Source organism: Pyrus communis, chromosome 10, assembly GCF_041283825.1.
Source record: "Pyrus communis isolate YQ-2024b chromosome 10, ASM4128382v1, whole genome shotgun sequence".
Classification (NCBI taxonomy): Eukaryota; Viridiplantae; Streptophyta; class Magnoliopsida; order Rosales; family Rosaceae; genus Pyrus; species Pyrus communis.
Genome location: NC_142574.1, coordinates 31,815,048 through 31,947,825, shown reverse-complemented (window position 1 = coordinate 31,947,825; position 132,778 = coordinate 31,815,048). Strand labels below are relative to the sequence as shown.

General features: G+C 36.0%; 11 protein-coding genes, 3 long non-coding RNA genes and 2 pseudogenes across 26 annotated transcripts; 13 read left to right on the top strand and 3 right to left on the bottom strand.

Moving 5' to 3' along the window:
- Positions 1 to 6,300: 6,300 nt before the first annotated feature.
- On the bottom strand, positions 6,301 to 12,641 carry LOC137727290 (gibberellin 2-beta-dioxygenase 8-like). Of its 4 annotated transcripts, none has more exons than XM_088677341.1 (5): positions 12,495 to 12,641; positions 11,741 to 11,788; positions 9,181 to 9,657; positions 7,632 to 7,953; positions 6,301 to 7,053 (listed from the first exon to the last, which is right to left on the bottom strand). In XM_088677341.1, exons 3-5 carry the CDS (start codon positions 9,654 to 9,656, stop codon positions 6,823 to 6,825), a joined length of 1,029 nt encoding a protein of 342 aa, XP_088533467.1. In that variant the 5' UTR covers position 9,657; positions 11,741 to 11,788; positions 12,495 to 12,641; the 3' UTR covers positions 6,301 to 6,822. The 4 variants fall into 4 exon arrangements, with proteins under 4 accessions (XP_088533467.1, XP_088533466.1, XP_088533468.1 ...); XM_088677340.1 differs by lacking the exon at positions 12,495 to 12,641 and adding an exon at positions 12,010 to 12,139; XM_088677342.1 differs by lacking the exons at positions 11,741 to 11,788; positions 12,495 to 12,641 and adding an exon at positions 9,772 to 11,675.
- A 9,207-nt stretch (positions 12,642 to 21,848) lies between these two features.
- LOC137728711 (putative pyruvate, phosphate dikinase regulatory protein, chloroplastic) lies at positions 21,849 to 24,283 on the top strand. Its single transcript, XM_068467453.2, has 3 exons — positions 21,849 to 22,474; positions 23,085 to 23,724; positions 23,878 to 24,283. The coding sequence occupies exons 1-3, from the start codon at positions 21,998 to 22,000 to the stop codon at positions 23,979 to 23,981; spliced, it is 1,221 nt and encodes a 406-aa protein (XP_068323554.2). The 5' UTR covers positions 21,849 to 21,997; the 3' UTR covers positions 23,982 to 24,283.
- A 1,812-nt stretch (positions 24,284 to 26,095) lies between these two features.
- Positions 26,096 to 29,555, bottom strand: LOC137729668 (uncharacterized). Of its 2 annotated transcripts, none has more exons than XM_068468671.2 (6): positions 29,296 to 29,555; positions 29,016 to 29,160; positions 28,654 to 28,836; positions 28,073 to 28,184; positions 26,674 to 26,878; positions 26,096 to 26,588 (listed from the first exon to the last, which is right to left on the bottom strand). In XM_068468671.2, the coding sequence occupies exons 2-6, from the start codon at positions 29,034 to 29,036 to the stop codon at positions 26,498 to 26,500; spliced, it is 612 nt and encodes a 203-aa protein (XP_068324772.2). In that variant the 5' UTR covers positions 29,037 to 29,160; positions 29,296 to 29,555; the 3' UTR covers positions 26,096 to 26,497. The 2 variants fall into 2 exon arrangements, with proteins under 2 accessions (XP_068324772.2, XP_068324773.2); XM_068468672.2 differs by having other exon boundaries at positions 28,073 to 28,178.
- Positions 29,556 to 41,177: 11,622 nt separating this feature from the next.
- Positions 41,178 to 42,324, top strand: LOC137727348 (NDR1/HIN1-like protein 10). The gene has a single exon (XM_068466214.2). It carries the CDS (start codon positions 41,476 to 41,478, stop codon positions 42,154 to 42,156), a length of 681 nt encoding a protein of 226 aa, XP_068322315.2. The 5' UTR covers positions 41,178 to 41,475; the 3' UTR covers positions 42,157 to 42,324.
- Positions 42,325 to 42,710: 386 nt separating this feature from the next.
- On the top strand, positions 42,711 to 43,863 carry LOC137730294 (protein NDR1-like). The gene has a single exon (XM_068469358.2). The coding sequence runs from the start codon at positions 43,134 to 43,136 to the stop codon at positions 43,713 to 43,715; it is 582 nt and encodes a 193-aa protein (XP_068325459.2). The 5' UTR covers positions 42,711 to 43,133; the 3' UTR covers positions 43,716 to 43,863.
- A 5,692-nt stretch (positions 43,864 to 49,555) lies between these two features.
- On the top strand, positions 49,556 to 99,995 carry LOC137727834 (cysteine-rich receptor-like protein kinase 25; annotated as a pseudogene). The gene is made up of 6 exons (XR_015952523.1): positions 49,556 to 50,412; positions 50,514 to 50,633; positions 50,721 to 50,906; positions 51,034 to 51,244; positions 99,573 to 99,809; positions 99,883 to 99,995. The product of XR_015952523.1 is annotated as a cysteine-rich receptor-like protein kinase 25 (transcript).
- LOC148693924 (uncharacterized) lies at positions 51,321 to 52,108 on the top strand. The gene is made up of 2 exons (XR_015952528.1): positions 51,321 to 51,515; positions 51,596 to 52,108. It is a non-coding gene; the product is annotated as an uncharacterized LOC148693924 (long non-coding RNA).
- Positions 56,099 to 58,943, top strand: LOC137727830 (cysteine-rich receptor-like protein kinase 25). Its single transcript, XM_068466667.2, has 7 exons — positions 56,099 to 56,998; positions 57,081 to 57,185; positions 57,273 to 57,445; positions 57,588 to 57,798; positions 57,928 to 58,165; positions 58,257 to 58,407; positions 58,494 to 58,943. Exons 1-7 carry the CDS (start codon positions 56,185 to 56,187, stop codon positions 58,794 to 58,796), a joined length of 1,995 nt encoding a protein of 664 aa, XP_068322768.2. The 5' UTR covers positions 56,099 to 56,184; the 3' UTR covers positions 58,797 to 58,943.
- On the top strand, positions 63,161 to 68,882 carry LOC137728599 (cysteine-rich receptor-like protein kinase 25). 5 transcript variants are annotated; one of them, XM_088678298.1, is made up of 8 exons: positions 63,161 to 63,302; positions 65,891 to 66,847; positions 66,949 to 67,068; positions 67,179 to 67,366; positions 67,476 to 67,686; positions 67,783 to 68,020; positions 68,094 to 68,244; positions 68,324 to 68,882. In XM_088678298.1, exons 2-8 carry the CDS (start codon positions 66,082 to 66,084, stop codon positions 68,621 to 68,623), a joined length of 1,974 nt encoding a protein of 657 aa, XP_088534424.1. In that variant the 5' UTR covers positions 63,161 to 63,302; positions 65,891 to 66,081; the 3' UTR covers positions 68,624 to 68,882. The 5 variants fall into 5 exon arrangements, with proteins under 5 accessions (XP_088534424.1, XP_088534423.1, XP_088534425.1 ...); XM_088678297.1 differs by lacking the exon at positions 63,161 to 63,302 and adding an exon at positions 63,705 to 63,727; XM_088678300.1 differs by lacking the exon at positions 63,161 to 63,302 and having other exon boundaries at positions 65,364 to 66,063; positions 66,158 to 66,847.
- On the top strand, positions 82,005 to 85,949 carry LOC137727836 (cysteine-rich receptor-like protein kinase 25). 3 transcript variants are annotated; one of them, XM_068466671.2, is made up of 7 exons: positions 82,005 to 83,616; positions 83,973 to 84,104; positions 84,306 to 84,427; positions 84,567 to 84,777; positions 84,870 to 85,110; positions 85,201 to 85,354; positions 85,479 to 85,949. In XM_068466671.2, the coding sequence occupies exons 1-7, from the start codon at positions 82,128 to 82,130 to the stop codon at positions 85,785 to 85,787; spliced, it is 2,658 nt and encodes an 885-aa protein (XP_068322772.2). In that variant the 5' UTR covers positions 82,005 to 82,127; the 3' UTR covers positions 85,788 to 85,949. The 3 variants fall into 3 exon arrangements, with proteins under 3 accessions (XP_068322772.2, XP_088534413.1, XP_088534412.1); XM_088678287.1 differs by lacking the exon at positions 85,201 to 85,354 and having other exon boundaries at positions 82,100 to 83,616; positions 84,870 to 85,126; positions 85,479 to 85,617; XM_088678286.1 differs by lacking the exon at positions 85,479 to 85,949 and having other exon boundaries at positions 82,100 to 83,616; positions 84,870 to 85,126; positions 85,201 to 85,337.
- LOC148693923 (cysteine-rich receptor-like protein kinase 10) lies at positions 94,499 to 98,236 on the top strand (annotated as a pseudogene). Its single transcript, XR_015952522.1, has 7 exons — positions 94,499 to 95,330; positions 95,805 to 95,948; positions 96,082 to 96,203; positions 97,003 to 97,213; positions 97,296 to 97,533; positions 97,634 to 97,784; positions 97,867 to 98,236. The product of XR_015952522.1 is annotated as a cysteine-rich receptor-like protein kinase 10 (transcript).
- A 6,431-nt stretch (positions 99,996 to 106,426) lies between the features above and the next one.
- Positions 106,427 to 109,313, bottom strand: LOC148693922 (uncharacterized). Its single transcript, XM_088678307.1, has 3 exons — positions 109,267 to 109,313; positions 107,330 to 107,488; positions 106,427 to 107,230 (listed from the first exon to the last, which is right to left on the bottom strand). The coding sequence occupies exons 2-3, from the start codon at positions 107,445 to 107,447 to the stop codon at positions 107,004 to 107,006; spliced, it is 345 nt and encodes a 114-aa protein (XP_088534433.1). The 5' UTR covers positions 107,448 to 107,488; positions 109,267 to 109,313; the 3' UTR covers positions 106,427 to 107,003.
- A 2,074-nt stretch (positions 109,314 to 111,387) lies between these two features.
- Positions 111,388 to 123,330, top strand: LOC148693921 (cysteine-rich receptor-like protein kinase 25). Its single transcript, XM_088678308.1, has 8 exons — positions 111,388 to 111,834; positions 114,482 to 115,009; positions 115,094 to 115,198; positions 115,289 to 115,461; positions 121,873 to 122,083; positions 122,213 to 122,450; positions 122,539 to 122,689; positions 122,776 to 123,330. The coding sequence occupies exons 1-8, from the start codon at positions 111,528 to 111,530 to the stop codon at positions 123,076 to 123,078; spliced, it is 2,016 nt and encodes a 671-aa protein (XP_088534434.1). The 5' UTR covers positions 111,388 to 111,527; the 3' UTR covers positions 123,079 to 123,330.
- A 1,159-nt stretch (positions 123,331 to 124,489) lies between these two features.
- LOC148693920 (uncharacterized) lies at positions 124,490 to 125,267 on the top strand. The gene is made up of 2 exons (XR_015952529.1): positions 124,490 to 124,626; positions 124,713 to 125,267. It is a non-coding gene; the product is annotated as an uncharacterized LOC148693920 (long non-coding RNA).
- Positions 125,268 to 126,580: 1,313 nt separating this feature from the next.
- LOC137727464 (cysteine-rich receptor-like protein kinase 10) lies at positions 126,581 to 130,004 on the top strand. Its single transcript, XM_088678291.1, has 7 exons — positions 126,581 to 127,518; positions 127,988 to 128,131; positions 128,241 to 128,362; positions 128,515 to 128,725; positions 128,809 to 129,046; positions 129,168 to 129,318; positions 129,401 to 130,004. Exons 1-7 carry the CDS (start codon positions 126,717 to 126,719, stop codon positions 129,728 to 129,730), a joined length of 1,998 nt encoding a protein of 665 aa, XP_088534417.1. The 5' UTR covers positions 126,581 to 126,716; the 3' UTR covers positions 129,731 to 130,004.
- Positions 130,005 to 130,847: 843 nt separating this feature from the next.
- Positions 130,848 to 132,459, top strand: LOC148693919 (uncharacterized). The gene is made up of 3 exons (XR_015952527.1): positions 130,848 to 130,997; positions 131,141 to 131,209; positions 131,798 to 132,459. It is a non-coding gene; the product is annotated as an uncharacterized LOC148693919 (long non-coding RNA).
- The last annotated feature ends 319 nt before the right edge of the window (positions 132,460 to 132,778 follow it).

The following is a 132,778-nucleotide window of genomic DNA, read 5'->3' as shown; positions in this document are numbered from 1 at the left end:
AATATTTACTAACAAAAAGGATGAACATTGAATACCAATGCAGATTAATCACACAACGTTATAATGCCACATATGTAGACTAAAGCAAACAAAAAACTCTCACAACTAGAGACACTAAAAAAGATACAAACAATTGAAATTGAGGTTTTGCAAACTAAAGCTCACAAGTTGCAATGCTCATGACTACGATTAAAAGAGCAATTCCAAACCAACAAAGCTTTCTATTTTGTGAGAGTTGAAAAAAGAAAGAGGAGGAGAAACACGTGCTATGCAGCAAATAAGATAGTAAAAATGAAACACAACATTGATGGGAAATGGTTGTCTGAGGGATACTGTTTACGCACACTTAGTTTAATTAGATTAAGATTGACATAGTTTGCTTAACCAGATTTGAAAAAACCCACGCGTTACTGATGTAAGATGTAAGTCAGTTATGTTTTTATTTATGAATTCCTTTCTAAATGCTAGGCAAATGAGGAGATTTGGTAAATCTTAAACGCCTATGACAGTTATTGTTTTCTTTGTCTCTCAGAAAAAAACAATCCAACAAGGAACATTGTCCAAAGATGGAAAGGAGGAATTTGTTAACCGTTGCCGATCTTAATTTTACCTTCACAATCCATCTCATCTTTCTCTTTTTCAGTATCTAATTAGGTAATTTTCAAACCTTTTGCACTAATTTTTCAGTTCTAACAGGTAATTCTCCACTTTTATGTCTTTCGAACAGTCTAATTTTTCTTATGACCATAGCCCCTAATTATTGTTAAAAAAAATGTTTGAAGAAGCGTGGTTTTGCAATCTATGACTCCGGCTACGATAAAGATTTTTTACAGTGGTCACGATGGTAAAGGTTTATAGATGTCTAATTTTATTCATATGTGTATTCTTTTTCATGTGCAGAAGCAAACGTACATGCATAGGCATGATATGTGCTTTTTCTTCTTTGATCTACTTTTATAGTTATTGAGATTTGGTTAATAATTAAATTGAAATTGATATTCTACACTTTAGTCCATTTTTGATGCTATTGTATAGAAATATAATCATATGAACTTAAACTTTAAATTGTACCAATTTCAGGGCTTTACAACATTTCAAGCACACTTGTCACATCTCAGCCCGAGTAGTCGAGCCCGGGATGTGACAATTTGGTATCAGAGCCAATCCTTGGCCAGATGTGTGCCGACGAAGACATTGGACCCTTAAGGGTGGTGGATTGTAACATCCCACATCGCCCAAGGGAGTGGATCTTGTAAGCCTTATATGTATATTCTCATCTCTACCTAGCACTAGGCCTTTTAGGAGCTCACTGGCTTCAGTTTCCATCGAAACTCCGAAGTTAAGAGGTAAGGGGCGAGAGCGTTCCCACGATGGGTGACCCACTGGAAAGTTCTCGTGTGAGTTCCTAGAAACAAAACAATGAGGGCGTGGTCGGGGCCCAAAGCGAACAATATCGTGCTACAGTAGAATCGAGCCTGGAATGTGGTGGGGACCCGGACCAGGCTAATGATGTGTGGTTTCTTTGTGGAAGGTGTCCAATCAATTGGTATGCAATTTGAAAATAATTGCTCCATTCTCTGTTTCGATTGTTTTATCTATTTTTTGCTCCATTCTCACCTATGTTGTTCATTTTCTCCAAGTCATTTTTTATGGCACTTATGCAATGCATGCGGGAAGACAAATATTTCCTTATATGATCTTCTTGCAAAGTGCGAAGAACAAAATATATTATCCTATGTCTTTAATAAAATTACTATCTAAAGGTTGTTCATTATTCTCAAGGATGTGTGTGCATATGTTATTCTTTGTTTTTGTTAGTATATCGAGAAAAAAAATTTAGTAATCATTTTTATAGGTGTGGACATTTTTGTCACAGCAATATCTGATTATGTTGCTCTTTTAAGACTTGGAAATTGGAAACCTCCCTTTTATATTTGTCCTTTTTTCATCATCGGTTTCATTTATGGAGGTTTTTCCAATTAATATAAAGTTTGTTACATGAGATTTTCGAAATTCATACCAGATTGGTTGTTAATGTTTGAGAGCACTTTTTAGAATTGTATGCTTTCCCTCTAATCCAAATTGAGAGCTCATATCAAAGATTATGCAGAAGAAGGGTTAACTGCGTTATGTGAACATAGGTTGATTTGTTTTAAAACTCGTTTGGATGTGCTTTTAAAATAACAGAAAGTGTGTTTAGTGAAAATGTTTTTGGAATCAATCCTTAGTAAAAATGCAAGTAAATCTTGGAAAAGCACTCAAAGTGCTTCCTGGAAAAAACACATAACTGATGCTTCTTGCAAAAAACACTTGGAATCCAACAACATTTTCTCTAAAAGCACTTACAACTATTTTAAAAGTACATCCAAACGAACCATTTAGATTTTGGTAACAATAACAAATTTATACAGCTCAACATGGCAACGAAATCATAATAAGGAATTTTACATTTGATATTATCTTGATTGAGCTTTGGGTTTGAATCTAATTCGATACGACTATTTCATTTCTTACTTTTCCTCTAAATATGTACATTTTAATTACTACTTACTTTATGCAATTTACACTTCAACTCATATTCTCATTTCAATGAACCGTTTGCAGCCATGGAAAAAAGTACTAAAGTTGTGGGAGCATTGAATTTACGGAAGAGCTTGCAGGTGGAATTAATGGGAAAGTTTAACAAATATGTCAAGAAAAATAGTAGAAATTATATTATGAAGCCACAAACCCTATCAACTCGTATTTAATTAGCAGCTTTTAATAAGATAAAGTGTTCAAAGAGATGTGATTTAAGTGTGCTGTATTTTGTGGTATTTTAAGGACAAGATGATACATATAAATTATTGCTCAGCTTAATGTCATGAATTAATTGTTTAGTTTTTTTTTATCAAACACAATTATTTGGTTCCTTGCTGTATTTATTCCTTTATTCTTCGTTAACATCTTCAAACTTGCTTTCGCATGCAAAGAGTTTTTTTTGTTTATTTACGCATTTTACACACAACTTTATGTTGTATTTCTTTTTTATTTAGAAGTGTACGTTCTATTTTATTTGTATGAAGCGGTACGAGGAAAAAAACAACTAACACAACACATCTTAAGGGGCGCGTAGCGCTCGTGATTAAAGAAAATGCCTCTCGCATGTGAGTGTGGAGAAGCTAATCCCTATTATAAATGGTTAGTTTTGAGTTATCTCTCTTATTAAATGAGAACATTTTTGACATTGTTGAATGTTTCATCAAACTGGAGCTCTCACTTTATATATATGTAGAAGATAGGCCTTGGGCCTTGGGTGCCTTGGGCCTTGGGTCTCTCGGGCTCGATGTCTAATAAATAAAACTCAATAATTAATTTAATTAATCTTTTTAATCTCAAAAAACTCATCCTTAGGGATTCAAACTTATGCATGCAGCGACATTCACGCGCAAATAGTTGGCATCGGGTATGGGCCGAGGCCTATCTGCCATAAAGACATGCGCCGCGTTATGTCAATGGGACCCGGGCTCCGGTTTTGGAGTTGGGTCAGGCCCAAGTAAATGTTCCACAAAGCCGCATGTGATATATTGTCAGGAGCCAAAATATCAAACTTGACATTATGCACCTGCCGTAATTTGTCATCTAGTTCGGCCACACTTAAGGCTGGTTTGGTATTGTTGTACTTTAAAAAAAAATTATTTCTGTTGTGCTCGGAGAATAAGCTCATTTTTGCTGCTTCACGTTTTCAGCTTTTTTTTTCACTCAAAACTGTGAAAATAAGCGATTTTTAAGTGTTTACCAGACATATTTTTAAACTCATCATTTTTTTATATCCATTTTTTATAAAAACATCTCAATACCAAATTAGTACTTAAACCCTCGGTTTGAGCTTGAACCTTGGCTTTGGGCTCGGAATTTCGCCGGAGTTGCTACCCTCCACTGAGTTCGAGCTTCTCCTCCTCAAATCTCGTTGACTCGTTGACCAGCAAATTTAGTCGTGCTCAGGCATCATGATGAGTCCGTGATGATTTTTTTTTTTTTTTTTGGTGTGTGAATATCGTGATGAATTTTTTTTGTAGTGGATCTTGCGGGGAATATTGTGGTGGCGTCGATGTGTTCTCCCGAGGACGACGAGAAAGAGATCGGGAGAGTTCCCGCAAGCCTGGAATAAGAGCGGGAAGGGAAAATGAAAATATCCCCTTGGGTCCCACTACCACTAGCAGCCAACGCAATTCTACCAGAAATGGAGAAAACTAAGAATTATCCTTGAGTTTAACGTTCTGTAAAATCTTCAAATTAATTCGATTTGCAAACGGTTTTCATTTATACATTTGTGGGATCGAGTTTTATCCAAAAACTATGATTGACTCTGGAAGGCCTACAAATATTTTATGACTAATAACTAAAATTCAAACTTTGTAACTAATTATTTCGTTCTAAATTTAACAATACATAGTGAAATACCGTATATTGAATTGAGGGTATTTACGTCCTAAAAGAATTACTATATATAAGTATTACAACATACAAACATGCAGTATTTACCTAGATTGCAGAAAACTTCGAACGATGAACAAACATATCATCAAATAAGTGTAAAATTTTTGCTAGCGATCAATCTCAACATCACATTTGTGCAAATAATAATGCAAAGTTGAAAGATATGAAAAGAATTACGAACAAAAACGATGGATAAAAAGACCGTTGATTCTGACACCAAATACCACAATTTCAGAGGCAAATGTACATTGGAATGAAGGTGACAAAACCACCCATAGTTTCGAGAATACACATATGAAGGCCTTCTAAGGACCCTCCAAATGTTTAGTAGGGGTTCATTTCGTGTCTACCAAGTGTCTGATGTAAAGTCTACTAGGCATAACTCGACAGTTGCGTCAACATCACTCTACAGATTCTCTCGATATCACTTATCAAATTGCTTCAACATATGTCAATATTCGTTGACATGTGCGCAACATGGTTTGGCCAATGACAACAAGTCTACCAAGCATTAGAGAAATGCCTCGGTGAATTTTGGTGTTATCAGTGATGGTATACAGTCAATTAACGTACTAAAGAGGATCTTTATATTGGAGCTCTTTTTCTATTATTTCTTTCTACCATATCCTTAATAGCGGGTTGGTTACACCTACAATCGAAATGAAAACTGAGCGTTTGATGATTTAGAAATGCTGAATCTCGACTAAATCATCAATTGGCAAGACTATTTGAAGTGAGTTCTTTGGCTTGGACAAGATATTTAGTTCATGTCGCTATTCCTAGAGCTCAATGAATAAATTATTGTTATTATATTTTTTCGCGCTTCACACTCTGTTCTTATGTAAAAAGTCATTTGATACGAGTCACCAATAAAGATCACACAACATTATAGTGCCACACACACACACACACACACATACATATTGCTTAAGGGGAGGGATCTCCATTTTTCTAAAAAAATGGGGACACGCTCCTCACCATTGGATTTAACTTTAATGAAATTGTGTGGTTGAGATTGTGTGGTCTGTGTTTTAATCTAAACCACAAAATTTCATTAAAACCAATTAATGGTGGGGAGCGTGTCCCCATTTTTTGAAAAAATGGAGATCCCTCCTCTTAAGCAATCTCTGTGTGTGTGTGTGTATATATATCTATACTAAAAGCAAACGAAAAACTCTCACAACTAGAGACACTACAAAATATACAACGAATTCAAACTGAGGTTTTGGAAACTAAAGCTCACGAGTTGCAACGCTTATGATTCTCATAGATGTGCAAAATTCATCCTATAGCGCCCCTGATGCCATATCGAGGCCACCCACTATCTTACCCAAAAAGTTAGATTTAGTACACAGTTCAAAGTGGGAGAAACATTGATCTAACAAGATAGTTGGGATTTGAGACAAATAGAAACCAAAACGAGGAAGATCTCCTCAAGACGAGAAGGATAACAACCAGAATCACCTGCTATGCGGCAAAGATCTGGCCGAAAACACCCCCCTCCCCCCAGTTGCCTATTTTGTTTTTGCCAAATCTTAAGGTATCCCACACCCAGAAGGTAGGACTAATCCCTAGTGAGACCCGTAAAGACTAAAGACATTTCAATCCGCTCCTTACCACAACCAAATGACACGCGTCCTCCTAAAACTTTCAACTAGGGAATCGCCCGTGTTTTTACCAGCTTCGTGCCTTATACCCAAGACCAGGGAGTAAACCTGCCTAAATATGAAAAGTGAGTTTTTGGGATAGCTAAGGTTTTTTAAGTAGGATCATTTTTTTTCCCAGTTTCAAAATATAGTTTGAAAGTAATAATTAACAGAATAAAGAAGTAAAACAATAATCAACATTGATCGATCCTCACATACTCATTATCCCAACTTACAATGATCGATCCAAACAAATCGTCTAATAATTTTGGCTAACATAAACCCTTAATTGTTTGCAGCAAACAAAGGAAAACCCTTAACTATACCGAACTGCTATACCAACTTAATTTCCATTTCTAATACAAAACTATGCTTACAAAAACAAAACAAAACAAAACATATATATATATATATATATATATATATATATGAAGGCTTAATTATACAACAATAACAACAACAACAACCAAGTCATATTTCACTAAGTAGGGTCGGCTGTATGAATATTAGAACGCTACTCCACTAGATTTTGCGCCAAGTCTTTCTTTAACTCCAAGTACTCCATATTTTTTCAAAGCTTAGCTTAATTATGCATAACATTTTTAAATATATCAATTATCCCCCGCATATATATATCTAGAAATAGCCTAATAATTCACTAGTAGAATTCTTCTGTAGTGGTTTAATTAATTACTAATTATACGACAAATCTCGGAAGACCTATTTTTGAACCCAATTTTTGAACATCCTCTTGGACTTGCCGCCTATACTCCCCAAAGCTGAATTTTCTATAGACAGAAGGCTCCCTGCAACTCTGTATCACGGTGTCATATGAAGGACATAAGAAATATGCAGTTGAGAATCGTTCCACTTGCAAATTCGTGACAACTCGATGTTGAACACTCTTGTACACATTGTTGCTCCATGCCTAGGTAGACAAAGAAGAAAACAATAAAACTAATGAGATAATGAAACAAGTAACTTGCATTATTTACATAAAAAAGGATCTTGTGTTGTCATCTAAACTTCGTTTTTAGATAATTAAAAGCATTTGTGCTTATAATCGCTTCCTAGTAAAAGCGTTTTATATAAAGTAAGTATATCAAAATTTGTAATTAAAATATACAAGTGCGATTTTGAAAAACACTTGAAGTGCCTCATGAAAAAAAAAAAAAAAAAAAGCAGTGCTTATTCCAATAAACCACTATGAAGTGCTATTTTTAAACCCATAAGCACTTTGAGTTTTTTCTCCCAAATATTGTCAAAAACACTTTTGGTAATATGGAAGCACTTTTAGTTACTTAAAAAGCACTTCCAAGTAAGCTGTAAAGCCTTATAGATTGAAAAAACACCTTTTACAAAATCGCTTCTAACAAGAATCACTTATGAATAAAAAGCACTTCCTACATAGTGTTCCTAAACGTGCCCTGTCTATATGTATGCAGATATGATCCAGTATACATGTTTGAAATATCATAATGATGTGAATCAAAAATTTAAAATTACCTGAAATAGATCTCCAATGTTAATGATTAGAGCTTCTGGATTAGGTTTAACTGCGATCCATCTATCGTCTTTGATCAACTGCAATCCTCCAACCTGGTCTTGGTGCAATATTGTAAGGAAATCACTATCAGTGTGTGGCATCAATCCAAACACCTCAGAAGGGATGGGGCAAGGTGGATATCGGTTCATTCGAAGATAACAAGTGCTGGGCAAACAATTTTCTAGGAAAAATGTTGACTTGTGACCTAATTTCTCAGCCAAAATTTCAGCCAATTTCAGTGCCAAACTTGAAACTGTTGTAGCAAATTGTTCCATTGTTGAGCTGGATACATGCAAATATAATTGGAGAAATTGACTTAGTTCCCAATTAAATCATTAGTGCCAAATTATTAATTCAATCTTGCACAATTGGTACTGAAAATGATTAATGATCACTTCTAAAGATGAACTGTTAATTATTTACTATTATAGCAACATGAAGCAAGAATTTATTTATTTTTTAATAAGTTGCAAGAACTGATCAAGGTATTATACGAGAGAGGGGCCATGCATGCACTACGTACAGGGGTTTCACTTCTCAGGTTAATTTGAGAGTAAAAAGTGTAGGAGTAAAATAATATAATTAGTTTAATTGCATTAATAATTAACTCTACAACAAGAAGAAGTAAAGGTAAGATAACTATGACAGCAAATATATATCTGTAATTTGTCCATGACAGGGAAGCAATTCTGGCATCGATGAAGATAAGTACTACGTACTCTACATTTCTGGGTACAATTGCTAGATCGATCTAGAACAAAAAAGATACACTGCACACTGTATATATGTATGTATGTATGTATGTATGCAAGAAGCTGCTAGAAATTTGGAAGAAGTACTGCATCACATGCAAGTTCTCTGAAACTTAGTTTGTGGTTCCTAAATGACTGCATGTGATGCAGAAGCTGACTCATAGCTACTGAGCAGTCGGTTTCACCAACTTTTCCAATTTCTATGGGATTCATGAGTATGCAAAAATCAGACTCAAGAAACCAACAAGACCATATATATGTGAGGTGAGGACATGAAGAACATATACTGTACATCTGAAAGTATTTTTGGTCAATGTAAATTATAAAGATAAGAAAACTTGCAAGGGGTTATAACCTGTGGGTCACTTTGTTGCCAATTACTTTTGTGATTGGAACTTTAACTTCCTTCGGTGTATATAAATTTTTTGTGCAAAAATTTATTAGAATATTGTATGCATTTGGCCAGGTTCAAATCCGAGACCTCTAGACTAGTGTATGACACTACTATTTGGTCCGATGAATCGGTGATACTTCTCTTTTTTATATTAAAAAATGTCACACATTCAATAATTTATCAGTTAATTCTCCACCTTGGTTGATAAAAAAAAATTAATAAATAGGGTATAGTGCATAATTTCTGTAAGAATATCACTTGTTTATTTTATCGATGATTCCTATGGTATTAGTGGATTGGTACGGTACTGTTGAGACTCCAAAGATGTACAATTCATGAACCTGAAAGTTTGTAAATTTTTACCTGAGTGTATGGTTGAGACCAGAAGCTGATGTAGCAGAAATGTCGTTGAGTGGAATGTGAAAAGCTTCAGACCATGCTAACTGCCGTAGGCATGTGGCAGAAGGAGTTCCCCAACGATAAGTTCCCGGTGAAAAGTTCAAGTGCTTGTCCTCTTGCCTCTTCTTATCAAAAGATTGCTTGAACACCTTCTCTTGCTCACTCTTCATCTTCTGAAGAAGCCCTCCTGAAATCCCATGATTCACTACCTGAAAGAAACCCCACTCTTGCGATGCCCTAGCTATTTCCGTCATGCACTTCTCCCTCTCCTTTTCTCCGAGCTCCAGCCGCCTAAGATCAATCAACGGCAGTTCACATTCCTCCACTGTAACAAGCTGTTGTAGCACCTCCTCCTTGTTGTTGTTGATGTTGTTGGCTTTGTTGACGGTGTTGTCGAAAAGGGTCTTGTAGGCCTTGCGAAATGGTGGGTCCGAGTCCATGCTTAGAAATTCAAAGACATGTAGAGTGAGAGGGAGAGGGAGAGGAAAGGGAATGTTATGAGAGAAGGGAGAAGAGATTAAAAAGAACTCGATCGATTTGATAACAAATAATTACAAGTGGGTTTTGAAGACGATGAGAAAAGAGGTTGAGACAACACCGCGTTGCTATTGTTTCTTATGGTTCCCTTCGTCGTCGATGAAAACGTTATGGCCGTTTCCTTTTCCAACTTTTGGAGTCTACAGTAGTAGTTGTGTCCATGTCCTTTTGCCAGGCACTAGACATGGAAGTTATCTTTTTTTTTTTTAAATTTTATACTTTTCCTTAATTTAAATGAACAAAAATCTTCATTCCCAAGTTTTTCTTTGATTCCTATTGGATTACTCTTAATGCTCGTTAAATCCGTCTTGCCAAGTTTTAGTTTTTTTTATTAATGATAGTTGACATTAATTTTGATGACGCTGAATTTCTTATATATTATCAATAAATAAGTTTCAAAAATAGGTCCGAACAGAAAACAAATGAAATACTAACTAAACAATAGACATCTTAAAAGTTGGTGTCTCTAACACTATTAAAAATTGAATATGTCTTATCTAAAGAAGAAGAACACGTTCTGCAGGTTGATCTAATAAATTGATTTGAGCAGCTTAATTAACTAAATAAAGAGTGGCCACACTTAGAGCTGTCGAGTGGATTTTCCTCTGACCTAGGATTTTCAACCTTTTCAAAAATTTCCCAAACAAAGAAAGAGAATAATTCGTTCAGATTATATGAGCACTATAAATAAACAAATAAATTTGAGCAAAAACCAAATAAATAAACTTTTTGCAACTAAAAGCAAAAAAAAAAAAAAAAAAAAAGAAGCAAATAAACTGCTCCCTAGCAGAAGAAAACAAGACTCTGGTCGTATTAATCTGATGACCACCGACTGTCCAAGCATCCATTATTTTGCAATTAAAAATATATAACACAAAAGAATCATATCACGAACTAACGACTTCCTGTTGATTTCAGGTTTTCCCTTAAACTGCAACTTGATAGCATAATAGCAATTATCATTTAATATTGTATCTCATGTTTAATAATATTTCATACGAAATGGAATATATATGTTGATCCTTATTGAATTTTCAACATGATATGAGACCAACATATGCATACTGTTATCAGATCCATATTTATAATTCAGATATGCAAAGAATTGTAAAAATCTTTTGAAAGAGTTGTGTAAACTTCCTTTTATCACACCATTAACGTTAATTTAGACCACTAACTAAATGTTTCTCATTTCAATGCATGTGTGACCCAAATTAACGGTCTAATAAATGCTTTTTGATAACATATTGCAACAAAGCATTACCATTTATAAATTATGGTGTCGTTTTGGCTGAGTATTGGGTTAGATATATAACCCTGTAAATCAAGGTATATTGAAGGCATAGTGGAATCTTTCATTTTGAGGGGATTAGACATAAAGAAAACTTCTTCCTTTATAATCCTATCATTTTAGAGAGGATTGAAATGACTACGTTTTTTAATGAGCAATTCATCTTCTACCTTAAAAATAGTGGTTAATTCATTCCAATTCAAACTTTGAAAGTAAATTAAGTTTGCACTTTGAAATAAAATTGTTAAATATTTAAATTCACTATACCTAGCTACCACATTTCCTTGGGTCCTACGAAGAGTAAATATTCAAGCCATTATGTGAGACATATCTGATCTGCACAAAATATGCTTTTTATCTCCAACAGAGAGGCCATGGTATGATAAGCAGTACATACAATAATACAAGGTGAAAGAAACATTGAAAAAAACACTTCGTATATATGAAAATTGTTAGCAATTAGATAAGAATATAAAATAATGTTGATGAGGAGAAATATAGGTTAAAGATCCTATGTATAAAAGGCTGATAAAAGAAGAGAATAAGAAATGGAAACCAGATCTACTCTATTTCAAGACTATATATATATATAAATATATATCTTCAAGATTATCATCCTCAATAAGGATGAGAGTAATTAGATATAAGCTTCAATGTAATATCTCTATCTAGTAGATATATATACATATATATAACCTGTTCTTGAATCTTCATTAACAGATCAGACCAACCTGTATGTGCAGCCTGCAGAAATAAATAAATAAAAATCAAATTATGAAACTACATAGAGTCTTAAATAAAAAAAACTTCCCATAACACTTAGGGAGTTTGACACATGCAGGCTTATGACAAAATTTTAACTTCTATAACTTGCATTTTTCTAAAATAGATGATCTAACATAACTACATAGTTGCAAAAATCAAGTTTAACAACTAAAACACTCTACGCAGCATTAGAGCCGAACCTCAAAACTTGTAGCAAACTTATCTCTTACAACCAATGACAAAACCACCTAAAAAAGCTCAACAGTTTGGTACATAATATGCAAACTTATTTACATAGAAAAATCTCCTTAATTATTAGAAAAAAGTTTAGAGTGTGTCCTTAATTGTTGAAGAAAATTGACAAATATTTATAGGCAATCTTAATTTTTTTTAAGCCTTATTAGGAAATACTGTATAAAACAAACACTTGTAGTTGATAGGCTCAACTGTCAATATTACCAGCTCCTGATATGATAAGGATTAATTTGACAAAATTCAAAGATTACTGCTAAAACGAAATTACTTGCATGGCAATCCGCGGAGACGTTGACATCGACTAGCTATGACTACTTTGAAACATCATCCTACCTTAATTAAAAAACTTATTCAGATTAACTTGAAAGCAGTAAGATAAACATAAACAAATTAAACAACATATATAAATCGAAATCAAAATGCTGCTTACATGTCCTGGATCGAATTGAGGACGTTGGCTGGCTTTTATATAAAGAATGAGAACGAGAGCTTACACACACACATATATATTGAAAAAATTAGTTGGGGATGGCTGGCAAGCTAGGGATATATGTTTATAAGGTGAAAATCGCATCAATCAATACCAACGTCTTAAGTTTGTGTCCTTTGAATATATATATATATATATAGCTACGAGGATTGAGAGTCTATGCTTAAGAGAAGAACACGCGGCTCATACACGCATCAGATAAATATTCTAGCTAAGACCAGCGTCGGCACTTTTTCCTCCTTAAATTTTCAAATCTTAACGTACCATGCTTGCATGTCACACCAACTGATAGTACTAATTGTTGAGATGATCTCTTTACCATTCGACCAAAAAATACCCATTGTACAAATCCACACTAGTTAACAATGTCAACAAAGTTGTATAGCTGGTTAGAACACCCATTTAATAAGCAGAATGTTATTGATTTCAACTCTCAACGAAAAAAAAAATATTTTTTTCAACAGTAGTTAACTATATCATTTTTTTAATAAATTAGAATCTGGATTTTGTGATTCACGTCAAGGTATAATGTTTTCAGTTTTATTTACAGGACACCGGTTTCAGTCTTTAAGGACTATTAATTAGCAGTTATGAAAAGATTAAATTTTGGACATACATGCGCATATAGGTGGAAATTATAATCATGTCGCCGTCGGATTTAAAGGGCAATTTAGAACACAATAAAGTCAAGTCACTTAGTATTATGGTGTATTAATATTTTTTTTATTTGTAAGTGAACGATCTTACTCCGAATCTCGTAAATTACGAGTTTGGAACCAATTTATTTTCCCAACTCTTAGTGTAAATATATGGTTTAACAAATGGCGCCATTGCATATTTAATTTATATATTCATGTGTTCTTGGATTAATGATTCCACAATATAATTAAAAAGGATATATATTTTTAATTAAACATCGTAAGACAAACAAATAAATTAACAATGAACTAAACCCATTAATTTACAACTGAAATAAGTTAATTCAACCCAAACGGAGAAATGGCAGGAGATTATTAAAATAGTCACTGCATGCATATAGAATATGTCACTAAAATAATTTTCATACAGGAGGCCAAATATCAAATCATCGAAGGCTGCTTACGTCTTTTAGAAAATCAAGGACCCTTGAGCTTCGAATTGCTTTTTATCACACCAAATCATCTATAAGTTGTCTCGCGTTTTTGGCCTTTATCTATATACAGATTTTTCAGTGTGATCGGTACAGGGGGTGGTACATCATGTGTTACTATACAATGATGAGATATGTGTGCTAAAAAGTTAATAACTTAGAAAATAAAATTTCTCATCTCTCCTATTAAAACACGTGGTGTACAGGCCCGACCCTAAGGATAGCCCAAGTAGGCGCCCGCCTAGGGCCTCCACTTTAGAAGGGCCCCCCAAAAAAAATTTATATCCTGTAATTAACATATAAATACAAAAAAAAAAAAAAAAGTAAGAAATATCATAATTCATTTGTTAGTGCAATGGAAATGTTGGCTTCATTTTTCTTTGGTGTGTTGAGTTCGAAACACGAAGCTGCCTTTCAATCACTAGATTTTTCTTGTTTTTCAAATTTACTGCCAATCCATCTGTCCAACTGCATATAAAGTTTTAAAACTCAAGTCTCTTTGCAATCTTTTTTCTTTCAACTTCTCATTCTCTTCATTTATATCGAATGTTTAAACCAACTATCATATGGTCTTAAATATTGTACTTTAAGGTAATCAAAACTTTGAATTTTATATTTTTCTTTTCAATAACTTTTGATTCAATGGATTATTTTAATATTCAATTCATTAGTGTGATGTTGATTTTAGAAAAAAAAAAACACAAGAGAAACAATTAGCATTGAATTTATTATACTCGTCAATCAAGTTTTATTGTTATTTACTCTCTTTATCATCAAGTTTTATTGTTCTTCACTCTCAATCTTAAACTTTTGACTGCAAACATTTAGTACATTTGTGTCTAAAAACGTGAATCATGCAATGTTTAAATAATGTTTGTATATTTATCTTCTTTTGATATTAATTTTTAATAATATTTGATGTGAAAATATAACTTTTTATGTATTTAGCGAATTCTTTTTTATACAAATCAATATACAAAGAACCGGAGATTAGAGAACTTTAGGGCCCCACTTCGAAGGCTCGTCTAGGGCCGTCAAATTCTCAGGACCAGCCCTGGTGGTGTACCACTTGTGTTCCCGACACAACTAAAAATTTCTCCAATCTATAATTCAAAATTTCAACGCAACTAGAAATTACAAAACCTTTCCCAATTCTGACTTTAGCGCATCGAATTGATTGGTTTCCTCCAATTGGTATGCAAAACTCTCAAAAAGAAAGAAGTGAAGTTTGAATGTCTACCCTCGTATATACAAAAAGAGCGAGATGGAAAAGCTTAGAATAATGGTGAAGTGGTAGCCATGGTCTCTTCACTTATATATAAAGTATGAGGTGGTTCTATTCCTAGTCAAATAGAAAATGAAACTTACCACAAAGCTTGAGGTGATACTTTAACCATTTCAAATGAAAACTTTATACCGTCATTCAATCAACAACTCAGCATGATTTACGTGTTTGCAGTTAATTTTATGTAATCAAATTATTTAAAAAGAACAGATATGATGTTGATTCAACCTGTCTATGAAATGGTCGTCAGAGTATCACTATTACAAATTTGATTTGGATTATTCATGACATTATTGTATTAGGTATATTTGTACACTATGTTATAGCATAAGCACATGGTAGATTTTGGAGTATTGTAAAAGATATTTTCCATTTATAGTGTTACCTGGTGTGACAGAAAAAGAAATGCCATTTATAGTGAAGAAAAATGTATATGAAAGGGACAATGACTGGTGAGACTTGGACGCATGACAACCAATAATGAACTTAAAAAGCAAAGTTGAATAATGACGAGAGATTCGGTTGAATATAAGATATTTTTTAGTGTGATCGTCATACGAGGTGGTATATCACGTATCTCTATATAAATAGTGGGTTGTGTGTGTTAAAGGTTAATAACTTAAAACTTAAAATTTTTCACCACTTGCATAAAAACATATTGTGTACTATCCGTGTTTCTGTCACAACTAAAAGTTTCTAGTTGAATATGCACCAGTTGAAATAAATCTCTCTCTCTCTCTCTCTCTCTCTCTCTCTCTCTCTCTCTCTCAACACACACGGAGATACTCTGATAAAATGGGGATCAACAAGGCAGCCTTGAAGGACTATTAGTAGTTATGAAAAGATTAAATTTTGGACACACATGTGTATATAGGTGTAAATTATAATCATATCGTCGGATTCAAAAGAAAATTTAGAACACAATAAAGTCAAGTCACTTAGTATTGTATTACGGTGTATTAATATTCTTTTTACTTATAAGTGAACGATCTTAATTCGAATCTGATAAATTACAAGTTCAGAACCAATTTATTTCCCCAACTCTTAGTGTAAATATATGATTTATATATAAAAAAAGGAATTTAACTGTTTTTCAAGAACAAAGAGTACTAACCTAATTTCGTTAGAAAACAAAAAAATAGTTTAAATTCATTCTTTTATAGAACAATAATAGATTAGAATTACTACAAAAACAGATGCTAATATGTTTTTAACAAATGGCGCCATTGCATATTTAATTTATATATTCATGTGTTCTTGGATTAATGATTCCACAAAATAATTAAAAAGGACATATATTTTTAATTAAACATCATAAGACAAACAAATAAATTAACAATTAACTTAACCCATTAATTTACAACTGAAATAAGTTAATTCAACCCAAACAGAGAAATGGCAGGAGATTATTAAAATAGTCAATGCATGCATGTAGAATATATCACTAAAATAATTTTCATACAGGAGGCCAAAGGAAAGAACTTGGCTACTGAAGAATTCAGCAACTGGTTTTGCTTACACCCAATTACGGGTGAACACGTGTCTAAGTTTTTAATCAAAATTTAGATACGTGTCTACCCGTGATTGGATGTAAGCAGGACCGGCTATTGAATTTTCAGCAGCCAAGTAGTGTTCGAGGCCAAATATCAAATCAACGAAAGCTGCTTACGTCTTTTAGAAAATAAAGGACCCTGGAGCTTCCAATTGCTTTTTATCACACCAAGTCATCTATAAGTTGTCTCGCATTTTTGGCCTCTATCTATAATTCAAAGCAACTAGAATTACAAAACCTTCCCAAATTCTGACTTCAGCGCATCGAATTCATTGATTTCCACCAATTGGTATGCAAAACTCTCAAAAAAAGAAAGAAATCAGGTTTGAATGTCTACCCTCATATATACAAAGAGAGAGATGGAAAAGCTTAGAATAATGGTGAAGTGGTAGCCATGGTCTCTTCACTTATATATAAGTATGAGCTGGTTCTATTCCTAGTCTAATAGAAAATGAAACTTACCACAAAGCTTGAGGCGATACTTTAACCATTTTAAATGAAAATTTTATATCGTTATTCAATCAACACTCGGCATGACTTACGCGATTGCAGTTAACTTTATGTAATCAAATTATTTAAAAAGAACAGATATGACATTGATTCAACCTGTCTATGAAATGGTCGTCAAAGTTTCACTATTACAAATTCGACTTGGATTTTTCATGACTTCAATGTATTAGGTATATTTATACAACATGTTATAGTACAAGCACATGGTAAATTTTGGAGTATTGTGAAAGATATTTTCCATTTATAGTGTTAGCTGGTGTGACAGAAAAAGAAATGCCAGGGACAATGACTGGTAGATTTGGACGCATGACAACCAATAATAAACTTAAAAAGCAAAGTTGAATAATGATGAGAGGCTCGGTTGAATATGCACCAGTTGAAAGAAATCTCTCTCTCTCTCTCTCTCTCTCTCTCTCTCTCTCTTTTTCAACACACACAATACACAGGGAGATAAAATCCTGTAATAAAATGGGGATCAACAAGGCACATGATTAGAATTCGACGGACCTAACCGAATTTAACTGTAACATCTGCAATGCATGTCGGCAAATACGTGGAGGAACCTCGAGTCACAAGCCCGTTTTACATACTTCCGTTGGCATTTTCTATTTGGTCATGCATGTGCTGTGCTTTATTTGATATGGATCGAAAAGGACATGATCAGATTACTTAGCTCAATCATTAATAATAAAAGCAAGTCTCTAACGTCCTTCCATTTGGTATCTATAGAGATTATAGATTATGTATCGATGGTGACATTTAAATTCCTGTCATATTTCCACAAATATATATTATGGCTAAGAGCTAGGGCACGTTCCTGTGTTACTTGTGAGGGAAAACCAAACATTTGAGGCAGAAAAATCTTGCTCTGCTTTCGATATATATCAGATTTGTTTGCTTTTCCCTGGGAGTGTACATTTATTTGCAGATATACGCATGCATGCAATCTCTAAGCAAGTTAATTAGTTAAACTGTAAAATACCAAAATTAAATTAACTGAAAATAAAATTTGAATAGACTTCCTTGATTATATATCATTCGTGAATAATGTTGAGTATCAATCATAAATATTAATTGGCAGTATAGAGAGTAGCACAATTACTTATAAGATCATGTAAGGTTCCTTCTCTAATCAATGTGAGACTCATTTTAAACACGACCCCTCATGTGTGATGAATTTTCAAGCTTAACATGTGAACAACACAATTCAAGTGGCGTGGAGCATGTGTGGTGGCCGTTCGACTTCACTATGAAGAAGGTTGAGGTTTCACCATAAAACCAATTGGCAATATGAGGAATATCTCATCTACTTATAATCACATGCAAGACCCATCTTCTCATCAACGTGAGATTCATTCTTAACAATTCGTAGATACCATTCACAAAAACATGGGACCCTATATACTTGAGCTCTATTGTCTAACTCAATTTACTCTATATCTGAAGTAAATTAAAATGCATGCATAGACATGTAGACAAACACTTCATACCTCTATAAACAAGTATCTTCTGTGAACCATGGTCCAAGAATTAAATATTGAAAGTTGAAATTGCCAACCGCAAAATTAATACAGGAAGCATGTGATGGACCTCCACAACAAACACCTTTGGTTGTAGTTAATGGTCGAAGGTTGAGTTGTCGAATGCAAGTCTTTTGATTTTCAGTCTAAAAGAGGCCGACATAGATGTATGAAGAATGAAACTGTAGCAGGAGGAGTGTTTCAAAAACACATATTATTGAATATGGATGTGATATCCACACACCTTTTTTTATTTCTACCACATATTTTTAGTTTTCAGCTGTCGGATCGGATGAATTGAAAAAGATGAACATACAAAAATTAACAAAGAATGTGTAAGAAGTAACGAATGGTGTGTAGATAGCACACTCCTAATGAATATCTTCGTCATGAGACATATGTATCTAATGAGTGGAAGGTTTGATGATTAAAATAACAAGGGCTGAAGGTCGGTAAGCTGATGATAAAATGATTTCTTTTATCAACATTGTTGGATATTTCGATGTCATCTTTTGCGATCTCTTTTAATTTTGTAATGCTCATGTTTAAAGAAATTTATAAATCTGATTCAACCCATATCTACAAAATCTAGATCGCCAAAACAAAATCCAATTCTTGAGTTCGGTTTAGCGAGTAATATGAAGCACAAAAACTCAACCCCGAATATAAACTCAAAATAAATTCGAATAATTTTGAGTTACATTCTAGAGCTGAGGACAATGTTTGTCTCAATCAACTCTGTTTACAGAAGGTCCTAAATTTAAAAATTTCAATTTAACTATTGAATTGTGCAAATTTACGAGTGAAAATTGAGAACAATGCAGGATTGAGTTATGCTTGAATAAATAAAACAAAATTTTGAGGTGCGACTAGGGTTGGTTGGCATCGCAACCTGCCCAACGTACCTAATTCCCACCTTGGATGCACCTCTACTTCTATGAGCACGTAACTTGTTGAGAATGAATCTCGCTTTAATAAGATAAGAAATTTTATATGAGCTTATAAATAAATTGAATTACTATTCATATTATTAATTTGTTTTATAGTGAAACCCAACTTTAAACTTTCTTCATAAATAAAATATTATTACCTAACAAGTTTTAATGCATAAAATAAATAACACACATTTATTTTCTTAGTGTTTATTTGGTAAAATTTATTAATTTTTATTCTTAAAGTAGATATAAATTTACTTTGACATCATTTACTTCTTGTGTGTGAAGTATATTTTCTCAAATCCAAAATCAGTAGTCTAACATAGGACTTCGGATCCCTTCCTCCTAATCTATCAAATTAGGAAACTCATGTCATTAAAATTTGATCTAATGGCAATAAACAGGAGTCCACTTTAAAAATTATAATAACTTCAATCATTAGATCAAATTTCAACTATACAGATTCCCTAATTTGGTCGATTAGGAGGAAGAGATCATAGAATATCTCTTTTCTCTAACATATATCAATGATTGCTTGGTAGACTTACAAAAAGTCATATGAAGTAATCATTTATGGGCAAGAGAAATGCTAAGGAAACTTTCTCAAAAGTAAGATTTTCCACCATCTCATTTTTTTGACATAATTTTTTGAACATCATTATTAAAAAAATACGTCTAAAATATAAAATGAAAAAAATTCATAAAAAATCTCACTTTATCAGAGCGTCCCTATCATTTCTCTCAAGAGGGCAAATCCTTGTATATGATTAGATGACATGATTGATGTCATAGTTTCGTACTCTTAACCACCTAATGATATTTTCACTTATGATTAAATATAAAAATCAATAAACTGTACGACCATAAAAAAGAGAGGAAGATATAAAATGGATTGTGCATGTCATGTCATGTCATTTCAATTGGTGGAAGCTCTTTTATTAAGATTTGATACGTACAATCTTCATGTTTTTATTACGAGGCCTAATGTGCGCCGGTCTTTTCAATTTTACACTCGATGTTAACATGTTGTCACGTCACACACAGTATTATAATCTAATAATATTTTTTGAAAATTGTTATTGACATTTTAAAAATCTCATCTACGTTCCAAATTTTTATATTTGAAAAGAAAAATACACTTATGAAAAGTGTAAAATAAGATTTTTGAAGTGCGAATAATACTTCTCTATTTTTTATGCATTTATAAATGTTTAAGTTTAAATCTTGTTAGTAGCAAGTTTAATATTTAAATATTTCTTTATATATAAATAAGATATTAAGTTTGAATCTCATTAGTTAATAACAAGTTTAATAACAATTTATTTCCTATAAAAATAAAATAACAATTTATTTCTCAATTCTCCTAATATAAATATATCGTGTAAAAAAGTATTGTCACGCGATCCCTTCGGTTCTATATGAGATCCTAGGGCCTTTATATCATGTGGAGAGTGCTGAAACTTAACCGTCTTAGTTACCCCTTCGTTTCTCATCATCCCACTCTTTAAAAAGACTTAAATTATTCGTGACATTCTGTTAAATTATCAAAGAGACGGATTGAATGTTTACTTCCAACAATATCGATATTACCCTCAACTTATTAATTATCACCTGCACAATTCGTCAGGTGTGAAATTTTATCATAAAAGACTTAGGTATTAGGTAGAGTGGAGTTATAATATTTAAACTTTTTTTCCTCTAAGATACGATCGATGTGAAATATTTCAACACATCATAGACAAACCGTAATTTCATACATTTTAACTTTTGTACATGCAATTGTGTTGTCCTCTCTCTGTCGGATTAATGTATCCACAAGAATACTTGAAGTTCTTAAGATAATAAAAGAAAAACAAAATAAAAAAAGATTCCAAATTTCTAATTAAGAAGTTAAGTTGAAAGTAAACGACTTGTTAGGATGTGATAATCCATCTTCTTTCTGGGTCCTCTTTTGTTTATATTTAACAACTACCAGGAGGTTCATTGAATGTGGGAGTTCTCGAATGCTATCCATGTTGACTAAATGCATTTTTGGTGTTATACGATAACTTTTTTATGTGCGAGTTACATTGTTACGTGGTATTAATCTTTATTTGTTATAAATCTAAGTATAATATTAACAAAGTTATACACATGGTTTGTAACAAAGTTATACGATAACACTATGTGACAATGTGACAGTCATATTAAAAAACGAGAGTGACACTTAGTTTCATTGTTGGTCACTCTCATTTGTTTATTTTTTTCCATCAATTTGGTCACTATGTTTGATTTTGTTAGCAATTTAAGGACAACTTTCAACTTGAGGGAAATATTCGACTGTTTAAACTTTAGAGGCATTTGACTCATACATGGGTATATTAGTGTTTGAAAAGAAGAGGCCTGCTTAATAGGCTGCTGAGGCCCACTACGCCCAAACCCAAACCCAAACCCGACAACAAGAAAAAATCTCAGGCAAAAATAAAGATCCAAAAAATGGAAAAACAGAACTAAATAATAATAAAATAAAATAATGAATGCTTCTTCCACCTTCAACTTCCCGAACCTCGCTCCCGCGCGCGGTACCAGTCGTGCAAATCCCCAACCAATCCTCAAACCTCTGATCGCCGCCTCCTCCTCCGTACCCGAACCCGATTCCGACCCACATGCGCGGAAAATCAAGGGCAGCCCTCAGCTGACACGATGGTCCCGGGCACGGGCCATACGCTCGGGTCGGAAATTGGACCGCGCGGGACAGAGGACCCAATTTCTGGAGCCGAACCCTCCGCTGCATCCCAGCGACGGCGTATCGCTAGATCCTCATGATAGTAGTTCATCGGGAAGTGACGGCAGTGACGATGACGCGGAGACTACGGCGGGGAAGTCGATATACATGGTTTCTGACGGAACTGGATGGACGGTGGAGCACTCTGTCAACGCCGCGTTGGGGCAGTTCGAGCATTGCTTGGTCGATCGGGGCTGCGCCGTCAATACACATTTGTTTTCTGGGGTAAAGTTCGTTGCTTTATAATATTGGGAAATTGGCTAAAATGATCAAACATCAAAACCCAATTGCTGAATTGATCAAAATTAAATATCAATTGTGGAGTGATCAGATATGGACGGCATAGCGATTAGATAATCGATGATATTCTGAAACTGAATTGATCAAAATTAATATAATGTTTGTAGCTTAAATGAAAAAAAAAAAAAAAAAAAAAAACACCCACAAATTAATTAGTAAGGAGAAACTGAACAATAATGATTTTCTGCACAGTAGTATTTATATAGTAGATCACCACTAATGAAGGTAAACAGTTTTGACTATGAAAACTGCTGACTAGGACTTGAGGTGGCAAGCTTTCAATTAGTACTTGATCCAAATTTTCTCATAAATTTATAATCTTTGTAGCTCAAGTGAAAAAATAGCTCAAATTAGTACTTAATCTAATTTTTCTAATAAATTTATAATCTCTTCTATTATGATGTTTGTGGCTTAAGTGAAATGAAAGTAGACCAAATCAGTACTTAATATGAATTTTCTAATTTTGTAATCCTTGATACTGCCCTGTGTTGATTCTAATTTAGAATGCAAAATGGGGTATTGTGAAATCTTTCAGATTGATGATGTAGAGAGGTTGATGGAGATTGTAAAGCAAGCAGCAAAAGAAGGTGCTATGCTTGTGTACACTTTAGCTGACCCGTCAATGGCAGACTCTGCCCGGCAAGCATGCATGCACTGGGGCATACCAATGACAGATATGTTAGGTCCAATCACTGAGGCCATTGCTACCCATTTGGGCGTTTTGCCCTCCGGCCTCCCTCGTGGGGCACCAGGCCGGAGCTTTCCTCTCACCGATGAGTACTTTCGTAGGATTGAAGCCATTGAGTTTTCAATCAAACAAGATGATGGGGCATTGCCCCAGAACTTGCACAAGGCTGACATTGTTCTTGCCGGGGTCTCACGAACTGGGAAGACCCCATTATCAATATATCTTGCGCAAAAAGGTTACAAGGTTGCAAATGTGCCTATTGTGATCGGGGTTCAGCTGCCAAAGAGCCTTTTTGAGGTTGACCCGGAAAAGGTTTTTGGTCTGACTATCAATCCTCTAGTGTTGCAAACAATTAGAACGGCAAGAGCTAAGACTCTGGGGTTCAGTGAAGGAATGAAGAGTAACTATTCCGAGATGGTTCATGTCAGACAGGAGCTGGAGTTTGCTCGAAGGATTCTTGCACAGAATCCTGTCTGGCCAGTAATTGGTGAGAATACTGCACTTTCACATCTTTACACATATCGGTTTTCTTTTAGTGTGTTCTTCTTTGGTTTTCCTCTTATGCATCAATTTGGTAATGTGAAGATTGGTATGGTAATCGTTGCCTAAGTTAATCGTGCTCGTATTTTGTTGATTGCAGAAGTAACAGGAAAAGCAATAGAAGAAACTGCAGCTGTTGTATTGAGACTTTATCACGACCGGAAGCACAAGTGCTCTATGCCAAGAATATCTAAACGCTACTAGAAACGGAAATTTTGAACCAAGGAAGTAACTCAAGCTGTCTGCAATTTGTTGTGCCAAAATATGAGGTAAAATTATGTTGAATGGCATGCCTCTTTTATATTATATACCCGTGATACATACATAAACAAACATATATAGTGCTACCTATACGTGAATATATTTGTTGTACGAAAACATGAGGTAAGAATATGCTGAATGGCATGCCTCTTTTATATTATATACCAGTGGTACATCATAAACATATATATAGTGTTACCAATACATGAATGTCGAGTATAGCCATGCAGTTTCTCTGCTGAAAAGATTTCTTTGGTTTGAATCAAGCTTGCACACACGTATGATACAAAATTACAAATGCTAGTTGTCATTTCGAAATGTACAAGCCCATCACCATTCGCATTACATCCTGATGAAATAGCAGGAAATAGAGACAGAATTATCCTCATGGTTTTCATCACCCTTATAACTTTACATGTACATTTACCAATACATTGCAAGTAACTTCAGGAGGCTCAACCCAGATGCCACACTTTTTGTTTACTCTTGGCGGGGTTGGGTTTCGTGTTGCGTGTTTTGGACAACCCTGATTACATAGAACGCAATATTTTGAGCGATTTTGAGTGTGCCATTATTAGTATAGATATTTACTTCTTTCCAATGGAATGCCTTGTTGATTTGGTTTCTTCTTTATATTTCTTTGTAAATTGTCACCATATGTTAGGTTCTTCATCTTAAATTCTAAATTGACCTCTGTAATTTATGATTCACTGGAATTAGGGAGCACTAAAAGCTTTAACTGCTACCAATCGTAGATGACCTAGTGATACCTAAAACAACCAGACTCTTTAAAGAGAACGGTGAAAAATTTCCTTTCTGCATAAGGGTAGTATAGGGTGGGTGAAAGAATTAAGACTTTTTATGTGAGATTGTATTTTAGGTTCGTGTGTGATGTAGGAATTGATTGCCAACTTTGCAAGGGAAGATTTTGTGGATTGTACAAACTGACCTAACCCACATCTGCTTAAATATTCAATCTTTAGTCCCCGAAAGCAAAACATATCGCAAACTATTTTTAGAGTCCAATTGTGACTCTGGATTTGGGGGATATCCTTCTTATCATTCTCTTGGCATGACTTATATACATCTGAGAATGCATGGTGGCGGTATTCCCTACCCAAAATATTAGTGTGTGATTAGCTTGAGATACCGCCACAATCAGTGGTGGATGTACATTGGGACCAAGGTGGTCCCAAGACCACTCAGAGTCCTAGAAATATTCATGTGAAGGTCTTCCGAGAATCCTTCGAATGTTTGGTACGGTTTCTTGTGTGCCCACAAGGGTTTGATTTAATGCAAGTTAGGCATATCTTGACAGCACTTGTGTCGAGCACTCGACAAATTCTCTTGATAGCACTCATGACTCATGAGGTTGCTTTGGCATATGTACACATATTTGTTGACATGTGTGCAATATGATTCGGTTGGCAACAAGAAGTCAACCAAGTGTTCGATAAAATGCCTTAGTGAATACACTAAAATTTTCTTACGCACTCTATTTCTATTAGAAGACTTAGACCTTTAATACTAAGACCCTCCAATATTCGAATCGTAAATGCGTCACTAGCTACAATGGTACAATTATGACTACTTGGGAGATATTCTTTTCTAATCTTAAATGCGTCACTAGCCACAATGGTACAAATACGACTACTTGGGAGATATTCTTCCTTCCCATCGTTCTCATGACGTGACTTGTAAATGTTATAAAACCAACCACTCTCCTTTTGGAGTTTATCTTTGTTTTTTGCTTATGTTTGAACAGGGGATGTCATGTTGTGTGGTTTTGAATGTAATTCCACCATTGCACTCCTAGGACTCCAAAAATATATATTCCTTAAAAGTAAAAGCTCCAACTGCGCATGCGTGAAGACCAAATTGCCATTATTAATATTATTGTTTGCTTTGCAATCTCGTCGTTGTTTCCGTCCATTTGTCCACTCACTTGGAAGCCACACACAACAAATATGGCCGGCCGAAGTTGGGTTGCCGAAAGAGAAAAGCAAACAGGGACGTGTGGAAATTATTTTCCCGAGTAAAATACAAGGCAAAAAGGATGAGAAGGCGAACCGAAAAAAGAAGTGACTTTCTGATCCTCCCATTAATCTGTGTAGAGAAAAGAAATGCTTTACAAACAAAGAACACATCATGTGTTTTGATTTCACCCATCTACATAAAAAAATAAAAAAAAAAAAAAGAAAAAAGAAAGAAAGTTAAGATTCCTTCTCCTTGTCACAATGCAGTATGTCTTTGTCTTCACTTCTAAGACTTTGTAAAGTGCCTCAAAAAGGAGTTTTGGATTTCTGCACCAAGACATGCTGATGGAATGTTGTTAGCATTTCTCGATCCAAAAAACCATATCTCTCGTCGAAAGAAGCCGCTTTTTTGGACTAGCTAGCTACCTTTCCGTCATGGATCGTTTCGTGTCTTAAATTCAACTAGAAAGTGTACAACTTGTATCATTGCTGCCAATCCAGACTGTTCTCGTCTGCATTGTACTTGGCAATCGAAAGCGTGAAGTATATGAGTAAGATTGTTCCAACGCTTGACCTGCCATCGAAAAAGAACACTTGTGATCACCGAGTCGAATTAATGGAGTTTAGGGTTTAGGGTTTAAAGAGATCAGTAGACTTACATGGTGGCAAAGAAGAGGAGAACCCTCTTGGGATCAATGCCCCACGAGGAAGAGCGCCGGAAACTATTTCTCCGGACAACGCACCTCCCTTCAGTGGTGGTGCCAATGTTGGCCGCGGTGACGGTGATCTGATGATGAACGTGTGGGTTGCTCGACTGATCTATGGTCCCAACAGCTAGTGGGGACTTTTCAGGCGTGCTAGACCCTACAATAGTAGCTGCAACTCAATAATTTCATACCAAAATGTGCACAGAACATGTTGCTTAACTAGAATTTCAACGTCAGATTTCCCAAAAAGCTGGCGCATATAACTGCCTATGCCTCCAAACAGGGAATCAAAACAAAGGGGGGAAGGTATTGAGTAAATCCTTTTACCAAAAGCAATTAAAGTGTTTCTGGTAAGAAGCAAACGGATATGTGTTCCTACAGGAAGCACTTCAAGTGCGTTTCTAAGATTCAATTGCATTTTTATTAAGGATTCGTTCTAAAAATATTTTCATCAAAAACATTTTTAATAATTTTAAAGCACTTCTAAACAAACCATAAAAATGCAATCAAACAGTGAAGAATTCATCAACTGTACCATCTGGTTGACCTAGCCAAAATCTGGTTGCATTTCACTGTCACAACCGACCCCAAGGGCCCCACTTAAAATTGATTAGAGTTGGTTCTGGTTTGAATTATGGATGTGGGTTCATGCTTATCACTAACTAATCGCCAACTTACAAGTTTCAAATACCCATAAGTTTATCTAAGGTGGGACACTAACAAATGATTAATGATAATGCAAGAGGTTTGTAACCCAATCGTCTCGAGTTTGATTGCCCACTTTCCAGTATCGCAGGCGTTTAAAATGAGACTCACATAAACTTGCATCAGACTGTGAGCCGTAAAGAGACATTTCAAATAAACAGTACGTTGTGGAGTGCTTCTTACAGTTTTCTAATTACGATAAAGAAACAATTATAATATGGGAATGACAAGGGGTAGTGTGTGGGAGTCAGCCAAATCAATGTGAGGCTGGTAAAGGTTGGTGATAACAATTATATATTACCACAAATATGGCGCACACTAAAGTATGTCTAATTTTTTATTAGAAAAATTAACGAACAGTTAAAAAAAAAAAACTTCATTTTTAATGAAAAGTCATTCTAAAGGTATAATGAATAGTATCAGAAAAATATATAAATGTGATTTTTCGTTAAAAGTGAACATTACCGAGAATGTTTTGTTAAACCTTCATTTTTTTTATTTTGTTCTTACTGTTTGCAACCCCAGAAGGCATTTCAGCATCAATTTATATCACTCTCACCAGACAGAAAGTTAATCATCTTTTTATCAAATTTCAAACATAATTAATTTAAAGTAAAACATCGCTTTTATAAGAAAAAATTATTACCGACGGGTGAGGATGTTGTAGATGAAAGTTCTTTGTCGTTTGAATCTCCTTTGCAGATTATCTTCTTCTCCCCACCTCTCTGAGACCATTTCCGGGAAAGATTTCTCTGCATCTTTATCATTAAAGATAAATAATTCGACAACAATTTTAATTTTAAAATGGAAAAAGAAAGCAAAGAAGGGTAGAAAACAGAGTTTAAAAAACAAATATGAACAACTTGCAATCGCAATTGCAATTTTACTTTTGATGTCTCAAACAATGATGCTTGTTGTTGCTTGAGAAACAAATACGACTGCAGTCTCAAGAATGTCATGATTTTTCTTCTTTTTTAACCGAGCGACATTCTGAACTACTCTAATTTACAAGGACGAGAATTCAAAGTCAGGTGAAAGGGTACTGAAATTTTTTTTCTGAACCTGTTAACCTAACCAACGTTTACTAAAAAAAAACGCCATGATTAATTGGGAGAATAACTACTAGAAGATTGCCACTTTTAAGAAATCCAAGGAGAAAAAAAAAAAAACTGGAAAATGCACACTCTTATGAAAAACATAAATAAATGGGAGGAAGAAGAACGTTACCGAGACTCTAGAATTTGCAGTGACATCTTTATCCGTGCCACCATGGGAGAAGCTTTCCATGTCGATGACGAAGCTGTCAGATTTATCAGCGGTGTAATGAAACCCGTTTATATGATCCGAAACCGATATTTTCTGGGTTCCCATTCTCTCTTCTAATCCATAAACCTCCCCAGAATCAGAATCCTAAACCAAAATCCAAAAACCCGAATTCAGAAACAGCGTCCCTGTAATTACTAATTAAAAACTTTTCTGAAAATTTGGAACTCCAACGGAACAGTTACAATACGAAAATGGAGCAATTTTCGAGAACCCAATTAAAAAATAAATAAAACCCAGAAAATGTATAATTTAGTTTTGCTTACCAACTTTGGATTTTCCGCCATTTTTCTGTCGCTCTGTAGAAAAATGAAAGCTCGGAGGAACAGATAAATGGAGGAGGAGAAGAGAAGGGGCCGTATCAGGAGCGTCAGAAATTGCGTACCGAACTGGACAATCAACAGACACCACCTGATAGCGAAATAAGAAAATTTGAAAAATAAGATCGAAAGAAAACTATCCAAATAAGTCAAACTGGAGGGATTTAACTGGAATAAACAAATAGCAGATGAAACAAAGCCCGTGAATTATACGAAAGAAACTCACTTTGTACGCGAAGGCTGCGACTTTCTGATTATTTTGTTCACTTTTTCTTCTTCTTCTTCCAACTGCTCAAGTCGTTGAAAAAAGTTTAGAAACCCCAGCGCACGTAATAACCCACAAGAGAAGATTAAGTCTTTTATCTTGTTTCTTCAACAAAACCTGTTGCAGAAGATAAAATGGAGACTTGGAGAGAGAGAGAGAGAGAGGTTGGTAGTTTTGGCTGCGAAGGAAGGGACAGAAATTCAGAAAGGGAGTGAGGATGCGAGAATGTGATCATGTGGGGAGTGTTTTTTATACCACAAGTTGGTGTTTAATTATAATCGTGACGTTTTTATTCCTTAATCACTTGCGTTATAATTTTTTTAATAGTACCTCCAGATTTATCTTACGATAAATTAAACTGCCAACTTAAATAATTCTTCGAATCTTTTTTATCTGTAAAATCTAATCTCCTTATCAAATATCTAAACCAACCCTATCCAATTGTATAAAATCTTATTAACTTTGCATATCTAATTTCATCCCAGCTTTTATCAATTATAATTCAAACCAGTTAGTTACAAAGTATCAAAACATTAAGATTATGTGGTTTTGAAAATTGGAATTCCTTTCTTCTTAAAGGCATGAACCCTGTTTATATGAATTTTTTCAAAACAAGTCCCTCTTTCTTTTTCATATGCGAAAAAGAAAAAAGAAAAAACTCATGAGAGAAGAGGAGTGAACAATCTAGAGAGAGGGAAAGAGGAAAGGGATGTGGAGGAGAGAAACAGTAGGGGAAGAAGATGGACGTTCACGCGACAAAATTTTTCAATTTAATCATTTTGTAGGATTATTTGTGTCTCGGTGTAACATAAAATTATTTAAGTTGATAACTTAATCTACAATAAGATTAATAAAAAAAATTCTTATTACTTCATTTGACATAAAACTTTAAAGTGCTTTTGTGACATATTAACGTTTTCTAGAGAAACACAAACATACTCTTTGATCAATTGTAGGATGGAGAGACCACAAGAGTCCCATGGTAATGACCCTACACCCGCCCAATTAGTAGAACATTCTGTCATGTTATTTTCTGTTTTTGTTTTTAGAGATCCTGTCATATTCCACGCAAATTCGGGTTCTGGATTAATTAATCAAACAAGAAAAGTGGTTTTTTAATCTCTAATTATAATATAAATGGCAACATTTATTTAATTTGTAAAGCTAATCTTACTAGAAGGGGAAACAACAAAATATGGAATTCGAATTTACATTGATTGTTGTTAAGGTTCACTTAGGTATCGTTTGGTATGCAGACGGGACGGGACGGAACGGAATGAGACGGAACGGGACGGGACAGGACGGAACGGAACGAAGCGGGAGCAAAGATGCCCTCGGATGGAAACAAGGAGGAAGAAGATGGAGACGGAGAGGTTATAATTCTGTGTTCCACGGATGTGGAACGAGTCGTTCCAGGGGGGTGAGGTGGAACGAAAATTCACTCAAAACTCGTCCCATGGAACAGCTCGTTCCACCCGTTTTAAGCGCACCAAACGTGGGACGGAACGCCTTGTCCCACTCTGTTCCGTCCCGTCCCACGTACCAAACGGTACCTTAGGATCCATATAAACCCAATCACCTGGGTAATCCACACATTAAGAATCTACAGATTGGAGAATTTCAAAAGCCATGACCAAAAATAAAATGACAAGTGATTTTCAATATTCGTTTTCTTTATTTATATCCTTTGTCCTAACATTTTCTTTAGAAAATTTACCTTGTATAAATAAATCTAAATTTAGTGTAAAGCGTGGATAATTTGTGGCTTGTTTGGGAAGTGTTTTTAAATGATTGAAATCACAGAATAAGGTTAACTTGGTCTATCTAATAGCCATCATACTGACAGATACGTGGGTGTGACAAGCACATGAAGTAGCAAAGAAACATAGCCAACGCCCAAAAATAAAAATAAAAACTTTAAACTTGACAACTAGACGTTCAATCACTTCATAACTAGCCACATTAGAGAATTTGCCTCCAAAACCACCAACAAAATTACATACACTCAACAAATACAATTTTATCTTCGGAATAAAAAAAACAAATACAATTTTATCTTCCCAAGCCATAAATAGGTTAACATATCAATTTATTTCAAAATTTTGGAGATATCTTATCATTTATAGACAAAAAGGTTGGATAACAACTTCTGAAAAAATGAGCTTAACTGAATTTAGTATGTGAGTACTGAGTAGTATACATACGATTGTAGATAAGATAAGATTTACCATTCTTTGCCAATCTCCACCAGAAAAACAAAGGAAATACGAAAGCAAAAAAAGGCAGTCATTTTACATGTGAAAGATCGTTCAATCTAATTCCTGACCAACCGATCTAACTCGTATATATAATGACTACACACACTTATCAAAATGTTTTTAATCTGAGGCCATCAGTATTATTGAGAATTTAAATATTGAGAACATTTGGGTATCAGAATGTGTAAAAGTTTGGAGCATCTACATAAAAAGCCTCATGTTTTTGTTTCTGGCCAAATAAATAATTAAATAAAACCCCTCATGCTTTTTAGAACTGAAGTTAAGGTTTAGATTAACTAAAACAAAAAGTAAAAAGAAGATTAGAAAAGGGAATGACGATAGATTAGAACCTTAATTAACAAGTGAGATAAACATGAAAGGAACATGATGAGGCAAGCAAGGTCATATCAGGGTATACGCCTTCTTCTTCCTTGTTCGTTTCCTCCCTCCCTATCTTCCTCACTTTACTATGTTTGGGATGGAACATAAATCGTGCCCGCCTTTGCCATTATTTATTTCTTTAACAACTAATTTTGGTAGCCCTCTAGTAATGCGTTATATTAGTATTTCCTTCTATTTATAAGTAATTTTTTTTTAGATTTAACTCTTATAGATAACGAATTTGATATTAAATTATGGTTGATTGATTGCGGCTTAGCTCAAATCCTCCTCAACACAGTTTGTAAAAAAAAAAAAAAAAAATTGTTATTGACGCATCAAAATTCTCATTTTGAAGTATAAACTTTATATATTTAGAAGAAAAAAAATATATACCAGTAAAGAGTGGACAATAAACTTTTCAAAGTGCCAATAACAACTACTAATTTATGTTAATTTTTCTTCTTTTTCTACCTTTGAAATATATTAGTTGTGAATTATTTTTATGGTGAGAAGTCTGAACACATGACCTCCAAATCGTCGTCCTTTTTATTCCTTTGGGTCTCTGCAATAGGCAATAGCTTTATATAATATGTGAAGCAAATGCTTTCTTTGTTTTCGGTAATGGGTGAATTAGAAGGAAAAATCATCACCCGTTTTTTTATTTTGTTTTGTACAGAACAGGTAATAGTCACTTTTGTGGACGCAACATGCTTAATCTAATATTAGTCTCCTTCTTTTGGATCTATAGCTCAAGGAAATTACAGTCACGTATTCTTTTGGATCTATAGCTCAAGGAAATTACGGTCACGTATCATTTGATCTAATTTAACGGACGATGTCATTTAATTTTTGTTATTTTATTATTTTCACCTCTAGGTAGGTAAATCACAATTTCATTAAACCATAAAATCCAAGAGAAGATTCTATTATTATTCTAGATGAATTATCCAGCTAAATTTGAAGCTCCCATTGCTTTCCAAAAAATTTGTTCTGAAGCTTTAAATTTAATTGACTTCTACACCAACTTGTAGCAGTTGAGATGGACAACATGCGATTTCAGTTAATGTTGATTGTAGCTTTAAATAAAAACAAAATTGGGCAAGCTTCAAACTTATGAGAAGAACTTTTTTGTAACGGGGATGCTATTGTAGTATTGTGAGATTGTCTTGGTGTATTTTCAAAGTTGTATTCTCATCAATATGGATAAGTGTATCTCCAGATTTTATATATAGACCAAAATTATGTACACATCTTCATTTTTTTTGAGTTGCACAATTACTTTTGAGTTTTGAGGAAGCAAAATATTAAGCAACTTTCATATTTTGTCAGTTAAAATTATAAGAACTTTCTTACAACGGAAATGCCACTTTTAATAGTAGCATGGTTTGTATATCTTCACAAAATTATATTCAAGCAAATGTAAGTATGTTAATCTTCGAATTTATAGACCAAATTATGTACGTAACGCATGAATCTTCAATTTTGAGGCGGAAAAGTGACTTTTTATGTTTTGGGTAAGCAAGATATTAGGCAATTACAGCTAAGATTAAATTTCCTTTGGTTCTTTGGTTCTTTGTGACAACTTGTAACACTTGAGAAGGACGGCCTTAAATTATTCAGTTCCAGACACTGCAGGCAATGTCGGAAAAAACAAACATAGGATGGATCCACTTTTGTCTATATTGACGTTTGGGCAGTCGAATCTCTTGAAAAAACAGACTAAATGGAAGTCACTTTCAAGATCTTAAAATATAAAAAAAGGTGATCGTGTGAAGGGGAAAATCACTGCTTTTTATTGTTCATACATTTATCCCATTTATTTTGTTCATCCTATATGTATCTTTTGTTTTGGTCTCCTCCCTCTTGGACATTACCACCATTGATGGTTGTGATTTGCACCAGAATATTTAGTTTGGATCGACTCCATTAATGAAGAATGGAAGGAACTCAAAGGAGAGATCCACAACAGGATGAGGTGCAAATTGACGTTTATGGCCAGAAGTGCAGGATCATTAGGGTTTAGGGCTTGCATATCCTTATCTCATCTAAGCCATGCAAATACTGTTCAAAATTTACAGGAAGGGATTAAAAATCTACATTTATTATTCAAACAATAAAAAATTTACAAACCCTACTGTTATAAATAGGCAAAAAGAGAGAGAACCTTTGCTAGAAATCGAAGTTAAACGGGAGCAATGTATCACACTATTTATTTTCTTAAACTTATCAGACAATAATGTAGAAGAAGAGATGGGAGAGAGATTTGTATTATCGTTTTCTGTTGATGATCTTTTATGTTGTTTGTAAAGAAAAAGTGAAGTTGTTTCGGTGTGTTTTTTTCGGGGTCATAATATGACTCATATATATATATATATCTCAGGTCTTTTATGCAAAGGGATTCACTCCACATTGAATTTCAACGATCTAAACTATCTATTTTGTAAATCTCGATTCATAGATCATCCTTACAAAAATTCAATTCAATCTGAAACCATTTGCCTATTTAATTATCAAAATCAAATTTCGTTGTTTCTTATATAACAAAGTATTTGTTCATTTCTTTGAACCCAATTAGTTGTCTTAAATATTTTCGATTTGGCTAATATTTTGCAAGGATGATTTATGAGGTATAACTTAAAAAATAAACAATTCAGATCTTTAAAATTCGATGTTGTATAGATCCTATAACTAATTCTCATTTTTATAAAGAAATGGAGATCCATTCTCTTAAAGGCTTACAATGTACAATCATAAAGCAAAAGATGTTGTAACAAATAGTGAGAACTATTTACCCTACACAAAAGTCTTCGATGAATAGTAAAGGCTTATCCAACCCACAAGGGACATCCATACTTACAACACCCACACGTATTGAACTGCATTATTAATGAAAATGAGACAATATATGGTTTCTGCGGGAGCATGTAAGTACTGTATAAAATTGTCATATTTGGGAGTCAAAACGAGGAAAACAATGAATATATAAAAGGTCTTATAAGATTGTCATGTTTTTTTTGCTATAATAACAAACAAAAAAAATATAATGAAAAACTTCCGGTACTGTTTACTTTAACGAAAAATCATATTTTTATATTAAAAAGTCAATCCTGGTACTATTCATTTTACCCTTATTTGGTCCTCATCGTTGAAACTCAAAGTTTTCAAACCCTTTTCATTAGTTTTCCTTAACAAAAAATCTTTGTTTTCTAAGTGCTCCATATCTATATAGGCATATATTTAGTCTGAAATTCAAATGAAGTAAAATTCGTAGAGCTGTAAGTTGTTGCTTCCCCACTGATTGTGTAGTCTTCTGCGTTGTGCTTGCTTCTTCATTTTCCCCGCTGATTATGTAGGCTGCTGCTTTGTGTTTGCCTCTTCATTTATATATGAAAACTGTCTAGTCATTTATCCAAAATCAAGAAAGGAGAATGTTTATCTCTGTATTTATCTTACTAATTAATTTGGTTTCTGTTGTATTATAATTCATTATTTCTTTTCGATCTGGCGCAATCATAGACTCATATTATATTTCCAGTTTCCAAATACTGTTTATGCAGACATCCAGGCCAGCTAATATTGCCAGGTCGAAATCCCCTCACCTGTCTATTTTTTGTGATCTTAGCCAATCAGAAATAGACACGAGTTTCCAATTTCTTCCATGGTGCATGCCTGATATATATATGTGAAGTAGATCCGTGACATTATTTTTCAACACAACTTTTAAAACAAGTTTTTGTGAAGCATACTCTGTAATATATTTTAATATTTTAACAATTGGAACGGTTTATCTTTTAAAACTTCACTTGTAAATCATTGCAAAGAATTAGACAAATCCAAAACCATTAAGACATTTATTTGTAACGAAGAAAATAGACGAATATGGTTCTACTAAAAAATCGTAGACCCTAAATCCATATGATTGATTATTGGTAGACATGATCTTTAAGTGAAGACCGAAAAGATAGACAGTTCGGTTGTTAAAATATATTACGAAGTGAGTCCCTCAAAGACGTAAATAAAAAATTATGTAAAAAAAAAATGATGCCACGAATCCGTCCGCATATATATAGTACACACAATGAAATTTCTAATCAAAGAGGTATTATACACGTGTGGAGATGTCATAATTTATGATAGTTATATCTCACAATAATGCAACATATATATATATGAAACGAATCATCAACACTATTACTTGGTAGTGGACAAAAGAAAACTTGTTTATTCAATTTCAAATGGTGGTTGGATATGGAATGCTATGGAAGTTGCATTATATATAATCATGAAATTATGACTTGTATATGTGGATGTGGTGGAGTTTCAATTTCAATATATCATCAGAAAACATTCAAAGTAATATCCCATTCATCGATCATTCACCAAAGAATCTTTGTTGGTCATAATTATACTCCTAGCTTTTGTTGAATGAACAAACTACAACATTACAAGTTTCATCTGAAAATGATGTGGCTTAGGTTTTAATGACTTTCAAGCATTTTTGGCAGCTCCAAAGGCCATGGAACTTAATTGCTCCAAATCATGGCCAAATGGTTAGGTGATAAATGTCAAAAAATTGAACATGATATGTGACATCCCACATCGCCCAGGGGAGTGATCCTTATATGTGTATTCCCATCCCTACCTAGCACGAGGCTTTTTGGGAGCTCACTGGCTTCGGATTCTGTAGGAACTCCGAAGTTAAGCGAGAAGGGGGTTAGAGCAATCCCATGATGGGTGACCCACTGGGAAGTTGCTCGTGAGTTCCCAAAAACAAAACAGTGAGGGAATGGTAAGCCCAAAGCGGACAATATCGTGCTACGGTAGTGGAGCGGGCTCGGGAAGTGATCTGCCCCAAGCCAGGATGTGATACAATCTAACAAAAGTAACTTAGAAAATAAACAATTTCGATCATCGTGCAACATTACAGGATAAGAATGAGAGCTATATCGAAGAGTTAAAGAATTTAAGCCAAAATATAAAATAAAAGTAGAGAAAGTTCAAATGAAAAAGATGCTGACGTTACTCAAAAGGGTTATAGCTAGTAAGATTCAAGATTCAAGACTCAAACGTTCTTTGTTAAGACTTCTAAATGTTCATGATCGATAGATTGCTTGATGTGCTGCCATAAACTTACTTGAAATACAAAATAGCGTTGACTGATGGGGACTCGACTGGTAACTAGCTAGTTACGTTGCTCTCGTTCCATATGTACGTATATTGTCTGAGTCCTGGAAGTTAATTGGAATCTTCGGTTGATCTCAATTGTTCATCAAAGTTACCATATGTTATCCTCCAAAAGAGAACTCAAGTTCAAAGGTGTAATTAAGAGGCAGAACAAAAGGAGAAATGGCCTAACGGCATCTCTAAAAGATGTTGTAAAAGAACCACAGCTTTATTTGAAAGATTCAAACTTAAAAAATTCATATTTAAGAGATGTGGTAAAAGAATCTCGATTGTAGTAGAATGAACCGTCGCTCTTTAACCTTAAGAGTCCAACTATTCACTTGCTAAATATAAAAAATATAATAAAACTCAAGGGTGTGAGAGAATTTTCAGTGTGCCCGAAACATGGGTGCACATGTATAATAACATTTGACGTACTGTCCCGTGTTTCGGGCACACTGAAAAATCTCTCCAAGAGTGGACTCTTGGTCAAAGAGAAAATGAGGAGAGAATGTTGTTTTAAGGAATAAGAGGGTTGAGTTTGAATTGTTAATAATAAATATTCAAAATTTATTAAATCATAAAGTTTTAACAGAGATTGAAAAATTAAACTGAATAGCTAAAATTGTTTTTCACACTGTTTATTTGCTATTGTAAGAATTAGCATGAAAAATTAGAGTTTTTCTCTAATGACTAACTTGATGTGCATGCATGGACAATAAGAAGGACAAAAATTCAGAGACGTGACAAAGTTCCAATAAAACTGAAAGAGAAAGGGTATAGACGTGGGCTCCCATATATGATATGTAAACAGTTAGATTTCTAGTGACAGGCCGTAGGGTAATGTGCCTGGTCATCTGGTAGACATGGAGTTGGATTGATCTTTAAGATATCAAACGAAAGGAATAATTTACATAACTAACATGAATAAATATCTGAGTAGTGGATTAGATTAATTATTTACACTAAGTGGTACTTTATCTACTCTCGAGCATAATGTCGTAGTAGAATTTATACAGTTAACTTTACTTAGTATGATAAGTTTAGTAGTTGTTATTGTTGTTATTGGTACTTTACTTGCTCATAATTAAACATGCAAGAGTTAGCTCTTTCTTTTTAATACATGTTGTTCGTATATTTATGATTATGATAGCATAGCTTTCACAATGTTTAATTATGTATTATGTGCATTACTTATTAATAACTATATATACATATATATATTTACATATTATTTTCAATTTTTTTAATACAACGAAATATATACATAAGAGTGGGAGAGTAAATTGATTTCAAACGCATTATTCTTGAGATTTGAACATAATACATTTCACTTACAAATGAAAAAAAATCTATAAATTGTAATACCAAGTGACTATTTATTTATTCAATTAACTGAAAAGGATATGTTTGAAGTTACATCCATACAAAGAGTGGTAACTTCTCTTGAACATTTGTGATGAGTTTATATTGTGAAAGAATCAACATATTCTTACACACAACATTCTGATCAACAGTCTAACGACATTGTGTACTCGATCATGCACCGTTTCCATCACATGCAATCTATTTTGGGAGGACAGTAGCCAGAGATGAAAATGATATATAAATTGTTTTGGAATGTTTGTTTCCAGGGTCGAACATTGAAGTTTCTAATCACAGAGACTTGACAAATTAAGCTATTTTGGTGAAAAACATTGACAACGACAGATCACGGGTTTTTTCGAACATTAGTCATTAAAAATATTGAAACTAAAAAAAAAAAAAAAAAAACTATTGATTCTAATCCTTTGAAGTGTATCTTTTAAAAAAAATTATATTCTATTTTTGTTATTTAATCTGTATTTTTATTTAATATTTCCACATTAAAATTTTGATTTGATTAGTACACACATTTTAGTTCTTCCAATATAAATAAACTTAAATGAGAAAACATTAAAAGAAACTAGTGACACATAAGAAAAATATGTAAATACATAAATGTACAGAAATAATGGTATCGAAATATATTAAATTGACTTGTTTGTAGCGAAATGTTTATACCTAATTATATTATAATGAATTAGTGTAGACTTAGAAAAAGAAAAATCATGAAATTATCCAAAAAATGACATGAAATATAAATGATGGCATTTAAATAGATACAAGAGATGAAATTCCATTTTAAATCTTGTACCAAGTATTAACCTAAACTTCATCTTGTTTAATAATTAAAATTTAGTTTTCTAATGATTAAATTACACTTTGTGGGAGTGGATTGTTGAGTGCTACTGATTCAAATGGGATCCCACTCCCACATGCAGAGCATCTTCACCGTCCACATCAAGGGCAGTTAAACTTAACCAATCAATTAATTTAGAACGTAGACTCCACATAGACAGAATCACAGATATGATGATCCAGATGCGTCGGTTGGCACGACGATTCTGCTTTCTCGTCGCTACTCGATGGCGGTTCAAATTAGCCACCTCGAGACAGCCCAGCGCAATTGGCGTTGTACGTTAATTTATTTTGCATGCAATAATGCAATTGACTAGCACAAACAGACAACGTACGGGTGTCTGGAGTGTCACAGCGTCACAGTGTGGTGGTGGTGGTGGTGGTGAAGGGGCGTGGGCTACCTTCTCGCTATATGCTCATATTACACGGGGTGATCTGTCATAGTCTATAGTCTCTAGTACAGATTATAGCCTAGGTCTGCATGCTGAAAACTAATGAAATGATTTCTTGTAACCGGGATATGTTTGGGACTGTTTTTATAAGAGTAACTCCAATCTTGGGGATCTGTACATAGGATGTAAACCACTTTTACACTATCATTCATATTTCGAAAGATGTAAATTTTGGTTTTGCTCCTATACAATTGCGGATTCAGGATTTTAACATCCGATGATTCTAATGTAAAAGTTTTATTGCATTGAACGATCAATAATTTTCATTCATATCCATGGTTCAAACAAAATTACAAACCACAAAGATTAAATTTGTTTACATACGACGAGGTTTATTACTATGGAAACTTTTCATGATAGTTCCATTATTAATACAAGAAAAGACATCTTTCTTGATGTAAACAATTAAACTATCATTTAACCACTGATCTCCTATATCAATTAAAAATAATAATTCATCGTTTATTGAATCTAAAAAATATATGAATTAACCATTACATAATCAATCAATATCAAAAAAAATTATAAACTGCATCCCAATTTCTAATACTAAGAGTACAAATTTTTTAGCCAATAGACATCAATTTCAATAATTAATATTCCTATATTATTAATTGAAAATTTTGGACAAAATCTATTAAAATCGGTGATGGTGGAGAGAGGTGGACCATATGGTGGTAGAGTGCGTTGGGGTCGATGCATGATTGGGCTTGGGAGTTAGTGAATATCGTTTGGGAATTGGGTTAGTTGGGTCGGCCCGGGTCTTTTAGGCGTAGGAAGAGAGTGTTTTTTTAAACCGACCGGAATCAAACGATGCCGTTTTGGGCAGATCATTTGAAAAAAGTCAGATCCTTCTTCTTCGTTCAAAGTTTACGTTGCACATCAGCCATTGAGGCTTCCTCTCCTCCACTTGCCCAGACCGTCGGGTGATCCTCAGAGGTGATTACAGGCAAACCAACAGGGACCAAGATCTGCCCTTGCTCCAGTGTATGGATGTAAATAAGTAGGAACCATGTCCATCCCTACTCTTAAGGCTTTTACCTTTTTCTTTTTTTATTTTATTTTTATTTTTTTATACAACAGAATATCTACTCTAAGGAGAATATAAATTAGGCTACACAAGAGGTGGCGAATTAATCTATTGGGTTATTAATAGATATCCGTTAATACCGGTTTAATTTGATATCATCATAATATAGAGATGAGATTGGTAACGATGATGATGATATAAGGTGAAATCAAACTAAATGGGTCTTAGTGGGTACCCACTAACAACTCAATGGGTTCATTTGACACCTTTAAGCTATTCCAGACACCGAGTTCACCATAATCAAGTATCAAATTCATCACAAACATTATACGTTCTCGGTATCCCAAAATTGTTGTATTAAACATGATTAGAAACGATTTTCACAGGATTATGTTCATTTTAGAATACGTACATATTCTTTCCAGAATCCGTAGGTAACCTTTATTCTTTCGTATACAATGCATGAATATACCTATTCTTTTCTTTCTCCGTGCAAAAGAACCAAAGTGCTTTAACGTCCCTTCAATTCCCCGCCACCTTATTCACTTCACACAACATATGTAAACCAACTCCATTAACTGACAGTTCTATCCTTCTGACCAAATCCTTCCTCTCGTACATTCATTTCTCCCAGAAAATGTACAACTCCAACCAGTTGCCGATCGAGTCCGCCACCCCAGAGCAACAACGACCCATGAAGCGTCAACACACCGCCCGGTACTACGCCCACCGCGTCCGCGAAAGTCTCACCACCCGGGTCTCCAAGGTCATATGCACCATTTTCTTAGGCCTCCTCCTCATCCTTGGCATCATAGCGTTCATACTATGGCTCAGTCTACGTCCCCACCGCCCAAGATTTCATATCCATGCATTTTCGGTTCCGGGTTTGGCTCAAGAAACGGGGTTCGAAAATGCTGAGATAACGTTCAATGCCACGGCCCGTAACGCGAACCATAATATTGGCATATATTATGGTTCGATGGACGGAACGGTGTACTATAGGGACCAACGGATCGGGTCAATAACGGGTTTACTGCAACCGTTTTATCAGGATCCGAAGAATACAACAATAGTGATGGGGTCATTTAAGGGAGCCACCTTAACGGTTAATAACCAACGTTGGACGGAGTTCTTGAATGATCGTAAAAGAGGAACGGTTGTGTTTCGGCTTGAAATTACGGCCGCGATCAGATTTAAGATTCGCGCTTGGTATAGCAAGCGCCACCGGATGCACGCCACCTGTGATGTTGATGTCGGCCCGGACGGCTTGATTTTGCCCATTTCTAAAGATAGGAGATGCCCTGTGTATTTCACCTGAGGAGGGAAATATTATTATTATTTTTTCTAATTATAAATTAGTTGGTGTTTCTCTTTTCCCATTGTTTTGGGGTTATTTGCTTTTGATTTGCCGAGGGACCACAGAAGTTGTGTGATTTATTTCATTTTGTGCAATCTTTCTCAATTAATTGGTTCAAATTATTGAATTTGGGGTGGAAATCTTTTCGATTCAAATGTCCTTAAAGTGTTTCTTAACGTTCTAATAAAACCATTATGGTTTCACCTTAAAAAAAAAAAAAAAAAAAGAGTGAACAAATTGAAACCTCAGAAATTGGTAGTGTAATTTTTAGAACCTCAACGGTTTTTATGAAAAACACGACAAAGTGCTGATGAATTAAAATGCCTAGAAAGGCCTTCAAGCATAATTTTCCTCTTCTTTTCTTGTTCCTTTAACTATTATTCCTCTATAACAATTTGAGGAGTGCCAGCAACTTTTGCACTAACATTTGCATTTGGACATTTTCACTTCTTCACCTGACACGTGTTAGGATGCAAGAAAAAAAGAGATGATCATGTACTAATATGAGCTATTTGGAAGCAAGAAAAGAATTATGTTTTGTTCTCAAATTCCAATATGATCCACATATTATGTGCTTCCTCAATGCATAAACACTACCTTAATGAAGCTTACGATGCCATTTGCTTCGTCTTCAAATCGGATCCAAGGGAATTTAGGGGATAATCAATATATTAATCCTAGACAAGCAAGGGAATGAAAAGAGCTTACCCAAACCGCGTTCCTTCTCTTCCAAGGATTACAGGTTTCCTGTGACCTACAAATGTATCAGACTTTATCCTCCAATGTCAAGAAGAAAAGAACATATGCTCTTTAACTTGGATTACAAGCACCCTCCTTTGATATTCCTTCTTTTCCCTTTATTCTCCTCCTCATATAAACAACTAGTGCAACCCAATTCATTTAAAAATCTGAAGTCCATCTAATCCTCAGACGGAGAAATGTGCGAAACAAAGAATTTCTACTGCTGGGCTTTGCAATTTCTAGCTCTCCTGGGACTCCTAGCCCTCTGTCTATGGCTGGCCTTACGTCCAAAGGACCCTGTGTATACCATTATTGATATCAACATCCCAAAATCCGATTTAGAGGACGGCGCAAACAATGGTTCTATCGTATATGCCCTTCAAATTGAAAATAGTAACAAAGACTCCAGTATTTTCTATGATGAGACAGTTTTAACGTTCTTGTATGGGTCGGATAGTGTTGGGGAGAAACACATACCAGCTTTTCATCAAGGAAGAGGTAAAACCCGTCAAGTGATTGATTATGTAGATGTCAATGCACGAGTTTGGAAAACTATTCGCAAGTCCCTACTGAATGCAACTGCAGAATTGAAGGTGGCTTTGCTTTCTCGGGTTCGGTATAAAACATGGGGAGTGAAGAGTAAGCATCATGGGCTAGACTTGCAAGGTAAATTATCAATTGGTTCAGATGGTAAGATTTCTGGTAAGAAGAAAAAAATTAAGCTAGGCCATTCTTCCAAGAAATGGAGAAGGAGCAATAGCCGACGATTACTAGATTAGATGTTTTCTTGTAAACTTACAATATGGCTCACCTTACTTTCACATTGTTGCTTATAATGTACTCAGAATTGTTCCAATTGTTATTCTAGTAGATCACGCAATTCAACAATTTCTCAATTTGATAATAAAAGAGTATATTTGAGAATAAGTTCTTCATTTGTGCCTAATATTAATATAAACCAAGAGCCTAGAGAGCTGGTGTGAACCAAACCAAAATTCCCTCCAAAATTTCAGTGCCAGATAAGAGAGCACCTGATTTTCCTTTCTAACGATTCTCAGGGTTCCACTTTTTTTATGTCCGACAGTAGTTTGCAACTTGTCTTCGCCACTCATGGAGATGAACCTAAAACACAACCAAATTATGTCATTTATATATCCCAAACATCCAACCATCACCCAGTTCCGGCTCCATATACTTGGTACGCAAACACAATACATGAAAACAAATTTCTTTTTATTCTCATTTATTTCAGAAGAAATTTGCAAGATGATACTTACAGCTGGGAAGCCACCATAATCACCAGGTCCTGTGATATCCTTCGTTACATAGCTAGTAGCAGCAAGACGTAGCTGCGAAGTCCATGTAATAAAATATTTAGCAATATTCGTAATCAATGAAAACATGTGAGAACACGAAAAAAATAGAATAGCAGTAGAAAAATTAAAAAATTACATGGTCACGAACTGCTACCCTCCCTCCCATAGTTACATAGTCTCCTATCCTATATGAGAATAAAAACAGGACAGCCATCAAATTTGGCAGATCTTCTGAATCATCGACCAAGTCGTTGAAGTGAAAGTGGATCATATCTTATGGCGGGCTTTCTAAATCAGAAAAATACAGAGGGGGCAGAGAAAGAACATACGTCACGGAGCCTGCAATCCCAACTTGTCCACAAAGTATGCAATTCTTCGCAACAACTACATTATGACCAATCTACAACGAGCAAACGGACAATTGTATACTATATTCCAGGAAAATTATCCAAGAACTTAAAAGGCAAAAGTTAACCTGAACTAAGTTGTCTATCGTTGCATGATCTCGTAACTGTATCTCTCCAACTTCATAAACCAAAGAATGCTACAAACTATTGCTCTAACTTGAATAGAATCTGAGTAAAACTTACTCAGAAAATATAGTAATGCATCTAAAATCAGTTTAAAAGATATCAAAGGCTCTATGTCTCACCTGCCCCTGTGAACGAACCTGGTTACTCTATCAAAATCAAATAAGTGAAAACATTAACAAGGCAATGTCGAGTTAAAAATTTGATCATCACCCAATTTTGGTTGACTGCCCAATAGTGAGGTCCAATGACAGCCCTTGCCAACAACGGATTTTGAATGAACAACAGCACCAAACTCAATGAAAACTGTTGGGTCGATGCAGGCAAACGTGTGGAAAGACCCACCTCCGTTATGCCATTGTTGGAATTCTGGATGAACGGTCAGAGCATCGCCCATTGATCTTGAAATACAGAGCAGGTGCAGAAATGGTTGGTGACAAAACAGGTGTTGTCTCAGAGACATTTTCACAAGCACGTTCAGGGCATACCAGACGACACAGAGGGACTATAACTATTTCCAAAGCGCAACGGAAACAAGCTTTGAACGCATTGAAGATGTGGCGAGTAGCCGAATGCCGCTGCAAGTCTTCTCAGAGCGACTGCCATTGAACTGAGGTCCAAAGAGGGAAAGCCCGTTTGTATTTGAACCTGCGTTTCCAGTATCCACCGTGTTTGACCGGAAGGGCTTTTGTAACGGAAGGCATCTTCGTCTCCTAAATTTACGTTGGGCCAACATACATAGCTGTTGGGCTTGAAAGTCCAAGACAAGTTATTATTCAGAACAGGTGCAAGTTGGATTACAAATTTCGATTTTTATCACTTCCGACCAAGTTAGTAACGAAAACTTTCAATTTTGTTGCACCCAAATGGATTTTGACATTCAAAATTCTGAAATAATATGGATCGAAATTGGGATGTACATCTAAAATTTTTAATAATCTCAATGTATTTTATTTCAAACATATTAAGATTTCAAATTATTTATGCCGATTAACTTCATAATAAAATAAATACAATCTAATAACCACATAGAGTATGTTGTAAAAAAATTTCAAAATGTTAGGCATACTCAAGAGCCAAACTATTTTTGAAACGTAAGTTACCAACTTTTCGGAAATTTTGATTTTTTTTTTACGACATAAATGAATGAAAATGAAACTCATAATTTCAATTAGATTTGTCTGAAAATCAGGCATGCATACATGAAGAGTAGGCTAGGCAATGAACTTTAATTCTAGTTGTGTGGCCAATAGGACATGCTAATCTCACATGTATATAAATAAATAAATAAACCATAGAAGTCTAAGCATATTTCTTTAGGAATGTCGACGGTACAAGAACAATTTATTTATAGAAAATCCAAAGCAAACGTGTGTGACTATTATGTTATTTGATGGTTTGTGGAAGTCTCTGTTATTATCTATTAGTTTTGAGTTAATATATCTGTTGTGTGAATATTATTAATAACTACAGGATACTGGCGGTTTAGCAGATACAAATTGCTAAGAACAACTGGTTTATTCCTTTCTAATGAGAATTAAAAAGGTGTCACCAAGCCAATAAAGCTTCTTGCTTTGCAAGGGTCGGGAGAGGAAAATTTAGTGTACGTAACATTATCCTTATTTTACAAATAGACGTTACGACTCGAACCTGTGACCTTTCGGTCACAATGTACAAGGGTGCAACCTTTCCGTTGCATTAAAGCTCGCCCTCATTTCTAATGAGAATTGATGGTTTTATTTATTTTTGAGTCGTTCTAACGGATTCGATTCATGGAATTTGACTTCATTTAATTTAATTTTTTTTTTAATTGCGTTTGTTCGTCAACCTCTACTCGAACCAATTTGGAAATGGCACTGATAGCTTGATAGCTCGTTTACTAATATGTAATAATCATTACGATGGAGTCCGCTAGCAGCAAATTAAAGCTAGATTTATCATAACTTGACACTAAAGTCTAAAACTATGATATCATTAGTAATGCTCATTGATCAGAATTCACTGTTAAGATGGCTGTAATTATAATCAGGTTAAAAATAGTCAACATAATATAAAAAATTAGTAATTAATTAAAGACTAAAACTAGTGGTTGCTTAATCTGATGTTTCATTTGAAATAAGCTGATTTGGAATCTTGTTAATTTCAAATTCTACATGTCCAAGTCACCCCATGAGAATTTTTGCGGTCAAACAAATAGTTAAATAAAGAGACACAACTTGTTTGGCCAATCCTTAATCTCACACTTTAATCAAGTGCTGTAAGCATGGCTTAATTACATGTGATCAAGTTGCAAAGTCTTTGATAATTCAACAAATCAAATCGAATAATAATTTCCTCCACAAAAAAATCGAATAATACTTCACTACTCAAAAGATGAGTAGGAGTTCTTACTCAAAACTGACACGCCCCGACCCCGATGTCATAGGGACATCGGAATGGTCACATGCTGGTCGACGCCTTAAAGGTGATGAAAGCCATTTAATTTATGCAAAAGCTACGAACATGTGACACATGCAGAAATATTGGAATTAATCATGCAATAGGAACAAATAACACAACACTAAAGTTCAACAGCTAACAATTTAACATTTAGAAAATACATGACATGTTCAAAGCATACGTCTATTACAGAGTACAAGTGGAAATTTAAGATAGAATAGTGCTATTACAATAGGTGCCAAAACAGAGAATATAACAAGATATCACTGGTAGGGAATGCCTTATAGCTCATATCGTAATCCTCGTTCCTAGGTCCTAAAGGGGGAGCAAAACAAACATAAGTGGACCAAGTTGATATATATATATATACACTACAACAGTTATCAACGTAATAACCCCCAAGTTTTATGAAAACACATATATTTCCGAAACCTAGCATGCCGTGCAATATCTCAAATCATAACTTGTATATATATATATATATATATATATATATATATATATATATATATATATATATATATATATATATATATATATATAAAATAATCACTAATGAATGTCCGATAACCCCTAGACCCCATGCCGGGTCCCTGTCTCTGAGCAGACAGTCAGAGGAAAATACACTTCAGGCCCCATGCCGGCTCCCCGCCCCTGTGCTAATAGCCAGAGGAAACACACTCCAGGCCCTATGCCAACACCAAACCGTCGCTCGGGACGGACCGGAATCTATCCATACGTCCCGTAGCGGAATAAAGACCACTACGTAACTACAAAACCATTGAACATACATATATTGAAAAACAACTTCATAATATAAAGTCATCCATCATCTATACTATAAAGAGGTGTTCTAAACATGTTCTAAATATCATATCGTCATCCATTGGATATTCTATAAGAACATGAGTTATAGGAAAAATAGTAATAATTCAAACTAGCCTTAGTAAGCATGTTATCTCATAAACGTATCATAAAACATAGTCATCAAATCATGCTTTTCATGTATGCATTTCTACTATCAAAACATGCATTTTTAGAAGGGGTCCACTCACCGTACATCGTTGGTACAAAGCCGTACCAAAAAGGAATAACGGAATCGCCGCTATTAATTGCACTTATGTACATAAATGGTACATTTAGTCAAACTCTACTCAAACGATTGAATTTGGAAAAATGGACTTCAAAAACGGGTCTAGGACGTCGAAATTAGCTTAGGAGAGGTCCCGAACAAAAACTCGAAATGTCAACCTGAAAGTCAAAGTCAACGGTCAACGTTGACCAAGTCAATGGTTGACATTGACCAGGTCAAAGTCAACGGTTCATGGGTTTGGGTCGGACCGGGTCAAACGGGTATGGGCTTAAGATTGGATCAGGGTTTGGGCTTAAAGTTTAGGATTTTGGGAAATAGGCTGAAAGCCCAAGTTCTAAACGGCCCAAAGGTCTTTTGGGTTAAAAAAAACAATTAAAAAAAAAAAGAAAAAAAAAAGAAACGGGCTAGGGTATTGGGCTGATTCTAAACGGGCTTAAGGCTCGTGGGTTTTGGAAACGGCCTGAAAGGCCTTGGTTGGACGGAGATGAACGCCAAAGCTTCCCTAGCTCCGGCCGACTGCAAATGTGAACCTTAGACTCCGATCTAAGCACTAAAAGGAAGCATAAGGTGAGAGGGGTAAGTTTATACCTTTGGTTCGTCGTGAAACGGCCGGTGGTAGTCGGAAAACTTCTCGACACTCACGGGTTCGCCATAGATAGGTGTGCCTTCACCCGAGCCGATCTCATTCTAAAACCTTGGAAAATAACAAGATAACACTAAAAAAATCACATCCAGGCATCAATCTAACACGGATAGAAGGAACTCGAGGCTTACCTAATCGGAAAAATGAAGGAAACTCGCCGAAGAGTTTTCTGGGTTTTGTCGTCCTCACTGTGACTGGGGAGAGAGAAGACTGATGAGGTTTTGATGGTGATGATGGTGGTGTTTTTCCTCAAGCAGGTGGTGCAATTGTGTGTGTGTGTGTGTGTGTGTGATCACGGTGAAAGAGAAAGAGAGAGATGATAGGGTTTTCGAGAGAGAGAGAGAGAGAGAATGGGGTGCAGAGAAAGAGAGAGAGAGGAAAGAGGGTCACGAGGTGTGGGACAGAAAGAGAGAAGTGAGGAGAGCTGGGGTGCTGTCGCGTGGCAGCTTGGGGATAGAAAGAAACCCATTTCAAATCCTGATTGGGTAAAGGAATAAGGACTAAATTGATAGCTCCATAAATATTTTGGGGAAAAACGAAATTACACATAAAATTGGGGTGTAACAAAAACTGTTCGTTATCGATTTATAGGACTTCACTGTCAAAACTGAAAAGTTATCAAAATAAATCATCAAATTGTTTCTTGCCATTCGCCTAATTCTGTGTTCACTGTGAGCCCTTTCTAGAAAATGGATAAAGATAAACTTCTTGTAATGCTTTTTGCAATTATTCTGCTGTTGATGCCAGCTGCCCTTTCTCCTACTGATCCCCTTACAAGTTTTTGTTCAGGTGGTGACAGAAAGAGCCAATTTGAAAGCAATCTCGAGCGGCTACTTGAGTCATTATCTTCCAACACTTCGATCAAAGGAGGTTTCTATAACGATACGATTGGAGATGGACGGGATGTAGTCTATGGACAAGCACTTTGTAGATGGGATGTTAACCCCACAGTTTGTCAAAACTGTGTCGATGAAGCAAGGAAGGAAATCTTCAAGAGGTGCAAAACAACGGATGCAATGATTTGGTACGAGCTATGTCAAGTTCGATATTCTTACCAGATGTTCTTTCAACTAATGGTCTACACCGGAAAGTATCCGGACAAGAATAATCGGGAGAAGAACGTATCAAAACCACACCATTTCAACGTTGTATTGACCTGTTTAATGATAAACCTCTCTGAAGCAGCGGCGTTTAGTCCCTCCAAGAATATGTTTGCAACTGGGAAAATTAAATTTTCTGGAAAGGATACAATTTATGGCTTACAGCAGTGCACTAGAGACATTTCTGCAAGTGAATGCCATAGCTGTTTGAATTCTGCTCGCACAGATCTTTTGGGATGTTGCTCTTCTAAACAAGGTGGAACTGTTGTTTGTAGGAATTGCAATGTGAGGTTTGAGCTGTTCCCCTTTTTTAATGACACGTCAAATTCTTTGGTAATCCATCCACATTCCAAAGGTTAGTGACTTTAAAGTTTTCTTTTGTGAATTAATCATCTGTGCATGCCCATTTTTCATGGTAAATTGTGGCTCAAGGAAGTTCGTCCTATTAAAAAGCAGGGGACAGATTAAAGAATGGGAAGGCAGTTATACTTGTTTCTGCATCCATCATACTGTTAGCAGCCACTGTATTTTGTGCTGTCCATCTCCGGCGCAAAAAGGGATCAGAGGATGTCAAAGGTACATATATCAAAACTAAAAACTTACTCTGAATTTTGTAGGATTACCTTGTAAGTTTTACTTATGATTTTTTTTTTTTGTTTGCAGATGAAGTAAAAAACGAGCATGTACTATTACAAGATTTGGCAAGCCCCACTGGAATCACAATCTCAGAAGAAGGGATGTTCATAATTTCTGAGAAGCTGGCCTTCATGGATCTAGCTACTATAGAGATAGCTACAAATGACTTTTCGGATTTAAACAAGCTTGGACAAGGTTGGTACTGTTTACAAGGTAATGATAATATGTAAGGTAATGATACTATGTATTATGGTTCTAAGTAGGCTTAATTATGCAATAGTATTGATTCAATTATAGGCCGAAAAATGTATGTCATCTGATTTTGTCAATATTCTTTCAGGGTTTGCTACCAGATGGGAAAGAAGTTGCCGTCAAAAGACTGTCGAAGAAGTCATGGCAAGGCTTAGAGGAGTTCAAAAATGAGGTGGTAACCATTGCAAAACTTCAACACAAAAACCTGGTGCGGCTCTTGGCGTGCAGCTTTGAGGGAGAGGAAAAGCTGCTTTTATACGAGTTCATGCCAAATAAAAGCCTTGATGTTTTTATCTTTGGTTTGTTCACCTTACTCTTCTGCTATAATGTTCTTTTACTTTTACTTTCATACATCATATGAACACTGCACATATTTATCTTTAGAACATGCTAATGCTTATACTCGATTCTTGAAACAGCGGTTATATGGCTCCAGAGTACGCAATGGAGGGTCTATTCTCGGTCAAATCTGATGTCTTCAGCTTTGGTGTAATCTTGCTAGAGATTATTATTGGGAAAAGGAATAGTGGGTTCTATCTCACAGAACATGCCAAGACACTCCTTGCATATGTATGTTTCTTTGTCCACTTTGATTACTTAACTTAATTTATGTGGAATTAAAATATTTTTTCGGTTTAAATAATTGATAGGCATGGAGGCTATGGAAGGACGGAAAACAGTTGGAATTTATTGAGCCTTTGTTGATGGAAACTTGCCCAACAGCAGAGGTTTTGAAGTGCATGAATATTGGTCTTTTGTGTGTCCAGGAAGACCCTGCAGAGAGACCTACAATGTCAACTGTGGTTGTATTGCTGGGAAGTGAATCCATAGATCTTCCTGAACCAAAGCAACCGCCCATATTTGCTGTACGAAGAGTTGCCCCAATCAGTGAGTCTACAACTGATCCTGCTTCAAATGGGCTCACTTTTTCCATCATTTCGCCGAGGTGAACTAGCTCCGACTGGAATTCCATTTTGCTTCCTCAAGGCTGGTTCGAGTACTGCTTAAGGGGGCTCAAAAGTGGTTTGATCCTAGCTCTCGAGTGGCTATATATATTGCTGAAATAAAAACAAAAACTTAATAACCCCAGTGAGTGAGGATCCTCAGGATCATCAAGGAATTCAGAAAACGTACCTTGTGAATTAATTCTTCTTTGCTCTCTTCGTTTACCTTGTGCCATATTATTTTAAACAGAAGGCTATTTGTCCAACTTCCCAAGCAATTTTAACATAGAAGGTAGAATGTGTCATGTTATATTGTGTTTTATGTATTCTAATTCACGCCAACCAAACAACAAGACAATGCATTCTCATCCCCCTATAAAAAAAAAACAAGATTCGTTTTCCTTTCACTTTCATTACGTGAACCAAATGAGGCCTTAGGTTAACGAACCTAACTGGGTTTCTCTTGTGGTTGAAGATAGTTATAGTCAGGACCTGTAGCAATCAAAAAATAAAAAAACGTTTCATTTAATTCGAAGATGAATGAAATGAAAAAGTGCCAAAAGAAAAGTTGAGGGTGTGAGTGATGTGATGTGTAAAAGTATGCTAAGTCTAGAATTCGAAACTCTTCAATAAAAAAAAAAAGAAAACAAAAAAGTGCAACAGGATAAAATTTTAAAGCTTTTGACCGTGAGAGAGTGCATTCGTTAGTTTCAAAGCCAAAGATAGGTCAATTCGATACTTAAACAATGTAATGTTCTGGACTCATATGGTAAAAAGAACTGTCGAATTCAAAAAAAATGTTTATACAACTTTGAGCTTTGTTGGTTTTTTTTGGTTTAGATCAAGGTCCTCGCATCATTGATAGGAGCATATTCATGCGACTTAAATGGCTTGTTCTCGTACATTTACGTTATGTTTCTTTAGTTATTTTAGTTCTTTATGCTTCTTTTGTGTGTTTTCAGGTTCTAAGGGCTTAGGGAGCAAGAAAGTGCATTTTGAGGCTATTTGGAGCATTTTTGGGCATGGATTGGATAGCTTATCCATGGAGCCAAAAGGATGGACGAAATTGAAGGCCATTTATGCAATTTAGGACATACAACAAAGGGCCTAGCCCATTCTCTCTTATTCTCTCCCTTATAGCCATGCAAAGAACCATCCATTCCATAAAAAACAACCCTATTTTAAGCCCATTCTAAAACCTTGCCATGCATCACATGCATTCCCCTCATAACCTAGTTGTCATTCCACTTCATCAACACATGCATTCCTTTCATAAATCAGCCACATATTCACCCACATGCACTTTAATCATTCAAACATGCACTCCCATTAATTAAACCATTCAAACCAACACAAAAACACCAACATTCCCTCTTTGCCGTGCAAACACATGCATTTCCCTTGCCATTTTCAGCCATCACACTTCATCATTACACCACCATTCATTCTTTAATCCACATCCATTCATCATCATTCACCCTAACTTCAATTCACATGCAAACAACACCCATTTCTGCACCAAAGAAGTCTATGCCGTGACCTTCCTAGCCATTTCCAGCTTTTCCCTTTACATTTCACATGCATTCCATACTTTTCCTAGCTGTTTTCCATCACTATTTCAGCCACCATTCACTCTTTAATCCACATGCATTCACACACACTTCACACAAACAACATTCACATGCAAACACAAGCTTTAACCAACAAACAAAACAGCCAACACATGCACCAAAACACCCATGTCGTGCACTTCACATTGAAATTCCAGCATCTTCACATGCAATTCCAGCTTTCACATGTTGTCCTAGCTGTTTTTCCATCATTCCTCCACACAAACACCTTAAACAAACAGCCATATACACCTCCACTCCTCCTATAAATACCCTTGCATTCCCATTACCTAAACACATCTCATTTTCATACACAACACACCACATTCACTCTCCACCTTCTTTAGCCGTGATTCCCCCTTCCCTTATAATCCAAACACCACTCCTCTTCCATTTCCATCACTCCTCACTCCATTCCACACTTCCATTCCCCCAAACCAACTATCCTTAGACCTTATGCCGCAACGAAGAGGAAGAGAAGAGGGCCTAAACGTTCATACAATTCAAGTTTGAGTTGTTGGAATGTTTAGGTGTTTCTTTGATTTCAATGTTTAATTTCAATTCTCTTTGTTTTGTATGAGGAACTAAACCCCCCTTGGCTAGGGGGGGATTTGAAATAAATGTTTATGCTTGCATTTTGATTTGATTACTTCTAATTGCGTTTCATAAGTTGTGGATTCAATTTGTTTAACTGTTTGATTGATAACTTATTTATGTATGTTTATTGAGAGTGTACGCTTAATTTTCATGCATGAATATGACGCTAGAATATAAGTGAGTTTCACCTAATCGTTATGAACTTATATTCACAAGTAGTGGAGGTTGCTTATAAACAATCGCGTTAAATGAATTCTTGGCACGAGTTTCATGCTCATCATAGTAACGAATGCCTCGTCAACACTTATAGTTTTCATAATGCTTAATGATCTTTGATTGTATCTTTATTGTGCTGTTCACGTAAAGGACTTTTGGAGAATGTAGTGAATTGCGTTGCGCTAACCCATCCAATTCATTAACTTAAGGAAAACTTGACGGTTAATTTAAGCGGACCTAATTGACCCGGGGTGATGAGTTTCATAATTTATTGAAATGCAATTGGAAATCTTTTTATTATGCAAGTGTAACATGTGTGGAGATGAACCCCTTGGCTAGCATCCATTCATTCCATTTCATCAATTTCATATTTACATTCTGTCTAGTTTATTAACTTGTTTCGTTATTTCAATTTTCGTCAAACCTAAATCCCCCTTTTGCTTTAATGTTCAATTTAGTTAGAAATCAATTTAGTTTGTGTTTTTAAAGCATTTTGAGTCTTTTGGTTTGTCTTAGTGTTTTAACGTTTAGTTTCACATTCTTTGAGTCTAGTTTAGTGTTTTATATTGTTTTTACGTTTTTGAGTCAGTTTCCAAGAGATTAACAATCCCTCCTAATCCTCGGTCCAGAACGATCCCTACTTACATACTTCACTACAATTGACAAAAAGAGGGTTTAATTTGTATGCGTATAATTCTCGTATCAATCATCGACCTCAAACCTATGATACGATATGATGATCCCAAAGACCAAATATCTCGGGCAAGTTCTTATGGGTCAATATATATTCTGTATCAAGTGTATAACTAAAATCCCTTCTGCTTAATTAACCTATTAATTACGAATATGGCAATTATGATGATTTTGTTTATCTTCATATGCATGCTTAGCTTGCTCAGCTGCTCGGGTAATATTAATATTACCGCAAAAGTTTTTTATGACAACAGAGAATGTTGATGATGATTATGGAAGAATACTTAGACAACTTGAGGAAGAAGAAGAAGCAAAATTCCGATCAAAATCACAGAGAATATGCCTCTGCAAATTCTTCCATATATTTCGGGGCACTCACTGAGCATATGAGCTCATACAAAACAACAATATAACCGCTGGGATGTACATCTAAAAACTTTAATAATCTCAATATATTTTATACGAACGTATTAAGGTTTCAAATTATTTACGCTGATTAACTTAATGATAAAATAAATACGATCTAATAATCACATAAAGTATGTTATAAAAAAAAAAAATTCAAAATGTTGGGCATATTCAAGAGCCAAACTATTTTTGAAACGTAAGTTACCAAATTTTCTGAATTTTTTATTATTTTATTATTATTATTATTATTTATTATTTTTACAACAGAATTGAATGAAAATGAAACTCATAATTTCAATTAGATTTTTCTGAAAATCAGGCATGCATACATGGAGAGTAGGTTAGGCAATGAAGTTTAATTCTTGTTGTGTGACCACAGAAAACACATGCTAATCTCGCAAGTACATATATATAAACCACAGAAAACATGTGTGACTATTTTATTATTTGATGGTTTGTGGAAGTCTCTATTATCTATTAGTTTTGAGTTAATATATCTTTCAACTTGTGGCGTGGCATTGACTGAATTACAAGCAAAACCATGACCAACTGTGAGCAATTTCCTGGAAAATACAGCCAGTCGAAGGCTTTGTTTTCTTAGAACTTTTACTGATGCGATGTTAACTAATTTAATTCAACAAGTCTTCCAAGAAACTACCTATCAATTCACAAAAATTCAATGGTGCTCGTACTCCGAGATTTTTAGCCATATTTCGAGCAGGAAGGAGAAGACTTAAGAGCTATATATAAAAGTTTCCCTAATCTTTTTCTATGATTAGAGATCAAAACATGGTTAATTTCCCTAGTGTTCCGAAAACAATCTCTCTTTTTTTGCTTTGTTTTCTCATCACCCTCCTTTTTGATCTTGCTTATGCTGATCCTGATCCTCCATACAAGTTGTGCTCAGATGGACGCGGTTATGTCGAAAATAGTACGTTTCAGAAAAACCTCCATAGCCTGCTCAATTCATTGCCTTCAATTGCTTCTGTCTCCAAGCTGTACAATACTTCCGCCGGAATTGAACCAGATAGAATTTATGGCCTTTACATGTGCCTCAATTATGTTACGAATGAGATATGTCACAACTGCATCAACACCGCGCATTTAGACATTGTTAGGATTTGTCCCAACTCAACAGAATCAGTTTTGTGGGAGGAAACGTGCCAACTGCGCTACTCCAATGTGAAGTTCTATGGTGAATTGAATGTGGCAGACAACATTGTGTCCGCTAACAAGAAAAACGTTTCAGACCCAAAAAAGTTTGAGAATACCGTAAAGGAGAAGCTGAGGGAGCTTACGAAGCAAGCGGCATATAATGCTTCAGCGAAAATGTATGCTACTGGAGATGTACAATTTGAAGATAAAGTGATATATGCTCTTGTGCAGTGCACTAGAGACTTATCTGGAGATGACTGTGACAAATGCCTTCGGCACGCCATAGAAGACGTTTTGAGAAAGTATTATTTCTCCATTGGTGCGCGGCTTATGAGCCGGAGTTGCTATCTGAGGTACGAGTTGTATGGCTTCTATAATGGTGCAACTAATGCTTCTATTTCCAGCTCTCCAAATAACAACAAAGGGGACGGTGAGTACTTTTAAGGTGTATGTCTATTTTGACGCTACAATGTTAAAAATTAACTGCAAATGCATAGTTGTTTCCAATGAAGGTAGAGGATGGCGGATCGGAATCCTTACGGTTGTGTCAGCATGTCTAGCCATACTACTTTTGGGTTCCTGTGTCTATCTTGCAATAAGAAAAAGAAACAAAAAGGGTAATAATAATGCGTTTGGAAATGCTTTAAAGCTGATCATCACTCTAATATATTTTCTGAAATCAGCTTTTCTTTCGATCTGTTCAGGGAGTAGTGAGATTTTAAGACAACATGTATTGTTCCCGGACCGAAGTTTTCAAGGCAGAAACCCGGAAGCTGAGGAATACCCCTATATCAGTTTGGCATCTATACATGCAGCTACGAAGAAATTTTCTGATTCAAGTAAGCTCGGAGAAGGTGGTTTTGGGCCTGTTTACAAGGTATAAAGTAAAAGCAAATTGTTTCTTGAGCAAACTATGGACAAAAAGTTCACATATACGAAGATTAAATCGATATTTGTATTACTATCTTCCTCTTGTTCAGTATTTTCTGTTGTTTGATTTAAAATCTGGTTTTCCACAGGGTGTACTGAGTGACGGAAAAGAAGTGGCGATCAAGAGGCTTTCAAGCTGTTCTGAGCAAGGCTCAGTGGAATTCACGAATGAAGTTCGGCTGTTAATGAAGCTTCAACATAAAAATCTTGTTCAGCTTTTGGGTTTTTGTGTTGAGGGAGAGGAAAAACTGCTTGTCTATGAATACCTGCCAAACAGCAGCCTAGATGTCTTCCTCTTTGGTATGTTTTCTCATATGACCTCTCGAAAATTTCTGTATTTGGGATTTAACTTCAACTGTTTTATACTATTGCTAAGATTTTACAATCAGAAATATTTTAGTCTGTAAATTCTCCTCCAATGATGCTTAGATTCAGAGAAACGAGCGCAGCTTGATTGGAGTAGACGTGTAAACATTATAAGTGGAATTGCAAGGGGAATTCTTTATTTACACGAGGACTCTCGACTTCAAATCATCCATAGAGACCTGAAAGCTAGCAATGTTTTATTGGACGATGATATGAACCCTAAGATCTCTGATTTTGGCATGGCAAGGATCTTTGCAGGAAGTGAAGGCCAAGCAAATACGACTACAGTAGTTGGGACTTAGTAAGTGCTTCATAAGCATTTCTAAATTTTCTTTCCACTAGGAAACTTATGGTACTCAACATTTTGTTCTGGATTTTGGTATTGGAATCAGCGGATACATGGCTCCAGAATATGCAATGGAGGGAGTATATTCTGTCAAGTCTGATGTTTATGGTTTCGGAGTACTATTGCTTGAGATCATAACTGGGAGAAGGAACGCCGGCTTTCATCAAATAAAACGTGTTCCTAGCCTTGTAACATATGTAAGTTACTTCATGCACTTCTCTTAGAGCAAGAGTCTTTGCACTTAAACAGCAGCTTAATGCTTATCCAATTGACTATGATGCAGGCATGGAAATTATGGCATGACAGAAAAGGGTTGGAGCTACTTGACCCACTGCTGCTCGATTCATGTGATCCAGATGAGTTTCTAAGATATCTCCATATCGGATTGTTGTGTGTCCAGGAAGATGCATATGACAGGCCAACCATGTCTTTTATTGTTGTAATGTTGAAAAGTGAAACGGCAACTCTTAACCAACCCAAAAAACCTGCTTTCACCACGGGAATATTCGCTGACCATTATATTGAAACAGATGCTAGTAGTAGCTCTGTTAATGGTCTAACAGTTTCTAACGTCATGCCACGATAACACCATAAGATTCATCAATCTGCACAAAGTTGAAGCTTTCCTGTGGTTTCTTTGTAATGAAATTCCACACATTATACATGTACTAAAATTCAATTTTCTGGCACTGTTCAATAAAAGTGAAAGGGCGATAATACCCTCGATTTCTTCTTTGCTCTACAGTGGAAAGTCGGCTATGCTCTTCCCAGCCACGCGTCTTTCCTCGTTTGTTTGTCTGCTTGGACCGCATCTTTTTACCTTTTACCCTTCCACTTCGTTTTTCACCTTCATTCGTCCGTCTTTTGCTCTCAAATCCTTTCTTTTACTTTCGCAAAATAGTCTCACAAGAGATCCTGCGTTTGATTATTTTTTGCATTTAGTTTCCAGTCTCTCCCGGTATTGAATCCTTTGTTATTCGGCGTTTTGTTCTCATCTTGCCATCGTCGGGGCAAGAACTTTAAGGTTAGTTTGTTCTCAATGTTTTATCCTCATTTTGCGATCTCTAGGCCAAGAAATTTAAGGTCTTTGTTTTTGTTTTTGCTACGGATCTGAAGGGTTGGGACAAATTTTTTGTGAAATTGGTCACTAATCGCATGCTGCCTCTTCAGATTATTGACAGAGAAATTATATTGAACTTGTGGTAAGTTTTAAAACAACTACGTGTAATTTTCGATTCTCTGTTTGTATTTGTTCTCAATTGATTCAAAGCATAGCATTAGAAAAAATATGTAATTATTGGGGGTTTTTGTTTTTGGTGGATTTAGAGTTTTATTTTGGAGTTGAATTTGGTTGCTCCTTGGCTGTGGGGAGAGAGGACTGGTGCGTCATTTGGTGAAGAAGGGTTGGGGAAAGAGACAGGGGGTGTAAGGAGTGTGGTTGCAGATGAGAACTATCAATTTTCTATCTTTTCAATTTCTACAGAGCACCCATTTCCTTCCTGCAAATGGGTCTTACAAACTTCCACTCGGTTCTATCAATTTTGTTAGAATCAACAATTCTGCGGAGCATTTTTGCAGTGAATTTCGGCGACCCATTTGCCTAATTACTTTGCAATTATATGGTGTTTTAAAAAAGTTCAAAAATTAACTCACACATTCTCCACAAGCACCTGATTCTTCAAAATTTTCCAAAAATGGAGAACTGAATCACCCAATTTTCTTAATCAAAGAAAGGAAAAAAAATAATCAGTTTTCTTTTTGGTCAAATTCGAAGACCCAATGAAGAAGTGAATTTTCTCAGAGGGGGGAGATAGAGAGCGCAGCGGGGGACTGACCTCTAAACAGCAAAGGCAGAAACGAATCACTTGATTTTTAAACTCCGATGATCAGGAATCTTAAAAACTTTGCAGTTTTTCTGAATGTGTTTTCTTTATCTTTTGGTTAAAAAATATATCTTTGTTAATCAATGTTACGAGGGTTATTCACTGAGTGGTGTAATGTGTTTAAATTTTTTATTTTTTTTAATTACTTTTGGCTATTCTTTTTCGCTTCCTTTGTATCACTTAATTTTTAAGGTGCATTGATCAGGAAGGACAAAAACTTAACATTTTTTTGTTGATGTATATTCTTTTGTTTTGATTAAGAGATATATCTCTGTTTATCAATGTTATCGCTATGGGGTAATTGTTTTGCTGTATAAATTCTTGAAACTGTAATTCCTTCTGTCTTTGTCGTGTTAAAACTAAGGAAAACTAATGAAAAAAATTTGAGTTTTAATGATAAGAACAAAATAAAGGGTAAAGTGAATAGTATCAGGATTAATTTTTTAGTATAAAAATATGGTTTTTCGTTAAAGTGAATAGTATCGTGGGCTTTTCGTTAAAACTCCCTTAAAACTATACATTGTGATTGCAGGTTTTTAAAAACTTGACCTTCGCAGATTGTTCAAAAAGAAAGCAATTTTGCCATTGATCAGTATAAAGACGCAACAACAAAGTTAGAAATTAACTGTCTCACATGATATATTTTGGTTTGGGTTTGTAATGTGTGATTTCCGATGTGGATTAATTACTTTAACTGATTTTGGATTATGATCATTGCATGTTTTTTCGTTTCGTTATTCTTTGTTTTGCCAGCATTTTCTACAAATTTGTTTTATTGTGTTGGTGTGAAACTGTTTACATTATCAGACTGTTTTAATTGCTTTGCTACTGTCTTTTTATTTTATTTTTTATTTATATATATTTCTTATGTAGGAGTTATATGGACTTGGGGGACAAGAATTATAAATGCAATTATTGTGTGCTTATTGTTAGTTAAAAGAATCAAACAAACTATGAACCTATAATAAGTGAGGGATAACTCACTTCGACCCTGCCTCTATTATTTGTCTGCATATTCTCCTCTCAAAAGCATAAATTTACATAATTATCAGATTAAAGTTTAAGATGAAGAATTCCACTTTACTCAGAATCCGACAATTGCTTCTTCCACGACACCCAACTTTAAAAGTCTTTGTTTGAATTGTCTATCTAACTTTTGATTTTGAGATCAGATTCCTGCTTAAAAGATAATAATTGTTCAAAAAGTGAGTGTGAGATTTTAAAAGTCTTTGTGTGAATTGTCTATCTAACTTTTGATTTTGAGATAAGATTCCTGCTTAAATGATAATCATTGTGCAAAACGTGAGTGAGATTTTAAATGTCTTTGTGTGAAATGTCTATCTAACTTTTGATTTTGAGAAGATTCCTGCTTAAAAGATAATAATTGTTCAAAAAGTGAGTGTGAGATTTTAAAAGTCTTTGTGTGAATTGTCTATCTAACTTTTGATTTTGAGATAAGATTCCTGCTTAAATGATAATCATTGTGCAAAACGTGAGTGAGATTTTAAATGTCTTTGTGTGAAATGTCTATCTAACTTTTGATTTTGAGAAGATTCCTGCTTAAAAGATAATAATTGTTCAAAAAGTGAGTGTGAGATGACTCATCTCTACCCTACCATTATTATTTGTCTAGCCACCCCATATTCTTCATGGTTCATTGGTTTTCTTTTGTCAATATTTAACGTTTAAATTCGATTTTTGGTAACATTTTTTTTCAGGGGAATTGGCTGTTACCAGTATAGATAATCATTATCTTATTTTGGCTTGGTCTCAATACATGACCAATTGTTTGCCTGACCATTAACAAATTCAGATAGGAATACAAAAGTATTAGTAAAATTGTCTCTACTACAGATATACCCTCTCCACATGCCCTAATTAGCCAAAGTACACCTTAATGATACAGAAATGGTTAAATCTATCGATGTACTATTTCCATCACTCATTACCCGGATTTTACAATTTTTCTAATTCTAAGATGTTTTTTTGGATCAATCAAAGCATATGGACAAGGTGTATCTTTGGTTGGAGCATTTGTATCCGTACTTTTAGATATCCATCTTAAACTTCTCAATAAACAGTTGAATGCTTGATGATGTATATAGAGCAAGCCAAAAGAAGAAAGTTTTTATCTATATATTGGTAACAACGAATTCCTCTGAAGAAAAAAGATGAAAATGATGACATCTGAAATGCTTGATCAAATTACGTCTCTATGTTTTGCAGAGAAACCAAACCAAAGATATCTGATCCATCTTAGCACATATAATATCCCATTCTTATATGGCAACTTTTTTTAGATTAATCACTCCACAGATTTTAGACAAATTTATATTCACAATTTCCAATTTGACAAAATAATTTATTGCCCTGTGTTATCTTTTGTGATAAACATATGAATTCACAAAAACAACCACACATGCCTTACCCATTTAGATAGGCATTTGTATCCATGTTTACACATCTATCTTAAATGCTGTCTTGCAAAATCCAGTGGTTAATTCCAAGTTTACTATCTAATGTGCTATTAGATACTTTTTATTGGATACTTTGTTTACAATATAATAATTTGATTGCCCCTTTAGTTGCATAAACTCAGTAAAATTTTGAGGTTATAGACACTAAACTGCTGAATCTCTACGGTTTCTTTTGTTTTGTCCAATTGTTGTCATTATTCGAATTGGGTAATTTAAGGTTTTTTACTGTATTTATTTATTTACTGATAAATTAGTGGGTCTAAACTCTTAATTGAATTGAGGAAAACAGAGAACTTGCAAAGCTTCGTAGAGAACATGCACCAGTTTCCTGCCATCCTGATCCTATATTTATTCCTTCATTTGGGTAACACAGCTTAATGAAATAAAATTTCAAAAATATATTAAGAGTATAATTTCACGCTTTTGATTCGAGTTTTAAAATAACATTTACATTCACAGTGTGTCTTTTACTCAGTGGATAAACAACTGTAAATGAGCTTGACTGTGTCGAATTGAATGTTTTAGTGCCCACCACCTATTTGATAAAAGATAGCGTCAAAACTCCTCCAATATGTGTTCAAGCTGTCCCCCTTCTATTTCTAATTTATATTGTTTCCTTACACTCAAACCATAACACTAAATTCCCAATTTCTTGCCCACAATGATGTGTCTTATATCTCATGGAGAAGCTCTCAAGTCCACCGCACTGTCCAACTTTTTTGCCCACTTCAGGTACTGCTTTTAGCATCAAAATCCTATGCATGCCTAACCTTTCTTAGCATTTTCAGTTGTTTTAGTGCAATGATGTGCATGAATTAATACAACATAAACTTACATAGTTTGGGAGCTCAACCATTGAGGTTTCTAACTGGGTTTTGATTGTTTCACTAAACTTTTATACGTTTCAATTTTCATTGTTTGGTTAAACTTTTATGCTTCATGGTGCCTGTGAAATATAAGTTCACCATTGGTACATAACTAAGATTGGATTTGATATCATTCCGGTTTGATTCGTTCAACGCTCTTGATTGTTATTTTCAAGCCAACTACTACATTTTCCAACAAATTTACAACAACCAAGCTGGATTATATGGCCAGTTTCCGTCAAATTATATCACTATTGGTATTCCAGCTGCCCACCTTATAGAAATTACAAGGTTTGCTCCACTCTATACTTCTTTGATACATTTAATTCAAATTTGTATATTTAGGTAAGAAACAAAATTTTATCTATTCCTTGAGTTAGGTAGAGTTGTAAATAGATTGAGTTAAGCAGAGTTGTAAATATAACTTTCTACATGTTTTATGTTGTTTAAAAACCCGCAACATCGCGCGGGCACCGTTGCTAGTGTTATCTATACCACAAAGTTTTGCCTAGTTCTGTTGTGTGAATATTATTAATAAGTACAGATTACTGGCAGTTTAGCTGATACAAATTGCTAAGAACAACTGGTTTATTCCTTTCTAATGAGAATTAAAAATGTGACACCAAGCTAATAAAGCTTCTAGCTTTGCAAGGGTCAGGAGAGGAAAATTTAATGTACGCAACATTATCCTTACTTTACAAATAGACACCACGACTTGAACCTGTGACCTTTCAGTAACAAGTCACAAAGGAGCAACTTTTCTGTTGTGCTAAGGCTCGCCCTCATTTCTAATGAGTTTTGATGGTTTTTATTTATTTTTGAATCGTTCTAATGGATTTGATTCATGGAATTTGAATTCATTTCATTTTTTTTTCTTTTTCTTTTATTTTTTCTTTTTTTATTTTTTTATTTTTAAATTGCGTTTGTTTGTCAACCTCTACCCGAACCAACCTGGAAATGGCACTGATAGCTTGTTTACTAATCTGTAATAATCATTACGATGGAGTCCACTGGCAGCAATTTAAAGCTAGTTTTATCATAACTTGACACTAGGTATAAAACTATGATATCATTAGTAATGTTCATTGATTTGAATTCACTGTTAAGATGGCGGTAATTATATTCAGGTTCAAAAGTAGTCAACATAATATAAAAAATTAGTAATTAATTAACGACTAAAACTAGGGGCTGCGTAATCTAGGAAAGGGATGCTCTCCAGATCTTTTCTTCCTAATCCATCAAATCAGAGAATTTGTGCCGTTGAAATTTGATTCAACAATTACAAATAGGGATCCACTTTAAAAGTTATAATAACTTCAACCGTTGGATTAAATTTTAACGGTACGGATTTTCTAAATTAATGGATTAGGAGTAAAAGGATCCCGTTCCCTTAATCTGATGTTTCATTTGAAATAAGCTGATTTGAAACCTTGTTAATTTCAAATTCTACATGTCCAAGTCACCCCATGAGAATTTGAGCGGTCAAACAATTAGTTAAATAAAGAGACACAACTTTGTCTAGCCAATCCTTAATCTCACACTTTAATCAAGTGCTGTAAGCATGACTTAATTACATGTGATCAAGTTGCAAAGTCTTTGATAATTCAACAATTCAAATCGAATATAATAATTTTCTCCACAAAAAAGTCGAATAATACTTTGCTACTCAAAAGATAAGTAGGGGTTCATACTCAAAACTGTTCGTTGTTGATTTATAGGACTTCATGCTTATAATAATAATTGTCATATTATAAATCATTCTACAAAGATCACGTTTGCGAAAAGAAAAAAAAAATCAATTAAAATTAAGATCGTTTAGTCATCGAACTGTATAAGAACAAATGAACGGAATCGGTAAAAGTATTACGAACCGTCTATGTATTTGATACAATAGTTGACTAAACGACCTTAATTTTAATTTTTTTTGCAGACTTTATAGAGTGATTCATAATATAAACGGTTCTGATTATAAGCACAAAGTGCTGTATTCGAACACAAAAAAATTTTGAGTAGGAGTTCCTACTCATCGCCAGCATGATTTCAATTTCTAGAGGTCCATTTGACCTTGATTGTATCCTATCTTCCTATAGCACTCATCACGTCGTTATCTTCACCTCCAATTTTTTCTGCCAAATTCTATGCTAAAGTCCAAACAGCTTATACTAAATTACTAGTACTTTCATGGTTGCTCCTTTTAAGTAGAATGGTCAAACAAATAGTTAGACTTGCACTAAATAGACTCTAGATACATGAACTCTAAGATGGTCACATTTTAATACAAGTATTTTAAGCATACCTTACATGCGACTACGATCAACAGTTAATCATATCATTTGAATACCATATGCAAAGTCTCTGTTTAAGCATACCTTAGCTGCAAAGTCTTTGTTTAATCAACAGTTAATCATATCATTTGAATACCATATGCTATTGCTGGTCTCTATCAACCTGCAGATCATGACTTTATTCAGCCGGCTTGCGTCTAAAATCAGCAAGGAAGTTTCCGACGTGTAATCAACGGTTAACCAGATGAAAACTAGTAGCCGGAACTTCACTGTCAAAACTGAAAAGTTATCAAAATAAATCATCAAATTGTTTCTTGCCATTCGCCTAATTCTGTGTTCACTGTGAGCCCTTTCTAGAAAATGGATAAAGATAAACTTCTTGTAATGCTTTTTGCAATTATTCTGCTGTTGATGCCAGCTGCCCTTTCTGCTACAGATCCCCTTACAAGTTTTTGTTCAGGTGGTGACAGAGATAGCCAATTTGAAACCGATCTCGAGCGGCTACTTGAGTCATTATCTTCCCACACTTCCCCCGCAGGAGGTTTCTACAACGATACGGTTGGAGATGGACTTGACATAGTTTATGGACAAGCACTTTGTAGATGGGATGTCAACTCCACAGTTTGCCAAAACTGTGTCAATGAAGCAAGGCAGGAAATCTTCAAGAGTTGCAAAACAACAGATGCAATGATTTGGTACGAGCTATGTCAAGTTCGATATTCTTACCAGATGTTCTTTCAACTAATGGTTTACACCGGAAAGTATCCGGACAAGAACAATCAGGAGAAGAACGTATCAAAACCACATCATTTCAATGATATATTGAACTGTTTAATGATAAACCTCTCTGAAGCAGCCGCGTTTAGTCCCTCCAAGAATATGTTTGCAACTGGGAATATTAAATTTTCAGGAAAGGATACAATTTATGGCTTACAGCAGTGCACTAGAGACATTTCTGCAAGTGACTGCCATAGCTGTTTAAATTCTGCTCGCACAGATCTTTTGGGATGTTGCTCTTCTCGACAAGGGGGAACTGTCGTTAGTAGGAATTGCAATGTGAGGTTTGAGCTGTTCCCCTTTTTTAACGACATGTCAAATTCTTTGGTATTCCATCCACATTCCAAAGGTTAGTGACTTGAAAGTTTTCTTTTGTGAATTAATCATCTGTGCATGCACATTTTTCATGGTAAATTGTAGCTCAAGGAAGTTCGTCCTATTAAAAAGCAGGGGATAGATTGAAGAATGGGAATGCAATTTTACTTGTTTCTGCATCCATAATACTGTTAGCAGCCATTGTATTTTGTGCTGTCCATCTCCGGCGCAAAAAGGGATCAGAGGATGTCAAAGGTACATACATCAAAACTAAAAACATACACTGAATTTTGTAGGATTATCTTGTAAGTTTTACGTATGATTTTATTTTTTTATTTTTTAATTTTTTTTTTTTTTTTTTGCAGATGAAAAAAACGAGCACGCACTATTACAAGATTTGGCAAGCCCCACTGGAATCACAATCTCAGAAGAAGGGATGTTCATAATTTCTGAAGAGCTGGCCTTCATGGATCTAGCTGCTACAAAGATAGCTACGAATGACTTTTCGGATTTAAACAAGCTTGGACAAGGTGGGTTTGGTACTGTTTACAAGGTAATGATATTATGTATTATGGTTCTAAGTAGGCTTAATTGTACAATAGTATTGATTCAATTACAGGCTGAAAAATGTATGTCATCTGATTTTGTCAATATTCTTTCAGGGTTTGCTACCAGATGGGAAAGAAGTTGCCGTCAAAAGACTGTCGAAGAAGTCATGGCAAGGCTTAGAGGAGTTCAAAAATGAGGTGGTAACCATTGCAAAACTTCAACACAAAAACCTGGTGCGGCTCTTGGCGTGCAGCTTTGAGGGAGAGGAAAAGCTGCTTTTGTACGAGTTCATGCCAAATAAAAGCCTTGATGTTTTTATCTTTGGTTTGTTCATCTTACGCTTCTGCTATAATGTTCTTTTACTTTTACATTTATACATCATACGGACACTTCACATGATAAATTGTACTAAATTTTCAGATTTGGAAAGACGAGCTGAACTCAATTGGAAAATTTATTGCAACATTATTGAAGGCATTGCTAGAGGGCTTCTGTATCTTCACGAGGACTCGCGGCTTAAAATCATTCACAGGGATTTAAAGCCTAGCAATGTACTGTTGGACTATGAAATGGTTGCCAAAATATCAGACTTTGGCATGGCAAGGATATTTTGTGAGAGCCAGAACACAGCTAACACTAAAAGAGTTGTAGGAACACTGTGAGTTTGCTTCTTACAGCTCCCATATTTATCTTTAGAAGATGCTAGTGCTTATAGTCGATTCTTGAAACAGCGGTTACATGGCTCCAGAGTACGCAATGGAGGGTCTATTCTCGGTCAAATCTGATGTCTTCAGCTTTGGTGTAATCTTGCTAGAGATTATTAGTGGGAAAAAGAATAGTGGGTTCTATCTCACTGAACATGCCAAGACACTCCTTGCATATGTACGTTTCTTTGTCCACTTTGATTACTTAACTTAATTTCTGTGAAATTAATATATTTTGCAGCTTAAATAATTGATAGGCATGGAGGCTATGGAAGGACGGAAAACAGTTGGAATTTATTGAGCCTTCGTTGATGGAAACATGCCCAACAGCCGAGGTTTTGAAGTGCATGCATATTGGTCTTTTGTGTGTCCAGGAAGACCCTGCGGAGAGACCTACAATGTCAACAGTGGTTGTATTGCTGGGAAGTGAATCGATAGATCTTCCTGAACCAAAGCAACCGGCAATATTTGCTGTACGAAGAGTTGCCCCAATCAGTGAGTCTACAACTGATCCTGCTTCAAATGGGCTCACTCTTTCCATCATGTCGCCGAGGTGAACCAGCTCTGACTGGAATTCCATTTTGCTTCCTCGAGGCTGGTTCGAGTACTGCTTGAGGGGGCTCAAAAGTGGTTTGATCCTAGCTCTCGAATGGCTATATATATTGCTGAAATAAAAACAAAAAACTAATAACCCCCGGTGAGTTAGGATCCCCTGGATCATCGAGGAATCAGAAAGCGTACCTTGTGTATTAATTCTTCTTTGCTCTCTTCGTTTACATTGTGCCATATTATTTAAAAAGAAGGCTATTTGTCCAACTTCCCAAGCAATTTTAACATAGAAGGTGGAATGTGTCATGTTATATTGTGTTTTATGTATTCAAATTCACGCCAACCAAATAACAAGACGATGCATTCTCATCCCCCTTAGAAAAAAACACAAGATTTGTTTTCCTTTCACTTTCATTACGTGAACCAAATGAGACCTTAGGTTAACGAACCTAACTGGGTTTCTCTTGTAGTTAAAGATAGTTATAGTCAGGACCTGTAGCAACCAAAAAATAAAAAAAGACGTTTCATTTAATTCGAAGATGAATGAAATGAAAAAGTGCCAAAAGAAAAGTTAAGGGTGTGAGTAATGTGATGTATAAGAGTATACTAAGTCGAGAATTCGAAACTCTCCAATAAAAAAAATAAAAATGTGCAACAAGATAAAGTTTTAAAGCTTCTGGCCGTGAGAGAGTGCATTCGTTAGTTTCAAAGCCAAAGACAGGTCAATTCGATACTTTCAATGTAATGTTCTGGACTCATACGGTAAAAAGAACTGTTGAGTTCATAAAAAATGTTTATACATCTTTGAGCTTTGTTGGTTTTTTTTTTTTTAACAATACTTAGCTACTCAAACATGAGTAGGAACTCCTACACAAAATTTCTCAAAATGGTCCGTTGTCAATTTATAAAACTTCGTGTTTATAATCGTTCATATTATAAATCACCATATAAAGATCTTCTTTACAAAAAATCAATTAAAACTAAGGTCGTTTAGTCGTCAAATTGTATAAAAACAAATGAACGGTATTGGTAAAAGTATTACGAACCATCTATGTATTTGCTACAATAGATTGACTAAACGACTTTAGTTTTAATTTATTTTTTGCAAAGATAATCGTTACAGTGTGATTCATAGTATGAATGACTATGATCATAAGCACGAAGCTTTGTAATTAAAATACTAAAAGTTTTGAGTAGGAGTTCCAATTTATCTTTAAGTAGCCAAGTATTGTTGGATTTTTTTTTTTTTTGTTTTTTTTGTTGAGATCAAGGTCCTCGCATCATCGACCTCAAAACCTATGTATGATATGATGATCCCAAGGACCAAATATCTCGAGCAAGTTCTTATGGGTCAATATATATTTTGTATCAAGTGTATAACTAAAATCCCTTCTGCTTAACTAACCTATTAATTACGAATATGGCAATTATGATGCTTTTGTTTATCTTCAGAGCACTTCTACCGGGGGTGGGATAGGTCGGCACACAGCCAAAAAAATGGCCCCGCACCTAGGGAAGTCTCTCCAGCCCACGGGATTGCCTGGCACCCAACCCAAGCTGGTCTCCAGGCCAGCCCAAAATTGACAGACCTTGGGATCGGCCCGTATGACGCCGTGCTGATGTCAGGGATGGATGGAGCGACGGAGGGAGAAGGCAAATGGCCTGAAAATGATGGCCCGAGTTCGACGGAAAATCTAAAAAAAAATGCACTGACAGCAAGTTTGCATCAACACAAAGGTTTCCAACACGATTTATATGTTAGAAACCATAAGAATAGGATTGAGAACTTACCCAGGTGAAATGCAAGAGATTTCACCGAGATTGGACCTTGAACTCGTCGGAGTTGTCTGTTTTCCTTTGTCGGAATCACACGCAGGGAATTAAGCAATCAAATTAACCACAAAAATTGCAACACAACAGGATTTAAAGCTCAAGAACACAATACAGTGATAGAAACATCACCTGGGTTAGAGATTGAGAGCTCAAGCTCTCGGCTTCAATTGTAGGATCTCGCACCATGCACCGATGCCGCATGCAAGGCCATGGTTGGGTTCCTTGAGCTCCAAGGATTACAAAAATAATATTTTGTGTTTGATTTGTTGAAGGTTTTGAAGAGGAATGAGAAGGAGAGCTAATGGGAGTGAGCTGGAAAAGAGAGACATGGAGAGAAAATAGAGAGAGAGAGAGAGAGAGAGAGAGAGAGAGAGAGAGAGAGAGAGAGAACCGGTTGGGGATTATAGGAAGAGTACAGAGGGTTTGTGGAAAGATGACTTATCTTTTTTTTTTTTATAATACAATTATTATTTTATTATTTTATAATAAATAATAATAATATTTTAATAAAATTGACTAGGCTATTTTTTTTCAAGGGTGGAGATGCTCTTGGCCTATTCCTGTTCATTGGGGTCTATCACTGTTCACCGAGTGGATAAATGCACTGGGTGCTGGCGCAAAGTTTTTAGGGGTGGAATTGCTCTCATATGCATGCTTAGCTTGCTCAATAGCTCGGGTAATATTAATATTACCGCAAAAGTTTTTTATGACATCACCCTGTTAGTGAATTAGATTTAAACAGAGAATGTTGATGATGATTATGGAAGAATACTCAGAAAACTTGAGGAAGAAGAAGAAGCAAAATTCCGATCAAAATCATAGAGAACATGCCTTTGCAAATTCTTCCATATATTTCGGGGCACTCACTGAACATATGAGCTCATACATAACAACAATATAACCGTTGGGGGAGAGAGAGAGAGAGAGAGAGAGAGAGAGACAACTCTAGATTCAATATTAGCCATCCATTCTACACTACATTGAGATTAAAACACTTTTCACATATCAAGCCATGTGAGATTTAACTAACACATTACATTTTGAGCACATAAGCTCAGCCTATGAGCTGAAGCATTACACTAATCAAAACTTGTAATCTTCTTCATATCAGTTCATCAATTTACACATCAACACTCCCCTTAAATTGTGGACTGATTTCACTCCCAATAGCTCTTTGAGATGACGGAATTGATCTTTGGCAAGAGCCTTTGTGAATATTTCTGCTACCTGTTCTTTGGTTGAACGGTACACCAAGTCAATGATCTCATTCTGCAAAGCCTCCTTGATAAAATGATATCTCCTGTTGATGTGTTTAGTCTTCTGGTGAAAAATAGGGTTCTTAGTGATTGCAATGGCAGAAGTGCTATCACAGTTTAGTGGGAGTCGCAATGTCGAGTTAAAAATTTGATCATCACCCAATTTTGGTTGATTGCCAATAGCGACCGAAGTTCCAATGACAGCTCCAGAACCAATACGAGCATGCTCGCCAACAACGGATTTTGAATGAACAACAGCACCAAACTCTATGAAAACTGTTGGGTCGATGCAGGCAGACTTTTGGAAAGACCCAACTCCGTTATGCCATTGTTGGAATTCTGGATGAACGGTCGGAGCACCGTTCTCTGATCTTGAAATACAGAGCAGGTGTAGAAATGGTTAGTGACAAAACAGGTGTTGTCTCAGAGACATTTTCACGAGCACGTTCAGGGCATACCAGACGACACAGAGGAACTCTAACTATTTCCAAAGCGAAATGGAAACAAGCTTTGAACGCATTGAAGATGTGGCGAGTAGCTGAATGCCGCTGCAAGTCTTCTCAGAGCGACTGCCATTGACTGAGGTCCGAGGAGGGACTCGGCGAGGAGGGAAACCCGTTTGTATTTGAACCTGCGTGTCCAGTATCCACCGTGTTTGACCGGAAGGGCTTTATAGGTGTTGGGCTTGAAAGTCCAAGCCAATAGATTATTGAGAACAGGTGCAAGTTGGATTGGAAATTGAGAGCGTTAATGAAAAGGGTTTAAGCTAATTTTTATTTAATGAAAAATTATCTTAAATTATTATTTAATAAAAAGGGATTAAGTTTTAATCATAAGGACATAAAATTTATCTTTCAGGCCCTACATAAACTAAAACACACGGGCTCAACAAAAAGCCCAAACCAGATAACAATTAATATTCCAAAATTACCCCTAATAGAGCCTAACCCAGGCCCGTTAGCCAAACTAATGGTTACAATCCCAAAATCACTCATCCCTCCAACGCCATTACTATCAGCATACCTACCCCTTCAAACCGCACCAAAAAATCGAAACCTCCACTGCTCGAAACCTCAAGTTCTCAAACCAATTTCAACTTCGATTCAAGTTTTCAAACAAGGGGCTTTTAGATCCAGGTCCAAAAACATAGATGGTCCAAAAACATAGATGATTTTTAGAAGTGAGTCCAATTATCTAATTATATGTATTTATTTTTTTAATGCTCATTTTATATTTTCTAAAAATATTAAAAATCAATTAAAATATTTTAATATTATGAATTTTCAACCCCAAAAAATATAATTAATATCTTATAACAAAAAAAAATAATATATTGACATAAATCTATCTGCAAATCATTCTACCCTAACTTAAGTAACAAATATATGAATGTATATCATACCTATAAGTAAGATATGAAACTTAACTAAAAGGTAAAAAAAAACATAATATATCTACAAGTAAGACAAATGAATCTTACTTGATTATAAAAAAGAATTTATCATATAGGTAGATAAATATAATTAACCTGTGATATAGGTTGATTATAAAAATAAAAAATAAAATCTATAAATGGGGTTTAAAACGGGATAAAGAACAAGAAAGGAAAAGAAAAAAAAATCAAAGAGATAATTAGGAAGAAATTTAATTTTTATAATAAATCTTATCATTTAAGAGATAATTATTGATAATAAAATAATAAAATTTAAGTAATTGAACTTATTTTAATAAATTCGACTATTCCTACCATTGGCTTAAAAAATTGGACCTATATCAAGTTTCCCTTCAAACAATAATCTACACATCAAATCCGGAATTCCTCAACCCAAAAACTGCATTTGAAGACGAAAAACTGAAAAAATTCGAGATATATATTTGCAGAGTCCAAATCGGAGAAACAAAGGTACGAACCTAGAAATAAGTTTTTTAAAATGCGCTGCTGACAATTATCATCGATCCTGGTAGAAAAGACATGGAGTTGTTCTTGATGGAGAAATAGCATCTGTCTACTTTAAGAACGGAAACTATGGTACGGCAACGAGTGGTGGAGCTATGTAGGAGGGAGGGGACCGCCCCTTTGCTTGCCAAAAAAAAGCCCGATAACGAGTCCTAAGCCCCTCTGGTTCGGCCGGAAACTGGAAAACATGGTGGGCTGTGCCCGCACCTTCGATCGTCGGAATTCTTTCCTAAAACTCGAATTTCACCCCTCTGCTCTGGTGCTATGCGCTGCGTTTTGGTTCTCTAGCGGAAGAAATGGAGCATTTGATCGCGCGAAGAAATGGAGCATTTGGTTGAGGGAAGAGGGTTTCACTGAGTTTGTGGTTTTGGATTGGCAAAGAAAGAAAAGTTCTTGCGTTGAAGCAAAATTGCTCTGGAGGCGTGGCTTGGGTTTTTCCTGGGACGGATTTGGATCCTCTCCTGATCCAATGGAGAGGATCCTCCTGACCAACTATTGTGGGCCGTTGGATTTTTATCCAACGCTTACAAACAAAGGGTTCCTTTAAAGTTATAATAATTATAGCCGTTGGATGAAAATTCAACGGTCCATGATAGTTGGTCACCATTGGGATCCAAATCCTCTTGGGACATGTGGAAGGAAATGAGAGTACCAATAAATTAGGCCCATTAAACCTAACAAAAAGATAAAAGACATGCAGAAGTATCAAATGCTATCTAGTTCGATTTCCAATACAAAGTTTTGGATCATGTGGATTTTTTCTTCTTATAATTAATCGTACACCCTTAACCATATAAATGTAAATCTTGCATGCACAACATCTGTAAGCAAAACCAAAGATTATCAAGTCGATAGTTCGGTGTTTCTTGGCCAAATCTAAAAGTATACATATTTGTGCATTGTCAACATCTATTAAGAGAAGGGGGTGACCAATCTCTGAAGAAACGGTGGGGATAATTCATTATTTTCTTAGACCAACCATAGGTAACACATTCATGCATATGCTTCTAAAAGTTGAAGTTGTACCCATTGGTTCACATGTCATATTAGTGGTTCACTAAAATCTATTTTGAATCAATTGAACATTAATTATTTTTAGAAAGTGAACATTGCCTATTTTGGAACCCAACACAGATACTATTAATATTTCTTAAACTGAACACTGACTATTTTTAGAACTAAACAGTGACTTTATTATACTGAACACTGGTACTATCACTATTTCTTAAACTGAACATAACTATTTCTCGAATTGAACATGGGTACTATCAATATCTCAAACTGACACTGATATTACCACTATTTTTAAACTGAACACTAACTTTTACTTAAAATGATTATTTCTAAAATTAAACATGGATACTAAACTATTTCTAAAACTCAACATGAGTATACTATTTTTAAAACTGACTATTTATGAAATTGAATATGGATACACTATTTATGAAACTGACCATGGGTAAACTATTTATGAAACTGAACACGTGTACACTATTTATGAAACTGAACACGAATACACTATTTCTGAAACTAAACACGAATACACTGTTTATGAAACCGAACACGAGTACATTATTATATTATTTGATAGTTTGTGGAAGTCTCTGTCATTATCTATTAGTTTCGAGTTAATATATCTTCAACTTGTGGTGTGACATTGACTGAATTACAAGCAAAACCATGACCATGAACAATTTTCTGGAAAATACAGCCAGTCAAAGGCTTTGTTTTCTTAGAATTTGTACTGATGTGATGTTAACTAATTTAATTAAACAAGTCTTCCAAGAAACTACCTACCAATTCACAAAAATTCAATGGTGCTTGCTCGTACTCCGAGATTTTTAACCATATTTCGAGCAGGAAGGAGAAGACCTAAAAGCTATATATAAAAGTTTCCCTAATCTTTTTCTATGATTAGAGATCAAAACATGGCTAATTTCCCTACTGTTCCGAAAACAATCTCTCTTTTTTTGCTTTGTTATCTCGTCGCCCACCTTTTTGATCTTGCTTATGCTGATCCAGATAAAAGTATTTAGGGTTTGAATTGTACGTTTATTCTTCTCTTTATGAGGTAAATATATAGTTGTACAATATCTCACATAACAGGAAATAAGAATCCCAATCATGCAAGGAATAAATTATAGGATACCATTCTTAAACTAAATGGTTGACTCACGCCAACACTCCCCCTCAAATTGGTGCATAGATATCTTTTATGCCCAACTTGCCAAGTGAGTCTTGAAACACCCTTGCTAAAACCGCATGAGTTAACACATCTGCTAATTGTTCTTCAGACCTCACGTATGGAACATCAATCAATTTGGCATTTAACTTCTCTTTGATGAAGTGTCTATCTACCTCCACATGCTTTGTACGATCATGCTAAACAGGATTATTGGCTATTTCTCTCGCAGCTTGATTGTCGCATTATAATAACATAGCTCCTTGAGCCTTGAACCCAATCTCAGTGAGAAGAATTATGAGCCATAACAATTCACAAATTCCATGTGCCATCCCTCTATACTCTGCCTTGGTCGTGGATCTAGCCACTACATTTTGCTTCTTGCTTCTCCAAGTTACCAGATTTCCTGCTACTAATGTGAAGTAGCCTGATGTGGAACGACGATCAGCAATGTTTTCTTCCCAATCAGCATTAGTGTACCCCTTTACCTTCATATGTCCATGCTTCCTGAAGATCAGTCCTCTACCCAGTGCACCTTTTAGATAACTCAGTATACGCATCACTATTGCCATGTGATCCTCACTAGGAGCATGCATGAACTGACTTACAACACTAACTGCATACGCAATATCCGGACGTGTAAGTGATAGGTAAATCAATCGTCTTACCAATCTCTGATATCTTTCTTTATTTGTAGGAACTTGATCCTGGTATATCGCCAAGTGATGATTTTGCACAATGGGAGTTTCAACTGGTTTACAAGCCAACATTCCAGTTTCAGAGAGAAGATCAAGAACATACTTCTGCTGAGACAAGTAAATACCATCACAAGAACGAGCAACTTCAATGCCCAAGAAGTATTTCAAGCCTCCTTGATCCTTCATCTCAAATTCTGATGAAAGATACCCCTACAGCCTTTTTATCTCTTATGTGTCATCACTAGTAAGTACCATATCATCCACATAGATAATTAACAAAGTAACTTTATCTCCCATGCGTTTGATGAACAGGGTGTGGTCCACATTTCCCTGTCTATAGCCGTACTTTGTCATTACTTTAGTGAACCTTCCAAACCATGTTTTGGGTGATTGTTTGAGTTCGTATAGAGCCTTTCGGAGTCTACATACTTTCCCTGCTTCATTTGGTGTTTCCTATCCTGGTGGAAGATCCGTGTATACTTCTTCTTCCAGATCTCCATGTAAGAAAGCATTCTTCACATCAAACTGTTTCAAGGACTAATCCAAGTTAGTTGCTAAAGATAAAAGGACTCGAATAATATTTATTTTTGCGACCAAAGCAAGCGTTCCTTGGTAGTCAATTCCAAATGTTTGTCTGTACCCTTTACCTACCAATCTTGCCTTGTATCTCACTACTCAATGGATTCAGACCCTTTTCACTCTCCTCATGTAGTTTAGAATAGTAATACTGTTTGAAATTTTTTTTACCAATAAATAACTAAACAATTGGTCAGTGGTCAGAATAGTGCAACTTTTGAACAAGTTGCAAGCACTTATTAGAGGTTGATGGCACTGAGGTTAAAACCCGGTTGTATGAGAGATTTTTCAATGTGATCGGAACACGAGATGGTACATCATGTGTTATTGTACAAATGATAAAATATGTGTGTTAAAAAGTTCATAACTTAAAAAATAATAACTTTCACCACTTACATAAAAACACGTGATGTACCACCCATGTTCTCGTCACAATGAAAAATTTCTCGTTGTATGAGAGGAGCTCTTCTGGTCAACACTCAAAACTGAAATGTCTCGCTACCACCCCTGCATTTCTCTTGTTAATACAAAAACCTATGATGTTATGATGAATCACCAAGAAATGAAAAGCATGACTACCTTTCTTTTGATTTTCTCCATTTTTACTCTACCCAGCTTTTTGACCAATACGGAAGCAGATTATATCTACCACATCTGCCCAGACACCACCACCTTCACCCCAAACTCCACCTTCCAGTCCAACCTCAACAACCTCCTCTCCACAAATACGGAAGCAGCTTTCTGACCAATACGGAAGCAGATTATACGGAAGCAAGTGCTCACAATTGCTTGGTCAATGGCTTGACGATTTCTAATGTTGTGGCCCGTTGAGCAAGAGATGAGGAAATTTATCATTGGAATCCATTAACTGAACTTAGAGACGATTAATTGTATATGGAATGCGTAAACCCAATCTCAAATTACTGTAAAGTACTTACATTACATACGACGAGTTTGGATGCCAATGAAATATATATTCACACGTTTTTAGCACTCGTCACTTAATATTCCGGTTAAATGCAAGTTTCTAGCTAAAATCAGAGCTTTCACTGAAAACAAAATTACGTGTAATTTTCATTATTTTGCAATTGTAGTCCATCGTATATTTAGCCACCAATCTTAATTCTCTCAGTTTAATTAAATAAATTATATAATACAGTTTACAAAACATCTCATTTTCTTATACTTTTTCTCTATAGCTTCTTGTGCATATATGTTTCAAGTTTGGTTTTTTTATTTTATTTTAACATGCATTTATTTAATAACGAAAAAAACTTTGACTCATTATGTGAAAATTTTCTTAAGTTAATTGATACTGTTTAACATGTACATTGTCAAGTTTCTTTGTTTCAAAAATTCAAATCTTTAGTAAGGGAAGAAACAGAAATTATATTTATCCAAGATGAACAGAACAAGTCTCATCAGCAGCAAATCAACAGATTTTATGTACTTATATTATTGTTGAAAATTCATGTTTAAAAGTATATTATATGGTACCCTTTTGGCACTTACGTTTCCATCGTATCGTATATTATAATATAAAAATACTTAGTTCTTTTGAAATTTTACACAATTTCTTATGTTTTTTCAGCGAATTTGACTGAGATAGTGACATATCCAGTGGGAACTGGATGATCTCTTTTTTTTTTTTTGAACGCCACTGGATGATCTCTTGAGCTCAGAATGAAAATACTCATAAGCAGCCGCCCAGTGAGATACTTTTCCACACGGAAAATTAAAGTTGTTTTACTTTAGACTCTTCGACAAAGACTATCTGATGTGACTTTTCAAATTTCGAAGTTTAAATTGTTTTTTCCTACATTGCAATTTTTATTTTTGACCGATATGAATTTGGCAAATAATTTTCTTAGGCAAATCTTCGCAGTTATTTTAATGTATAAACTTGCAATGGCATAATTAATATGGAGTCATTGATTGCGTATGACCCCTAACAGCTTTAAAATTTCTATATATATTTGATTGTGTATTTGTATTGACCCCTATAAATAGTTATGGCAAACTAAATTATAACTTTCTCTTTCTAATTTTGTTTTCTTTTAACATTCATGCTTTTCTCTTTTCTCTTCTTGTATGCGACTCTATTGTATGAACCAAATGTTTGATGAAATGCCTCAATTGACAAACATTGATAGTCTTCAACATTGCTTGATAGTTTCCTACTGCTGCCCTCGACAAGCCTCTACTGGTCATAGTAGTTGTTGACATACATTCGCGTAAGCTATTGGAAAATGTTGGCAGGAATTGGCAAGTACCCACTAGGTGCCCGACGAAATGGTCCATTTATTTTTATTTTTTATTTTTGTTGAAATTAAGGCACCATTATTTGAAAAATTTGACTCCACCAATGCAAACACATATATAATACGAACATCTTGAAATAACTTATCACATGATGGATATGAGGGTAGTGTAGCGGTCCCATTAAGTGGGGCTACATCTCTCATTTGGCCAAACGTAACATTCAATGGGCCATGATGAGAAGATAAAATTACTACAAAACAAGCCATTGTAGCGATTTTTCAAATCAATAATGCATTGTCCTATATTTTAAGTTTTTAACTTTTTCACATGATGGTGAATGAGATATTACTATAGTAAATCCCAATATGTCGTACTCTTGAAGTTTAAGGAACTTCTAACATCCTTGTGGGTAATAATCCACACCCAGCTGGAATTTCCCCATACATAACCGGCGAGCCTGGCGTCACGCTCTACCACTTCCGTCCCCATTGCATTTTACCTTGCTTCAAAGTTTCAAACTACTATTTTTTATTTTTCTATCTCTCCCTTTGTTTTCTTTTACTATGAATTTGATGATAAAGACAACGATCCGAAAAATTTGTGTGGAGCTTGGCTTGCCACTGAACGATGCTGAGTGGCACTACTATCCACTTAAAACTTGCCACGTGATAAGGTTTAAATATAATTTTTACCATATATTATATTTAAAGTTTTCATAATAAATATTCCTAATTAATATTCTAATTCATCTAATCTTTTATAATTTTCCTTTCTTTATCTGTCTCATTTTCCTTCTCAGATTGTCCCACTCCTTTTCTTGCATTTCTTATAAATATATGCAGGAATAAGGAGAGGAAAAAAAAAAGAATTCACTTTAGAACCAAAAAAAACCATCAACCATGTTTTGATTGAGATAACCAACCACCCTATAAAACCATTGCCTAGATGCATTTGAATGAACCAATAGAATCATGGAAGCATCTTTATCTCTTCTTATGGGGTTTGAATTTCTGTATAGCAAATTACGAGAAAATTTTCATTTGAAAATGGTAGATTCAATTTGTATTATCTTTGTTGGATATTAGAGATTCGTGTGTTAATCAATCAAGTCAAGTTCATACGATAAAATCAGCTACTGAATTGAAGAAGAAAAAAAAAGGATAAAATCGGTTGCTTTCTAGTTTCCATGATATGAAAAGTTAGAGAAGGTGGGTTCTTATTATTATTATTATTATTTTTTTCAAATTTTTCAAAGAAAAGCAAGGGGAAGAGAAGAAACAATACGTGACTGGGAAGAAAATCTGACAAGAAAAAGGAGAGGAGGAATTGAATAAAAAAGTGGGAGGTGTAATTATTTAATAGAAAATTCTATTATGAAAAAATTAAATATAAAATTATAACAGATATTGTAGATAAAGCTTCTAAGTGGCTTGTTTTGAGTGGATGGTAATGCCACTCAACATTATGCAGTGGTAAGTCAAGCCTTACACAAGTTTTTCTCCATTGACATAGCTTGAAACCAACTCACATTTAATATGACACAACAAACAATAAAAGTTGGCTATAAAGGTGGGCTTAATCAAAGGATAGTACTAGGGTAATCAAAATTTTAAATAAAAAGACGTGTTATAAATAAAATAAGCTCGTTAATCAATATAATTTAATTATTAACAACTACATTATTTAGTTAAAGAATTAGTTTAAAAAATTGGTCTCTCTCTAGCATCACTGTTGTTTTTTTTTTTTTTTTTTTAACCAATTTACTGCTAAATAATTGGTCTTTGGAAAGAATAGTGCACATTTTGAACAAGTTGCAAGCAATTATTAAACGAAAATGACATTGAGACTAAAATCTGGTGGGTAATGCTAAGGAAATTAAATTTGTAGATAAAATTTACAAAACTAAATAATGTGTCACTAATATGAATAAGTACGTTATCAATACTTAAGTCATAATTCAATTATCAACTTCCATATTATTTAGTTTGTAAAATTTAATCTACAAATTTAGTTTATCTAGCATTTACCAAATCCGGTTGTAAGAGAGGAACTCTTCTGTTCAACACTCAAAACTGAAAGTCAAGCTACCACCCCTATTGACATAGCTTGAAACCAACTCACATTTAATATGACACAACAAACAATAAAAGTTGGCTATAAAGGTGGGCTTAATCCAAGGATAGTACTAGGGTAATCAAAATTTTAAATTAAAAGACGTGTTATAAATAAAATAAGCTCGTTAATCAATATAATTTAATTATTAACAACTACATTATTTAGTTAAAGAATTAGTTTAAAAAATTGGTCTCTCTCTAGCATCACTGTTGTTTTTTTTTTTTTTTTATAACCAATTTACTGCTAAATAATTGGTCTTTGGAAAGAATAGTGCACATTTTGAACAAGTTGCAAGCAATTATTAAACGAAAATGACATTGAGACTAAAATCTGGTGGGTAATGCTAAGGAAATTAAATTTGTAGATAAAATTTACAAAACTAAATAATGTGTCACTAATATGAATAAGTACGTTATCAATACTTAAGTCATAATTCAATTATCAACTTCCATATTATTTAGTTTGTAAAATTTAATCTACAAATTTAGTTTATCTAGCATTTACCAAATCCGGTTGTAAGAGAGGAACTCTTCTGTTCAACACTCAAAACTGAAAGTCAAGCTACCACCCCTGCATTGCTTTTGTTGATTCTCAATACAAAAGCCCTATGATTTTATTATCGATCAACAAAAAATGAAAAACATGACTACCCTTCTTTTGATTTTCTCCATTTTTACTCTGCCCAGCTTTCTGACCAGTACGGAAGCAGTATACCTTTACCACATATGCCCAAGCACCACCACCTTTACCCCGAACTCCACCTTCCAGTCCAACCTCAACCGCCTCCTCTCCAACCTCTCGTCCAACGCCAACCGCTCCACCGGCTTCTACAACGTCACCGTGCAAACCACAAACAACGCCGTCTACGGCCTCTTCCTCTGCCGCGGCGACGTCGTGGGCACCGATGTTTGCGAAACCTGTGTAGCCACCGCAACCACCGAGGCCCCACAACGCTGCCCCGTAGAAAAACAGGTGGTGATCTGGTACGACGACTGCTTGCTACGCTACTCCAACGAGTCATTCTTCTCCACCGTCACCGAGTCGCCCAGCGTGTACTTGTGGAACACGCTGAACAGCACCGACCCTACTCGGTTCAACCAGGTCATGGCGACGAGTGTGAACCAGGCGGCCAGTGAGGCTGTCGGGGACGCCGATAAGTTCGGGACGAATCAGGCAAATGTTAGTGCGTTGATTTCGGTGTACAGCCTCGCGCAGTGCACGCAGGACCTGTCGGTGACGGATTGCAACCGCTGTCTTCGGTGGTCCATATCCCTACTTCCGAGTTGCTGTAATGGGAAAATGGGAGGACGAGTTTTGTCTCCGAGTTGTAATGTTAGGTACGAAGTCTACCCCTTCTTCACCCAGAACGCCAAAGCACCTGAGCCCAACCCTACCGAAGCTGTTTACCTGGCCAAATACTGCCCAGACAACACCACCTTCACCCCAAACTCCGCCTTCCTATCCAACCTCAACCACCTCCTATCCACCCTCTTCTCCAACGCCGCCCGTAACACCGGCTTCTACAATGCCACCGCATCCTCTTCCCAAAACCCTTATGACACTGTGTACGGCCTCTTCCTTTGCCGCGGCGACGCGGACTCCACTGACGATTGCAAAACCTGCGTTGCCACCGCAACGTCGGAGGCCCTCCAGCGCTGCCCCAATAGAAAAAATGTTGTAATCTGGAACACCGACTGCATGTTGCGCTACTCTGACAAGTCTTTCTTTTCCAGAGCGGACGTCAACCCTTTAGTGCCCATGTGGAACAGGGAGAAGGTAACGGCCAACCAAAGCAGCTTTTACCAGGAACTGACGGCGAGTGTGAGTGAGTTGGCCGCTCAGGCTTCCTATAAAAGCGATAAGTTTGCGACCAAAATAGCGAACGTTTCAGGGTCCATTTTGATGCATGTGCTTGGGCAATGCACGCAGGACCTGTCCTCTATAGATTGCGAATCGTGTCTTCAGGATGCCATAGCAAAAGTTCCCAGAATACATGAGGGCGGACAACTTCTATGTCCCAGTTGCCGTCTTACGATTAAAGTTTACGGCTACTCCCTTGGCACCCCCGCCTCCCCAACGCCGCTTCCTCCTCCGCCAGCCTCCATCAGGGCAAGGCCTAAAGGTGCATTAAACTTATTAAATCGCTTCTGTGTATATCATCTCCATCTCCATCACCACTATTAGGCATGGTCATCATTCCTTAATAATTAGTTTGATTTTTCATTCCCTTGTTTCGTCAGTTACTTTGATTTCTCCCTTAGTTTGTATTCGTTCATTTTGCTAGTTTACATTTCTTTGTCATATTGTTTCGCATAAATACTGGGTTTTGCTCCTATAAATAAACAACAAATTTGCACCCGAATTACAACTAAATTCCACCAAACATTCCCAGAATTAATAAAATTGATAATCGTGTTTAACAATTTCAACTAAAGATATTAATAATTCCAACTTTGTGTAATAATTTTGTTCATACAGGAAGAAGCAGATTATCTCCTTACATAATCATTGTTGGCAGTATTCTTGCTTTTATTGCTGTTACGGTCGTATTAGGCTACTGCTTTGCACGCAGAAGAGCAGTAAGAAATAATGCTCCAAGTCAAGAAAACGGTAAGAAGTAAATAACATGTACTTTAGTTTGTCATATGAAATCAGAAAGAGTGTGTATTTCCTTCACCAATTAGAAGGAAAAAAATGTACTTCCCTATTTCTTAACACTATATATATATATATATGTATGTATGTATGTATGTATGTATGTATGTTTTTCTAGCTAGTTTCTTACATGTAAGAAACACATTGTTTTCTTAGTTAGGGACGACACAGAGACTCTTGAGTCCTTGCATTTCGACTTGGGAACCATTGAAACCGCTACAAACAAGTTCTCGGAGAATAACAAGTTAGGAGAAGGCGGATTTGGTGTAGTTTTTAAGGTATGAAAATGTGAATTTATATATACCCTCATGATTTTGTCGTAGAAATTAGTGATTAACGACTTTTACCACACTGTGCTTAATGCTTAGTTCAATTTATAGAACTCTAAACAAGTTTTCTGATGATAAAATATTTCAGGGAACACTTGCTAATGAACAAGAAATAGCAGTGAAGAGGTTGTCAAAGAGCTCCAAGCAAGGTGTACAAGAATTTAAGAATGAGGTTGCATTGGTAGCCAAACTTCAACACAGAAATCTTGTTAGGCTTCTGGGATTTTGTTTGGAAGGAGAGGAAACCATACTTGTTTATGAATATGTGCCTAACCAAAGTCTTGATTATTTTCTTTTTGGTAAGAGTACATCATTTCAGAATTTCTATGCAATTTCTAATTTAAATAATATACTAATAATAGTATTTTATTTAATGAATTTATGTGAATAGAATCCAAGAAACGTGAACGGCTGGATTGGTCAAGGCGTTGCTTGATAATAGGAGGAATCACTCGAGGAATTGTATATCTGCATGAAGATTCAAGGCTTAGAGTTATACATCGTGATTTAAAAGCGAGTAACATTCTGTTAGATGAAAATATGAATCCAAAAATATCAGATTTTGGTATGGCAAGAATGTTTGGAGTCGATGATCAAACTCAAGGAAACACCAAAAGAATTGTCGGCACCTAGTAAGTTGCAAGTCATGTATGTACTTTCCTCTATTTAGTTAATTATCTCTTACATATTCCAATTCTTATCTATTTGTGCGTGCAATTCAGTGGTTACATGGCTCCAGAGTATGCAATGGAGGGATTGTATTCAATAAAATCTGATGTGTTTAGCTTCGGAGTACTTTTGCTTGAGATCATAACGGGGAGAAAGAACTTTTTAGGTTTTCATCTGACAAATTGTGCACCGACTCTTATAGGCAACGTACGTAAAGTCTTTAATTGAGTTAGCTTATACAAAAATATCTCAAACAAATTAATGTTGGTATATAGAAATTTATAATCAATATATCACTACATTCTTAATTAGCATGAAATTATAATTGCAGGCTTGGAAATTATGGAGTGAAGGGAAAGTGTTGGAGTTGATGGATCCATTGTTGAAAGGCTCATGCAGTCCAAATGAATTCCTAAGATACGTTCATATCGGATTATTGTGTGTTCAAGAAGATGCAAACAACAGGCCGACCATGTCATCAATTGTTCTTATGTTGAAAAGTGAAACCATTAGTCTTTCTAAACCTGAGCGACCAGCCTTCTTTACAGGGAGATGTATTGATCACCATGACCAAGTAGCAGTAAGTGCTCACAATTGCTCGGTCAATGGCTTGACGATTTCTAATGTTGTGGCCCGTTGAGCAAGAGATGAGGAAATTTATCATTGGAATCTATTAACTGAACTTAGAGACGATTAATTGTATATGGAATGCGTAAACCCAATCTCAAATTACTGTAAAGTACTTACTTTACATACGACGAGTTTGGATGCCAATGAAACATATATTCACACGTTTTTAGCACTCGTCACTCAATATTCCGGTTGAATGCAAGTTTCTTGCTAGAATCAGAGTTTTCAGTGAAAACAAAATTACGTGTAATTTTCATTATTTTGCAATTGTAGTCCACCACATATTTAGCTACCAATCTTAATTCTCTTAGTTTAATTAAATAAATTATATAATACAGTTTACAAACATCTCTTTTTTCTTATACTTTTTTCACATAGCTTCTTGTACATATATGTTTCAAGTTCGGTTTTTTTTTTAAATTTTAACACACATTTATTTAATAACGAAAAAAAAACTTGACACATTCTGTGAAATTTTTTTAAGCTAATTGACACTGTTTAACATATACATTGTCAAGTTTCTTTGTTTCAAAAATTCAAATCTTTAGTAAGGGAAGAAACAGAAATTATATTTATCCAAGATCAACAGAACAAGTCTCATCAGCAGCAAATCAACAGATTTTATGTAATTATATTAGAGTGTTGTTAGACCCACCTATGTGAAATCCCGTTCCTGAATTTCACTATTATAATCTACGTATTTGTATTATTGAGATTTTATATTATTTTCGAGAATTTATATTAATTTATTTGAATTTAGATTTTAATTAAACTAGTTACGAAGAGTGAAGTTTGGAAAATTAATTTTTTTACTCGTTGACCTTTTGAGGTCATAAGTAACATTTTCGAATAGGTCTTGAAGTCACGTGAGCATAGACGAAAGCCGTTTACGAGTCCGAATTATAACGGTATAGTTATGGACATTTGAAGTGGTGATACTATAGATTTTAAGAATTAATTATCTCCCACTTTGTGGGTAAGAGGCCCAGATCAACATGGGGTTAAGGGGACCATCGGAAATGGGAAAAGAAGAAAAAAAAAAAAAAGAGAGGGGAAACAACGAATGAGGAGGAAAAGGAAAAGAAAAAGGGAAAAAGAAACAAAAAAGAGAAGGAAGAAACCTCCCTTCCCGTCTGTGCACCCGCACCCCCACCTGAGCAAATTTCGGCGATTTTCGTCATCTTTTCTGTTGAATCACCACTATACAACACCTGCAATTTCTTCTACAACATCCCTTCTACTATTTCCACCCGAGATTGTGGGTTTTAGATCAAAAATCGTGAAGAACTGTGTGAGGAAACCGGAGGTGTTCGACGGCGATTCCACTGTTCCGGTGAGTTTCACCACCCACCACCACCCTTAGTCAACTTCCCTTGGACCCAGAAACAAGACCCGATAGGTTGTAGGGGTGTTGGAATACCGAGGAAGTCGAATTGAAGAACACCCACCTTAGGATTCCGGCGGTTCGTGGCCAGTTTGGGGTGTTTTCCGGCTAAATTGGCCTTGGCAGCATGTATAAAGTTTACTCTACTCATTGAGATCTTCATTCCTATAAATTTTGGTAATTTTTGGAAATATTTGGATTTTTCCGACGAGTCGGGGTGGCCGACCGCCACACACGGCGGTGAGTGCGGCGGCGCATAGCCATGGGGCCGTCGATGTCACTCTTAGGCTAAATTTGATGCCTTGAGCTTAGTTTTGGTAATTATATGACATAGGTTGATGGTTGAAACCTAAATTCTCTACGATACGTTAATTGGTAAAAGTGTGAATCAACGATCCGACCGTTGGATCATTACCAAACTTTAACATATGTGATATGGTTATTACCTTGATTTCTTATATTGGTATCATTTGTGAATATGAATTGGTCTTATAATTATGATTTCTATTGAAATGTGACCTTTATATATTTAGCCATAGACATATGATAATTAAATATTGTTTGATAATTATTTGGATATGCTTGCCAACTGAATACCTATTTGAACTTGGTGCTATTCCTAGCATGAGGTGGAAATGGAAGTCAGGAGATGAGCTATATACTTTATTAGCTTTTTAGTAGAAATAGTAATTAAGGAAATTCCTTGGGTTGTGCTCCATCTGACTAGATGCTGGGTGATATGTGGAATCTATAACATGTATGCGTATAATTATGTATAATGTGTGATGATGAGATTGCACCATGTATTAGTGGTTCATGGATGGTCCTGCTTGGTATATCCGCAATGGGGGACCATATGTGTTCAAAGGTGATCATGCTTGGTATATCCGCGATGGGTGATCACTGCCTGCACGATGAGTTTATGCCCTATGGTCCTGCTTGGTATATCCGCGATGGGGGATTATACGCATTCTAGAGGTGATGATGATTAGTTGTACATGGTATATTTTTAGGCGATCATATTTGGTTTGGTTCCGTTGAGTGGTTCGGAACTCGAGGTTGTTGAATTTCATGGAGTGGCCTAAAATCCTTTGTTTGGAGAAGTAGGTGTGGCCTAACTGTGTCACTCTAGCCTTAGTTATATATATATATATATATTTGTGCCAATGGTTTCGAGAGTCTTGTGAATTGAGTTAGAAAAGATGTTGGACGTCTAAGTGATTCCTTCGGGATTTCTATGATTCGATTATGATTTCATAAGGTATGAATTTAGAAGATATGAGAATGACTGTTTTACTTTGATCAAATTAATTAATTAATGCGGCTAAAGGATGGTTTTGTGTTAGTCGGCTCTTAAATATGATGTGCGTTGTGAATTGCGATATCATGATGAGACATAATTTATATGTTGGATGGGAGAGATATCATGTTTTCATGGGGATTGGTTATGTAGCCGAGTCCCGGAATTACATGTTGTCAAGTTATATTGAATGATTGAGGAATACTATGCTTTTCTACTTGAACTTAGTGGAATAAATGTCTGATTTTGTGGTAGTGAACTACAAATGGCTTGATTCCTATTGAGGGTACGTAGGTAGTCTAACGAGGAGGTTAGATGCAGGCATAAGGCAAATGAAAATTTTCTTTGCAATTTGATTCTCAAATTGTGATTGCCATATTCTTGAGACGGGGTATGCGAGATATACGAGTATTTGGGTGATGTCACGTGTCGATCCTGAACGTATGTTGGGATCGAGGCGTGACAACCCCATTGACCTATTTCCCCACCCACTTGTTAATGAAAATTTTAATGACATATTTGTCCTTTTATCAAAAGACTTTTAAACCCCTATGTGGTCTTATGTAGCAATCAACGCTACTATTTTTGTAACGGCCATGATTGAGTGGATTTGATGGTACGGTTGGCAAAATAAGAGATGGGGAAAAGAGAGAACGGGGTGACTTGCCACTAACAAGTAATCACCTCCCATCGTCCTCGACGATACCGATCTGCAAAAGTGGATATTGGTAAGGCTCGAATTTGAGGCAGGTGTGAGGGGTTTGGGCATCAACTAGGGCTAGATTCGACAAGATGCAGTCAAGCTTAAGAAAGGTAGCATCAAAACACTAGCACATGATTTTCCCTAAAATGCTTCCATCTTTCCAACACCAAGAAGCTCACAACCTCATTGAAAGTCATTGGTGGGTTGTTTTGAATCCAAAGTTTTAGAGAACAACAACCTGCATAAAAAATGCAAACCACCAACTAGACCACAATAGCCGGACCCCGACTCACCATCCAAATCCAAAGTTTCATTGAAAGTCATGTGTTGGTGCGGCTAGAGTATAATGAAGGTGCGGCGATGTGATTAAGGATGGAGATTGAGGTTTTTTAAAATAAAATAAAAATATTAAAGGTTATTTTATGAATAATAGTTGGTGGGAAAATAGTATTTTAATTTTTAAAATTTTTATGGTGGGGGAAATAATAGTGTGGGTGGGAAATAAGACAATGAGATGGATCTAGTAGCACTCTTATGTTATTGTTGAAAATTCATGTTTAAAAGTATGGTACCCTTTTGGCACTTACGTCTCCATCGTATCGTATATTATAATATAAAAATACTTAATTCTTTTGAAATTTTACACAATTTCTTAATTTCTTTAGCGAATTTGACTGAGATAAAAACATATAGTGAGATACTTTTCCACACGGAAAATTAAAGTTGTTTGACTTTAGACTCTTCGACAAAGACTATCTGCCGTGACTTTTCAGATTTCAAAGTTTAAATTATTTTTTCCAACATTGCAATATTTATTTTTCACCGATATGAATTTGGCAAATAATATGTATGTTGTTTTCTTAGGCGAATGTTCGCGGTTATTTTAAAGTACAAACTTGCAATGACATAATTAATATGGCGTCATTGATTGCGAATGACCCTTAACAACTTTAAAATCTTTATATATATTTGATTGTGTATTTGTATTGACCCCTATAAATAGTTATGGCAAACTAAATCATAACTTTCTCTTTTTAATTTTGTTTTCTTTTAACATTCATGCCTTTATTTTCTCTCTTCTTGTATGCGACTCTATTATGTGAACCAAATGCTCGATAAAATGCCTCAATTAACAAACATTGGCAGTCTTCAACATTGCTCGATAGTTTCCTACTGCTGCCCTCGACAAGCCTCTACTGGTCATAGTAGTTGTTGATATACATTCGCATAAGCTATTGGCAAATGTCAGCAGGAATCGGCAAGTACCCACTAGGTGCCCGACGAAATGGTCCATTGATTTTTTTTTGTTGAAATTAAGGCACCATTATTTGAAAATTTTGACTCCATCACTGCAAACACGTATATAATACAAACATCTTGAAATAACTTATCACATGATGGATATGAGGGTAGTGTAGCGGTCCCATTAAGTGGGGCTACATATCTCAATTGCTACATATCTCAATTGCCCAAACGTAACATTCAATGAGCCATGATGACAAGATAAATTACTACAAAGAAAGATATTGTAGCGATTTTTCAAATCAATAATGCATTGTCCTGTATTTTAAGTTTTTAACTTTTTCACATGATGATGAATGAGATATTACTATAGTAAATCCCAATATGTCTTACTCTTGAAGTTTAAGGAACTTCTAACATCCTTGTGGGTAATAATCAATAATTTTTTCAGGACCCTTTTTGTTCCTTGATGCTAGAACTAAATAATCCTCAGAAAAATCCACACAAATCTGGAATTTCCCCATACATAACCGGCGAGCCTGGCGTCACACTCTTACCACTCCCGTCCCCATTGCATTTTACCTAGCTTCAAACTACTTCTATTTTTTATTTTTCTGTCTCTCCCCTTGTTTTCTTTTACTATTAATTTGATGATAGAGACAATGACCCATTGAGACAGCTTCAAACCAACAGACAATAAAAGTTGGCAATTAAGGCGGGCTTAATCAAAGGATAATAGTAGGGTAATCAAAATTTTAAATTAAAAATGTGTCATAAATAAAAAATAAACGCGTTAATCAATATAATTTAATTATTAACAACTACATTATTTAGTTAAAGAATTAGTTTGAAAAATTGGTCTTTTTAGCATCATTGTTGTTGTTGTTTTTTTTTTACCAATTTACCGCTAAATAATTGGTCTTTGGACAGAATAGTGCACCTTTTGAACAAGTTGCAAACACTTATGAAACGATAATGGCATTGAGACTAAAATTTGGTGGGTAATGCTAGATAAATTAAATTTGTAGATAAAATTTACAAAACTAAATAATGTATCACTAATATGAATGAGTACGTTATCAATACTTAAGTCATAATTTCATTGTCAACTTCCATATTATTTAGTTTGTAAAATGTAGTCTACAAATTTAGTTTCTCTAGCATTCACCAAATCTGGTTGTAAGAGAGGAACTCTTCTAGTCAACACTCAAAATTGAAAGTCAAGTTGTGATATTCTGTCCCCAAAATTAGTATTTTATTTTATTCTTGGCGTATTTCGGAGATTTAATTGAAACTAGTTTGATAATTCTCCAAATTTGAGAAAATCAAAGTGAGGGGTACTTTAGTCATTTCAAATTTTCTCGACCTTTTTGGTCAACTCTTGAGTTGGTTACGTAGAGTTAGATTTCATGAGCGCATAGGTGTAAACGGATCTTAATTCCGAGTCAGAATGAAGAAGTTAGAGTCGTTTGAAGTTGGTGGCATTTTGGTAATGCTATAATTGGAGTGAAACCTCCAGAAATGGGGAAAGGTTTCTGTTAAAAAAAAGAAAGAAAAAAAAAAAAAAGAAAGAAGGAGGGGGTCTGATTTTGACCCGTTTGGTGGGCGAATTGGACCCGTTAAGATTTTGGTGTCCATGGAAAGCCCTTGACGAGGCCTACATCTCTGCAGTGTTATACTTTCCCTTTTCTTATGCATTTTTTCAGTTCGAAGCCACAAAGCCCACGATTTTTCCGGTGGTTTTGTTATTTTTTCGATGATTCCGGCAACCATTCCCTTCGAGTGAGGTATGAAACTTCATCTACTCTTCATAATCTTCAAGTTGGTATGCTTGGTTTGTGTTTTTGTAGTTGTTTTAGTGTTAGGTGTTTAGAACCCTAGAAATCCGGGTTTCCCTGGTGAAAATGGATGGTTTACGGCTTGATTTTGTCGTTGGCCTAGTTGTAAAAAGTGTTTCCCTTATTGAGTTCTAGCTACTTCGTAAATTTGAGCCCTTTTGGTTAAGTTTGAAATTTTGGGTTTTCTAAACCCTCCACCTTGACTACCATCACATGTGGCGGTTCGTGAGACTGTCCACAAGTGTTGTCTAACTACCAAAGACCTTCTAGTGACCCTATAAACCTATGTCTAGCTTGGTTTCCCAAAATTCAATTGTTTGGTGTGGTGATCAAATTGGACCGCCACTTGTTTGGGTGATTGACAATAATCCGACTGTTGGATCGTCACCAAACCCAATGCATTATAGAACATAATATTTAGTTAAAATTAGTATTAATGGAGGCTCTGTGGGGCTTTGCGGCTTATCTCGGTGAGTGACTTTGATATATGTGATATTGGTGATTACCTTGTTTTCGTAATTGTTATCCTGTGTGGATATGACTTGGTGTTATAAATATGTTTCCTATTGAATTGTTATTTTTTTTTATGCTTCGCATTTGGTTTAAGTTTATGAAATGAGATTTGACGTATATATATTGAAATATGGTTTAATTTGTCTGATTGGCATGGCGTGATGAAATGATGAGGGCTAGTGGTGGGTCGTTAACCCATTGTGATGGGGATTTATTGCTTCGATGTTGTTTTATTTCCGCTTCGTTGATTAAATTTAGTTTGTAAATTAAGTAACTTGTGCTGGTCTCATTCCTTTGAGCCGTTGTACATTATGGTTGTTGGCCTTCCCCGATTCCGTTGAGAGATGGTCCGGAATCCCTCCTACTCCGCGATTCCGTTGAGTGATGGTCCGAAATCGTATCCACTCGGATTCTGTTGAGTGATGGTCTTACTTCGCGATTCCGTTGAGTGATGGTCCGGGATTGCATCCACCTTGGGTTTCATTGAGTTTGGATTGAGATAGCTTCAAAGATGTAGGCTTCGGCCGAACTGCATTCCTCTAGCCTAGTTTTTAATGTACATATGAACAATGGTTTTTAAGAATCTTGTGGTTTGAATTAGAAAAACCAGTGGATGTCAGGGTGACTCCTACGAAGTTTTCATAAAGCATGATTCTATACTTGATGACTTGATTCTATACTTGATGTTTATAGATTGTGATAGATGGTCTATTTTAATTGAATATCACATGCTTATATTATTGTTACTCACCCAAGCCCCACAGCTTATCTGAGTGCCTGATTTACCAATGTACCAATCCCATAAGGTAGGCATTGACTTAACATGTGACAGGTATGGGTAGATTACAAGAAACCGCTTGATATTTTGGTTCTGTTGAGGGGTCCGAAACCCAATGTTGTTGGATTCTGTTGAGTGGTCCGGAATCCTTGCTCTTGTTCATTTCCGTAAGGTTATCATAGAATCCTAAATTCGAGTGGATGGGAATTACCCACAATAGATATTGTGAAAATAAATTAGAATTACCATGTTTATTACTCATAATCCAAGTGGGGAGTTATATAGAGTTCCTTGGTTAAATTCGTGGAATGTTTTGTTATCGCATTGTTTGATTAACGTAATTTAATGCTAAGATTGTGCATCTTTGATTCACGAATTGATTAATTGACGGGATTGTGGAACGAAGTTGGATATGAGTGTTGCTATTATGATTATTTTAGTTGATTAATGTTTCTAGAGAATAATATTGTGCATTGTTAATTCTTTAATATGTTACACACTATGAATTGTGATTTTATGTGGGAAACGTGATGATTTATGTAATGGATGAAGTGGAAATGTTATTCGTCATGTGGGATTATTATGTTGGATATCATTGTTATTGTTATGATTAGGCTTGTTGATAAATATGACGAGAGAATATAATTGTGATTCGTCGTTTGTTCTTTGAAATATTGCATGATATGCATTGTGGTATTTTGTTGGGACATAATGACTTATGTGATGAATGTTCGAGCATAGTGAAGTTATAAACTACGAATGGCTTGATCCCTATTTAGGGTACATAGGCAGTCTAACGAGGATGTTAGATGCAACCATAAAGTCTACGAAGAATTATTGTGCAGCTGGATCTTAAGATATGTTTTGCCTTTTTCCGGAGGCGGGGTATGTTAGAGACGGGTATTTGGTAACGTCATGTGTCGATTCTGGACTTATGTCGGGATCGGGACGTGACACAAGCTACCACCCCTGCATTGCTTTTGTTGATGCTCAATACAAAAATCCTATGATTTTATTATCAATCATCAAAAAATGAAACATATGACTACCCTTCTTTTGATTTTCTCCATTTTTACTCTGCCCAGCTTTCTGACCGGTACGGAAGCAGTATACCTTTACCACATCTGCCCAAACACCACCACCTTTACCCCGAACTCCACCTTCGAGTCCAACCTTAACCGCCTCATCTCCAACCTCTCGTCTAACGTCAACCGCTCCACCGGGTTCTACAACGTCACCATCCAAACCACAAACAACTCCGTCTACGGCCTCTTCCTCTGCTACGGCGATATCGTGGGCACCGACACTTGCGAAAGCTGTGTAGCTAATGCAACCGCCAAGGCCCCACAACGCTGCCCCATAGAAAAACAGGTGTTCATGTGGTACAACGAGTGCATGCTACGCTACTCCAACGAGTCATTCTTCTCCATTGTCACCGAGTGGCCCTGGGAGTTCATGTGGAACACGCAGAACGCCACCGACCTAACTCGGTTCAACCAGGTCATGACAGTGAGTGTGAACCAGACGGCCCGTGAGGCTTTCGGAGACGCCGACAAGTTCAGGACGAATCAGGCATATCTTAGTGGGTTGATTTCGGTGTACAACCTCGCGCAGTGCATGCAGGACCTGTCAGCGACGGATTGCAACCATTGTCTTCGGGGGTCACTCGGAGCACGAGTTTTGTTTCCGAGTTGTAATGTTAGGTACGAAGTTTAACCCTTCTACGCCCAGAACGCCACGTCAGCACCCGAGCCTGCACCAGGGCCGCCTCCTCCTCTCCCTCATCCGCCTAATGGTAAAGTGACCAATTCTTCAATTCAAATTTAATTTTATAGTTGACAACTTTAAGCAAATATCAATACGTTCAAATTTTATTCGAGCGGTATTCTAATCTGATACAGAAAAGGGGTTCAAATTTGAGTGTAAATGGTATAACCGTGACTGACGCTTCTGCTTACAAGCATTTTTGCTTGAAATGTTTTCATTAAAACTCTAATAAGTGCTTACTTAAGTGCTTCTGGGCATGTACTTCTTCGAAAAGTGCTTCTATTATGTAGTATAAAATTTTCTCCCAAATTTTGTCGGAAAAGCGAACTGTCACAAAATGTTTCTAACCTTTTTAGAAGCCCCATTCAAGTGATTATTGTATTACCAGATTGGTTTGTTAGGTAATTGATAGCTATTGTGGACTTTGGAACAGGGCGATATGGTGTTGTGCTGTGGCTGCTGATTTTACCAATTTCTTAATATTTTTTTGTTTATTTTGCAGGAAAAAGTAAAATCCCAACTAGCACAATTGTTGCCATTGTTGTACCAATATCTGTATCTGTGCTACTTTTTGTTATGGGTTACTGCTGCATAACTAGGAGAGCAAAATACAAGTACAATGAAGCAGCAGCAGATGAACCAAGCGGTAGAAAAATATATCCTTCTCCACTTCTCTTCGGGTTTATTCTCATTGATTCTCCTTTCATTTAGAGAGATTATATTCACACATATTCCACATCTATAAACATTGTGCTTCTATGGCTTGGTTGGTTGTGCAGGTGAGAATGACATTACTACTGTCGAGTGTTTGCAATTCGATTTTGCTACCATCCAAGCAGCCATGAGTAATTTCTCCGATGATCACAAGTTAGGCGAAGGTGGTTTCGGTCAAGTTTACAAGGTATGTTAATCAGTATATGACATGAGTGCTCCTTCAGGTCTACAAAGTTCCAACTTTTATGCATGCAAAATCTGAATAATTTTGGAGCTTCATAAGCCGTCCGTGATGCCATGAGTGGACATTCCATTGTTTGATGGATATTTTCTCGCATGGTATGTCACATCCCGGTCTGGGCGGGACCACTTGCCGGGCCCGCTCTACCACCGTAGCATGATATTGTCCGTTTTGGGCCCCAACGACGCCCTCACGACTTTGTTTCTGGGAACTCACACGAGAACTTCCCGATGGGTCACCCATCCTGGGAATGCTTTCGCGCGCTACTCGCTTAACTTCGGAGTTCCCATGGAACCAGAAGCCAGTGAGCTCCCAAAAGGCCTCGCGCTAGGTAGGGATGGGAATATACATATAAGGATCACTCCCTTCGGCGATGTGGGATGTCACAATCCACCCCCCCTAGGGGCCCGACGTCCTCGTCGGCACACCACAACCAAGGTTAGGCTCTGATACCAAATTGTCACATCCCGGCCCGGGCGGGACCACTTCCGGGCCCGCTCTACCACCGTAGCACGATATTGTCCGCTTTGGGCCCCAACCACGCCCTCACGGCTTTGTTTCTGGGAACTCACACGAGAACTTCCCGATGGGTCACCCATCCTGGGAATGCTCTCGCGTGCTACTCGCTTAACTTCGGAGTTCCCATGGAACCCGAAGCCAGTGAGCTCCCAAAAGGCCTCGTGCTAGGTAGGGATGCGAATATACATATAAGGATCATTCCCTTGGGCGATGTGGGATGTCATAGGGTACACTTTCAAACGGTCAAGAAGTAGTTGTGAATAGATTATCAAGGAACTCTGGCCAAGGCACAGAAGAGTTTAAAAACGAGATGGTGTTGATAGCCAAGCTTCAACACCGAAATTTGGTTAGGCTATTGGGATTTTGCTTGGAAGGCAAACAAAATATTCTTGTTTATGAATAAGTGCTCAACAAAAGCCTCGAGTGTTTCCTATTTGGTTTGTACACTCAAACATCTGATAGTCTTTCCCTATTGCAATAGCAGTTCGTCGATGATAACTTGATTTTGATGATTTACAGACCCTGAGAAACAATGGCAATTGGATTGGTCAAGATGTTACAAAATTATTTCAAGAATTGCTCAAGGAATCATGTATCTACATGAAGATTCTCGACTTAGAATTATACATCGTGATCTCAAAGGTAACAATATATTGTTAGATGGGGAGATGCATCAAAAAATATCTGATTTTGGCATGGCCAGGATCTTTGGGGTTGATCAATCTCAAGCAAACACAAATAGAATTGTCGGAACATAGTAAGTTTCTCCGCTTTCTTCTTTTCTCTTCACACGACCACCTCTCCTTTGCATTATCTGTACTAATGAATTTGTCAAATTTTCCCATCTCAACTTGTAGTGGTTATATGTCTCCCGAGTATGCAATGCATGGGCAATTATCTGTGAAGTCCGATCTGTATAGTTTCGGTGTTTTAGTACTAGAAATCATTAGTGGCAAGAAGAATAGTAACTTCTTTCAGACCAATGTAGTTGAGGACCTCACAAGCCATGTAACCTTAAAATGAAAAGTGTAGTATTCTGTTCTCCTGCATTGACATAGCATCATGAGTTAAACCTTGGAGTTTTATGCAAGCTTGGAAGTTATGGAGAGACGGGACATCTTTGGAATTGTTGGATCCGTGTCTAAGAGACTCTTATTCAAGGACTGAAGTAAACATATGCATCCACATCGTCTTACTTTGTGTTCAGGAAGATCCAGCTAACAGGCCTACAATGCAATCAGTAGTTCTCATGCTCAATGGCTACTCTGTTAGTCTGCCATCATCTAAACAACTGGCATTTTTCCTATGAAGCAAGACCAATGGGGAACACGTCAAAGATAACGCTGGAGTCCGATCAATCTATTAGCAAGTCATCTCCGTCCGTTTATGAAGGATCTATCACTGAAGTATACCCTAGATAGTGTGCATAAATAAGGCGTTAGATCTATTGTAATATAAGTTTATCAAACCACTGCTTTGCAATCTACGGATTAGGATTTTATATATACATGTGAGCAATGGCGGATTCAAGATTTATAATTAATAGGTTGGTTAAAGCGTTTAATGTTGTTGTTAAATCTCAATATAATTACTCATAAACCAAAATATTTGGAATTATATTTGAGGGTAAATTGTGGATTGACCCTCTAAACTATCACCCTAGTCGAAATTGACTCTCTAAACTATTTTTTTAGTAAATTAACCCCTGAACTATTTAAAATCAGTCAATTAACCTCTTGCCATTAATTGCGGAATCAATTTGTCAAACTCAAGGAAAATTAGCAATTTTATCCTCAATTGTTACTTGTTAGCTATAATCACCAATAAAATTTTGACATATGGACACAGAATAATTCAAAAACATATAGCATAATGAAAAAACATAAAAAACCAAACGTTTACATAACGGACAATCTTACATTGCCGTTACGCATTATTTGTTTTCAATTTTAACTGAAGTAATAGTTCAAGGGATCAAATGACAGTTTACTCTATATTTTAAAGGTTACTTGAAATTTGAGGAATGAAAATATGAGAGAGGAGAGAGTAGTCGGTGGCAAAATGACCGCATTTGGTGGCGGGGTTGGGGGGGTTAAGATTTACTTATGATGTTTTTTTTTTTTTTTTTTTTTTTTGCAGAAGAAGAAAAAAACGAGCAAGTACTATTACAAGATTTGGCAAGCACCACTGGTGTCTCAATCACAGAAGAAGGGAAGTTCATAATTTCTGAAGAGCCGGCCTTCATGGATCTAAGTAGGCTTGGTACTGTTTAGAAGTTCATAATACTTTAACTATTCGTAGCTACTATAAAGATAGCTACGAATGACTTTTCGGATTCAAACAAGCTTGGACAAGGTGGGTTTGGTACTGTTTACAAGTTAATGATACTACGTATTATGTTTCTAAGTAGGCTTAATTATACAATAGTATTGATTCAGTTACAGGCTGAAAAATGTATGTCATCTGATTTTGTCAATATTCTTTCAGGGTTTGCTACCAGATGGGAAAGAAGTTGCCATCAAAAGACTGTCGAAGAATTCATGGCAAGGCTTAGAGCAGTTCAAAAATGAGGTGGTAACCTTTGCAAAAAACTTCAACATAAAAACCTGGTGCGGCTCATGGCATGCGGCTTTAAGGGAGAGGAAAAGCTGCTTTTATACAAGTTCATGCCAAATAAAAGCCTTGATGTTTTTATCCTTGGTTTGTTCATCTTACTCTTCTGCTATAATGTTCTTTTATTTTTACATTGATACATCAGAAGGACACTTCACATGATAAATTGTACTAAATTTTCAGATTTGGAAAGACGAGCTGAACTCAATTGGAAAATTTATTACAACATTATTGAAGGCATTGCTAGAGGGCTTATGTATCTTCACGAGGACTCGCGGCTTAAAATCATTCACAGGGATTTAAAGCCTAGCAATGTACTGTTGGACTATGAAATGGTTGCCAAAATATCAGACTTTGGCATGGCAAGGATATTTTGTGAGAGCCAGAAACAGCTAACACTAAAAGAGTTGTAGGAACACTGTGAGTTTGCTTCTTACAGCTCCCACATTTATCTTTAGAAGATGCTAATGCTTATACTCGATTCTTGAAACAGCGGTTATATGGCTCCAGAGTACGCAATGGAGGGTCTATTGTCGGTCAAATCTGATGTCTTCAGCTTTGGTGTAATCTTGCTAGAGATTATTAATGGGAAAAGGACTAGTGGGTAGACAAATGATATGTTTTCTGTGTTACTTATTGTAATAATAGTCAGATGTTTTATATACATCTTACACAGACACACATGTAATAAATTAAAGACACATGCTTGCTGCCCATGCTGCTGTCAGGAATATTAAACTAAAGACACATGCTTGCTGCCCATGCTGCTGTCAGGAATATTGCAGCCACGTGCCCATGCTGCAACACATCAGAGCACATGAGGTCTGCTGTCCAGGTTGTATTCCAATTGTGCAGTTGGTGGAGCAGCAGTTGATGGAGCAGATTCGGCAGTTGGTGGAGCAGCAGTTGATGGAGCTGGTGGAGCAGCAGTTGATGGAGCAGATTCCTTAACACGCCCCCGCAAGACGGTGGCACCATCGGAGACACCGATCTTGGAACGAAGGAGATGGAAACGTGGACGTGGCAAGGATTTGGTTAGAGCGTCTGCAAGCTGATCAGTAGTGGAGACATGAGAGACTTGAAGAAGACCATGAGTGACACGATCCCGTACAAACTGAAAATCAATATCGATATGCTTCATACGGGAATGGAGAACCGGATTAGCACAGTAGAACATGGCTCCAATGTTATCACAAGAAACAGCCGGTGTTGTGGGGAGAGAAATGCCAAGTTCACGCAGTAAGGACTGAATCCATATGAGTTCAGCAGTGGTGGCAGCAATGGCCCGATATTCGGCTTCGGTAGAGGAGCGAGAGACAGACCGCTGCTTTCGAGAGCTCCAAGAGATGAGATTGCCACCAAGATAGACAACATAGCCAGTCGTAGATTTGCGATCATCACGATCACCAGCCCAGTCAGCATCGGAAAAGGCATAGAGACGATGAGAGGGGCGACGACAAAGATGAAGGCCAAAGGAAATGGTACCCTTCAGGTAGCGGAGAAGACGCTTGAGTGCCTGCCAGTGAGTCTCGGAAGGAGAATGCATGAATTGAGAGAGCTTATTGACTATGAAGGAGATGTCAGGGCGTGTAAGACTGAGATATTGAAGTCCACCAACAAGACGACGGTAGGGAGTGGGATCCGTTGGGGAGGAGCCATCATGGAGCATGAGTGAGTGAGTGGTGGAGAGAGGCGTACTGACAGCCTTTGCACCATCCATCTTGGCATTGACAAGAAGATCATGAATGTACTTGTGCTGAGAGAGAAATAGGCCAGTGGCTGTGGGAAGGACTTCAACACCAAGAAAGTAATGTAAGGAGCCCAGGTCCTTGACGGAGAACCGAGTTGCCAACAGGTGAATGAACTTTGCTATAAGTGAGGAATCGTTTCCTGTAATAAGAAGATCATCAACATAAACCAAAAAATAAATTACAGCAGTCCCTTTATTCAAGAGAAAGAGTGAGGCATCAGAGATGGCATTGACAAAGCCATGGGAGAGCAGAAATGAGTGTAATTCCTTGTACCATGCCCTGGGAGCCTGTTTGAGGCCATAGAGGGCTTTCCTCAATTTACACACATGAGATGGATGATTGGAGTCAACAAAACCAGGTGGTTGGACCATATAGACATTTTCACGGAGTGTGCCATGAAGGAAAGCATTGTTGACGTCCAACTGACGAATTGGCCACTTATGAGTCACGGCAAGATGCAAAACAATGCGTATGGTAGTAGGTTTGATCACCGGACTGAAAGTATCTGAAAAATCAATACCAGGACGTTGGTGAAAACCCTTGGCAACTAAGCGTGCCTTGTACCTGTCAATATTGCCATCAGGATGCCGTTTGATACGAAACACCCACTTACAACCAATAAGATTTTGAGAGGGAAGGGAAGGAACGAGCTCCCATGTACCATTGTGAATTAACGCATTGAACTCATTGGACATTGCTTGTCGCCAAAGGGGATCCTTGACAGCCTGAGAGACACATGTCGGTTCAACTGAGGAGAGAATGGGATGTTTAGTAGCAGTCATAGCATACCGAGGATTGGGTTTGTGGATACCGACTTTGGCACGGGTGATCATGGAATGATTGGGGAGCACAGGAGGTACGGGGGGGGTTGGGGGAGGTTAGGTTAGAGGATGGAAAGGTGACAACAGTCCTATGAGGGTTTCTAGTGTATGTACGAACGGGGTTGTTGGGGGGAGGTGACTGGACGTGATCAGTTTGGGTTGGAGAATGTGGTGGGGTGAATATAGGTGCAGCGGATGGTGACGGTTCTGAGACAGGGGCAGATTCTGATGATGATGATGATGTGACGTGTGGTGGCAGCGAAGAAGAAACAGCCGACTCAACAGGCCTGGTGGGTAAGTGGACGGGAACATGAGTAACTGGAGAAAGAGAAGAGACCCAAGTGTGAGAGTTATCAACCGTGACATGGGGAGTGGAGGAAGGGAGGTTAGCAAGAGGAAAAGTGGACTCATCGAATTGAACATGCCGAGAGATAAAAATTTTGTGGGAGGAAAGATCAAGACACTGAAATGCACTTTGATTAGATGAGTAACCAAGGAAGAGGCATGGGCGGGAACGAGGGAGTAATTTATTGGAATTGTAAGGACGTAACCAAGGAAAACACAAGCACCCAAATGTACGAAGACGGGAGTAGTTGGGTTGTTCATCAAATAGTTGAGTGAATGGGGAGATATTATTAAGAATCGGAGTGGGCATACGGTTGATAAGATAGGTAGCTGTTTTAAAGGCATAAGACCAATAGGTGAGAGGTAAAGAAGCTTGATGAAGAAGTGTGAGACCAGTTTCAACAATATGACGATGTCGTCGTTCGGCGACTCCATTGTGTTGAGGAGTGTGAGGTGGTGTAAGAAGATGGGTGATGCCATTGGATGAGAGAAAATGTTGGAGTTTGATAAATTCACCCCCACCATCAGTGTATAACCTAGTGATTTTTCTTTTGAAGTAATTTTCAACTAGTGCTTTGAAGGTGACAAAAGTGGAAAACACATCAGATTTCTTTTTGAGAGGGTAGAGCCATATATATTTTGTAAAATGATCAACAAAGATAACATAGTAAGAAAAACCATCAATTGAAGAGTATGGAGCAGGGCCCCAAACATCACTATAAACGAGGTCTAATGCACCATGACTGGTGAGAGACGAAGTTCCAAACGGGAGACGATGGCTTTTATTACATAGACATGAATGACAAACAGACTTGAACAACTTGGAAGACACATTAATGGAAGACATACGAAGGACTTGTTGGAGAGTTTGATGACTGGGGTGACCAAGACGACGATGCCAGAGGTTGGGAGAGACCACCACACCCACCATAGCTTGTGGTTGATGAAATGATTTAGATTTAGGAGACCACTCATACACATCATCCTTATTCGGGCCTCGAAGAAGAACCGCCCCCGTGCTCAGATCCTTGACATGAAAGAAATCAGGAAAAAGTTCAATAGAGGTATTATTTTGTTTATTAAATTTAGAGATAGAAATAATGTCTTTTTTCATAGAAGGAACGCATAGAACGTTTGATAAGCTGAAATATTGGGAGGATGAGGAGGGTAAAGTGGTTGAACCGACATGTGTGATACCCAAACCTGAACCATTACCAATAATTATTTCATCAGGACCATCATATATGGCTGCACCAGAGAGAGTGTTGACATTAGAGGTAACATGGTGAGAGGCACCAGAATCAAGCAACCATGTTGGAGAAGAGGTGGACCGGCCATGGGTGGTAGGATTGGCCACGAGCGTACTGGAAGGTCCATATTGGAGTTGAGGGCAGCGTTTGGCACTATGACCTTGAGTGCCACACCATTGACAGAAACCACGATAACCTGTGTTGTTCATGTTGGTAGAGCGGCGACCATTGTCGGTGAAGGATTGTTGGATGGACTTGTAGGAACCACGAGAATTGGTGGCAGTGGAAGATATGTGGGGGTGCTCAAAGGAACTACGAGAAGGATTGCGAGAGAGAAAGGACCCACGGTTGGAGTTGGAGTTGTGAGAGCGGAAGCCACGATTTGAGGTGTGGAAGCGAGATGTCTGAGTGACATTGGCAGTGATCACTGGGGGTAGAACAGTGGTATCATCACGCTTAAGAGCAGCTTCATGTTCAACCAGTTTGTCATGTGCTCTGATGTGTTGCAGCATGGGCACGTGGCTGCAATATTCCTGACAGCAGCATGGGCAGCAAGCATGTGTCTTTAGTTTAATATTCCTGACAGCAGCATGGGCAGCAAGCATGTGTCTTTAATTTATTACATGTGTGTCTGTGTAAGATGTATATAAAACATCTGACTATTATTACAATAAGTAACACAGAAAACATATCATTTGTATATGGTATCAGAGCACATGAGGTCTGCTGTCCAGGTTGTATTCCAATTGTGCAGTTGGTGGAGCAGCAGTTGATGGAGCAGATTCGGCAGTTGGTGGAGCAGCAGTTGATGGAGCTGGTGGAGCAGCAGTTGATGGAGCAGATTCCTTAACAGTGGGTTCTATCTCACAGAACATGCCAAGACACTCCTTGCATATGTACGTTTCTTTGTCCACTTTGATTACTTAACTTAGTTTCTGTGAAATTAAAATATTTTGCGGCTTAAATAATTGATAGGCATGGAGGCTATGGAAGGACGGAAAACAGTTGGAATTTATTGAGCCTTCGTTAATGGAAACATGCCCAACAGCCGAGGTTTTGAAATGCATGCATATTGGTCTTTTGTGTGTCCAGGAAGACCCTGCGGAGAGACCTACAATGTCAACTGTGGTTGTACTGCTGGGAAGTGAATCGATAGATCTTCCTGAACCAAAGCAACCGGCAATATTTGCTGTACGAAGAGTTGCCCCAATCAGTGAGTCTACAACTGATCCTGCTTCAAATGGGCTCACTCTTTCCATCATTTCGCCGAGGTGAACTAGCTCTGACTGGAATTCCATTTTGCTTCCTCGAGGCTGGTTCGAGTACTGCTTGAGGCGGCTCAAAAGTGGCTGTATATGTTGCTGAAATAAAAACAAAAACTTAATAACCCCCAGTGAGTTAGGATCCTCTGGATCATCAAGGAATTCAGAAAACGTACCTTGTGTATTAATTCTTCTTTGCTCTCTTCGTTTACCTTGTGCCATATTATTTTAAAAAGAAGGCTATTTGTCCAACTTCCCAAGCAATTTTAACATAGAAGGTAGAATGTGTCATGTTATATTGTGTTTTATGTATTCAAATTCACGCCAACCAAACAACAAGACGATGCATTCTCATCCCCCTTAGAAAAAAACACAAGATTCATTTTCCCTTCACTTTCATTACGTGAACCAAATGAGGCATTAGTTAACGAACCTAACTGGGTTTCTCTTGTAGTTGAAGATAGTTATAGTCAGGACCTGTAGCAACCAAAAAAATAAAAAAAAACGTTTCATTTAATTCGAAGATGAATGAAATGAAAAAGTGCCAAAAGAAAAGTTGAGGGTGTGAGTAATATGATGTATAAGAGTATGCTAAGTCTAGAATTCGAAACTCTTCAATAAAAAAAAAAAACAAAAAAGTGCAACAAGATAAAGTTTTAAAGCTTTTGGCTGTGAGAGAGTGCATTTGTTAGTTTCAAAGCCAAAGACAGGTCAATTCGATACTTTCAATGTAATGTTCTGGACTCATATGGCAAAAAGAACTGTTGAGTTCATAAAAAATGTTTATACAACTTTGAGCATTGTTGGTTATTTTTTAACAATACTTAGCTACTCAAACATGAGTATGAAATCCTACACAAAATTTCTCAAAATTGTCCTTTGTCAATTTATAGAAGTTCATGTTTATAATCAGAATTGTTCATATTATAAATCACCCTATAAAGATCGTCTTTGCAAAAAATCAATTAAAACTAAGGTCGTTTAGTCATCAAATTGTATAAAAACAAATTAATGGTATTGGTAAAAGCATTATGAACCGTCTATGCATTTGCTACAATAAATTGACTAAACGACTTTAGTTTTAATTTATTTTTTTGCAGAGATAATCTTTACAGTGTGATTCATAGTATGAATGGTTATGATCATAATCACAAAGCTCTGTAATTAAAATATTAAGAGTTTTGAGTAGGAGTTCTTACTTGTCTTCAAGTAGCCAAGTATTGTTCGGATTTTTTTTTTTTTTTTTTTTTTTTTGTTGTTAAGATCAAGGTCCTCGCATCATCGACCTCAAAACCTATGATATGATATGATGATCCCAAGGACCAAATATCTCGAGCAAGTTCTTATGGGTCAATATATATTCTGTATCAAGTGTATAACTAAAATCCCTTATGCTTAACTAACCTATTAATTACGAATATGTCAATTATGATGCTTTTGTTTATCTTCATATGCATGCTTAGCTTGCTCAGCTGCTCGGGTAACATTAATATTACCGCAAAAGTTTTTTATGACATCACCCTGTTAGTGAATTAGATTTAAACAGAGAATGTTGATGATGATTATGGAAGAATACTTAGAAAACTTGAGGAAGAAGAAGAAGCAAAATTCCGATCAAAATCACAGAGAACATGCCTCTCCAAATTCTTCCATATATTTCGAGGCACTCACTGAACATATGAGCTCATACAAAACAACAATATAACCGTTGGGGGAGAGAGAGAGAGAGAGAGAGAGAGAGAGAGAGAGATACAACTCTAGATTCAATCTTAGTCATCCATTCTACACTACACTGACATTAGAACACTTGTCACATATCAAACCCCGTGAGACTTAACTAACGCATTATATTTTGATCACATAAGCTCAGCCTATGAGCTGAAGCATTACACTAATCAAAACTTGTAATCTTCTTCATAGCAGTTCATCAATTTATACATCAACACTCCCCCTAAATTGTGAACTGATTTCACTCCCAATAGCTCTCTGAGATGACAGAATTGATCTTTGGCAAGAGCATTTGTGAATATATCTGCTACCTGTTCTTTGGTTGAGCAGTACACCAAGTCAATGATCTCATTCTGCAAAGCCTCCTTGATAAAATGATATCTCCTGTTGATGTGTTTAGTCTTCTGGTGAAAAATAGGGTTCTTAGTGATTGCAATGGCAGAAGTGCTATCACAGTTTAGTGGAGTCGCAATGTCGAGTTAAAAATTTGATCATCACCCAATTTTGGTTGATTGCCAATAGCGACCGAAATTCCAATGACAGCTCCAGAACCAATACGAGCATGCTCGCCAACAACGGATTTTGAATGAACAACAGCACCAAACTCTATGAAAACTGTTGGGTCGATGCAGGCAGAGTTATGCCATTGTTGGAATTCTGGATGAACGGTCGGAGCACCGTCCTCTGATCATGAAATACAGAGCAGGTGCAGAAATGGTTAGTGACAACTGACAAAACAGATGTTGTCTCAGAGACATTTTCACAAGCACGTTCAGGGCATACCAGACGACACAGAGGAACTATAACTATTTCCAAAGCGCAACGGAAACAAGCTTTGAACGCATTGAAGATGTGGCGAGTAGCCGAATGCCGCTGCAAGTCTTCTCAGAGCGACTGCCATTGACTGAGGTCCGAAGAGGGAAAGCCCGTTTGTATTTGAACCTGCGTATCCAGTATCCACCGTGACCGGAAGGGCTTTTGTAATGGAGGGTATCTTCGTCTCCTAATTTTACGTTGGGCCAGCATACATAGGTTTTGGGCTTTGGGCTTGAAAGTCCAAGCCAATAGACTATTGAGAACAGGCACAGGTTGGATTGGAAATTTCGATTTTGATCAGTTCTTACCAAGTTGGCAACGAAAATTTTCAATTTTGGTGCACCCGAATGGAATTTGACATTCAAAATTCTGAAAAAATATGGATCGTAACTGGGATGTACAATTAAAAACTTTAATAATCTCAATATATTTTGTACAAACGTATTAAGGTTTCGAATTATTTACGTTGATTAACTTCATGATAAAATAAATACGATCTAATAACCACATAGAGTATGTTGTAAAAAAAAAATTCAAATGTTGGGCATATTCAAGAGCCGAACTATTTTTGAAACATAAGTTACCAACTTTTCTGAATATTTTATTGTTTTTTATTTATTATTATTATTTATTTATGGGAGTTTTAACGAAAAACCTGCGATACTGTTCACTTTAACGAAAAATTACATTTTTACACTAAAAAGTCAAATCTAGTACTATTCATTTTATCCGTTATTTTGTCCTTATGGTTAAAACTCAAAGTTTTCAAGTCCTTTTCATTAGTTTTCTTTTTATTTATTATTATTTTTACGACAGAATTGAATGAAAATGAAACTCATAATTTAGATTTTTCTGAAAATCAGGCATGCATACATGGAGAGGAGGCTAGGCAATGAAGTTTAACTCTTGTTGTGTGACCTATTGGACATGCTAATCTCGCATGTATATATAAAAATAAATAAACCACAGAAAACATGTGCGACTATTATATTATTTGATGGTTTGTGGAAGTCTCTGTCATTATCTATTAGTTTTGAGTTAATATATCTTTCAACTTGTGGCGTGGCATTGACTGAATTACAACTAGACTTGACATTTTAAACCCGATCTCTTAACTTGATCCGTTCCGACCCGTTAATATTAATATTTGGTGAATGCTTAACGGGTTGGGTCGCTAACGAATGAATCTGTTAAATAACGGGTCACTTTGGGTCAACCTGTTAGACTTGTTAACACCGGTTAGTTGAGGATGTTTTAGTAATTTCAGTAAAGTTTTAACAACAAAAAATAAACTATGCAAAATAATAATAATAATAATAATAATAATTGTTAACGGGTGAAACGGGTGACTCGTTAGCTTAACGGGTCGAGTTCAGGTGACCCGTTAAGCTTAACGGGTTGGGTTCGGATTGAACCCGACCCGTTTACAGGTCTAATTACAACCATGACCAACCGTGAACAATTTCCAGGAAAATACAAGCAGTCGAAGGCTTTGTTTTCTTAGAATTTTTACTGATGTGATGTTAACTAATTTAAGGGAGTTTTAACGAAAATCCTACATTACTGTTCACTTTAACGAAAAACCACATTTTTACACTAAAAAGTCAATCATGTTACTATTCACTTTACTATTTTTTTTGTTCTTATCGTTAAAACTAAATGTTTTCAAATCATTTTCATTAATTTTCCTCTAATTTAATTCAACAAGTCTTCCAAGAAACTACGTATCGATTCACAAAAATTCAATGGTGCTCGTACTCCGAGATTTTTAACCATATTTCGAGCAGGAAGGAGAAGACTTAAGAGCTATATATAAAAGTTTCCCTGATCTTTTTCTATGATTAGAGATCAAAACATGGCTAATTTCCCTAAATTTACGTTGGGTCAACAAACATTGTTTGAACCTGCGTATCCAGTATCCACCGTGTTTGACCGGAAGGGCTTTTGGAATGTAGGGCATTTTCGTCTCCTAAATTCACGTTGGGTCAACAAACATTGGTCTTGGGCTTGAAAGTCCAAGTCAATAGATTATTGAGAACAGGTGCAAGTTGGATTGGATATTTCGATTTTTATCACTTCTGACCAAGATGGTAAAGAAAACTTTCAATTTTGGTGAACCCAAAGGAAATTTGACCTTCAAAATTCTGAAATAATATGGATCGAAACTGGGATGTACATCTAAAATTTTTAATAATCTCAATATATTTTATAGGAACGTATTAAGGTTTCAAATTATTTACGCTGATTAACTTCATAATAAAATAAATACGATCTAATAACCACATAGAATATATGGTAAAGTACAAAAAACTACCTCAACTATTAGTGTCACGACACTTTCATACCTCATCTTTTAAAATTGATAATGTCATACCTCATCTTTAGAATTTGGTCTAATGTTATACCTTCCGTTACTTGACCGTTTACTTTTTAGTTAAATGCTGACGTGGCTTAATTCGGGGTCCACTTTCTATTAAAATATTATTAAAAACTAAAAAAAAAAAATTTAATATTATTTAAATATTAAAATAATAATAAAAAGTAAAAAAAAATTTAAATAAACCATCAGTTTGTCCCTCCCCTCCCCCTCCTCTCTCTTCTCCCCATCTTCATTTTCTTCCCCCGACCTGCAAACCCAAAAAAAAAAAAAAAAAATTTGAGAAGAACAAGAAGGAGAAGGAGGAGGAGGAGGAGGAGGAAGAAGAAGAAGAGGAAAAAAAAAAAAAAATCCTCACAACCCCCCCCCCCCCCCCCCCCCCCCCCGGCGTTGGTGTAGAAGAACAAGAAGGGAGAAGGAGGAAGAAGAAGAAGAGGAAGGAAAAAAAAAAAATTGAAAACCCATCAACACCCCCCCCTGCGGAAAAAGAACAAGGAGAAGGAGAAGGAGAAGGAGGAAGAAGAAGAAGAAGAAGAAGAGGAAAAAAAGGAGGAAGGAAAAAAAATAATTTTTTTTTTGAAAACCATCAACTCCCAAGCGGAAGAAGAAGAAGGAGAAGGAGGAAGAAGAAGAAGAGGGAAAAAAGGAGGAAGGAATCCACCATTCTCATCCATTCTCCACATCCTCTTCCGCACCCATCCTCCACCTTCTCTGCGCACCCATCTTCCCGCCGACGGGATCTAGGTTTTTTTTTTTTTTGGTTTGTTGGGATTTGCAGGTGGGGGAAGAAGATGAAGATGGGGAGAGGAGGGGGGAGGGGGGAGGGGCGAGGGGCGAGGGGAGGGACGAAATGAGGGTTTTTTTTTTTTTTTTTTTTTTTCTCTCTCTACTTTTTATTATTATTTTAATATTTAAAAAATATTAAATAATTGTTTTTTAGTTTTTAATAATATTTTAATAATTTTTTTAATAGAAAGTAGGTCTCGAATCAAGCCACGTCAGCACTTAACAGAAAAACTAACATAAAAATTGACGGAGGTATAATATTGTCACAAATTCGTAAGATGCGGTATGACATTGTCAATTTTAAAAGATGAGGTATGAAATTGTCGTGACCTCAATAGTTGAGGTAGTTTTTTATACTTTACCCTATAATATATTGTAAACAAAATTCAAAATGTTGCGCATTTTCAAGTGCCAAACCATTTTTGAGACATAAGTTACCAACTTTTCTGAAAGTTTGATTGTTTTTTTTTTTTTTTTTTTGGTTACAACAGAATTGAATGAAAATGAAACTCATAATATCAATTAGATTTGTCTGAAAATCAGGCATGCATACATGGAGAGTAGGCTAGGCAATGAAGTTTAATTCTAGCCGTGTGACCTATCGGACATGCTAATCTTTCATGTATATAAATAAATAATTAAACCACAGCAGAACATGTGTGACTATTATATTATTTCATGGTTTGCAGAAGTCTCTGTCATTATCTATTAGTTTTGAGTTAATATATCTTTCAACTTGTGGTCTGACATTGACTGAATTACAAGCAAAATCATGACCAACCGTGAGCAATTTCCTGGAAAATACAGCCAGTCGAAGGCTTTGTATTCTTAGAATTTGTACTGACGTGATGTTTACTAATTTAATTAAACAAGTCTTCCAAGAAACTACCTATCAATTCACAAAAATTCAATGGTGCTCGTACTCCGAGATTTTTAACCATATTTCGAGCAGGAAGGAGAAGACTTAAAAGCTATATATAAAAGTTTCCCTAATCTTTTTCTATGATTAGAGATCAAAACATGGCTAATTTCCCTAGTGTTCCGAAAACAATCTCTCTTTTTTTGCTTTGTTATCTCATCACCTTCCTTTTTGATCTTGCTTATGCTGATCCTCCATACAAGTTGTGCTCAGATGTTCGCGGTTATGTCGAAAATAGTACGTTTCAGAAAAACCTCCAGAGCCTGCTCAATTCATTGCCTTCAAATGCTTCTGTTTCCAAGCTGTACAATACTTCCGCCGGAAATGAACCAGATAGAGTTTATGGCCTTTATATGTGCCTCGATTATGTTAGAGCATTCCCACCGTTGGGTTTTGCTCGGGGGACAGGCTCCAAAACAAGGGCCCGAGGGCCGGTGGCGTCGCTTCAGTGTGGGCTAGCCAAATGGAAGGGGGAGGCCCGAGCTCCGGGCCCGTGAAGGATTGCCAGCCCGAGAGCCCGAGATGGGTGTGACGTCAGCGCAATATTTTATTTTTTTTGTGTCAGGCGCGTGCACCCCACCCGCGCGTGGGGGCGCGTCGCCGACACAAAAATCAGAAAAAAAAGAATCTATCAGTTACCGTTGGGAAGCCATGTGGCTTTCCACGGTGCGTTAGATCTTAACGGTCACTTAATGTGGACCGTTCGATCTCAACGGTAAAAAAAAAAATTTAAGTCAGATTTAATATCCACCGTTCGATCTGAGATCAATGGTGGATATTAAAATGCTTTATAAATTAAAAAATAAATGAAAAAATAGTTTTAAAAATCTGAAAAGTTACCGTTGTGACACGTGGCACAATCTGGAGTGTTGGAATTCAAATTTTTTTATATCCAACGGCAGAGATTAATTAATTGAATAAAAATTAAAAAAAAATTGTAAAAAATTCAAAAAAATTCAAAAAAATATCTGAAAAATCTGAAAAAAATTGTAAAAAAAATTGTTTTTACTTTTCTATAAATACCTTCTCATTATCATCTACCTTACACAACAATTTCATATTTTCTCAACTACTTTCAATCACATTCCTTTCTTTGTCTCAAAGTTTGAATCCATTTTTTTTCAACAAAATGACCACTGGTGCAGGTACGAATTGGTCGCTTATTGAAGATGTTGCGTTTTGTACTAGCTGAGTTGAAGGTACTCATAGTTCGCTTACGGGTAATGAGATGCAGTTGCGAAAAATGTGGATTCTTATTCATACCAATTTTCTTGAGAAAATTGGTGGGAAAAGAACCAAAGAATCGATGTCCAGTCGTTGGAAATTACTTAGCCAATCGTTTAGTACGTGGAGAGACGCTTTGGCACAAGCTAGTAGTAATATTCAAAGTGGGGAAAATTACTCGGATCAGGTAACAATATATTATTTATTTGATACCCAAATTTACATTATAATTATTTGTTTGTATTATTTATTTGTTATCTACATAATTTATTATTTATTGTTTGTATTATTTATTTGTTACGTACAAAATTTATTATTTATTGTTACTTATTTGTTACATTATAATTATGTTGTTTGTATTATTTATTTGTTTGCTACATTATAATTATGTTGTTTGTTACATTATAATTATGTTATTGTTACATTTATTTGTTACATTATAATTATGTTGTTTGTATTATTTATTTGTTACTTATTTTCATTATAATTATTTATTTGTATTATTTATTTGTTACTTATTTTTATTGTGTAGGAACTTCAAGTACAAGCTTGGTACGCTGCCAAAACCAAAAGCAAAAATAAATCATTCAACCGGTGGGAATGTTGGAATATTGTCAAAGATTGTCCTAAATTTAGAGTTGTGCCAGTCGGTCCAGAAGTGCACATGAACAGCACCCCTCTACACTCTACACCCGATCATGTTCATGAAGATGATGCAGAAGAAGTGCCCGAAACGCCCCTCCCTGAACAAGCGTCGGGTTCGACCCGTTTTCTAATTAGGCCTCAAGGTAAGAAGGTTTCAAAGAGAAAAAGGGGTGCTTCCAAGAATGATTATGCAAAGTTCATGGAAGAACTTACTCGCCAAGGTGAATTGACTTTGGCGAGGGAAATGGCGAAAGATGAGACTGATAAGGCTAGAGAGGCATCAAAAGCAGCAGCTGTTGAGAGAGAATTTTATGCTAATGAGAGAGAAAGAGAGCTACTTAGGCAAGAAAGGGAACATGTTAGAGAAGAAAGACGGGCTCAACAAGATCGTGAGATTATGAACATGTCTTTAGAAGGGAAGTCTCCAAATTCTAAATTTTTTTGGAAGTCAGAGAAAGCGGACGTTGTGCGAAGGAGGTGTGCAAGAGAAGCCATAGCAAGCCAAGGTGGTTCTAGCACCGCAAGAGAAGATCATCCTAGCACCACAAATTGGTTAAGTGATGATGAATAGAGTACTTTTTGTAATCGGAGCCCATAATTTTCCAATCACTTTGGGTTGTAATTTATTATTTATTGTTTGTATTATTTATGTTGTTTCCAATTTCTTGAATATTTATTCAAATTAATTTGGTAAGTTATTTATACTAAGAATTACCCTCTGCCTCCTTGCTTTCCTCACGACATGAAAATTATTAACAAACCCTCTGCCTCCTTGGTAAGTTATTAACAAACCCTCTACCTCCTTGTATAAAATAATTAAAAGTCCATGACCATGACCATCGTTCTAATTAAAAGTCCTTGTATAAAATAATCTTATCAGAAATCCATCACCAATAATTGTATTATTTAATAATACTTCGGATAATGACACGTGACGCAACGAGAACGATTAAAAATCTTATCCGATATTACAATTAAAATTATTTTGTATTATTTTATAAATAAAAAAAATACTAATATTTTATTGCTTATTGCCAGGGCTATTGAAGTGTAACGGTGGAGATGCAAATTCTATTGCCAGGGCTACTTACTGTTCATTAAGGGCAGTTACTGTTCATTAGGTGGATTGAATAGTGTATTGCCAGGGGGGAGGGCTCCAACGCTGGAGTTGCTCTTACGAATGAGACATGTCACAACTGCATCAACACCGCGCATTTAGACATTGTGAGGATTTGTCCCAACTCAACAGAATCAGTTGTGTGGGAGGAGACGAGCCAACTGCGCTACTCCGATGTGAAGTTCTATGGTGAATTGAATATGGCAGACAACATTGCGTTGGCTAACAAGGAAAACGTTTCAGACCCAAAAAAGTTTGAGTATACCGTGAGGGAGAAGCTGAGTGAGCTTGCGAAGCGAGCCGCATATAATGTTTCAGCGAAAATGTATGCTACTGGAGATGTACAATTTGAAGATAAAGTGATATATGCTCTTGTGCAGTGCACCAGAGACTTATCTGGAGATGACTGTGATAAATGCCTTCAGCACGCCATAGAAGACGTTTTGAGAGAGTTTTATTTCTCCATTGGTGCACGGCTTTTGAGCCGGAGTTGCTATCTGAGGTACGAATTGTATGCCTTCTATAATGGTGCAACTGAAGCTTCTATTTCTAGCTCTCCGAATAACAACAAAGGGGACGGTGAGTACTTTTAAAAGTGTGTGTCAATTTCGACGTTACAATGTTATAAATTAACTGCAAATGCCTGGTTGTTTCCAAATGAAGGTAGAGGATGGTGGATCACGATCCTTACGGTTGTGTCAGCATGTCTAGCCATACTACTTTTGGGTTCCTGTTTCTATCTTGCAATGAGAAAAAGAAACAAAAAGGGTAAAATACTGCGTTGGGAAATGCTTATTTTAGAGCTGATCATCACTCTAATATGTTTTCTGAAAGCAGCTTTTATTTTGATCTGTTCAGTGAGTAGTGAGATTTTAAGACAACATGTATTGTTCCCAGAACAACGTTTTCAGGGCAGAAACCTGAAAGCTGAGGAGTACCCCTATATCAGTTTGGCATCTATACATGCAGCTACGGATAAATTCTCTGATTCAAATAAGCTTGGAGAAGGTGGTTTTGGGTCTGTTTACAAGGTAAAAAGTAAAAGCAAACTGTTTCTTTAACAAAACTATGGACAAAAGTTCACATACGAAGATTAAATCGTTATTTGTAGTACTATCTGTTGGAAACTGATATAAATATAAACTTGATGTATAACAAGTATCCCAGATTACATTCATGCAGTTTATATATGATACCTGGAGCAGTCATCCTTCTTTGTTGAAATGCAATTCTTCTACTTGTTTAAGACCTTATGTTCCAAAGGTGATAGAACCCTTAATCTCAGAACGATACTTCACAAGTAGGGAATTGGATTATATATATACAGATTTCATCTGATTTCCATCTATCGTGGAAATCAGTTACTGAGTTGTTGGTGTTAACCCAAGTCAATCTGCTGTTTCATCCACTCCATGTCATGATGATCCACATGCAGTGCATTGTGCTTTACAGATTGGAATATGGTTCCCACATTAAGCATGTATGATTATGCATAGTGGACAGTAAGGCCACTGCATGTGTATACTGACAGATGACTCATAGACAGCAAGGATGCAACTTCCAGTTGCTTTGTTTATTTGCATGCGCATGTTGCAATCTGTGAACAAAACTCTGCTGCAATTGCAGCAGATGATGATTAAAAGTAAGATAGTTTTATATACTTATAATGTTAGTCAAGTCCAATTAGGTATCCAACATTCTCCCACATGGACACAGACTAAACATTATAATCAAAGTCATGCCTTTCACAACACTGATACCTCATGTGATCACATCAAGTTTCACGCATACTAACTTCCTTTCAACTACTATAATTAATTCAAATATTTGAATTCCAGAAAATCATGTGTTTATAGACAACACAAGCACCCTGAAACCACAAATACTTAAAATTAATATGTAGAAAGAAACTTTAGACTTTTCAATGAATTTAAATTCCTTCATTCATTCAAAACAGTCATTTCATGGATCAACTTTGGAAGATCCTGATGCATTCATCGAATTGCATCCCTCGAATTATTCATGTCCAATCATCAAGACACTAGAATATACATATACATGCATACTGTCAGCAACTCAGACAACCAATAGGCTCAACAAGCGCATATGATTCAGTAGGTCTTGATAGTGAACAACATAAATAACATTCGAAGACATATTTGAAATATACATGTGACTTACATCAAGTTTTTCTCACTCCCACACTTCAGCAGATTCTAGAGATTCAAGCACTCCCATCTTAGAGACATGATCCTTGAATACTCCTACTGCCAATGGCTTAGTCAAAGGGTCAGCTATCATTGAATTTGTTTCAATATGCTCAATCGTGATTTCACCCTTTCTCACATGTTCTTTCACTGATAGATATTTGATGTCCATCAACCTGTCTCCCTTTCCCTTAATTCTAGGAGATCAGTTATTGACTTGGCCATGACTCCTAATTGGTTTGAACCCACGTTTAGGTACCATTCTCCCACTTTTGAATTTCCACTTATCATGTTCCTTGTCCAACGTATTAAGCCAATCCCTTTGTGATCACTCAAGTCATGTCAACCATACAACAACTCACATCTGCCATGAATAGCTTCAAAAGTTGAACCCCAGAAAATTAGTACTTCTTAATTTGTACTAACACTCTGAAATCACATCCCCCAAAACTACTCATGCATGATATTAACAGAGCAAACAAACATATTTAACATGTCTATTATTTACACTCCCACTGATCAAACCAAACATCATTGTCAAGCCATTGTTTGGCTCCAATGATAAGCCTTTTACAATAACCAGCTCATTAAACCTCGGTTTGATTAGTAATTCATCATTTCAAACATTGCATATATATATGAAACAACATCAAATATGATACAATCATATTCGATCCTTTATCAAACTCCAATGAGTTAATGCTTCCAACTGAGCCTCAATTCTGCCTTATGCAGATAAACTAGTCATTGAGTGAATAACCATGACATGCAATTTTATGTAACACCTTTGGCCAAGAGACATAAAATATCAGTTATGCAATCTTAATCATGCATCCTTATTTGCAGAGCTATTTCACAAAAATTTCAAGTTACAACTCAAATCATGTCTTTGGACAAGGGAACAAAGTTGACTTTAAACTTTTATAAAATACTACACACTACATCACAGTTCAAGCCATTCACTATTTCTTTCTTTTGAAAGATTGGTCTTATGCAATGAATTGTCACTTACAAAATTCAATTAATAATCCCTTGAACAAAATTTCCTAATAATTCCCACTTTGGTGAAGATTTATTCAAACATTTGTTCAAGTATAGAGATTATTAGTGTTGAAAACCTGCATAAAACTTTAGCATTTCAATTTGATTGTAGAAATCATCCAAACGTCAATTGAAAAACCAATTTTCTACACAAGTAAGTTATAATTATAGATTATTTTCACATGTATCAGGAACCTTGCAACCTACCAGCCATATTCAAGTTCAACATAAATTTACTAAGCTACAATCTACACCAATGCCTATTGCCAATACATATTTAGATATCAAGAAACTGATTTCAATCATATACCAGATTTCAATCAGATATCGATCATCGTTTGTGAATCTGAAACAACCATGACTACCAATTCTAGAATGATAAAAGCGCAGCTTACAGTGTTTTAATCTCCAAACCATATATTCCTTTTCCTGCTGTGAATAAAACTTTGGCAGCAGCATATGGCATTAGAACAATTAATCATGCTATAGAAAAACTGTAGCAATCATCATACGTATTTTATACATGCATAAAGCATTAGGATTTCTTATCACAATAAACAAATAGCACAAGTTCATAGCCGAGGTATTCACTGAAGAAGACATGGAAAAATCGTTGAAATGCATGCTTATAACATACCTTTAGTTAAAACTATAAGCAACCATTCATTCTTTATTGTACACCCATCATTACAAGATCTTTTCATGCAATTATATCAAGTATATGGCAGCACCATCTGCTGTCTTCTGACAGCACACATGGGAAAGACTTGTGTAACACACATGGGAAAGAAGTCTGAAGGTTATACTTTAACAGTAACAACATGGGAATGCTTCTGACAGCACACATGGGAAAGAATGAAAGCATTAGAGTGATACCTCAGCATCTGCTTCTGCCCGCATAACACAGCAGCGGCACAATCTCAAAATTACCTCAAAACTCAAGCGGCCGTAAAAACAAGTGCATATGGTCATGCATATTTATGTCACACTTTTGAGCAAGAGACATAAACTGCCTTAACTCTTTAATGTACAACCATCACACAATAGATTAAGATAGAATAATGCTTTAATAACCTAATGCCCAAAACTTTTTAAACAATATGATTAGAATAACCAAGAACAACTCCCATTAAGTTTTCTAGAATTTATACACTTATTGTAAATAAATTAATGAGTGTGAAGCCCAATTTTCTTTCACTAATTCTCCCACTTGGGCAAGCAATCATTGATTATTTACTTTCATCACTAGTATTCATAGTTATAGGATCAACCTGTGTGAAAACAAATCCAATAAAGCAATGCGAATTGCTGGAAAACACTCTGGAGCACTTGCATAGACAGTTCATTCCAAAACAAAAAATATTAGACAAAATTTCAGATTTGAATGCAGACCAAATGAAGTCAAATGTATATTTATAGATTTATCACTCTGACTCATGAACTGTTTCCTGCCCGCACTCCTTTTACACTATATCACTGTTAAGGAAGTGTAGAATTGGTAAATTACTATCAAACAAACCAAATGAAACGACTTTCGCAGAGCAAGGAAACAATGACTTTTTCTGGGAACTTGGTTTATATTCAACAGTTATATAATAACATATCATATCTTTCACATAAGCAAAATGGATACGTATAATTATTATCATGTATATTTACACACATGTATACATAAATGTATATAACACTTGTATGATTTTAGTATGTGACCCATGAAATTCCAAACAACATCAACTAAAGCTAATAAACAAAGCCACATCCAAATAATCAGATAAAGGCATCACTTACTTCATGAATGGTTTCGGCACAAGCATGCAGTATCACCTCTTCCACCATCCTATATGTTGGCAAACATAGAACAGCACCCAGACCAAAATTTCCATAAAATCTCACTTTGGTGAAGATTTAATAAACATTTGTCCAATGGTTAAATAACATGATTATTTGTTCCAGATGTTGCAACCTTAGTTGTTTTCCGTTGGGATCATTCTTGTACAAGACTTACAAAGAAAAGCATTATGTGAAAAATTATAATTGCAAACAATTATAATCACAACCAAGAAGAGTATTAGCCAGAAAACCATTGAAGTCGTGTACATTAGTCCACCAAGCTGGTACCATTCGGAATATCAGAGGCAACCCAGTAATCTTCTAGACCAATATCCTCACCATGGTCTCCATCCGCACGACACCACATTTCACGGAGAGAGTCATAGACAGACTCAAACAGGGCAGTTGAATCCAAACTAGGACTAAAAGGAGCTTAAGTCCCACTATTCAAAATTGAGTTGTAACATTGCAGCAACAACAAACGTGGCTATACAGTGATTAAAACTTCTAACAATTTATACATCCCCTTCTTTGGAAAGGAATGTGAACATTTCATGAGTTTTAAATTAACCACATAGACTTTACTGCAGTCGACCAATATTCACATCATTTTGCAACCATATTCAAGTTCAACATAAATCCCAATCTCCACTCCCCTTTGCTTTAACATACATACACAACATCAAGTTCAAACTGTGTGCAAAGAGTGCAACATCAAACAACACAGATTTATGTTACACCTTTGGGCAAGAAACACAAACCGTCAAATATGCATTATGCAAATACCGAAACAAATTTAAAGCTCTGTTTCCAAGCTCCCACTTATTAGAGTGCTCCACCATTGTCAAGCTTTTATTTAGCTGCAATGGAATGCTTATAATACCAAGCTGATTCGGTCTGAATCTTTCATCAGTCCACAATATTTCAATATACTGCATACATATATTTGTACATACACACAATAATTGAAATAAAACCTGAACCATTAACATGGTAAAATTCACCAACACATAAGTCCATGCTTTATTTAAAGCATAAGGCAAAATATAATGAAAGAACAACCTTTACTTTCATACAGCAGCTGAGTCAAAAGATTCAACCACACCCATGTTTGCAGCGTGATTATTGAATATCCCTACTGCCAAACTCGTCAACCAAGCTCATCAACTTTTGGCTTCATCAAAACAGAGTTCATGGAAGCAGCCCACGGGTACAAAGCAGCTGGTGCAGTTCAAGACAGCAATGCCCTTCAACCAATGGCCTGTGTTCAATTAACCACTGGAGCAGTCATAGAAATGTTAGTTACAAATAAGAGTATGCAGTTACTGCTGCAAGTTTACATCGCACTTTTGAGTGAAAATCATAAACTGCCTTCCATATTGCATATATTGGCCATAATATTCCACAATCGCAATGATACATCAAGTCTTTGGACTAGACAATTGCAAACTTTTATAGGGAATGATTCATACAATTTATTAACCTTCATGCAATTTATATATATTTCCCTTTTGAGAAATATATGAACATGCTATGAATCTTTTAAGACCCCTTAATAGCCACAAAATACAATAACAATATTCACTTTGATGAATATCAGAAGTACATCAAGTACTGCACTACTCGAGAGATATATAAAATACATTTCAAATATATCATCATACATTTATCATAATAATAAAGCAGTAAAACGAATCTGGGACTTGTTATTTGGCTCTGATACCAAATGTTGGAAACTGATATAAATATAAACTTGATGTATAACAAGTATCCCAGATTACATTCATGCAGTTTATATATGATACCTGGAGCAGTCATCCTTCTTTGTTGAAATGCAATTCTTCTACTTGTTTAAGACCTTATGTTCCAAAGGTGATAGAACCCTTAATCTCAGAACGATACTTCACAAGTAGGGAATTGGATTATATATATACAGATTTCATCTGATTTCCATCTATCGTGGAAATCAGTTACTGAGTTGTTGGTGTTAACCCAAGTCAATCTGCTGTTTCATCCACTCCATGTCATGATGATCCACATGCAGTGCATTGTGCTTTACAGATTGGAATATGGTTCCCACATTAAGCATGTATGATTATGCATAGTGGACAGCAAGGCCACTGCATGTGTATACTGACAGATGACTCATAGACAGCAAGGATGCAACTTCCAGTTGCTTTGTTTATTTGCATGCGCATGTTGCAATCTGTGAACAAAACTCTGCTGCAATTGCAGCAGATGATGATTAAAAGTAAGATAGTTTTATATACTTATAATGTTAGTCAAGTCCAATTAGGTATCCAACACTATCTACCGCTTGGTTAGTATTTTCAGTGGCTTGATTTAAAATCTGGTTTTTTGAAGGGTGTACTCAGTGACGGAAAAGAAGTGGCAATCAAGAGGCTTTCAAGCTGTTCTGAGCAAGGCTCGGAGGAATTCACAAATGAAGTTCTGCTGATAATGAAACTTCAACATAAAAATCTTGTTCGGCTTTTGGGTTTTTGTGTTGAGGGAGAGGAAAAACTGCTTGTCTATGAATACCTGCCAAACAGCAGCCTAAATGTCTTCCTCTTTGGTATGTTTTCTCTTATGATCTCTCGAAAATTTCTGTATTTGGGATCTAACTTCAACTGTTTTATACTATGGCTAAGATTTTATTGTCAGAAATATTTTAGTCTGTAAATTCTCCTCCAATGATGCTTAGATTCAGAGAAACGAGCACAACTTGATTGGAGCAGACGTGTAAACATTATAAGTGGAATTGCAAGGGGAATTCTTTATTTACACGAGGACTCTCGACTTCAAATCATCCATAGAGACCTGAAAGCTAGCAATGTTTTATTGGACAGTGACATGAACCCTAAAATCTCCGACTTTGGCATGGCAAGGATCTTTGCAGGAAGTGAAGGCCAAGCAAATACGACTACAATAGTTGGGACTTAGTAAGTGCTTCTTTTCTAAATTTTCCTTTCCACTAAAGGGCAACTTACGGTACTCAACATTTTGTTCTGGATTTTGGTCTTGGAATAGTGGATACATGGCTCCAGAATATGCAATGGAGCGAGTATATTCCGTCAAGTCTGATGTTTATGGTTTCGGCGTACTATTGCTTGAGATCATTACAGGGAGAAGGAACGCCAGCTTTCATCCAATAAAACGTGTTCCTAGCCTTGTAACATATGTAAGTTACTTTATGCACTTCTCTTAAAGCAAGACTTTTTGCAATTAAACAGCAGCTTAATGCTCATCCAATTTATTATGATGCAGGCATGGAAATTATGGCATGACGGAAAAGGGTTGGAGCTACTCGACCCACTACTGCTCGATTCATGTGATCCAAATGAGTTTCTAAGATATCTCCATATCGGATTGTTGTGTGTCCAGGAAGACGCGTATGACAGGCCAACCATGTCTTCTGCTGTTGTAATGTTGAAAAGTGAAACTGTAACTCTTAGCCAACCTGAGAAACCTGCTTTCACCACGAGAAGATTCACTGATCATTATACTGAGACAGCTGCTGGTAATAGTTCTATTAGTGGCCTAACAGTTTCTAACGTCATGCCGCGATAACACCATAAGATTCATGAATCTGTACAAAGTTGAAGCTTTCCTATGGTGTTCTTTGTCATGAAATTCTACCCATGTTCTCGATAGCACAAAGTTTTTCTTAGTTTTGTTGTGTGTATATTATTAATAAATACAGAACATCGGTAGTTCAGGCGTTACAAGTTGCTAAGAACTGGTTTATTCATTTCTAATGAGAATTAAAAGGGGGACACCAAGCCAACAAGGCTTCCCTTTTTGTCAGGGTTGGGAGAGAAACATCTAGCGCGTACGCAACCTTACCCTTACCTTACAAAGAGACTGTTTCCAAGGCCCAAACCCGTGATCTTTCTGTCACAAAAGAGCAACCTTATTGTTGCGCTAAGACTTGCCCTCATTTTAGAATTGATGGTTTTTATTTATTTTTCATCATTCTAATGGATTCGATTCAAGGAAATTGACTTCATTCAAATTCAAATTCAAAAAAAAAAAAAAATTGCATTTGTTTGTCAACCACTATCCGAACCAACCTGGAAATGGCACTGATAACTTGTTTACTAATCTGTAATAATCATTATGACGTATTACGATAGCAACAAATGAAAGCTAGATTTAGCATAACTTGACACTAAAGTCTAAAGCCATGATATCATCAGTATTGCTCATTGATTTGAATTCACTGTTAAGATGGGTGTAAGCATGTTCAGGTTAAAAAATAGCCAACATGACACACAAAATTAGTAATTAATTAATGACTAAAAGTCTAAAACCAGGGGCTGCTTAATCTGAGGTTTCATTTGAAATAAGATGATTTGGAGCCTTGTTTATGTCAAATTCTACATGTCCGGTCAAACAAATAGTTAATTTTAGGGTAATTAAAATTTTAAACTAAATTTTTTTTATAAATAAAAAATAAAAACGTTAATCAACATAATTTAATTATTAACGACCACAATACTTTTGTTTAGAAAAATTAGTTTAAAATTTTAATTTCTCGAGCATCATCATTGTTTTTTGAGAATTTTAACTAAAAACTCACGGTACTGTTTATTTTAACGAAAAACCATATTTTTATACTAAAAAGTCAATCATGATACTATTAATTTTACATTTTATTTTGTCATTATCATTAAAACTCAAAAATTTCAAACTTTTTGCATTAGTTTTCCTTTGGTTTTTTTTACCAATTCACTGCTAAATAATTGGTTGTTGGACATAATAGTGCACCTTTCAAACAAGTTTCAATCACTTATTAAAGGGAGTTTTAACGAAAAGCTCACGGTACTGTTCATTTTAAAGAAAAATCCCAATTTTACACAAAAAAGTCAATCATAATACTATTCACTTTACCTTTTATTTTGTCCTTATCATTAAAACTTAAAGTTTTCAAACTTTTTTCATTAATTTTCCTCTTATTAAATGATAACGACATTGCGTTTAAAATATGCAATGGAGGGAGTATATTCCGTCAAGTCTGATGTTCATGGTTTCGGAGTACTATTGCTTGAGATCATAACAGGGAGAAGGAACGCCAGCTTTCATCCAATAAAACGTGTTCCTAGCCTTGTAACATATGTAAGTTACTTTATGCACTTCTCTTAAAGCAAGACTTTTTGCAATTAAACAGCAGCTTAATGCTCATCCAATTGATTATGATGCAGGCATGGAAATTATGGCATGACGGAAAAGGGTTGGAGCTACTCGACCCACTACTGCTCGATTCATGTGATCCAAATGAGTTTCTAAGATATCTCCATATCGGATTGTTGTGTGTCCAGGAAGACGCGTATGACAGGCCAACCATGTCTTCTGCTGTTGTAATGTTGAAAAGTGAAACTGTAACTCTTAGCCAACCTAAGAAACCTGCTTTCACCACGGGAAGATTCACTGATCATTATACTGAGACAGCTGCTGGTAATAGTTCTATTAATGGCCTAACAGTTTCTAACGTCATGCCGCGATAACACCATAAGATTCACGAATCTGTACAAAGTTGAAGCTTTCCTATGGTGTTCTTTGTCATGAAATTCTACCCATGTTCTCGATAGCACAAAGTTTTTCTTAGTTCTGTTGTGTGTATATTATTAATAAATACAGAACACCGGTAGTTCAGGCAATACAAGTTACTAAGAACTGGTTTATTCATTTCTAATGAGAATTAAAAGGGGGACACCAAGCCAACAAGGCTTCCCTTTTTGTCAGGGTTGGGAGAGAAACATCTAGCGCGTACGCAACCTTACCCTTACCTTACAAAGAGATTGTTTCCAAGGCCCAAACCCGTGATCTTTCAGTCACAAAAGAGCAACCTTATTGTTGCGCTAAGACTTGCCCTCATTTTAGAATTGATGGTTTTTATTTATTTTTCATCATTCTAATGGATTCGATTCAAGGAAATTGACTTCATTCAAATTCAAATTCAAAAAAAAAAAAAAAAATTGCATTTGTTTGTCAACCACTATCCGAACCAACCTGGAAATGGCACTGATAACTTGTTTACTAATCTGTAATAATCATTATGACGTATTACGATAGCAACAAATGAAAGCTAGATTTAGCATAACTTGACACTAAAGTCTAAAGCCATGATATCATCAGTATTGCTCATTGATTTGAATTCACTGTTAAGATGGGTGTAAGCATGTTCAGGTTAAAAAATAGCCAACATGACACACAAAATTAGTAATTAATTAATGACTAAAAGTCTAAAACCAGGGGCTGCTTAATCTGAGGTTTCATTTGAAATAAGATGATTTGGAGCCTTGTTTATGTCAAATTCTACATGTCCGGTCAAACAAATAGTTAATTTTAGGGTAATTAAAATTTTAAACTAAATTTTTTTTATAAATAAAAAATAAAAACGTTAATCAACATAATTTAATTATTAACAACCACAATACTTTTGTTTAGAAAAATTAGTTTAAAATTTTAATTTCTCGAGCATCATCATTGTTTTTTGAGAATTTTAACTAAAAACTCACGGTATTGTTTATTTTAACGAAAAATCATATTTTTATACTAAAAAGTCAATCATGATACTATTCATTTTATCCTTTATTTTGTCATTATCATTAAAACTCAAAAATTTCAAACTTTTTGCATTAGTTTTCCTTTGGTTTTTTTTACCAATTCACTGCTAAATAATTGGTTGTTGGACATAATAGTGCACCTTTCAAACAAGTTTCAATCACTTATTAAAGAGAGTTTTAACGAAAAGCTCACGATACTGTTCACTTTAAAGAAAAATCACAATTTTACACAAAAAAAGTCAATCATAATACTATTCACTTTACCTTTTATTTTGTCCTTATCATTAAAACTTAAAGTTTTCAAACTTTTTTTATTAATTTTCCTCTTATTAAATGATAACGACATTGCGTTTAAAATATAGTGGGTAATGTTAGGGAAACTAAATTTGTAAATAAAATTTACAAATTAAATGATGTGTCACCAATATAAATGAGTACGTTATCAATACTTAAGTCATAATCAAATTATCAATTTTCATATTATTTAATTTGTAAAATTTTTTCCGTAAATTTAATCTCTCATTCTCCAAATCCCTCTTCTGGTAAACGCTCAAGACTGAAAGTCAAGCTACCACCCCTGCATTGCCTTTGTTGATGCGCAATACAAAAAGCCTATGATTTTATGATCGATCATAAAAAATGAAAAACATGACTACCCTTCTTTTAATTTTCTCCATTTTTACTCTGCCCAGCTTTCTGATCAGTACGGAAGCATTATACATTGACCGCTTCTGCCCAAAAAACACCACCTTCACCCCAAACTCCACCTTCCAGTCCAACCTCAACCGCCTCCTCTCCAACCTCTCGTCCAACGCCAACCGCTCCACCGGCTTCTACAACGTCACCGTCCAAACCACAAACAACGCCGTCTATGGCCTCTTCCTCTGCCGCGGCGACGTCGTGGGCACCGACGCTTGCGAAACCTGTGTAGCCACCGCAACCACTGAGGCCCCACAACGCTGCCCCGGAGAAAAACAGGTGGTCATCTGGTACGACGACTGCATGCTACGCTACTCCAACGAGTCTTTCTTTTCCAGGGCGGACGACGAGCCTGCTCTGTACATGTGGAACATACAGAATGCAAGTAGTATAGCGGACCAAAACCGGTTCAAAGAGGTACTGGCAGCTACGGTCACCGAGGTGGCCGCTCAGACTTCCAATAGCAGTCACAAGTTTGCGACGAAAGAAACGAATGTTTCAGGTTTCATTACGCTGTACGGATTTGGGCAGTGCACGCAGGACCTGTCCTCTGGAGATTGCCATTGGTGTCTTCTGGGAACTGCAACACAAATTCCGAGAATTAGTGCTGGGGGACGAGTTCTAAAACCCAGTTGCAATCTTAGGTTTGAAGTTTACCGCTTCTACTACCAAAACGCCACGTCATTACCTGAGCCTGCACCAGGGCCGCCGCCGCCTCCTCCTCTCCCTCCTCCGCCTAAAGGTAAAGTGACCAATTCTTCAAATCAAATAATTTTCAAAGTTGACAACTTTAAACTCAAGCAAATATAAATAGGTTAGAAATTTTATTCGAGCGATAGTCTAGTCTGATACAAAAAAAGGATTTCAAAATTGAATGTAAAGGGTATAACCGTGACTGACGCTTCTGCTTATAAGCATTTTTGCTTGAAATGCTTTCATTAGAACTCTAATTAGTGCTTGTAGGTATGTACTTCTTCGAAAAGTGCTTCTATTATGTAGTTTAAGTTTTTCTCCCAAATGTTGTCGGAAAAGCGAAGTATCACAAAACGTTTCTAACCTTTTTAGAAGCCCAATCAAGTGATTATTGTATTATCAGAAAAGTTTGTTAGGTAATTGATAGCTATTGTGGACTTTGGAACAGGGGAATATGGTGTTGTGCTGTGGCTGCTGATTTTACTAATTTCTCGATATTTTTTTTGTTTATTTTGCAGGAAAAAGTAAAATCCCAACTAGTACAATTGTTGCCATTGTTGTACCAGTATCTGTATCTGTGCAACTTTTTGTTGTGGGTTACTGCTGCATAACCAGGAGAGCAAGAAAGAAGTACAACACATCAGCAACAAACGAACCAAGCGGTAGAAAAATATATCCTTCTCCACTTCTCTTGTTTATTCTCATTGATTCTCCTTTCATTTATTCCTCGTCTATTAACGTTGTGCTTCTATGGCTTGGTTGGTTGTGCAGGTGAGAATGACATTACTACCGTCGAGTCTTTGCAATTTGATTTTGCTACCATCCAAGCAGCCACGAGCAACTTCTCCTATGATCACAAGTTAGGCGAAGGTGGTTTCGGTCAAGTTTACAAGGTATGTTAATCAGTATATGACATGAGTGCTCCTTCAGGTCTACAAAGTTCCAACTTTTATGCATGCAAAATCTGAATAATTTTGGAGCCTCATAAGCCGTCCATGAATGCCATGAGTGGACATTCCGTTGTTTGATTGAAGTTTTCTCGCAGGGTACACTTTCAAACGGTCAAGAAGTAGCTGTGAAGAGGCTATCAAGGAACTCTAGCCAAGGCACAGAAGAGTTTAAGAACGAGATGGTGTTGGTAGCCAAGCTTCAACACCGAAATTTGGTTAGGCTATTGGGATTTTGCTTGGACGGCGAAGAAAAGATTCTTGTTTATGAACATGTGCTCAACAAAAGCCTTGACTGTTTCCTATTTGGTTTGTACACTCAAAACATCTGATAGTCTTTCCCTATTGCAATAGCAATTCGTCGATGATAACTTGATTTTGATGATTTGCAGACCCTGAGAAACAGGGGCAATTGGATTGGTCAAGACGTTACAAGATTATTTTAGGAATTGCTCGAGGAATCATGTACCTACATGAAGATTCCCGACTTAGAATTATACATCGTGATCTCAAAGCCAGCAATATATTATTAGATGGGGAGATGCATCCAAAAATATCTGATTTTGGCATGGCCAGGATATTTGGGGTTGATCAAACTCAAGCAAGCACAAATAGAATTGTCGGAACATAGTAAGTTATCTATTTCATTCTTTTCTCACGACCACTTTTGTTTTGCATCGAATTGAATATGAAATGTTTTCTCGTTACATCTTTGTTATAATTTCTATACTGATGGTTATGCTCCTTTTAGTGGTTATATGTCTCCTGAGTATGCAATGCACGGACATTTTTCTGTCAAGTCCGATTTGTATAGTTTCGGTGTTTTAGTGCTAGAAATCATCAGTGGCAAGAAGAACAGTTACTTCTTTCAGACTGATGCAGCTGAGAACCTCATGAGCCATGTAAGCTTAAAATGAAAAGTGTAGTGTTCTGTTCTCCTGCATTGACATAGCATCATGAATTAAACTTTTGAATTTTATGTAGGCTTGGAAGTTATGGAGAGATGGGGCACCTTTGGAATTGTTGGATCCGTGTCTGAGAGACTCTTATTCAAGGACTGAAGTACTCAGATGCATCCACATCGGCTTACTTTGTGTTCAGGAAGATCCAGCTGACAGGCCGACCATGCAATCTGTAGTTCTCATGCTCAATAGCTACTATGTTACTCTGCCATTACCTCAACAACCGGCATTTTTCCTCCAAAGTAGAGTAATGGGAAACATGTTAGAGGCAACGCTGGACGCCGCTCAATCTATCAGCAAGTTATCTCCGTCCGTTTATGAAGGATCTATCACTGAAGTATACCCTCGATAGTGTTGAGAGTTTTTTAGTCAAGTTTAATTAAGTTTTTTAATTAAATAATGCTGACTGGCTATGTAGAGACCTAGTCAAGTTCAAGTCCTAGTTTGTAGGAGTCGTGGTTGAGCACCACGGTTAGGTTTGCTTCTGTTGCTTAGGGATGAGAGATCTCCACGAAATCAGCATATGATTGTGTGAGTGAAGTTGTTATTGGTTTTCAGTCTTTCCCTTTCAAAACTATAACCTTCCTTTGAAATTAATGAGAAGAACAGTTCAATATTTTACGTGAGTTTCATTCTTAAGAGCATTGCTAGGGTTCTTGAGGAGTTCTGGGTTTAATAAAACCAATATATAGTGTGAATAGATAAGTTGTTACTGTTACGTATTGTAATATCTTCTTATAGATACAATCATCTCTAGACAATAACAAATTTACTGACATGGTATCAGCTGTCCTTAAAAAGATGAACGTTCTGCACATACAAGTTTTAGGAGAAATTACTGTTTGTTTATATGATAATAAATTGCATAAAATTCTACAGGTGCTTGGACTCTTTATATATGTTTATATTTATTTGTTAGAAAACATGAAACTTGAATTTTGTTTCCTATGATGATCAACCATTGTTAGGATAGAAAACATCAAAGATGTAAATTATATGGAAAAGTGTTATTGGCACTCCAAAAATCTCATTCTACACTCCTCACAAGTATATTTTTCTTTCTAAATATAGAAAGTTTGGAGTGTAAAATGAAAAATTTGGAATGCCAATAACAATTCCCATTATATATACTAAAACTCAGTTTCTTAACACTGTTCATTAACAGTGAAATTCCCGGGCCCCAAAATTGCTCTTGGTTGTCCGGGTTTTCCACTTTTTGGCCAGTGAAATGGCGACATTGCCCTCGGTGGCCACACGTCTATCATCGCTGACCCTTCTCCTTCGATTTCTTCGTTGTTTTTTCTTTCCGTTCGCTTCTCTCTCTCCATCCTCAGCTCCTGCAAATTGTCGAACGTTTTTTCTCTTCCACGCCGGTGTTGTTCTTGGTGTCCACCCTTTGCAGCTTTCTCATTCTAATTTTTCACCTTCGTTTTTCTTCCGGAAAACTGCTCGATTCGTGAAAGGTGGAGGGGCTACTGATTTCTGCCTTTTTCAATTATTGAAATCCCTTTTTTGCTTGCGTAGTCTAACGTGTTTGGGTGATTTTTGCTCAGCATACGTGATTTCGTTTTTTAGGTGGTTCTCAATTGGATTCCACAGTAAAACCCAGAAACTTAGAGGTATGAAAATTTCAATTTTTTTGGATTCTTAATTTATTTTCAATGTTAATTTCTGATTTATTTTCAGTACTGATTCCTGAATAAATTATTATTTTTGATAAACCCACTTAGAATCTAATCTGGGTTTTGGTTCGATTCCATAGTAAAAACCTTGAAACTTAAAGGCACAATCTGCATGTCCTTAGAAACTACATGAGCAGCCTCGATCTCAGGTAATTTACTCTTTTGTGTGTATTGGGTTGGTGAGTTATTGATAAAATCTGAAATGACTTGAAGATTTGATTTGGGTTTTGCATGTTTGTAGTTTTTAAAAATATGGTTTGTTTTTGGGACTGGAATTTGGATTATACATGATTTTAAAAATTTTCATATATATATGATTTGAGTTTAATTCAGGAAAATTATTATCTATGCTGTATATTTCCAAACTCAGTTATTGGTTGAATATACTCATTGGTTGAAATCTGAAAGTAAAAGACTGCTCCAAGGCAAGGGAGAAGTGTCGCTTCATCAGTATTGGGAAGCTTTCTTGAAATAACTGTGTCAATGACCCTGAGTTTGTCTGTTTTGGTTTTGGTTATTTTTTTTCAATTGGCTTGGGATTTTTTTATGTTTGGAGTTCTTTTGCTGTAATATTGTTTTCAATTCATCTGGAATTCAGTTATGTTATGGGTTGCCATGTTTCTGCATTTAATTTGGTGTTTGGATGCTTATGTTACAGTTGTCATCGATTTTCTTAAAGAATTAATCCAAGTGATGATGCCATTTTTGATATCTGTTTAAATGTTAACACTTTACAGATTTTCAGTTTCTACACAATGAGATGATGCGACTGTTCAAAGTGCTTTATCATTAAGGTGAGTGATTTTTGTTTTTTGCTTTTAGCCTTTTGTGATGAAGAAAGTTTGGTCATTTGTTTACTGACTTATTAATTGGTGAGAAGATGAAACATTTTGCTGCTGGTTGCTAACAATGTAATACAATCTCGCAAAAGAGTTTTCTTTTTTTTTCTTTGTTTGCTTTAATTATGTATCATTTTTTATATAAAAAAAAATTCGTACATAGTTTTGGAAATTTTTATTTGGTTAGAGAAAGGGGAAGAATATGGGAAGAGGAGAATTACATGCTTTAATAAAAATGCTGCATTCTTATTTGTGTAACTGGTTAAAGGGTTGAAAAAGGAGTTGAGTGATGTTGTTTGTGTCTTCATAGTTTCGTCAAGATTTGAAAAACAGTGAAAAGATATTAAACTTATGGACGGAAGTAAAGCAAACAAAATTTTAACAAAAAATGCGACTGAGATGAAAGGGTATTGTCAGAGTTCATTATGGTAAAATATTGTCATGCATGACAGTATTAAATAATCAGTTTGATAAACTAAAATGGTGTGATTAAATAAGATTATCTGTTGGGTGTACCTATATATGCTTAATAAATTGTTAATGAGTTTTCACTTTCATGTTATTATTTAATCTAATCACTTCCCGGACCCGCTCCACCACCGTAGCACGATATTGTCCGCTTTGGGCACCCCAGCACACCCTCACGGTTTTGTTTTTGGGAACTCACACGAGAATTTCCCAATGGGTCACCCATCCTGGGAATGCTATCGCGCGCTACTCGCTTAACTTTGGAGTTCCCATGGAACCCGAAGCCAGTGAGCTCCCAAAAGGCCTCGTGCTAGGTAGGGATGAGAATATACATATAAGGATCACTCCCCTGGGCGATGTGGGATGTCACAATATTCAAGAGCCGAACTATTTTTGAAACGTAAGTTACCA

What these genes read in the sequence shown, in the direction of transcription:
- LOC148693921 (XM_088678308.1), top strand. Translation starts at nt 111,528, where the DNA reads ATGATTAGAGATCAAAACATGGCTAATTTCCCTAGTGTTCCGAAAACA. An exon ending in TAGAGCATTCCCACCGTTGG is followed by an intron (nt 111,835 to 114,481) that starts GTTTTGCTCGGG and finishes CCAACGCTGGAG; the next exon opens with TTGCTCTTACGAATGAGACA. An exon ending in TTCCTAGCCTTGTAACATAT is followed by an intron (nt 122,690 to 122,775) that starts GTAAGTTACTTT and finishes ATTATGATGCAG; the next exon opens with GCATGGAAATTATGGCATGA.
- LOC148693922 (XM_088678307.1), bottom strand. Translation starts at nt 107,447, where the DNA reads ATGGCAGTCGCTCTGAGAAGACTTGCAGCGGCATTCGGCTACTCGCCA. An exon ending in TAGTTCCTCTGTGTCGTCTG is followed by an intron (nt 107,231 to 107,329) that starts GTATGCCCTGAA and finishes TTTCATGATCAG; the next exon opens with AGGACGGTGCTCCGACCGTT.
- LOC137728599 (XM_088678298.1), top strand. Translation starts at nt 66,082, where the DNA reads ATGGATAAAGATAAACTTCTTGTAATGCTTTTTGCAATTATTCTGCTG. An exon ending in GGTTTGGTACTGTTTACAAG is followed by an intron (nt 67,367 to 67,475) that starts GTAATGATATTA and finishes ATATTCTTTCAG; the next exon opens with GGTTTGCTACCAGATGGGAA. An exon ending in CCAAGACACTCCTTGCATAT is followed by an intron (nt 68,245 to 68,323) that starts GTACGTTTCTTT and finishes AATAATTGATAG; the next exon opens with GCATGGAGGCTATGGAAGGA.
- LOC137727836 (XM_068466671.2), top strand. Translation starts at nt 82,128, where the DNA reads ATGAAAAACATGACTACCCTTCTTTTGATTTTCTCCATTTTTACTCTG. An exon ending in TGCTCCAAGTCAAGAAAACG is followed by an intron (nt 84,105 to 84,305) that starts GTAAGAAGTAAA and finishes TTGTTTTCTTAG; the next exon opens with TTAGGGACGACACAGAGACT. An exon ending in TCTTGATTATTTTCTTTTTG is followed by an intron (nt 84,778 to 84,869) that starts GTAAGAGTACAT and finishes TTATGTGAATAG; the next exon opens with AATCCAAGAAACGTGAACGG.
- LOC137729668 (XM_068468671.2), bottom strand. Translation starts at nt 29,036, where the DNA reads ATGGCGGAAAATCCAAAGTTG. An exon ending in TGGCGGAAAATCCAAAGTTG is followed by an intron (nt 28,837 to 29,015) that starts GTAAGCAAAACT and finishes ATTTTGGTTTAG; the next exon opens with GATTCTGATTCTGGGGAGGT. An exon ending in TACAACATCCTCACCCGTCG is followed by an intron (nt 26,879 to 28,072) that starts GTAATAATTTTT and finishes CTACTATTGTAG; the next exon opens with GGTCTAGCACGCCTGAAAAG.
- LOC137727830 (XM_068466667.2), top strand. Translation starts at nt 56,185, where the DNA reads ATGATTAGAGATCAAAACATGGTTAATTTCCCTAGTGTTCCGAAAACA. An exon ending in AAATAACAACAAAGGGGACG is followed by an intron (nt 56,999 to 57,080) that starts GTGAGTACTTTT and finishes TTTCCAATGAAG; the next exon opens with GTAGAGGATGGCGGATCGGA. An exon ending in AAGAAAAAGAAACAAAAAGG is followed by an intron (nt 57,186 to 57,272) that starts GTAATAATAATG and finishes CGATCTGTTCAG; the next exon opens with GGAGTAGTGAGATTTTAAGA.
- LOC137727464 (XM_088678291.1), top strand. Translation starts at nt 126,717, where the DNA reads ATGAAAAACATGACTACCCTTCTTTTAATTTTCTCCATTTTTACTCTG. An exon ending in TCTCCCTCCTCCGCCTAAAG is followed by an intron (nt 127,519 to 127,987) that starts GTAAAGTGACCA and finishes TTTATTTTGCAG; the next exon opens with GAAAAAGTAAAATCCCAACT. An exon ending in CCTTGACTGTTTCCTATTTG is followed by an intron (nt 128,726 to 128,808) that starts GTTTGTACACTC and finishes GATGATTTGCAG; the next exon opens with ACCCTGAGAAACAGGGGCAA.
- LOC137727348 (XM_068466214.2), top strand. Translation starts at nt 41,476, where the DNA reads ATGTACAACTCCAACCAGTTGCCGATCGAGTCCGCCACCCCAGAGCAA.
- LOC137727290 (XM_088677341.1), bottom strand. Translation starts at nt 9,656, where the DNA reads ATGGACTCGGACCCACCATTTCGCAAGGCCTACAAGACCCTTTTCGAC. An exon ending in GGTCTCAACCATACACTCAG is followed by an intron (nt 7,954 to 9,180) that starts GTAAAAATTTAC and finishes GCATGTATCCAG; the next exon opens with CTCAACAATGGAACAATTTG. An exon ending in ACATTGGAGATCTATTTCAG is followed by an intron (nt 7,054 to 7,631) that starts GTAATTTTAAAT and finishes TTGTCTACCTAG; the next exon opens with GCATGGAGCAACAATGTGTA.
- LOC137728711 (XM_068467453.2), top strand. Translation starts at nt 21,998, where the DNA reads ATGAATGCTTCTTCCACCTTCAACTTCCCGAACCTCGCTCCCGCGCGC. An exon ending in ATACACATTTGTTTTCTGGG is followed by an intron (nt 22,475 to 23,084) that starts GTAAAGTTCGTT and finishes GAAATCTTTCAG; the next exon opens with ATTGATGATGTAGAGAGGTT. An exon ending in TCCTGTCTGGCCAGTAATTG is followed by an intron (nt 23,725 to 23,877) that starts GTGAGAATACTG and finishes TGTTGATTGCAG; the next exon opens with AAGTAACAGGAAAAGCAATA.
- LOC137730294 (XM_068469358.2), top strand. Translation starts at nt 43,134, where the DNA reads ATGTGCGAAACAAAGAATTTCTACTGCTGGGCTTTGCAATTTCTAGCT.